The 105,257-nt window shown below is 35.9% G+C and overlaps 3 protein-coding genes across 4 annotated transcripts; 2 read left to right on the plus strand and 1 right to left on the minus strand.

The window, feature by feature from the left end:
• The first annotated feature begins 37,726 nt into the window (after positions 1–37,726).
• On the plus strand, positions 37,727–67,463 carry LOC145690882 (uncharacterized). Of its 2 annotated transcripts, none has more exons than XM_081766286.1 (2): positions 37,727–38,642; positions 54,940–55,318. In XM_081766286.1, exons 1-2 carry the CDS (start codon positions 38,278–38,280, stop codon positions 55,139–55,141), a joined length of 567 nt encoding a protein of 188 aa, XP_081622412.1. In that variant the 5' UTR covers positions 37,727–38,277; the 3' UTR covers positions 55,142–55,318. The 2 variants fall into 2 exon arrangements, with proteins under 2 accessions (XP_081622412.1, XP_081622413.1); XM_081766287.1 differs by lacking the exon at positions 54,940–55,318 and adding an exon at positions 67,002–67,463 and having other exon boundaries at positions 37,731–38,642.
• Positions 67,464–75,585: 8,122 nt separating this feature from the next.
• On the plus strand, positions 75,586–80,534 carry LOC145689700 (uncharacterized). Its single transcript, XM_081763896.1, has 2 exons — positions 75,586–75,624; positions 78,315–80,534. Exons 1-2 carry the CDS (start codon positions 75,586–75,588, stop codon positions 79,101–79,103), a joined length of 828 nt encoding a protein of 275 aa, XP_081620022.1. The 3' UTR covers positions 79,104–80,534.
• Positions 80,535–88,648: 8,114 nt separating this feature from the next.
• On the minus strand, positions 88,649–102,328 carry LOC145690884 (uncharacterized). The gene is made up of 5 exons (XM_081766289.1): positions 101,825–102,328; positions 93,990–94,231; positions 92,007–92,178; positions 90,248–90,344; positions 88,649–88,826 (listed from the first exon to the last, which is right to left on the minus strand). Exons 3-5 carry the CDS (start codon positions 92,170–92,172, stop codon positions 88,760–88,762), a joined length of 330 nt encoding a protein of 109 aa, XP_081622415.1. The 5' UTR covers positions 92,173–92,178; positions 93,990–94,231; positions 101,825–102,328; the 3' UTR covers positions 88,649–88,759.
• Between the last annotated feature and the right edge of the window lie 2,929 nt (positions 102,329–105,257).

A 105,257-nucleotide genomic window follows, 5' to 3' on the forward strand; every position in this document is an offset into this window, starting at 1 on the left:
CACAAGAGGCATCCTAACAATAATGTGTGGTCAGCGCACATACACTTAATTCTAGGCTTCCGGTTTAGTTGTTCAATGGTACAAAAATTGATTCTTGTGATATTACTACAATCACATACAATATTTAAACAGGTTTCTATACCTAGATTCTGACGATGTGTGGTCAGCACATTCAGGACATCTGGAGGAAAAACATTCTGTATTCGACTCTCATTTTCGAATAGCCTCATTTTTGGGTAACCCCTGCAGGTTCCATTGATTACTATATCTTTCTTAGATTTGATGTGTGGTCAGCCCCGTTGAAATATATATATAATGAACAATTACAAAAGGGATTCGGTGGACTTCCTATATAAACAAGTACTTCGCATAAGCCAAAGGTTATTATGTAACGCATTAATGATTATGTAGTCTAATAGCCTCTTTGATTGCAGATCAATATCCATTGCCTACCCAGTGTGATGTCTAGAGTAAGGCCCCCCCTGGTATCTGGAGGTACCCAAGGATCCAGATTGCAGCCTGTCGGCCCCATCCAGGGCTGATCCAGAGGGACGATATGGAAATTGATTATTATTATTGTTCAATCCATCACTGTTTCTTAGTGGACAACAGTGACCTAAATCCTAAACTTCCATCCGGATACAGAACTTTCTCTGTGCCGTAAGAATTATAAACTTCTACTGTGACAAGAAAATCTCTTTTATCTACGGACAGACTCCCATTGACTTACCTCAGTTCATTGCTTACAGGTGAAAAACTCTTCTTGTATCAGTACAAATGCAAAAAAGTGATAAGACTCAAAATGAAAGGAATAAAAAAAAACTCCTTTCAAATCAGCGTTGTGAAAAATCATAATAAGATTGTAAGCAACGTTAGGAGACTTTAAAACTTTCTCAATATATGAAACAACTCAATTTCATTGTAATAACCACGATCTAACATACCAAAAACCATGGAAAGTTATTGTCTAAATGTAAAAGTTAAATTTCTATTGTTTGGTCAAGTAAAAGCACAAGTTTGTTTTTAGACATCTAAAGAAGCCTATATGTGAGTATGGTAATCGAGTTTGTACATTTTCATTCCACCATGTTAAAAACCGTAAGTTTTGGAACCCTCTGTATAGCTATCTCTTGGCAAACACCGAAGCGAAAAAGACAAGGAAGTAATTTATTAAATTATCCATTGCACATTGTATTTAACTGTGCTCAACAACAGTTCACCGTGACGTCATCATATAGAATTATTCTCCGCATAACTAAATCCCTTACACTATGTATTTAAGATTTAAAAAAAACAGAAAAGTTCACCACAACGGAAATCGAGGCCTGTTATCAGTCAAGGCTAGTAGAATTAAAAGAAAGAACGGAACATACTTCCGGTGTGTTTTAATAACATATCAACCGTAGCTTATGTTGTGGTTAACTTTTGCGTTTAAAATCTATCCTATAAATCAACGAGAACCACTAACATGATGAAACATGATGTTACTTGACTTCGTAAAATGTCCTTTGTAACCGCAAAGAAATTCCTCTCGATTTCGGTGTGTATATTTAAAAAAAACTTAAAATCCGCAATTACTATTGTTAATAATAATAATAAGAGGAATACTAACAATACTAACCTATAAACCCCCCCTAACATTCCCCCCTAATTATAACGAAACGTTATGTGGTCCCCTGTAAGAAACATGTACTCTGGTATAGCAAATGTAACTGCATCCCTGATTATTAGATTTTGTATCTGTTATTACCATAGGCCATTAGGGCATAAGCTAACATACTAACCATAGGGTCAGTATGTTAACCATTCAGTCTCTCTCTTGATAACAGAACCACTCATGGAAAAAGAAATCTAAAGTAATGGTATATAAATCCCTGGGTGCGCTAAAATGCACCAGTCAGTTGTAATGTCTGTATATTGTCAGTATACGTAAATATCAATGTGTGTAGCGTAAGGCATACCACACAGGATGAGCGAAACTAAATCAAGGTCGCAATAGCAATCAAACTGAGTAAAAGTTTATAAAAACACATGGACATACTATGATTACCCTGTATAGGATAGATCTATACAGTAAGTTTGTAATATATTACATTTATTGCATTACCAATGTAGAGAGCAATAGTTAATAATGTGAGATTTATTCTTCGATAACATTAGAATGAGTTTTAATATAAAATGCGTATAGATGCACTTAAAACATTTATTAAGCATTAAGCAACTGTTTTAATCGCTAGTTGTTAATTATTCAAGTTCTTTTACATACTTGAATTAATCATTTAGTATGCAATCGCTTCTATGTTACAAATAAATATATTACCAGATATGTAATGGAGTACTCAAATATTTTCAAAGTTAGATTTTCCTTACAGGTCATGAAATATTCACTTGATTTTGGAAAGTAGAGTATAGCCTATGATTTATGGAGTATAACTAGTATATTGAAACAACATAAGAAATTATGTTCACAAACTGTAAGGCACAACCCCGCAATAATTTTAAAAAAAATTAAGGCAACACAATCGAGTGTACTAGTCTAGATCATTGCATGTTTTTCCCATTTGGCTTATACTATAACCAATGAAAACTACTCTTGTAATTTTATCGTCCATCTCAATCAAACGTTAAAGCGCTTCACGCTACTTTGTTTGAGTGTATTTAATGTTAAAATTTCTTTCATTTATAGTTGAATAAAACTAGTAGCCTGAGACAGGCACATTTAACACGTATAACTATAATTGTACTCAGTACAGTACATACAAGTGTAATTAGCAAATCTGTGGACTCACAAAATCTTAATTTTCTTTATAATATTAGAAGTTGTACTCATAATCGGTTCGAAGTCATGCTTAATAATATGGTTAGGAATTGGTTTAAAAAAATATACTATTGTGAGTTCACACGAAACCTTTTGATAATTATAAGCTAGAAGGATTCCAAGATTGTAAGGTTTCATCTTACATATTTTCATCTACTATTTTGTTAATGGAATTGAGTAACATTTAAACGTACTATAGTTAGTTATGACACAAGAAATCTTACAATCCCGTTCTCTTGCAGTTTAGTCGTGCATAACCTCCAAATCCCTCAAGAAAGTTTTGTTTTTAGTTTCCTAGCGCCTGACGTAAGGCCTGTTCTATATTAACCCTTTAACTCCCAGCCACTTGCCTTGGACAACCGTTTCTGTAATTGAATATAAATGCAAGAAAGATAACTTTCGACATTTTTTTGTTTATTTTTTTTACCGAGGTCGGCGGATAACTGTTACACAGTTGTGCCTCGAAGTCCTAAGCCGGACTCAAATTATGGGGCGAGACGCCCGCGCTTTTCAAATTGTGTGTGCAGTAAGGAAAAGAGAGATAGGGAGAACGGAGTCAGTTGAGGTTCAGATTGAATTAGCGACCTGATGCCTCATTGACACCAACCCACACGCATGTATTAGTGGTATGACCCTGGCTCTGATTTACTCAGATCACAGTGCCGGGTCTTAGATGCAATATTTAGGGAATACCACGAAAGCAATAAATACATGAAATCTATTATGTAGTTAGAGCTAGGTGTAAAATAAAAACTGTAAAAATAAATGTAAAATAGGAATTTCAATCCCGGCGTGATAGAGAAAAATCATAGAAAAACTAGAAGTCTTAACCACTATTGAGCATGCGCGTGAAGAAGTCTCTCCCAAGCTCGATGAGGCTCGTGACGTCGCCTTCGAGCTACATCAGAACTGGCAGAAATGCGTGGGACGAAACGCCTTTATAAACGAGGCCTGTTCGCCGCTCCGGTTGATTCTACAGTAGACCGACGTCGAGTGTGTGAGTTCCATCGTCCCGGCCGCTTTGTATAACATCAGGTATGTGATTATTTTTTCTAAGTTCCCCCTTCAACTCGGGATGAGCACGTCGAGAATGTTTAGTGACGAATACGAAGTCCCTTCAAATTGAGACCAAATTCCCTCTTCAAGAATTAACATTTTTCCCTTCGGGCCAATGCAAGTTGCGATGTACGAAGTTCTTATTTCACTATTTTCAATAAATCGCGGTTTAGTATAAAAACCTTCTAGCACCCATTAGGTATTATAGGGGTTGTGCTCCCACTTAAGTGATGTAGTAAAACTTCCAAGTTGTCCTTCCAAGTAATCGATTTTGTAAAATTCATCTGTATTCTTATTTTTATTTCTTTTAATAAAAAGTCAATTGGAATGGTCTCTTTAATTTAGTCACGCTAATCCCACCTGTCTAGATTCGGCTCACAGTCTTCATATGTTACCTGGGTTTCGATTTCCAGTACCAAGCTCTACCACTGTTAGTGCACCTTCTCATCATCTTCGAACCAGTAAGCCAAAGACGTTTTCGAGACCGAGGCTAAAAGGGAGTTGGACTCCGAACCAACTTTGTAATACTGGGTGGAGAGTGAAGAAGTGATCTCAATTACGATTTCACAAAAGAAAGTGTACACAATTGCTACGCCAATCTCAGAACAAACAAAACATCATATAACAGTTTTATGGTGGAGGCGCCGGGTATATGTTACCTCAGAAATAATAAGATGCTAAATTCTTGTTTCATGCGTTGGGCAATTCGTTTGCAGCCCTATCAAACTATATAATTATAGTTTGAATGATAATTTTATGATTTTTTTTTATTTGGCTAGGCACAGACTTCAAATTTTTATGGATAATACTAATACATTATTTCCTGCTTTTTAGTGCTTTTGGTTATTATTTTATAATTTTTAGTGCTTTTTGAAGTCGGTTAAGATTCTTCTGTTAAAAGGTTATAATTTTATATCAAAAGATGTTTCCAATAGAGTATGAAGCATAAAGATAATATAGTCAATCAGATAATACGACAAAACTAAGCGATTAATATAATCCTTATAATGAACTAAACACAATAGAGATACATAAATTTAACATACCTTAATTGAAATAAACTTTTTTCTTTGATATGAGCAAATTCCTTTATCACATTCGCATATACCAATGTTTTAGCCAATTTGTGTTCTTTGATATCATCACTAGATTGTTTCAAATATGGACGAACATAGATAGTTTTCTTTTTTCTTATCTTAAGTTTCGAAAAACTTCTTTCACCACTTGTCACTGTTACCGGTAAGGTTAACAAAATCCTACGTGCAACACTGACATTTGGAGGAAAATCATGTTCCTTAATTAATTTTAAAGTCCCTTGGTGAACCTTTAGGCTTAATTATAGTAGACAACACTTTCAGTTCATATTTCAAAACACTGGGGTCAATATCTTTCGATTATTCGTGTGTTAAAATGCTGGCGAGCTTAGTACAGTTTTCAGACAAAAGTTTAGATGGCATATCTTTAAGAATACTTGTATCGTAAAGACAACGGAATACTCGCTGTGACGTTTAAGTTGCTGAAACATTTCTTTTAAAGCTAACACAATCATGTCTAGAGCTTTGTAATAAAATTCAACCTTTTATCTTGTTTGTGGATCTTCAATAGCTTCATCCCCTGCCTCATACTGAAAATATCTCTTCTTGTTTGGACTTCGAGCTTGCACTGTATTACCTATCCGTGGGTCATCCATATCTAATGCTGATGCCAACTCCATCGCATCAACTAAGTAAGATTCAAACTTTGCATCATTTCTGCTCCTCTCAAAGTACTCAGATATATTTTCAAGAAACCTGACTGCATTCAACACATTAGAATCAATGCTTTGGAGATTTTTGATTACTACGTAATGTGGAGTAAAAGTCATGTCAGATAACGAGTGAGCAAGGAAAAGTAAAGTCACGCAGCTGGTTTGCTATACACAGGGCACCCTGCAGGGGCGTCATTTCAGACTTCGCTTGGGGGGGCAAGAACACCACCGACATAAGACTTTCACGTTTTGTACTAGTATATTAGTAGGCAATCTATTAAAGTAAATGTATTCCTCAAACTCTTGGGGGGGCAATTGCCCCCTCCTGCCCCCCTAAATGACACCCCTGCACCATGGGCGAAAATTCTATCTGTTCTAAGTAAGACATCAAAAATATCACCTATTTTACAGTATTTTACTTTTTGTTTGTCTATTACGAATTTGAATAACTTCACTTTGGACATATTTTCCCAAGCAATGGTGGCATTTTTTTGTCCTACATTTTCTTTTAATGTGTTCGGCCATGACGCTGTCAAACTTTGCAAAGAGTTCTACCAGTTTCAGAAAATTACTATTATTACTTGTGTAAAGTTTATCTGATGTCCCGTGTAACAGGAGACATTGTTCACCTAAAAACTGTATTACTGCTACTAGTCATTCTATTACGTTCTTCCAATGTAGTGCTTCGGCATTTAACATTTTCTGGTGTTCTGCGTCAATTGAAAGCACACTCTTCGTCATATCGAAAGCTCCATGCACTTTCTTTGCGACCACATAACTATCTTAACCACGTGTCGAAGGTCAATAAAATGTGGAGCCTTGCTGTAGGCTGTAGGCCTGTCTCAATTGGGACTGTACCTTTTGCATACTTGGAGTGGAGCGTTAGAGATCGCTAAATAGAAAAAGTATAAAAGACATTTTGATAAAATTGTCCATCCTAGCTGAAAATCTTGTCTAGGCTGCTGCAACGGAAATATTGAACAAAAAAATACACTATGTGATCAAAAGTATCCAGACACCTGGCTGAAAATGACTTACAAGTTCGTGGCGCCTTCTATCGGTAATGCTGGAATTCAATATGGTTTTGGTCCACCCTTAGCCTTGATCAAAGCTTCCGCTCTCGCAAGCATACTTTCAATGAGGTGCTGTAAGGTTTCTTGGGGGAATGGCAGCCCATTCATCACGGAGTGATGAACTGACGAGAGGTATTGATGTAGGTCGGTGAGGCCTGGCACGAAGTCGGCGTTCCAAAACATCCTAAAGGTGTTCTATAGGATTCAAGTCAGGACTCTGTGCAGGCCAGTCCATTACAGGGATGTTATTGTCGTGTAACCACTCCGCCACAGGCCGTGAATTATGAGCAGGTGCTCGATCGAGTTGAAAGATGCAATCGCCATCCCCGAATTGCTCTTCAACAGTGGGAAGCAAAAGGAGCTTAAAACATCAATGTAGACCTGTGCTGTGATAGTGCCACGCAAAACAATAAGGGGTGCAAGCCCCCTCCATAAAAAACAGGACCACACCATAACACCGCCACCTCCGAATTTTACTGTTGGCAGTACACACGCTTGCAGATGACGTTCACCGAGCATTCGCCATACTCACATCCTGCCATCAGATCGCCACATTGTGTACCGTGATTCGTTACTCCACACAACGTTTTTCCACTGTTCAATCGTCCAATGTTTACGCTCCTTACACCTAGCGAGGCGTCGTTTGGCATTTCCTGCGTAATGTGTGGCTTATGAGCACCCGCTCGACCATGAAATCCAAGGTTTTTCAACTCCCGCCTAACTGCCGTAGTACTTGGAGTGGACTCTGATGCAGTTTGGAATTTCTGTGTTATGGTCTGGATAAATATCTGCCTATTACCCATTACGACCCTCTTCAACTGTCGGCGGTCTCTGTCAGTCAACAGACGAGGACGGCCTGCACGCTTTTGTGCTATACGTGTCCCATCACGTTTCCATTGCACTATCACATCAGAAACAGTGGACCTAGGGATGTTTAGGAATGTAGAAATCTCGCCTACAGATTTCTGACACAAGTGACACCCAATCACCTGACCACGTTCAAAGTCCGTGAGTTCCGAGGAGCGCCCCAATCTGCTCTCTCACGATGTCTAATTACTACTGAGGTCGCTGATATGGAGTACCTGGCAGTAGAGGGCAGCACAATGACAATGCATATAATATGAGAAACGTATGATCACATAGTGTACCTGTGGCTAGTAGTTTGATAATTAAAAATGAGGGGAGATGCTCTGAATTTCCTCAGTGAGTATTTTCCTGAATGTGAGTGAAATAAGTTCAATTACATTCTCAGGTAAACACAATTTTATTTTTCCATGTGGGCCTATTACGAAGTATTCTATTTTGATAGTAGTCTTTTCTTTTTTCAAATGTTGCCGCCCATTAAACTTGCCGCCCTGGGCGGTGGCACGGTTCGAGCCCCCTCGCGCCGGCCCTGCTACATGGTAAGAAATGAAAGGGTAACTACACGTTAAAAAAAAGAAAGATTTAATGAAGATAAAATGACTACCACCTGGTGTTACAACACAAAGTCAGTTAGCTCTGTTCTTCACTTTAAAATAAATCAATCAAATTCAATGAGGCTTTTTCCTCGCCTATTATTTTCATTCTTTTTATTTGAGTTAGCATCCCGTTCAGCGTAACATGAGATCCGAACCACATGAGGTCCCGCCGGAAATCGAACCCGTGTTTCCCGCGCCAAAGGCGCGTACGCTATTCGTATAGATACGAGAAACCTCTCCTGTTAACCGCCAATCACTTTTAAAATAAATAATCTTATAAGATTTATCCTAGGGTCCAGTGGTTCCCATCGTTTTACCTGGCGCTCCCCCTTCGTAATTCCTACATACTTTCCGCCCTCCTTCACCCCGCTTGTTTGTCATACGTACTTTTTGTCTGGCCTTTTCTGGGATTTCAGATGCAGTATTTTATTTTCAAATCTTCAGTAATAATAACAATTCTATGCTATTATATAGAACAGTAGAAGTGAGTGACTCATTATCAGTCAGACCATATTTCTATAGGGGGGAATGTGCAATTTACATAAAATGCTCCTTTTGTCACAAAAACAAGGGATAAGGAAGGATTTTCGGAAACGTGTATCCTAAAAGAGTAAATGGTAGTTTTTTTCAAGGAACTGTATCTTCCAGATTTCTGAAATTAGGAAAATAAAACTTGGAACACCAATTTACCAAAAAAGTAACTTTTTTATAGCTTTTTTGAAAATTCTACACCTTAGAGGGGAATTAGACGTACATGCTATTTTACACGTACTATATTTGGCACATTGAGTTTGTCGTGTCCTGATTAATTTAGTTGCTTAAGGATAAGTGTGAGGGCGTCATTTGAATGTGGGTGTGAGCAAGGGCGAGGGTGAAGGCGTCGATTGAGGGCGAGGGCGTTAATGGAGGGTGAGTGTGAGGGAGGGTGAGGGCTCAATGGAGGATGATGATGAGGGCGTCAATGGAGGGCGAGTGTGAGGGAGGTTGAGGGGAGGGCGTCAATGGAGGGTGAGTTTGAGGGAGGATGAGGGGAGGCCGTCAATGGAGGGTGAGTAGGGATGCGCAGGAGTCGAGTCGAGTCGAGTCGAGATTTGAGCCTGTCTCGACTCGACTCGAATTCGAGACGAGACGTCTCGAAATTCGAGTCGAGACAAAATATACGAGTTAAAATATACGCACACATAAGCAAGAATATTATGACTACCTACCTAATTGTCAGTGTGACCACCTTTGACACGGATAACAATGGCGAACACGTCTTGGCATGGACGCAATGATCCTTGAAACGTCACGAGAGAGAGTTGGTACTACATGTGTACACACAGGTCACCTAATTCCCGTAAATTCTGGGGAGGGGAGATGCGCTCTGACATCATGTTCAATCCCATCCCATCTGTGTTCGATTGGGTTCAGATCCGGCGAGTTGGGTGGCCAGCACATCACTTGGAACTTGCCCCTGTGTTCCTCGAACCACTCCATCACAATCCTGGCCTTGTGACATGGTGCATTATCTTTTCGAAAAATGCCACTACTGTTAAGAAACATGGTCGTCATGAAGGGGTGTACGTAGTCTGCAAGCAGTGTGCGATACGCCTCGGCCATCATGGTACCTTGCTCGGGCTCCACTAGACATATGGGTGCTCATGTGAATGTACCCTAGAGCATAATTAAGCCGCCGCCAGCTTGTCTCCGTCCCGCAGTACATGTGTCAAGGAGCTTTTCCCTTAGAACACGACGGATCACACCCTCCCATCGTCATGATAAAGAAGATATCGGGATTCATCAGACAATGCAACGCTCTGTCACTGTGCCAAGGTTTAGTGACGATGGTCATGTGTTCATTTCAGTCGTAGTTGCTGATGTCGTGGTGTTAACATTCGCACATGGATGGGACATGGACTTCGGAGGCCATCGTTAGGAGTGTTCGGTACACTGTGTGTTCAGACACACTTGTACTTTGCCCAGTAATAAAGTCTGATGTTAGTTCTGCCACGGTTCGCTGCCTGTCCTGTTATACCAGTCTGCCAGCTTATGACGTCCGACATCTGTAATGAGGTGGGGCGCCCTACCCCTCGACGTTTGGACGTCGTTTCCTCTTGTTGAATGCACTCACCACAGCACTCCTCGAACACCCGACAAGTCCTGCAGTTTCTTACCTTATTCATTCGAGTAGGAAAAAGGCTAGAAAGAAAGAAGTAAAAAGGGGAATTTACAACCGTGACTCACTCGGGCTCATGCTCTCTATCCTCAATGAAGCTCGTGTTCGCTAATCTCAATGAGGATCACACTAGTTAAGATTCTCACTAATTCGAGCTTGAGCTTTTTATTCACTGTGAAATTCTCTTGAGCTCGATCTCGTAATGCTATACGTCCTTTCCTGGTTTTACATTTGTCTCATCATTTTCTATTTATAGGGCTGGCCGTGGACTTTTCAATTAAGTTTTTGTTTAAATTTTGACCCGCTGCCATTTTTCACAGGGTTGTCATAGAGAGTCGAGACTTGCTCCATTTTCCTCCATTTTACAACAGCTTTCAAACGATGTGCTACTTAACCCCCTCTCGAAATTTTTGAAAAAATGAAATGAGATCTTTATGTTTTACGTCCCACAGTTATTCCGGTTAGGCTAAAGGAGACGGTGATGATGAGAGATGAGTGAAATGGTGGAATGGAGAAAGTGGGAGGAAACGGAAGAACCCCGATAAAACCCACGAGCATGGTGTTTGTCCACCACAAAGTTCACACGGCGCAAGCTGGGATCAAGTCCCTTGAGTTGGACCCCGTCAGGGATCCTGCGGGGAATCCTGAGGCAAACATTTTTACCCAAAAAAAAAGTGTGCCCTTGAAAATGATGGGATACTTGTCCACCGAGTTTTCCATTTACCCAACCGTTTCCGAACAAATGACTCGGTTCAAGCTATTCTACCAGGTAATTTTTTGTAGCTTTTACATTACAAACCAGTTGAGAATGCTCCAACTTACTTAAGAAGAATTGAGATATGGAGCGGGAAGTATAACTGTCATTGTTCCTAGATGTAGAAGTAAGTCTTCTTATCCGCACCTTCTTCTCTTTCTCGCAAAAATTAGCAAAATATCATCTCTCTATGACTCTATGACTCTATGTTCTCGAGATATGGCTGCTTAAATATATATAGAAATTCGAACTCTTTTGACCAATATCTAGGGAACGGTGGCCAGTTGGCCAGTAGATAGTTAATCAATGGCCACCTGTTACTATTTGATACCAAGATATTTATCATCCTCTTAGGTATTCATCAACATCAATATCATCTCTCTACAACTTATAGTTCCCGAGCTATTTAAATATGTAAAAATTGGCCATTTTTGGCCAATATCACGCGAATGGTAAGTCATAGAGAGATGATATTGGTGGTAATCAATCCCTAATAGCATGCTAAACATTTTCGTACCGATATTAATTGGTGGCCATAGGCCAATTGGCCATTGGCCAAACCACTGGCCAGTTGGACAGTGGCCACTGCTTACAATTTTTTACCTAAATGTTTACCATTCTTTTAGATATTGATGAACACCAATATGATCTCTCTATAACTTACGGTTCCCGATATATGGGTCATTAAATTTCTGGAAATCGGCCATTTTTGGCCAATATCTCGGGAACGGTAAGAGTGACGCGAAAAATTTAATCACTTTCCCTGATACTTTTTGATGCTCTATCGAACGCAGTTTTCAAAATTGAAAAAAATCGCAGATAACAGACAGACAGACACACAGATATAGAGAATTCAGTAACAAACTTTTTAACTTCGTTGAGTATGTTGTAACTCACGATATCCCGCCAGGTGACACGTATAACTTCGGGATTCGTCTAGTTATAGCATATCAAATGCGAACAAAATTGTCTCGTTCGGATCTCAGTGGAGCCACTCCCTTGTCAGTAAGCAACTGTCTTCTTCAAATAACAAGTTGCAATATCTCGAATTGTTTTCTTGGTAGATATTTCTGGTTAACACGATAATTTATTGTAATACTCAGAAATTGTAGTCTAAGATACATGATAACGAAAATTTGGCATTATAGACTAACATAATAAGATGCAAATGTTAGACTGGAAAATAAAATCTTTGGAAAATTGCAGCGCAACCTGACATTCATGTTCATAGTCATACCTCGTTATTTATTTTTAATGATTACTTCATTATTTAATTCTGTGAAACTGTTAGAATTAATTATAGGCTGCGTAGAAACTCTTTCAAAAGGCATTAAAATTATAAATGACAAGTAAAAGATGCCTTGCTGAGCGTACCTTGTAGCGGCTCCTTCAAGTCTGCTTCCCCGCTTCGCGGGTCTGCGGGCCCTTTATCGCCGCCACTGGCTAATATGAATATGAAACAGATGTCAGACACGGACAACTGAAAGGGCAGCGGTGTTTCCCATATAATCAGACGATTACTTATTTATGGCACGAGCCATAGTAGAAGGCGGCATAGTTGAAGAAACTATACCCTCTCAGTAACCTAAATTGCACGAAAATTTCCAAAGCAAGTTCGTTGACCTGAGTACCGCATCTTACCCACTTTGTCCAAGAGTGGGGTGGTTTGTTTCTAACTTTTCTACCGAAAAGCATTTGTCTGCCATGGTGTTTCGGAGAAAATAAAATAAAGAAAATATACTTGGCAGTGAGAGAGAGCAGGAGGAGGGAGTGTACCAATTATTTCTTCCTCTAAACTTTCCTTCCCCTTCTACAAGAGAATGACCGTGCATTTTTTTAATTCCCATTTTCTGCCCAGTCCTTCTAGACAGCGAGGAAGGGATGAGGGATGTGAGAAAAAACCTGTAGGATTTCAGAACAAGTTTATCTTTCGTTTGTCTTGATTGCTCCCATGCAAAAAAGCCATTGTGTTACATAGACATTTTTGCATACTATAAGCATATATCTTAAATAAAAACATACAATGTGCTCAATATGCTCTTAAGCACTAATATATGCATTAACCTTTGAAATATGCTTTTATATGCACTATAAAACTTCAAATTCGAGCTCTATTATCGTTGTTAGAAACCCCTACCAAGTCTAACAGAGATGCATATAAGCAAATAAAATATGCATTTGCGTAAAAATCCGATGTCTGCTCATTACCAACCTTGTAAGTAGCATGGAAGCACAGTGTAGAGCATGCATCACTGTCTGTGGTAATCGCAGAACCTTGTAAGGACCACTTAGACTTTCTGTAATGTTTGAGGAGACATCATGAATCGCAGTGGTTTCAGCTTTGACTTTGAATAAAAGTGTCATATTTTCTAACCATGTGTTTCTTTGTATTGCTTCCTGTGTCATACTTTCTATTTATGGTTCATGTTCCACCAATCTATGCCACTTCGGGCATATGAAACTTACTTTCGCAAGTGACATAGCACGAGGAATTTACTTTTGTCCTAAGAGTTGCACAACAGTGTTTACCTAGGTACATACACTAGCAGAAGTGTCCGAGTTACGTGAGGAAGAGAAAAGTTTAATGAATAAAATTCCAGAAATTTCAGTTATACGAAATAATTTTTTTCCTCCTTTAAAAACGGGAAACCTGGAATACATGTTTGCTCATTCATATTGAGAAGCTTATAATCAATAATTCACGTCTCTGACTTAAGTGAATCCTCACATTCAACATTATGTGCTTATAAGAACTGAAGTTAGAGCAGTATAGGAATTGCTGTTTCTTACTTCATGAGCAAAGTGTTTGCATCCTGGATTTCACACCTCCAACTCAGGCCTTCAACCATAACTTAAAACAGGAGAGGGCAAGATAATTTTGGCCTAAGCCGAAATGAAATCTTTCAGTATTACTTCGCGTCGCACGATTTTGCCCTGTAAGCTAAAGAAAACAGTGACGTTCAGAATGAATGAAATGGTGGAATGAAGTAAGCGGGAGGAAGCTAGAGAACCACGAGAAAGTCCACATACACGGTGTTTTTGTGCCACAAAGCCCACTTGCCACCAGCTGGGGATTGAATCTTAGTCATCACACACCAAGGGTGAAAGCTGTGCCACTGAGTCACAGCGGACCCGGGGCTAGGTCGAGTCCACTTTACGTTCATAGTTTCGTAGTACATAAATGTTACGATTATGAAGACTTCGAAATGCATTAAACAATTAGCTCGATTTGATTGTGGACTTATATTAATAGTTTCTGTAAATTTAAAACTGATTACAAAATGAATCCGTAATTTTATTAGGTGAATATAAAATATACTCCCAGCACAAAACAAAACTATCTGGAATTGTCATGAAAAAATGAAAGAAAAGGAAATATCGTTGCAACGAGAAGAGTAAAGTGAGAAGTGTATTTATCTCACAGTGAACTGCTTTGATGCCAAATGGTCTAACTCAAAACTTAAATTTTCCAAAAGCGGAATTTGAAGTTCAATATTTCATGAACAATCCATATTTGTTTTATGTTGAGAACCAAAACCATAACTACTGTATGTGGTTTATTATTTTATTTAGTGTTTACCAAACTCCTTTTAAAAAATACCTATCTATAGAAGTGAAAGGTACCTGTACAAGTTCTTGGCATCCAAGCAGTCCATTTATTGTAATATACCATGTAAAATAGTCTCGTATAATAATATGTGATGTACAATAAATGTTACATTATATATTATCCGTAACACGTGATTGGGGAAGCGAATAATCCAAAATCTATATAAAAGTTATATAAAAGAAAACCAAGGCAAGAAGTTCATAATTATACCATTTGCCTATATCTGGGAGCCATGTTTCGATACTTTTATTTTTAGTTGTGTTGCTTTTGTGAATTAAGTTTAGTTAATTTCTCAGACATAAATAAATATTTAGATAAATTAAGTAGCGGTTGGATAAATTACAAAATACTGAAATAGAGTGTATCTATTGGTAGAAATAAAAGAAAAAAGTGAGATGCATCTTTTCTATTTTCTTATGCTAACATACGATAACTTTTTAGTAGACATTTACATCTTAATTTTAATTAAAAAACCTGCACGGAGGGAGACCTTTTGGCATATGAACTCCTTGTAAATTTGTTTTCTTTTCTGTAATGTTCAACTTACGGAAAGAGATTAGAAGGTAGTACAGCCTTATCCATCTTCGTTCTTGAATAGGGAATTACTATGATTATGAATACCCAACAACAATCCAATATGAACAAGTCTCTTTCTCTCCTCTTGTTTGTCTTGCACCCAGTTTATATATCGTTTTGCCTTTCACTTGTTGTACTCATACTTGTATTTGTTTTTGTTTTTGATTTACTCTAATCTTAGAGGTCTTTGCTTCCTAGAAAGTGAAAATTTCCTATTTTTCAGGAAGTATTACTTAATCCTATTTTTACAATAATACATGAAATTCTCTTTTTTCATACACATTTAATAGTCCAAATCATATCACACTATTACTGTATTATGATTTCAAAGTTATTTTCTTTTCTCACAGTATATTATTATTGTTATCTCCTGAGGATTTTTTAAAATGTATATTCTGAACGGTATTATGTTATTTTATTAATATTTTATTATATTTATAGGGTACGCCTAAAGGTAAATCTACTTACAATATGTTCTATGCAAGTAAATATGTGGAAAAATGGTATAGTAAATCCATATAATTTTATACCGATAAACACTTGAAATTTATATGCAAATGGATATCCTAAATTTGACTCTACTACTGATATTATAAACATATTAAGCCTTATGCTGAGTCGTTCTGACGCGTCATTCCTGCCATACTAAAGAGTTCGACTAACATATATATCCTGTAGTAGTCAGACCTTTAGTATGACCCTAAACATACGTCTAAACGACATACGACTTAATAATACGTATTAAATTTTTAAATGTTTTAAACAAATTAGGTTGGGTGACTGCCACAAGACAAATGTCTCACCATTTTATAAACATCTGCACATACACATTTATGTTCACAATATTTACAAGATACTGACTTCTCTTTATAATTTGCAACTAACATCGCCACACACGACCTTTCTTCCTACCTATTTCTCAAAATTTCATGGATTAATACACATGTAAGGGAACTCCGAGTACCTCTTCAGAAATTCGAGTCAGGCCGACGTATATTACTAGCGGTAGTTCGGAGTGTATTAATAATACTTACTATGTATTTCTACATAATATCTACAATAGTTTACAAACTCGGCCCCTTTCATTATCTGTAACTTAATACATTGCTACTTTTTAGTGCAAATGGAAATGGAACTTTAAAAAAAATAATTTTATTAATTATAAAAAGTACAGTCAACAAATTTTAACTTTTTCAACGTCCAAATTATTTAAATTGTAAAAGTTAATCATAATAAATGAAAATAAAGTAATTAGTCATATCGTTCTTATAATTTTGATGATAAATTAAAGAAATGGAAATAAATTCCTACCCGGGAATTTATATACCATGAAAAAACCGGGAATATTATCATTTTATCTTTCTCACGGGGAATATTCCCACTGTCCATCACTAGATGCGTATATTAAAACTGAACAGAGATTTCTTAAATACAGGATGTTTATATATATATATAACTTTATCTATGGTCCAGGGACGGCGCAGGGAGGGTCGAGCCTAGTGATGGGCAGTGGGAATATTCCCGGTTGGAAGGAATTTTAAAAATGGGAATATTCTCGGTTTTTTCCCTGGCCTATAAATTCCCGGGAAGGAATTTTGTTTCCATTTCTTTACTTTGTATTCCAAATTATAAGAACCATATGACTAATTACCTTATTTTAATATATTATGATTTACTTCTAGGTTTTAAAGAATTTGGAGATTAAAAAATTTAAAATTATTTGACGGTACTTTATGTAAGTAGTAATATGATTTTTTAAATTCCATTTCCATTTGCACTAAAAAGTAAGGTAATCGTTTAGTATTGGGGGGTTAAAACTAGGAAAAAGTAGGATGATGTACGGAAGAAATGAGTTGATAGTGATGTTCAAGTTGTCAAGAAAGTATCAAACACATTTTTTTAGGGCAGTAGGGTATTTATACAAAACGGAAAGGTAAGTGGAAGTGATTTATGTGAGAAAAGAAAGTGAATTGTTAGTAACGAAGATAGAAAACAACGTGCCATGGGGGCTCTAACCTACCTTCACTCGCTAACGTTCGCTTGGCAATGCTGTCTGAATTTAATGTTGGTGACGTAATTTAACATATGACACCATAAAACAACCGCATCGGAATAGAATATCGCAAAAAGTAGGCGCATATGCTGGTCCACCAAAGATAAACAATAGCCAAAAGTAGCAAAGTACTAATTTACAAATGATGAAAAGGAACCATTTTGTAAAGTAATTTAGGATTATGTAGAAATAGAGATAAGGTACTATTAATAGAAACAGAACTACCATTAATAAGAGTCGTCGGTCTGTCTCCTCTCTCTGACTCGAATTTCTGAAGATGTACTCGGACTTGTTTTACATGTGAATTAACGTATAGAATTTTGAGAAATAGGTAGAATGAAAGGACCTGTACCTCAATGTTACGTGCTAAAATATAACGATAAGTAAGTATCCTGCAAATTTTGTGGACATAAATATGTATACGCAAATGTTGATAAATTGGTGAGACATGCATGCAGTAGCGTCATTTCAGATTTGGCTTGGGGGGGGGCAAGACCCCTTGATATAAGTAAAATTTCGCGTTTTTTACTGACTTATTACCAATCTATTGATAAAATCTATGTAACTCTCAAACTCAGGGGGACAAACGCCTTTCCCTGCCCCCTTAAATGTCGCTCCTGCATGTATCTTGTGGCATTTACCCAAACTAATTGGTTTATAACATTTAGAAATTTAATGTGTTTATAATATCAGTAGTAGAGTCAAGTTGAAAAAATCTACTTACATATAAACTTAAACTGTTACTATATAAATTACTATATAATTTTTTCACACATATTTAATTGAGAGAACATATTGTAAATAAATACCGTACTCTCTACCGTACTCTGTACATTTATGCGTACTCTCTAAATATAATAAAGTGTTAATAAAGCAACATAGTACCGTTCAGAATATTCATTTTAATGAATATTATTACTGTGAACAACAGTAATAATATGCTGTGATATAAAAATCAATTCAACTTTGAAATCATAATATAGCAATAGAATGCAATTTTCTTTCTGATTGCGCATAAATTCCCGGATAAATTCCCATTTTGGGAATCTTCCCGGGAATATTCCCGAAAAATATCTTCCCGGTAATTTACTCATCACTAGTCGAGCCTTGCCACTGCCCAGAGTGGCAAGTCTGATGGGCGGAAAAATTTGAAAAAGGAAAGAATGCAGGAGTGGCAAAATTTGAGAAAGTAAAAGATAAAGGGGTGACATGTGAAAGTATCGCCCAGGGCGGCAAACCTTCTAGCGCCGGCCTGTTACAGTCGGATAAAATTTGTAAATATTATTTATCTATCTACTTATAATCTTTGACAATGTCTATTGCAACAAATTTTAATGAAATGACAACAACAAAAAATAATACATTAGAACATTTTTAGTACTAAACGCTAACTATCTGTATCCAACCGTGCCTGGTAGGAAGAACCAACGAAGTGTTGAAATGTGTTCTGATTCATGTCACGTTGTGGGAGGTGGTAACACCTTTCACTAGTGATGGGTAGTTTGGTTCCTTTCCCGGAATCAATTCCTTTGAATTCGTTCCGAAGAAGGATTCGTTCCCCCGGATCGAATCCTTTGGTTCCGCAAGCATTTTCGCCGATCCCAAGGGGAGTTCTTAAGTTGACATAACCACAGCAACAGGACATGATGTCACTTAATGTCGTCACTAGCTTGGATCACTTAATGCGCAGTGTATCCATAAGCAAGGCAGCTACGACCCGCTCGGGAGAGTAATACTCCCGGAAGTACGTTTTTCCACGCGCTACTCTAGACAGCTGTTTTACGCGCTATCCTAGCCAGTTGTTTTAAGTTGGTCACAAAATTTATATCATGAAGTGCAAGGGGAACAAAATGACCCTATATCATGGAGTACAAGGGCATAAGTACTACAACTACTTATCTGCATAAAAATAAATAAATCACTTTTTTAAGTATTATTTTCATATTATTTTAATTTAATAAGTGTTATAAAAATGTAAAAAAAAAAACTTTCCTCCGGCGGGGTTCGAACTCGCGCCAAAGCAGGATTATATTACTAGCATATAGCGTTAGCCCACTCGGCCATTGACGCCGACAACAGCAAGCGTTTGTTGTCTGCTATTTGAATGCAACGTGGCAAGAAGTGGATAACGCCAACCAATCAGAAATATGTTTCTCGTTTCTACTTCCGGGAGCATTACTCTCCCGAGCTAGTCCTAGGCAGCTCTGTTGACAGTATTACTGCTGAGATAATATGCCAAGGTGGATTATAATTTAAGACATACCTGGAATTTGTTCGTGTGCTGGTGGACAATAAAAAACACATTATGTTGTTACAGTGGTTGTGAGAGTTGTGTTTTACATTCAACAAACGAACAAGATTATACACAAACAATGCACTGTATAATGCGTAAATAATTGCAGCTTGTCCTATCAAAGGCGGGAAGAACGCCGGTTTTTTAAAATCTCATTTCGTGCTGCGCATTGATACGTGTATCAAGATTGAAATTTCAGGTTTCCTCAGTTATGTTCTATTTTTTAAGTGTACTGACATTCATGATATATAAATTTATTTTAGCACCAAATGAACTCTTGTAGGTTTAGTAAGTGTTTTGGAGTGGCAGAAACGGGATTAAGAATACGTGGAAATTTTTAAAATTACAATTTACAGGTAAAAGTTGTTAATTCAGAACAAAAGAGAAATGTTTAGGGAATTTATTTATGAAGGCGCAGAATATGTAAGTCATCTGTGAACATAGATACAGCAATAAGATGTTGCTTTAATTCTATGAAACTCTCCATAAGGGAGTTATTCCAGGGCTGCAAACTAATGTACAAGGGACTTGAAATATGACTATTTCGCTGTTTGAACCTACCCTAACCTAACCCGAACTACTGCTACTCTACTACTACTACTAGTATACTATTATTATTACTACAACCATTACTGCCTTACTATACATGACTACTACTACTAGAAATACTGCTACTAGCCTATTATTATACTATCATTGCTACTATAAGGGCCGAAACCAGCTACAAAGGTTTGGAAGGACCGTGAATATGTTACGGGGAGCCAAGTCTTTAAAATTATCTTCTAAATATCTAAATTGTTTTTTGTATTAATAATAAAATTTTGAATTGTAGTCTGGAGGGGCCAGAAAAAGTTTAGAGGGGCCTGGCCCCCTCTGGTTGCGGTCCTGGCTACTACTCTACTACTACTGCCTTACTATTACTATACTATCATTACTACTATTACTACTACTAAGTGTGCACCCATATATTCTTTTTAAATGTAATTTTTGAACAATTATCTCTTGTAGCGCCCCTGAATTTTACCTGTTCCGGGTGGATCACCGGCATGTGCCGACACATATACAGTCTAGAAGGCGTGATGACACTATTTTCATCGAGAAATGCGGGTTTCAAACTAATATGAATTTGCCCACGTATTATTGATCTAAACTGCGGAAACTGCTCTATCCCAATTTAAGGATGCACATTAACACTAATGTAATAAAGTAATTATGCAGCCTATACCTAAGCTACACGAGGTTTACGTCTACGCACCCACCGTTTCAACTTTTGAAGTATTTCGTTTTATTAGCTTATCGACGTCCACCATACCCTAGACGCCGCATGGACAAAGTCGCACATAGTACGAACTATTCGCAAACTCAAAGTATGCGAATCACTTATCGACAATTTTCGCATTTATTACTGCCTTAAAATGGGGAGGCCCTTAAGTGACATGAATTCCCGCCTATATCTGTGTGTATTGTGGATTACACGCATAGCATTTAATGGATTTATCAAGAAATACTGAACCCATAGGTTCAGCACCCACATAACTGCATTACTTATGAACAAGGGCGTCCATCAGAGGGGCAAGGTGGGGCGCTCGCCCTATAAGAGTTTTGAAAATACTTGGGAATATTGAAAACCCAATAGAAAATTTACATTACTTACAGCAAAATTTGAAACTATATTTGAAACGTCGCTTGTACTTGCCCCCCCCCCTTGGAAACCACAACATGGGCGCCCTTGCTTATGAACTGCACACTAAGAAAAATCCGTTTTCCGGACAGCGGTATATTGTATAAATATACGAAATCCTCTTGCTTACTACAGAAATCAGTATGGAGCATATGGTACATACGCACTGCCCTTAGATGTTACATCATGCCCTTGCAGGATGTCTGACATCTAACCATTTTCCGTATATCACCAATGTTACATTCTGCAGCTATATTCTCTTCTACTATGGCCATTCTGCGTCGATTTGTATGTGAAATCCTGAGCGCCTATATTGTTTCATACGGAAAGTACGTATAGATGGAACGCGTATACGGAAAAGTAAGTATTATAAAACATGCGTTTTTAGTTATATGTTTGCTGTACGTTAAGTCCAAAAACTACAGGAATTACGCATGTAAACTACCGTTTTGAGTAGGCTACCTACAATTTTATTTCTCAGTATGTGCTTTGGAAACTAGCCATATGTCGGATTACTGGGAGAAAGCATTTTTTGTTGAAAATCATTGCTGTTTTCTTAAATGTTTTTGAGGTTAATCTACCTAAAGCCAAACATACCACTAACTAAAGAGTTTCAGACAGTATTGCTGAGCATGAGTAGTCGCTAATGCTCTCGCCTTTAGTCCTGGGCTTGATTGCCGGCAGGGGCAGTCGGTCGAAAAGGTGTAACAGCTTTTTCAGGCTAGCTATCCTAAATGAGGTTTTTCCTGTGATTTCCTCATTCACACCAGGTAAATGCCGGGATGGTATTTAATTTACAGGCCTCAGTCTGCCTCTTTCCTTATCCGTTCCTTATATCCCTCCCCCGTACCGTGATTGTGTGCTCGCCGAGGATGTCATTCCTCCAACCTGACGTGCTTAAGGCCATAGATGCCGGTAATGGCCATGACTTGTATCAATAAATAAATAAAAAAATATTGACGAGTGAGCGCCAAGTGAAGTCGGATTAGAACGCCGCAATGCACGTTATATTTGTCCATTCTAATTAATAGCAAATAGTAATTGCAAAATTTTCCATTCAGCACACGGCATTTCCAGTCTACTCAGTTCACAAATTACTCACATATCAATATCAATTATTTTTCCGCAACATGAACTCATTCCACCTATAAACATTGTGGGCCTTTTGCAGAGTCGTTTTGACGTCTGATTAAGGCAATACTACGAGATTGACTAACAGATGGTTATCAAAAGTGTATTCAGAATCTCTGATTAGGACGTAGTAATCGACGGAGTTCATAACATGTGACTAATTAATCTAGAGCAGAGGATATCACTTAGCCACGGTTTAGCTTGTGCGACACATTTCGGATTTCGTATGTCATGTATTTCCAATTTTACAGACTACGCATGCGCACATCTCTTTTCCGTAGTTGCCACATTTATTTTTCTCACCGATGCATTGGGGTTCTATAAGTTAATCATACCCAAATCATCGTTTTAGTTCTACTCAAAGTAGACTCTGAATACCAAAAACTGCACCTTCCTTAGTAAAGATTTAGTATCCTTACTAACTAATCTGTGTCTAACCCTCGATTAACGAATTCTCTCTGAATACCGACCTGTGTTTTTACGTGGTTTTGGTCCCCCGAAATCCTATAGAACCCAAGAAATATATTACATACTTCTTTCGTAAATTTTGCAAATTCAAACTCATAAAATAGGACAGCACCATCGTTTTCTACATACAGTAAACGTTATATAATTTCTAAAAATTAATAGTACAGTCCTTTTTTACACCCAGTCAGTCATTTTAATCATAAATTACTGTTGTTTTGTTTATGTATTCTACACCTGCATCCATATGTCCAACGCCGTAACTTAGATTGTTTTCTTGGGAGGTGGGTAAGCATTACTACCCGTATTTGGTGCTCCTAGAAAAAAAGTTGTTTTCCTAATCTTGGGCTCCCTCTTTCCATCTTTCTCTTACTCTTTATGGGCCCGGGCCGTTAGTTGCACCTTTGATCCCGTTCCATACATGACAAATGCATTAAGGGGGCAATATTGACAAATATCAAAGCCATACGAATAAACATTGCTTCTAGGGCCCCTAATAGAAACTTTTTTATTGAAATGGGCTCACGACTCATTTTTGTTTTATTTACCTTTTATGTGTTGTTTTGTTTATGTAATATAGTGGACATATTCGATGCTTCATTTATAATTTCATGTTCGTATCGTATACGGAGTAAGAAAATGTCTTAAAATGGGTCCCCTCGAACGGCGGGAAGCTTCCTTGGGGAAGCATTTGCCCTCTCCCTCCTCAAGTTACGGCCCTGTCACTTATCACATACTAGGCTGGTAGCCAGCCCAAAAATCTAGGGGAAGCCCGGTAGAAGTTTGGGAGGGAGTCCCGATCCAAACGTATTATAGTTAATCATCATATTATAGCTCAGCGTACAAAGTTTCGACTAGAAATTGGCGACTAGAAATTTAGAGCTGGCGACCAGTGTTCAGTAGGAATGGTTTCTGCCTGAACTCACAGGGCAGCGCATTTTCTGTTTCGTAAGAAAATAATTGTCACCGAGTGAGAGAAAACACGGAATGTGAAGTCTTTCTTTGTCAAACCAAAGGGCGTTTGAGGGGGAGACATCTCAATTTGTACGTGAGAGATACTGGCGACCATTATTTTTGGATTTGCGAGTGCGTCTGACTTCGAAATTTTGCACCCTGTTATAGCTCATTTGCAAGCGTCTGTGAAAATTTTAGGGGACCAGCACCGTAAAAATTTAGAGGGGTCCGCCCCCTAGACCCAATAGATAAGGGTCTGTCACATATTAATATGTTGTAGACCTATCATTAACTTTTATTTCAATTATATATTGTAGATCTCCAAATTTTTTGTGGCAACAAATATTTCGCGGAGCACATCATCAAATATCGCGTGTGGAAATACTATGTTTTCATACAAATATACAAATATCTCTTTAAGTATATTACTTTATTAACAGATAATCAGTTTTAAACATATTTTCTTTACCGGTCTGTTACTCTAGTATAAAATTAATAAGTTGACACCAAATCAGCTGCAAACACTGCTCAACTTACTATCACATTTAGTGACGTCATATTGTGTAGTGCTCCGGTTTTGTCAACTTAAGATCTCCCGATCCCAAGAGGTTCATCCAAAGCGAGTCCTCTATACGCTGCTGAAGTCGTCTGCTGTGAATTTTACTTGCTGCAGCCATATTGGTTACAAACAATCTGTTGTTAAGGTGGTTGCTAAGGCAGTTTCAATGGCGTTGTATGTGGCAGCTGTCAGTCTTGTGAAAGGAACTTAAAATTATAAAAAAAAAGGCTACATGTTCACCTATAGCAGTAAATATATTTACTTTATACGTATAGGAAGGCTATATGTATCATAATATGAAATAAAATTACTCTACATTTTAATTCCTTCAATCATCAATAACTTGCTGGACAACAAGTGAGTGAGAATACCAAGCATGTACATGAGCGCCCCTTAATAATAATTTTAGATTGAGTTTAATTAAAATTATTGAAAATTGTTATGCTATATACTTCCGTCATATTGTTTGTTTAGCTTCAGTGAAAATGTTTAATATGGAAGAAACTTGGTTTTTATAAAATTAGTGAACAGATATTCGGAACAAGGGAGTACAGCGCTATAATAACCAATGCATTTTAAAGCATACAATTACGAATACATAATCTCAGAAATTTAGCATCTTCGTGGAAATAATTTCCTAATTTATTTCTCATTCTTTTGTTAGCAAATGTCCATTCTTTGCTTGGCACTAGTAAAGTTGAAGTGTGTGACCAGAAATAATAATTAAATAATTTAAAAGGCATAACTCTCTAACTATCCTATATAATGTCCTAATGTTATCCGCATTATTTTCTTTGCTTCTACACAAACGACGTACAGATTTGTAACATGCCAGCATATACATGTATTAAAATTCACAAGGAGAACACGTACCAACTTACGCTGGGTATAACATAACACTACATCTATGATGATTATGGGCAGCTTGAAGCCAGTGACGACGCCAGAGGGGTACAAGGGGGGCGAGCGCCCCCCTAGTAGCTACTTCTGCCCCCAGACTCCTACAATCTTTAAACATTATACCTGTAGTCTACTTTCCATGCATTTACTAAGCTTGAGGCAAATTAGTCCTCAAGCTTTCTTATTTGAGCAGCTGGGTATGCACGCATATTTCTGTTTTCTAATTTAGCGCCTTTTAAGGTAACTTTTAGCTATACATCTTTCTTATGATTTTTAATTATTGTGCCTAGCGAACAATAGTAGATTTGGTCGACTTGTCCAACTTCGAATGGAAACAAAAGAAAGGTAAAACCAGTTACGTAACTTGTTTGTGTTTATCCAGTTTGAAGTTTTCAGTTTCATATTTTGTTTTATTTAAAGGTTCTATAATTACTTTTTTTTTTTTTCTGAAACATTATTCTCGGCTTTCAATATTCAGAGGATGTGCTTATAACAGCTTAGTTTGCAACTACCAGGGCTTAATTTTTTGAAGGGGATAAAAGAGTTGTGTTTTTCCTTCCTGCAAATGATAATAATAAATTTATGGAATTAAATTGATTCCCAATAAAACGTATTGTCAGAGTGCTGATCTTTAATAATTGGTACATACTAGTGCTCCCTTACTTATTTTGTTACAAAGTACTAACGTGACGTCTACCATATTGACTAGGAACTGCTGAAAAATTCGTAGCCCAACCCAGAAGGAGTGCACGTGGAATGGTGAAGTTTTACTTCTTCTACACTTCCCCCGAGAGTCAATATACTACCAGGGGCGGATCCAGGGTACGATCGCTTCCCTCAGAAGAGGAAACTTTCTTATTTTATATACATAAATAAAACCCATCCCAAAGTTTGGAGCCATTAAAAGTAGCAGTATGACAACCCACCGCCCCCCCCCCAGAAGTCGGTCCTGGATCCGCCTCTGTATACTACCTTGTACAGTGCTCCAGTTTTTGCAGAAAAGTTAAAAAATCTGAAGATTTCGCACCACTGTTCGTAGCACTACCCCTATCAGATCTAAAATGGCGTCCTTTCAAGTGTTATTTAAATTTGGGAAATAAGTACACGTAATAGTTAGACGGAGTTAAATCTGCGGAATAAGAAAGATCTAGACATTGAAATCCTAGATTATGCAATGTCGGTTGTGTTCGCAGGGGCATGATGGACAGCTGTATTCTCCTGAAGGAACAGAATTCCTTTCTTTTCATTTTCTGCGGCGTTGAACTTTGAATTTTTCTTTAGTTTTGTAAGTAATGTAGAGATTCTGGTTTAAATATCTGACCGTTGCGGAGGTAGTCTATGAGTACGACACCATACTTATCCCAGAAGAATGTTGCAAACAGTGTCTTAACCAACTTCTGTGTCTTGAACTTCTTCGGGCGATGGAGAAATGAGTGCTACTACTCCATTGACTGTTTCGATTCAGGATCATAGTGGTCCAACCATATATCATCTATGGTTACTATTCGTCAGCGAAATTGATCAACATTACGGACAAATTGGAAGAAGAGTTCTCTTAATGCCGTCACTCTTTTATTCTCCTGACAGATATTTTGGGAACCCATTATGTCGAGAACTTGAGCATACCCAAGCAATCTGAATTATGCTACCGACGAGTTCCAAAGAAATGCCCAGAATCTCTTACACAAGTTTTGCTGAGAAGGTAAAAACTGAGAAAGCGGGGTGCAGCCAGACCTCAGACTATAGTATGTATATTAGGGATGCGCACGAGACGAGTCGAGACAGGACTTTCCTGACAAAATTCGAGTCGAGACCCGGCTCTTCCAATAGAGAAATATACATTTTTCGAGTCGAGACATCACTTTTACAACACATTTTCGAGACGAGACAGTCACAAATCTTGTCTCGTGCGCATCCCTAATGTATATCGTGAGTTTATTATACACTTTAAAAAACTATATAAATAATAGCTTAAATTATTTTTGTAACTCAAAAACTGGGGTGGCCTAGGCCCTCCGGCCCCGGCCTATATTCACCATTGACTGATATGCTGCAATTTTCAAGAATAATGTCACAAATTGCATCCATGATTTTAGGAAGAGACATTGCTTTTAATCATCCTGGATGTAAAGCATAATTTGTTGAGAAATCGCCATATTTATACTAAACCACTTACTTCTTCACCACTGTATATAACGAAGGAGAGTCCCGTGGTGTTTCACTCTGATTTCCTAATTAACTTACTTCGATAACTTTCCTTGGTGTAACAAAAATGTTATAACACTTAGGGTCTGGATGTTTGTTAAATTATCTGTTTGGGCACACATAAACACAGAGGTCTGAGAAACAATAAGAATTTCATTATTAATGTGAGAATTTGTATTTGTACATACAGAGATATGTTTTTCTAAATTACGGTTTTATTTTTCTACACTCATTCTGGATTGGACTAGAACATTTTCAGCAGCTCCTCATGAATTTTCTCTCTCTAGAGAGAGAGAGAGAGAGAGAGAGAGATACGTATCATGTAGACTAGACGAATGTGTTACTTGTAGCATACGTGAAAGTAATTCAATTTATGTTTAGGCTTCAAAAGTTTCATTGAAAAATATTTCAGGTGCAGACGTTACTTATTTGTTAGTTACAAATTTTACTTGAAGTAAGTTTAATTTATAATCATATAGGTCTAATATGAAAACAGCAGCGAAATTGCACAATGTAGGTCTAATGTAAAATAAGTCAAACGTAATAAATATGCCATTTTTGGTATGGCAAATAGCCGCCCCCAAGAAAATGTATCTGCCCCTCCTTTGCCCCCTAAGAACTTAAAGCTGGCGTCGTCACTGCTTGAAGCTCGAGCGCATGTAAGCATGCATCTGTAGGGAGCAGGCTGATTAGTGAATTTGGGTATGCGTGAAAGAAAGACAGGTACGAAAAGCGTACTAGCCAGGGCTAGTAATCACTACAAGTGGATTTGCATTTCAATTTCTTAGTAACTATGGCATATTTTTAACGCTGTTTCTATGTTCTCCCTCTACATAAATATTTTTCTTACACAGAAGCATTTTCGTAGATTAGACAAATTTAGACATAAATTTTCAAATAGTGATCCCGTATTTTTCATGCATGCTTAGCGTAGATCGATAGGATGGAGCAATTATATTTTATGTCGAACGGGATGAGAGAAATTAACAAGTCCGGTTTAAACTTTACTATATAGCCTATAGTATATTCTTACCAAAATTCATATGCGGTAAGGTACGGTTAGGTTAGGTTGTGATTACTTAAATACGGTTGTCTTACATATATGTGTAATGTCGATTTACCAATTACAAAATCATCCATTGCCTGCAAATCTCAATTGTATCGAGAGTTTCAAATGTTTTACACATATATGTAACCACAAGGGTAAAATTGTTATCGAACTTATGCTGGTGAGGATCGGAAAGAGTGGAGACAGGCGAGTATCACAGTCCATGCTGGGGCAAGCACTGTTCGAAGATTATAGTATGCCTTTAAACGTTTGATTCAATTATCAGCAGGGTCGGCGGAAGGGAAAAATATCACCCGGGCAAAGAATCCATATGGCGCTCCCTATAACCCATTGATATTACTGAGTTTAAATTTGCTATGCTACCTTACAGATAGCAACTTTTAAAGGATAACTTCTTGAACTCTATAACTATAACTATAAGAATCAATTATCAAACTGAGTAAGATCTTAACTTTTGTCAGTTAAATACACAGAGCAAGTTTTGGTTAACGATATACGAAACAATTATTTACACATGAGTATGCAAAATATTCTACGCCACTGAAATTTACAGAACGATTCAAGAAACAACGATTTATATAAAATTAAGATTGATGATGCGATACAGCATTTATTTACACATACACATAAACAACCTTGTTAACTGCGAAAGAGAACACATATATGAACAAAAGAACATACAAATATATTTTGTAACAGCATTGTACAAAGATTTCGTAATACAAATAATACAATCAGTAATATAATTTTATATCTTTATACAGTTTTAATTGTCATTTGACTTGTTTACAATGCTAAGTAAAGTTAACTTTTCGTGTCTTTTTCTCTGCAAAGTCTTTAATTAAAGTATCAGTCTCAAGCTCACACAGAACATCACATTCAATAGACATCATAGAAAGGCTTACAAGACGCTCTTGCGTCATCCTTGATCGTGGGTAGTTCTTTATAAGTTTCAACTTCGAGAAACTTCTTTCTGCTGAAGCTACACTTACAGGAATAGTTAATAAGATTCTTAGAGCAATAGTTGCATTTGGAAATAACCCAATAAGGGAGTTCTTGCAAATATATGTAAGTACTTGCAACGGTTTGCTCCCACTTTCAGAACCGAGAAATGAAGGTAAAAGTAAGAGCTCTTGATATAACTGAAATCCGTCAATATCACAGTGCTCTTTGTCTGTTAAAGATAGTTGTAAGTCCTTGCAACACTTTAGTAAATACTCTTTGTCCGTTATTGGATGGATGTCATACAAAAACCCAAATATTTTGCTGTGCTGCTTCAGTTGTTGAAATCTTTCATTCAGGGAACAGATAATTGTGTCTAATGTGCAAAAATATAAGTTACATTTAAACGCACTGTATGGATCATTAGCCCTTTCTGGCACCTGGTTTTTTGGGCTTTTTTTAGACTTTCAGTCAAGTAGCTACTGCATCGTCACTATTTATCCTAGGATTATGGTTCATACCTCGTTCCCTTCAGAATGGAGCTGGCGTTCAAATGATACCACTTGCATGCTCGTATCATATACCAGGAGTGGGAAAAATGATGTCAAAGGGAAAATTTTGGAGGGAAATTTTTTCTCGCATTTTGGGCCCCTCTGGAGCGGCTCTGTCTGAACGTAGACATATAAAAAAATCTGATAAATAGTACTTGGTATTCTGAATGTGTGTGCCAAATTTCAAGTTTCTATCTTGAATACCAAGGGCGGGATAAATTTTATCAGGAATTCCTACCATGTCCCAAATTACCGTAACACCATGATCTCAGGTAAAAAATTTCCTGAGACATCCCTAATTACCCTAGGGTCATGTTTCGCCCATCATCCTCTTCAGCTTAGAACTGCCTTTCAGGCGGTATGTCTCACTTGTCTCCATCGTGTATCTAAGGCGGGAAAATGAGGAAAAACGGGATTTTTGGGTAAAAATTTCCCTTTTTTCAACTTTTTGACCCTCTGTACCCACCTGTTTTAACGCAGAAATCTGAAAAAAAATCTGGTAGATACTACTTGGTGGACTGAATGTTTGCGCACAATTTCCATCTTCTACGTGCAAAAATAAGCCCGCAAAAAATAATACCGAAAATGTCCAAAATTCCTCTATACAGAAGTATATTTTGTTAAAAATTTCCTGACACTTCCCTAATTATTCTAGGGCCATGTGTCGCACATCATCCTCTTCAGAGTAGAACTGCCTTTCAGGCGATACCATTCGCTTGTCTCCATCATGTATCTAAGACGGGAAAGTGAGGAAAAACGGGACTTTTGGGTAAAAATTTCCCTTTTTTCAACTTTTTGACCCTCTGGATCCCCCCTGTTTTAACGTAGAAATCTGAAAGAAAAAATCTGGTAAATACTACTCGGTGGACTGCATGTTTGTGCAAAATTTCAATGTTCTACGTGCAAAAATAAGCCCGCCAAAAATACTTTACATCGCTAATAGCATGTCGGTTTGCAGCAAGTCTTTCACTATATTTGATTTCAACTTGCTAGACTTTCCGTGCACTGTACACCTGCTGCAGGCGTTTTAAAAGAGTTACCCGCAAATGTCGTAATTTGATTTTCACTTGCTAGATTTTACTTCCCTCGGAGGCTTGCTGCAACTTTGTAGCAAGTGTGTCAGTTCTAGTTTCTGCCAACAGGTGGCACAAAATTCTAATCTTAGAAATCTCCCCGCCAGGCCGCCATTTGTAGTAGGTGTGAAGTGTGTGAAGCATTAAAACAAGTGGATAATTAAGATAATTACGTAACTATCCAGTATGTAGAAATAATCTATATTTTAAACGTGTATTGTTTGACAAAGTTGTTGAGAAAAATATACTGTGAGAGTTCGTATACAGTAAATGTTCGGTTTGTAAAAGACATGCAATGCAATGCAAGTATATACTTGCAGAAGACTTACTACAAACTTGCTGTAGACTTGCACTGTAAGTGGTATCCTTGCAGAGACTTGCATCAAACCTGCACTAACTTGCTGTGCACTTGAAGTGCAAGTGGAAACTTGCAGTAGGCTTGCTGTGGAAGTAAACCCCTTGCAGAAACTTTCTTTGCAAACTTACCATACACTTGCGCTGCAGGCGTGCTACAAGTTCGAAGAGCGTCAACTAGGAAGTTCGCATTAAACTTGCATCAAACTTGCAGACTTGCATCACAAGTCTTCTGCAAGTTTGCCAGACTTGAATTGCAAATCTGCTGCAAGTTTGTTGCAAGTCATTTTTGCTATCTGGGATAACACCCCCAAAAAAGTATTACACGAAAATATAAATTTTAGACTTATGACGTCATCACCTCCTATGTCTTGACGTAGGAAGGTGTGAAACCATACGTAATGTATTCTACAATGCCTCTGGACTTGAAAAACAAAAACAAAAAAACAAAAAAAAAACGGACAAAAAAGCTCAAATAGGAGAGTTATAACGCAATGTACCATGAAACACCCCGTATGGTACAAATTGTACCATGGGATCCCCAAAGGGTTAATCGGTTCGTCTTCAGATTCATACAAAAATTGTCGTTTGACTTTTCTAGATCGTTTGAGTTTTGGTTCATTTTCAAATTGTGGTTGAATGTCGAGCTCTTCAGCAATTACTTTGGCATCAACCAAAATATTCTGGAAACCTTCATCACTTCGCATGTTCTCAAGGCGACACTTGGTTTCCTTAAGCAGATCAACTGCTTGCTGAATGTCCACTGATTGTTGTTGGAAAATATGGCTAACCACATTAACACAAGAAAGAACTTCATACCAAAACACCACAGCACAAACGAAATTAAAATTCAGGAGCTTCCTAGCCAGGGAACAAGCCTTAATTTTGCCCATAACGTCTATCTTTGAGTTCTTTGATGCTTCGAAAAGAGCATCGTAAATTTCTCCTAGTTGGTAGCGAAACGATTTGACAGCATCAATACAACTCTCTCATCTAGCATCACTAAGAGGTTTCAACGTGAAACTGGATATATGTTTTTGCAGAACAGACCAACGATATGTGGACGATTCATAGTGACGTTACAGCAGCTCAAGATTCTTCTTCCGTCACTGATCTTGAAACTTTGTACTCTGTTCATTTTATGATTGAACTCTCCAACTAAGCTTTTGGTACTAGCGAATAAGAATAACATTCCTTACTTTAATTGCTCATTAATCTTAGGCATGCTAAAGAAAATCACTAAAGAAGGTAGAGATTTCAAAGAATATTAAAAGCTGGAATCTCCAAGTTTAAATTCAAGTAATAGCTATAAGTTATGTGTGCAGCACATGAGGAGAGGTAGTGGTAAGTTAGAAATAGTACATAATGTACCGGTATTTAACTGACGCTTGCCCACCAAGTAAATACAGATATACAATGTGTATGCAAAAGTGCAATGAAAATAACTGAAACAGAAGTGATTGTTCCATTCCTTTTTGTTCACTTTTACGAGAATATTTATTCATTGTGTCTACTGTAAATTGTGAAAGCTGGAGTGAGCAGAGTGAGAAGAGATAGAGGTGAAAGAAGCCGAATACACAGGAGCGGCTGTTATTCAAACAACACTGTATAAATAAAAATAATACACACTATACAACTAGTTCAAACGTGCTGCCCAAGTACTAATTACAGAAATCTGAACACGTTTGCCCTGCTCCTGTATTTTCCGATTTCCCTTTTATGATCACTTCACTGTGTACTTTTCTATGATCAATATTTCCCTTTTCGATAAAATCAAACTAACTTTATTCACACTATTGATTTTTGTTACTAGTGTTGGAAGAATGAATTTAACACCCATTTGATAACCGATGCTATATGAGACGTGAATCTACAGGTTAACGTTTGACCCAACCACATGAGCTCCCACCGAGAATCGAACTGGAATCTCCCACACAAAAGCACATAGTGTAAAAGTGTAATAAATGAGATCTTCGTGTTACTAATGTCACGGCGATTGTCGCATATCGTGGATGCCTGCTTCTCCTATGTACAGTTGCGTGGGAATGAGGCAACCTTTTTATTGTTTATAAATTAATACTTCATTTACGTATTCAGTATATACCTTAACATAGTTCTTAAAACATCCTCTTTATTTCTGAATTACTACACAAATCTCCCTCGTAGCTATATGGATAACGTATGCGGCTTTGTGCGAGAGGCCTTGCTGTAATTCTTGGCAGGATCTTAAGTGGTTCGGTCCCATGTCATGTCTCATGTAGCCGCACTGATGATAGGGAGTCTAAACTCAAATCAAATGTAAATTACTACATTTTTTTGTAAATTTCCAACTAATAGCACAGGACGTAATTTGCATCGAATGCAACACACGCTGGCTCGTAGCCAGCCCATATGTGGGTGTGCGGGGGAGCGGTAAAAGCTAGGCGGGCCCGATCCAACCATTTTATAGTTAATTTGCAAGCATACTGTGAAAATTTTGGGCACCCTCCCCCGTGGATACGGGCTTGAACACACACATTTTTTTAAGACTCTTTAGGGTCAGAGCTCTTGACCTTCCGTTTAACTCTCCTACCCTGTGTAACTGATGTGCCCAAGTAACCTTAGGGCCCTTACAGTTTCCAGTGGGTTATGAAACAAATCTTTTCTTTCAAGCTTTCGAAGCGAAACAAATTATTTAAATCATTACAACACGAGTTAAAAAGAAAGACGACGACGCCCTACAGTTTGCACATTCATTCGAAATATACAAGTATTTTGTGCCAGATGTCATTGTCGTGCCTTTGCTGATAAAGCTTGTTTGATGTAATTGTGTTTTCAAGTGCGTATTCTAGGTGCTCCCTACAAGTTAGTAGGGAATCTAATTCGCACTTGGGCAGGGCGAAGCAGAAGTGACACGCGGGTGGTTATATAAGTTCAAGTGGTCGCTTCCTTTGCTAAGATACAGTTTAAAACAGTGGTTTCCAACCTTGCTTCTCCAGCACCCACTCTTTCGTGATATTTCACGCCCAACTCCCTTCCGCTCAAAATGACATATGTGCTTTTTGTCTGACCTATCTGTGATTTCAGATTCAGCATTGGTGTCAAATCTATATTATTATTATTATTATTATTATTATTATTATTATTATTATTATTATTATTATTATTATTATTATTATTATTATTATTATTATTATTATTATTATTAAGGGAAGTAACCATATGTTAATCCTTAGTTCCTTCGTGGCCATCTGGTTAACATACGCGTCCTTGTTTTCAGAGTCTTCGATTCCACATTAAGCAGTGGGTCCAGGTCTCAATATAATGTTAGTGTGCTGAACTTGAATGCAATGCAATTTACATTACCTTTTTCAATTGGTAATATGGACCAAACAATTATAGCTAATAATGACAATATATCAATAGCACAAGTAGGTGGACGTTTCTCACGCAATTGTACCGAACATGGTTTATCTATAAGCTTATAGCAATGTTATTTGTCGCAAAATAATTCTAAATTAGATATACTTCTGGATGCACAAAAAGACGAATTGTAAAATTAGTCCGGAAAACATTTGAAATACATATTTTGTACCTTTATGGTTATGTAGCAAGGCCAAGACTTTGGTGTTGCATTACAAAGCACACGATCGTTGTAAAAGCATAGTGTATTAATATGCGCGCACCATCAAACAACATCAGCGGCGCAAATCTGTCTTCAGCATTGTGGGAGGGAGTAAAACTGTTTCCATGTTTTTAAGCGATGTTCAAAGTATTTATGAAGCTGAAGAACAATGATGTGGAGGACCAGGAGAAGAGTTTTCTTCAACATTTTGAGGCGGGCAGATTTGAATCTTATTCTGGGGACACATCGATTTCATCTCACTTTCCTTTGTGGTAATCGGCTACAAATCATCACATTCCTCCCCCGCGATAAAAACACATTTCAAATTGGATTATTCCCCCAGTTTCAAGATTTAGAGGGAAAAATGAAATGGAATCTTTGAGTTTTACGTCCAACGGTTATGCCGGGTAGGCTAAAGGAGACGGTGATGATGAGTAATGAATGAAATGGTGGAATGAAGAAAGTGGGATGAAACGGGAGAACCCTGAGAAAACCCACGCACACGGTGTTTATCCACCACAAAGTTCACTTGGTGGGGGCTGGGATCGAACCCTGGACCCCAAGCACCAGAGGTGAAAGCTCTACCACTGACCCACCGCGGCCCCATAAGATTTGGAGGGGACGTGTACCCCTCATACCTCGGGATTTGTGCGCCAGTGACTGACATATAATTTAACAAAAATGTTGAAAGTGTAGATAGTAAAAAAAATCAAGTGGACTGTTTTTATTTAAAAATTCTTACTGGTTCAAAGATTATTTGAGTATAATATATTTGTACGGCTTAGAAAGTGAACGTAAATGAATAACTATAATACAACGTATTTACATTTAAAAGTATTTATAATTCCATCTCTCTCTCTCTCTCTCTCTCTTTCTCTTTCTTACACATACACACGGATCACACACACACAACAGAGAAAGAAATGATTCCAACAATCTTAGCAAGTTGAAATTGAAACTTCGTGACGTCATCGAGTTAGGCCAATAGAATTCTACTTGAGCCATGTATTGGACGAAACTCTTGTGATCGGCGAAAATGCGTTCCGCAAAGTTAAATGATTCTGTGTGTGTGTGTTTTTTTTTATTTGATTTGATTCCCTCAAACAAGGATTCATTCCTCTCTAGATCGAATCCTTTTGTTCCGATAAGTCGGAATAATTCTGAGTTTTCATATGGCTCTCCAATTCGTTTCGTCTTTTCACCTAAAGTAGTCAAATCATTCTTATCGCCTGAGAAGTTGCTGCAGTGTGGTGGTGTAAGAAATTGAAATGAGTAGAAACAAAAGGAGGGATTACGGTGTTTTCAAACGTGTTCACAAGGTTCCATTTTTTTCCTGAGAAGACAGAGATAATATTGCACATAGGACAAGAGCAGATACAGATATTGTTTGTTTATTTTAAGCATTTTGTTTTATTAAAGCATCTTGCTAAGAGTAGGCCTACACGTTGAAACTGTTAAAGAGTAATATGTGGTCTTCTTTTTCTTCTTCTTCTCATTCTTTTTTACATGACTATTAAACACAAAAAAAGTAAATGTTCTGTTGTTTTCGATCTTACTATTTATTTAAATACATAATACCAGCAACAACAAACGAAATCTCGGGCTTCCATTTGTAGGAGTGTCACTTGGAGAGGGTAGGGGCAATTTTCTATCCTGATTTTGAGTATTACATATTTTTAATAAAATGTAAAATAATAATAATAATAATAATAATAATAATAATAATAATAATAATAATAATAATAATAATAATAACAACAAACATTATGCGGAATTCTGTTTTCCTCGCGGAAGACTCGAGTTATATTTCCTGTGGCAACTCGTGTGGTTCGGGGGGGAAAGTGTGGTGGCTCATTGGAAGAGCGTTAAGATCCGGTGTTTGGGGTCCCTGGTTCGATCCCAGCTCGCGCCGTGTGAGCCTTGTGGTGGACAAACGCCGTGCTGGTGGGTTTTCTCGGGGTTCTCCCGTTTCCTCCCATTTTCTTCATTCCACCATCTCACTCATCTTTCGTTATCACCGCCTCCTTTAGCGTAACCGACGTAAACGGCGACGTAAAACTTGAAGATTTCATTTCATTTCAAAATTCATTGTAAGGAGTTTCGGCTTGCTTGTACTTTTCCTCTTGATGGTCGAGAGTTGTTAATGCACCTACTCTTTGTGTAAGTGGTCCCGGGTTTGATTTCGGTGAGGATATTTGCCTTGGATAGAAGTCCTATCTTGTCCATTAAATCCTATTTCATATTATCTTGGTGTTGAAATAATCATTAAAACCTAATCAAAAAAACAATTGCGAATTTTATATTAGTATAGGGTTATATGCGCATTACATCAGAATATATTAAATAAGATATTGCTTGTGTGTTACAGCAAATAGTTTTATTATCTGTCTTGCAATAAAAATCTATAGACCTGGTAACGGCGAACACCAGTGAAACAGTAAAAACAAAAGAAAAGAAAGAAAAAATAGTGATAAGACTAGCTGCCGATCTCCCCTCTTCACAAGTTGGGAGAGCAGTTGCGGTGGTCGGAAAAGTGACAGGAGAGCGGGTAAAAAGATTGCTTGTTTCCAGACATGCACGTACGGGCATTATTTGCTTCCTTGTTGTGCAGTGGCGGTCTATTCTTTGCTACTGTTTTTGTCCCATCCATATCAATCCGATTCCATTCATAGCAATGCACTCGTCTGTTGTTTGGTTCCGCCATCTGGATCCAACAACTGAATCCACTGATTCAATACGTAAACTTGCTGAGTAAATCCATCCCGTGAGTGAATCCGCCCAAATAAATCCGATTCCTTTCAGAGATTCGTTCCTTTCATTCCTCTGAAGGATTCGTTCTTTCGGAACGAATCATTCCGGAACTACCCATTACTAACTTTCATCCTATACTTATTTATTCTATACTTTAAATCCTTTGTTACGTAATACACTTTTGTTAATTTATTATACGCTTAATACACTCAATAACTGCTAAAGAGCTTTGTTACTAGGTACCTTGAACTGAGAAGAAGAAGAAGAAGAAGAATATATAATTGTTTAAAAATATCAATTATTCTGTCTGATCATATGTTTGATTGGAAGTATTTATGTTGCTTCTGTGAAAGTTCTTGTAATCATTTCATAACTCTGACAGCATAACATATAATAGAGTATAAGAACAGTGCCCATTTCTTACTAAATTTGAAGTCAAAATGGCTGGTGAGGCGTCTGTTAAGTTGGAATTATTGATGTGCAAAGAAGAAATTGATTGTGACTTGCCTCAGGAAGACCCACTCGAAGAGAAATTGTGTACAGACGAACTGATATCTGACAATAAAAAATTAATATTATCTACAACGGAAGGAGAGCAAACAATGGACAATGATAGTGCTATGAGTTCTCTGGATGTGGAACTAAAAGTTGATAGGGTGAAATCAGAATTAGCAGTAGAAGGTCCTGCATTTGAAAGTGGTATAGAAGTACTAAGAAACATAGAGGTTCAAGAGACTTGCGCGTCGTACTGTAATGACTACCAACAATTAACAACAAAACGTTTAAATTCAGTTCGGCCAGAAAGGTAATGTTCAATTTTTTATATTGCAATTGGTTCAGGTTGATAATAGGGTTACATCGGTTCGGAAAGTTTATAGGTTAAAAATAATATTTCACGAGAATTATTTAGGTATGGGAGATGGGGCGCGGACAAAATCCAAGCGGATAAAATCCAAGAGGACAAAATCCAAGCGGACAAAATCCAAGAGGACAAAATCCAAGCTAAATTCTGACAAGGCGGACAAAATCCAAGCGGATAAAATCCAAGGAACAGTATCATGTTCACAGTTGTGATATGCGCCTGTAAACACCCTAATTAAATTGTATGTTTGATTCTTTCTTCAATTGTCATGCATTCTAAAGTTTTATCTGTAATTCTTCAATTTATTGAAATAACATTTCATTTACTTTTAAAGAACTGAAAATCCAATAAAACATGTATGATTGTCACAGTAAGAGTGAAGATGAGCTTTAATTACTTATCACATCCATACGAAAGTATGTAAAAATATTATGTGTGTACAAATACATTGTAAAAGTATGTATTTTCTTCTCAATTTTATTATATACAATATAATACATTTAAGACACTCAACATATTATTGTGACACCAATCATTGGAGTATTTTAATTCCATTCTTATGAGGTGGCATACAGAAGTCTTGGTTTGTTTGTTGGTAGTGTTTTATGTATATTTTCAGGGACGTGTAGTGCATATTACCGCTGTTACCGGCGGTAACGGTAAAAATATGACAGTTTTCGTTGTTTTAATATGTCTAAATTTCATCATCAACATGGGAAGATGTTTACATATTTTCCTTTCCTTTCTTTTCTTTTTTTTAAAAAAAAAAGTTCGGACGGCCTATGCCGCATTTACACTGCCAGCGCCAAATAGGAACATATTCTTGTTGATACCATAGATTTCAGAGGTAACGCGAACCCCGATAGCGGTCATTCACTTCAGAAGCACCTTTTAGCGTGCCAGCCAGGGCCAGAAGCATCCTGCGCGCTCGTATTTTCGGAATGGCCCTTATGTTACCGTTCGGCTGAGTGGAACAGGAAAAAATAGGAACGTTTCCTGTCAAAACAAGGAGAATCTAGAATATCATCAGCATGTTTATTCTACTCGCTCTCCCCTCGCTATAGAGGATCGAGCTGACGAGCTGGCAGTGTGATTCAACTATACAGTATCGTTTGCTTCCTAATCCAAGTATGGAAATTATGCTGTAATTTCCGTATTCGTAAAGTTATTTCATTGTCTTAACAGTATACAATTTCATAGTAATGATAATGAGAGAGAAGTAGAGATGTTTCCCGCCGCTCCTTCTAATTCGTATATTTATTATTATTTAAGATTTATGCTCATTAAGTTGCAAATATTTTGTTTTTAATTTAGTATAGAATACCTACTTTCGATTCAGCAAATTTCCAGCCCTAGCCTCTTGCCTACTAGTTCAATTTGCACTTTGATGCAGTTTGATGTGTTGAAAAAGAACTGTGCAATCGTCTTCACTATACCGTAGTTTGACTGTCCCGCATTGTGTTTGACAGTCTGACTAGTTTTCAATACGGACGGAAAACTTGTTGCTCAAACATACGATGGAGCTTCGGTTATGGTTGGTGAGGTAGGAAGCAGCAGCCTCTTGTTAAACAAAGATATACAGAAGTGTATTTTTTTCATTGTCATGCCCATAGGCTTCATTTAGTTTTAGGAAAGTCCGTTGACTGTACAAAACGGTGTAAGTTTTTTTTCTAAAACCATGTCGTGACTTGCTTCTTTATTCTCGAAGTCTTCAAAAAGAACAAATGCTTTGGACTATGTAGTCACAGGCCCGTATCTAGGGAGGTTTAGGGGGGCCAAGTCCCTCTAAATTTTTGCTGTCTCCCTAAGATTTGCAAATGAACTATAATAAGGTGATGAAATATAATAAGGTTGGATCTGTCCCCCTTAACTTCAGCCGCCTCCCTACATTTTTGGGCTGGCTACCGGCCCGTGTGGTCAAGAAAAATATCCCAACAGCCTCAAACACAAGGTGGAACTATAGAAGTAGGATAAATTATGTGCTGTATAGCTTTAAAGATGAACTGTTAGGACTCTTTAAATCCATGACGAAAATATCGACGAATGAGATTCTCAAACCAGAGTTCGTGCAGCAAAATTCTACCAAACCCTTCAAAATTTTGATTTCAATTTTTTACTTGAACTGTTTTATGTTATAGGATCAAGATAAGAAATCTTTTTCACTATCTTACAGAAGGAAATTCATGATGTAAGTTTTAGCAGAAAAAAATAAATGAGTTTGAAGAATATCTAAGTTCACTGAGAGACGGTTTCGATTATGTTTAGTAAAAATGGAAGAACTTGAAAAGCCACACTTTTCAAAAGATCAAAGTAAATGAAGTGGGATGACTCCCCCCTGAAAAATCGTTGCCAATGCTTATGATTGATACGCTAAAAGGAAAAAAGGACTAGATTTTCTGATATTGAAAAACTAGAGATACTTGTTAAAACAACAACCGGTAACAGCTGTGAAAGTGTCACGCCACGCCACTGTATATTTTGAACCAAATAATTATGATATACTAATCAAATTTTCGTCAGAAATGATCAAAATGTGAAATATGTAGTGTGTATTTTTAATAATGTAATAATGTGTGTGAATTAAATAGTGTAAAAGTGTTATCTAGAAAATGGAAATGTGAAAATGTGTCTAGACAAACTAAATGAAAATGTATATATTATTGGTTATTTTGACAAGTGTAACTGAAGTAAATACTTTGAGGGTAGAGAAGTATTTTTTTATCTATATTATATCTTCTAAATTTTATTTTTACTTTAATTCTCAAAAAATATAATAGAATTAAGTGGTGTACTTCTTTTTAAGACTGGGCTGCTTTGCTGTTATGTGTTATCTCTGGTATAGCAAGCCAGTGCTTTCATTTTCTGTTTAATTTATGTGAATATACTCTTTTTAGTCAAAATATTTCTGATCATCCTAAATTGGATTCACCTGGGCATGTCCTAGCAGTGACCAGACTATTTTATGAGTAATTAAAGCTCATCTGCACTCTTACTGTGTCAATCTTACATATTTTATTGGATTTTCAGTTCTTTAAATGTAAATGAAATATTATTTCAATAAATTGAAGAATTACAGATAAAACTTTAGAATGCATGACAATTGAAGAAAGAAACAAACATAAAATTTAATTAGGGTGTTCACAGGCACATACCACAGCTACGCACATGATACTGCTCCTTGGACTTTGTCCGCCTTACCAGAATTTAGTTTGGATTTTGTCCTCTTGGATTTTGTCCTACACTCATGGGAGATACCTCGAACGTAAGTTAAGAATATACAATTTGGAAACGACTTAACACACATAGACTAGCTGCAGGCTATACCAATTAATAGTAATAATCATAAGAGTGATCGATACAACCCATGAAAATCTTATGTAGTTCGTATGTTAATGAAAAAATGATTACTTTATTATTGATTACGGATTTCTCTTCAATTCTTGTATATATTTACAGTATGGGTGCTCGACGATATTGATGGGCAGTGGGAATATTCCCGGTGTGAAGGAATTTAAAAAATGGGAATATTCCCGTTTTTTTCCGTGGTCTATAAATTCCCGGGAAGGAATCTATATCCATTAGCTTATTTTATCTTCCAAATTATAAGAACCATATGATTAATTACTTTATTTCAATATGTTATGATTTACTTGTAGGTTTTAAAGAAGTTGAAGCTTTAAAAAAAATCATTCTTTGACTGTTCTTGATATAACTAATAATATGATGTTTTAAGTTCCATTTCCATTTGCCCAAAAAAGTAAAGTAATTGTTTAGTATTTGGGGGTTAAAACTAGCAAAAGGTAAGATAATTTACGGAAGAAACGAGTTGATAGTGGTGTTCAAGTAGTCAAGAACATACGGAACATTTTTTTTAGGGCAGTAGGGGATTTGTATAAACCGTAAAGGTAAGTGGAAGTGATTTATGTGAGAAAAGAAAGTGAATTGTTGTTAACGAAGATAGAAAATAACGTGCCCTGCGGGGCTCTATCCAGCCTTCATTCGCTAACGCTTGCTCTACAATGCAGTTTGAATTTAATGTTGGTAACGTGATTTAACGTATGAAACCGTAAGACAACCCCATCGGAATAGAATATCGAAAAAATGTAGATGCAAGAACTCGCCCCCCCCGAATGTTAAATAATAGCCAAAATTAGCAAAGTACTAATTTACAAATGATGAAAAGGAACCATTGTGTAAAGTAATTTAGCATTATGCGGAAATAGAGATGAAATACTATTAACAAACTCAGAATCGCTGTTAGTAATAGACGTCGGTCTGTCTCCTCTCTCTGACTTGAATTTCTGAAGAGGTACTCGGACTTCTCTTACATGTGAATTAATGCATGAAATGTCGAGAAATGGGAAGGAAGAAAGGTCGTTTGTGACAATGTTACTTGCAAAATTTTAAAGATAAGAAAGTATCTTGCAAATATTGTGAACATACATATTTATGCGCAAATGTTGACAAAATTGTTTGTAACATTTAGTATGTTTATAATATCTTTAGTAGAGTCAAATTTAGAAAAGCCACTTACATGTAAATTTAAATTGTTTGGAGGTTTAAAGTTTGTGGATATCAGTGTTATGTGGCTTTTGTGAAATTTTAGGGAACAATTCTACAATGCTAACTCAATACAAAAATTCCAGGTGTAGTGCATGAGATGGGTTCCCAGTGGATATAAGTTGATTTCATGGGCTATGTGGGCATTTTTTGTGGGTACTGAGCTGAGAGGATGCACTCAATACCTATACTAGAAAATTGCTCTTCTTTATTTTAGCGCCTTTTCCGCGCCTGATAACTCTGCTCATTTACATATTTGGACAAGACATTTGATTTTCAGTTTTACAATCTAGTGGATCCAAAAATCTACAGACCATTTTTCAGTTGATACAGACTCCCTCATGTTCTTATCTTGCTGCTGAATTTTCGGAGTTACTAACTTCAATAGGGTATGGAACTGAATAATCCATTCTGTATTTTTTTTATAATTATTATTTTATTAACGAGGATTTGTAATTAGTCCATTATTCACAATTGAAAATACGGTGCTTTCCTGTGCATTATTGCGGCCAAGAATTCACTCTCTTGTCCACCAGCTCCTCTTTACTCTCTCTCTTTTTTAAGGGGTGGGGAGGGCGGATTTTGTGTCAGCAACAGAACAGATATCGCTGGTATGGCTATTTCATCCTCTTCATATGAACTCATATCGTGAAATAAAAAAACAATAATGTTTACAATTTGCGTAACACGCTTTTCGTTTGTTTTAATACAGCGACCACGAGAGGCTCTGCTGGTAAAACCTACTTAGTTTTAAGGATCGTCTGAGACCCCTACATACCTCAAGATAAAATAAATTGTATGGAGGTTTGAGTTAAGCAACACTGTTAAGTTGTAGCCTTGTTTGAGGCCTTAGTTCAGATCCGTGTGAGATGGGCTCAACTTAAGGCGGAGTAAAATTGGTGCTGAGAACGGCTCCTACGATACTTCTAATTGCGGGTGATATAATTTCAGATCGTAGACGAGTGAAGTGAATTCATATTTTATTTAGAAATTTAAAAGAATGTGAGAATACCCTCGTACAAATCACGCACAATCTTTCAATCGTTCTTTTTGAAACACATTAACACCTATGCCAGTTACTTCTAACTGCAGAGGATGTAATCTGAGATGAGGTCTTTCTTACTAAGTGAGTGAATTTTTTTTTTTTTTTTTTACTTTGCTTTTAGATTTTAGCCAGACATAAGAATGACACTAGATAAAAGTTCCGCATGATTTTGTATTTTTCATTTTAGATTTGCTTGAGAACAAAATATAAAGAATAGATTTATCAATAAAAAATAACTATGCAAAGTATCTTTTTTGACAAAATAGAATCTTAATATATTTGAAAACTGTGCCGATGATTTTTTCTCTGTAGTTTTCATTTAAACTGATATGGCCATTATGAGTAAAAATCGATTTCGAATCTTCAATAATCTCAATTTTTGTTGATGGGCAGCAGCATTTTTTCAGATAATTTTCTACTAGTACTACTATCAGCAAAATAAATAGTATGTCTTTTTTTTTGTGAAGATCTCTTAAAATATCTCCGTTTTGTTTATATGTTGGAAATTTCGGAAGGTTTCCCCTGCAGGACAGGTTAATAACAAACCCGCTTTTAATATTTGTGTTAGATATTAGCTTAAAAGAATAAATTAGAAGCAAAATATATTAAATCGACCGAAATCAAGATAATTACCAACTCTGCTAAAGTGGGAAATTTCCAAGAACGCGAGGGAATTCTGCAGTTCAGCAGGAAGCAGTGACATCTATGTCATTGAGAGAAATGTGGATTATATCTAAAAACGAAACATTTCTAATATGTCTTATTACGTGCATTATCTGCAAACTCCAAATATATGGATCTATGCCAAGTATTAACGTCTAGATAGAGCAAAAAGTGGAAATTACGTATGGAAAAGGACGAATCGGTAGTCGATCCTATGAAGAAACATCTTTATCGTAGAACAGGCTCAGTTCACGTAAGAAAACAAATAGCTCAGTTAGTTAAACTAACGAGTCTGTATGCCGGAGTTAGTTGGTTCGAACCCCATAGAAGTGTAATTGTGATTTTCACTACTATGGTTATTTTATTTATTTTTTATGTGGGAAGGAATCAAATTGTAACATATGTGTAAAACTTATGACGATACAAAAAAAGGAAAAAATGTCGTTGTCGCACTTGCATTAGTTTCTCTAATTTTTGTTTGCAAAGAGTTTCGTAATTATTTTCCCTGTGCTCACTGCTTACAATATGCTCGCTGGTGCATAACGAATGTTTCCCAGTAAACATTAATTCCAATTTAGAGAATTTTATAAAGTTTCACAATATTTGTCATTTAATAGTCTTCTGTCTACTTGTTTGGACATTTTGATAACAGATTTCGCTGTTAAATGTTTAATTTTCCTTAGATGTTTAATTACGGAAAAGTTTTACAATGTATTTGTTTTGAATTGAAATTATTTTTAATTTACCACATGAGGTAAGTAGCCCAAAGGAGGAGAACTCAAGTAAGTGATATTCTACGTAAAAGCAACCTATTGTACAATGATTATTGGTTCTTACCTTCAGCACATAATCTTTCCTGGTTTTTCCTCCCCTATAATCACCCATCTTAAACCTCTACATACCATCGTTCGTCTTACACAATTTCGATGCTCCAAAGACATTGTATAATAATAATAATAATAATAATCCTGAATATTCCATCCTGATCTAATATAGTAACTTTATACATCTTAGTTTAAAATTCTTTCTTTAGTAATAATTCGACCAACCATGTGGGAGACGGCACGACGTTTTATTTTGCACCTCTCATTTCATTACCTTGCCAACAGAAAGTAATTTCTGATAAGCACGGCAGACATAATGAATAAGAAATATAACATCCTTTCCCCCTTCATGATTGGAATATCACGTAGGATTTTTTATTCTACCGTGATGGCCCTTTGTGGTTAGGGGTAGGTAACTAAAGAAATACTTACTATATGGAGCCCTTGATTGTAATATTACTGCTCTATTTAAGGAAATTTTTGGCTTCGTATTAAAGTGTTTGTTCCAAATGACAATTTCAGCCCGAGTAGACGATGATCAAATCTCGGGGGGCTCTGCAATGTAGCAAAAATAATGACGTCTATATCGTGATCCTGTTGGTGACGTCACAAGTCATGACCTAAATATAGCACAAAGTAAACGCCAGATGCTGTTGGCTTTCATAGCTGAGTGAGCTAGCGCAACATGGTAGTAAGAAAAGTTTGTTTTGGCGTGGGTTCAAACCCTGCATAAGGAGAGTTATTTTTATTATTTTTATATAATTTGTAACACTTGTTTCGTTAGAAAAGATTAAAAATAATGTTCAAAAAGTAATTTAACGATTATTTTTTTAAATTTTCATTAAAGTTCCTTCATTAAAATAAGTTTGCCCTTGTACTATACAGATCCATAACAAAAGTAATAGTAGTAGTAGTAGTAGTAATAGTAGTAGGAACGGGTTAGAATGCAATTCAGCATTCATTTTTTCCGTGCGATGTTGCCATACGTAACTCGTTTACAATGCCTTCTGGCTACGGCTGAATGTATTTCAAAAATATGCTTGCTGTTCGAGATGAAGTTCCAAGGTTCAGCATTGAGTGGGCTATTAATATCCCTTCTAACAATATTGGCAGTGGACAAAAGTTAGTACGTGTTGAAGCTTTTTGCTTTTAATTTAGTTATTTTACTTTATTATTTAACGAATACATTGAAAATATATTTGTCAGCAGGCACGTATGCAGGAATTTATTTCGTTAGCGATCCAAAGCTATTTGGAGGGTGCGACTTCAGTATTAGGATAAATTATAATAAAAGCTTAAAAAATAACTCCGAAAATTAGGTTAAATTTACAGAAAAGTTGGGATTTCAGAGGGGGTTCGGAGAACCTGAACCCACCCCTAAATGCGTCCTTCTTTGTCAGTAACGTTTCCTCATTTTGAAACCCTCAGAAACTTTGAATATATAAAGGTAAACGAGTTATTTTCGATAAAGTATTACTTCAATGAGACGCGACATTTTTATTGCACATGGTGGTACTCCATGTTAACACGGGAAGAATTGCTTCCCTTTGTTTCTCTGCTATTGTGCTTAATCGAAAGGTTAGCTTTGTAAAATATTTCTCCTAAGAACAAACGTGATTGGTAGAGAACCGTGATACTGAACAGAATTCCACAGAAATGCATGTTGAACTTTCGTTTATAGCTACCCTTTGGTGATTTGCTCTCAAGGTCAATCGAGTGATAACTCAGTTCTGTCCCTGATCTTAAGCCATGTTCGTGTTACTTCGAACAGTTTTGACGTGTATTTTCTCACCACCATAGGAACAGACAATCAGGGAAAATCATAGCATATAATACATTTAAGCAAGGGGGCGCAGTGGTAGAGCTTACACCTCAGGTGCCTGGGGTCCCTGGTTCGATCCCAGCTTGCCCCGTGTGGACTTTGTGGTGGACAAACACCGTGCTCGTGGGTTTTGTCGGGGTTCTCCCGTTTCGTTCCACTTTCTTCATTCCAGCATTTCCCTTATTTCTCTTTATCACCGTCTCTTTTAGCCTAACCGGCATAACCGTAGGACGTTAAACTTAAAGATTTCAATACATTTAAGCAAGTATATTTGTCACAAAATTATTACACACATTAGCAAAGACAATACGAGTAAGGGTTTTTATTACTATTGTTTTTCCTTTTTATGTGAGAAAAAATCAAATTGTGACATCGCGATATAAAATGTATTTGGTTAGCTAACTTTGCTTTAGCTAAAGTTTAAATATCAGTAACCGTCGAAATTATTTCACTAACCGATCAGTTACTGAATATTTCAAACACGTCAAATCAGTGGCATAACATGAAGGTTATCCTCTCCTACGCAGCCCTTAGTTATGCGTCCGCCCTTTCAGCGGCGGACCAAGGGCCGGGCAACCCGGGCGACTGCCCGAGGTGCCAGAATCAAAGGGGCGCCAAACGGAGCCTCAAAAAGTAAATTTTATAATGTGTTTTCTACTGACTTTTTTTGGTTTATATTCTTGCAAAGTAGCGGCAACTACATAATTTTTTTCCATTTCACCATGGAAGAAGAGAGTTTCATAGTACTGAGGGGACTGTATCGGCAAATGGAGAGATGGCGTGTAGAATAAAGTGTGGAGGGGGAGTAAGTATTGTTTGTTTGCTTGAGTTTAGCATTCCACTGTTATGCCTTAATAGCCAAAGGAGATGTGGATACTGTTTATAGTGGAATCCGAACCACGTTTATCGTTCAACAGTAACCCTCCGGGAATTGGACCCGGGACCACAGAAGGCATGCGTGCTAGCCATTTGACCGAGCGGGTTTGGAGGGGGGGCAGAGTTCGTATTGCTTATAGCGGGCACATTCTTTGTGAAGTTTTCCTAGGTAATGAATGTCTTTTTGAAAAATTGGTTTAAACTATTAAAAACACTATGATAAAATGTAAAATATAGGCTAGTACTAGGGGGAAGAGCGACAAAAAGTCACTATGTAATTTCTATATATTTTTTGGCTTTGCAGCTTGTGCGGTTCTCACGCCACGGGGTTGCGGGGGCGCAATTTACGCCTATGCTTCGAAAGAAATTCAATAACTGTTTCAGAAATTCTACCATCAGCGTGGAAACGGGAATATATATTTTTCTAATAGTCCCATAGAACTTTCAGCGAAAACACCAGATGCAATTTTTCAGAATGGGCTCTGGCTAAGTATAAAGATCTGATGTTTCCTAAGCAAGTTCCTTTGAGAAAGTTTGCTATTTCTTTAATGGTGATGTGAATAAACATACCCATCGTTATTAGCAAGATACCAAACCATCCTGGACAAATCCCTCTAGAGCAACGATCGGCAAAAGTTTATTGTGCCTAATTTTATAAGTGACTCAAGGGTGAAACACTTGTTAACGAAAGCAATGTTGTGTATACAGTGCCTTACGTCTGACAAAATATAAAGTGTTTTGTAATCTTTAGATACTTTTCCTATTCTTTCTTTCACCCTTGGTTGTGTAGAACGCATTCGAACAAATAAAAAAGCGGCAATATTACAGTAAAGAGGCGCTAAAAATATATTATGTATTTTTGTTTGTTACCTAACCATAACGGCCTAGGATGATCTTCGGTAGAATAAAAAATGCTACGTGATATTCCATTCACGTAGGAAAGGTTCTCTAAATTTATTTGTTATTCATTTTGTCTGCCCAGCGTGTCAGAAATTAAATACCTTCTTTTGGGAGGATGCTGAAAAGACAGGGCAAAATAAAACGTCGTGCACCTCCTACATTTTAAATGTTACGTGGTTGCTCAAATTATTACTAAAGAAAGCACTATAAACTAAGATGTCTAAGGTTACTACATTATGTAAGGGGGCATATTCAGCAATAATAATAATAATAATAATAATAATAATAATAATAATAATAATAATAATAATAATAATCAAATATGAATGTCTTTGGTGAGCCGAAGTTATGTGACTCGAATGACTACATTTAGAGCTTTAAGATGAGTGGTCATAGGGGAGGAAAAAACAGGATTTTTCTGTCTGACTCTCTAACGTAAAGATTATGTGCTGAAGGTAAGAAGCAATCATCAACCTACAATTGGTTGCATTTACGTAGAATATCAGTTGCTTGAGTTCTCCTCCTTCGGGCTATTTACCTCATGTGGTATATTCAAAACAATTTCAATTCAAAACAAATACATTGTAAAATTTTCCGTAATTTAACATCTAGGGAAATTAAACATTTAATAGCGAAATCTGTTATTAAAATGTCTAAACAAGTAGGTAGAAGTCTATTTAATGACAAATATTGTGAAACTTTATAAACTTTTCCAAATTAGAATTAACGTTTACTGGAAAACATTCGCTACGCATCAGCGAGCATATTGTGAGCAGTGAGCACAGGGAAAAATAGATACGAAACTCTTTGCAAACAAAAATTAGGGACACTAATCCAAGTGCGACAACGACATTTTTCTTTTTTTTTTATCGTCATGAGTTTTACACATATGTTACAATTTGATTCTTTCCCATATAAAAAATAAATAAAATAGCCATAGTAAAAATGACAATTGCACGTCTTTGGGGGTTCGAACCAGCCACCTCCGGCATACACACTCGTTGGTTTCACTAACTGAGCTATTTGTTTTCTTACGTGAACTGAACCTGTTCTACAGTAAAGATGATTTTTCATTACGATAGTGCTGCCAATACGTCCTTTTCCATAGGTAATTTCCACTTTTTGCTTTATCTATACGTTAATAGTGTAGATTCATATATTTGGAGTTCGCAGATAATGTATGTAGTAAGACATATTATAAATATTTTGTTAAAATTTTCGTTTGTAGATTTAATCCATATTTCTCTCAATGACAGATGTCACTGCTTTGTTTTGAACTGCAGAATTCCCTCGCGTTCTTGAAAATTCCCACTTTAGCAGAGTTGGTTATTCTCGTGATTTCGGTCGATTTAATGTTTTTTTTTCTAATTTATTTATTTTAAGCTAATATCTAACACAATTATTGAAAACGGGTTTGTTATTAACGTGTCCAGCAGGGGAAACCTTCCGAAATTTCCAACATATAAAGAAAACGAAGATATTTTCAAAAAAACTTCAAATTAAAGGGACGCGTCATTTATTTTCCTCACAGTTGTATATACATTTGAGAAGTGTATTTTATATATTCGACTTTTCGTTTTAGCATATAGAGTTCACGTATGCTGACATCACCATTAATATTTAATTTTATTTGAGAGCGTTTTAACTCATTTTTTATTGTGGTGTACTAAGACGTACTCATAAAATTCCAGCGAAGCGTTATTTATTTATTTATAAATTAGCCCTCTAGAGTCCAGATTAAGAATATAACCGTTAATACAATATAATTAAATACATCCCGCCTTTCGAACAAATGTTGTTAGTAGCATAGAAAAATACACCTTCTAAGCGACATTTCGTTCTTCAATGCAGGTTCACATTAAGAAAGCACAATGATGGATATGAATCTAAGGTTCTATGAGAGAAAAGATGTATACTTCTTTAAATAAAACTATTGTCCACTTTTATTAGATTTCCTGCACGGGGGAATATTTTCTGTGTTCCAGTCGTTGAAATTCCAAGAGCATCAAAGTACAAGGAACCAAGATGGACAATAAGGCTACGGAGCCAATAGTTTATAGTTTAACTATGTATCAGATTTTTAATATTTTAATTTTCCTCTTTTTCTCCCTTTTTTCAAGTTGCACCTTTTGTCGATTTTATATATTTTGCACACTTTTTTCGATAGTATTCCCCCAAAATATGAGTTATGTTTTCAGTACTGTAGCATTTACCATACTTCATGCTGCCTTTTTGCACAACTCGATACTCTGTGCACTTGGAGATAAAAATGTAGGGCTCTTCATTATAAAATCAGCAAGATGACAGGTGAACTCTTAAAATTAGAGTTAGATTTTACATTTCAAATAGTATTACCAGTTGGCGGAAACGAAGAAACGAAACTGTTTTCGGATTCAGTTCTGAAACTGTAGTATCCCAAATCCCTTATATTATACCAGAAAAAAAATTACATGCTTGGCAGTTGCACAATTAGCATTTGCAGGTAGCTCAAACTATATAGGAAACTGTTTTGAGTATTGTTTTAAGCTTATGCATTACCCGTTACAAGAATTTCAGTGATCAAACATGGATATCTTTAATTTATACTATTGCTTCCTTTGAAGATTATGGCCGGCAACCCCCCGGTCTTGGTCGATTTTTTGTAGTCCTTTCTACGGCACTTCTCATGCCTTATTCTTCTTTGTAATTGTCTGTTTCCTTTGGTTCCATATTTTGGTTAGCTATAACTCAGTAAGTTACGGTTATGCATTTTAAATGTTCCATGGTCTCTGAAATTTAAACTCAATCCGCTTCTCCCTCGTGTTCTATTTTTTACGTTATTTTTTGAATTTAAAAATTACTCTAAAAGCATATACCTTACAAACATAAAAATCTTAAAAGACCTGGGAGTGAATCAAGAAACTACTTTCTTTTTTTGTATTCAGTTAGAAAAATGGTTATTATTTGCATCAAACCTTCGTGATTCCTTCTCATTTTATTGTCTTAAGATGGACAGGATAAAGTAAGGGTCAATATGGAATTAAAACAAGAAGATAGCGCTTGCAATCACAAATTTTACATACAAATACATTTAAAGAATCAGGATTTACCCAATGGCTGAGGCGGGAATTTCCCGATTTGTGTATAATTTTGTATAATGTTTTTATTTGTGTAACTGTTTATTTTATTTATTTATTTATTTATTTTTTTGTCCTTCTGAAATGACTTGACATTATTTTAACAAGCATGCCTATGCAAAGATCTGCACAACGTACTTTTATCAGGAGTCCTTCGTGAGTGAGATGGCAATCCCATTTTTGGCCAATTAGTCCCGGTTTCGTGTCCAAATGGACAATTTCTTTTGCATGTAAGCCGAGAAACGGTTTGAATTCGGCTTTAAGCTTATGTGACCCCTTCCAGCATAACCTTGTTGCTGCATAATAACACCAAGGGGAAACAAACTAATTTCTGTCCATATCTAATATAAATACATGGAGTAAATTATTTAAACCAAAAAAACCTGGTTTAAACCAAAAAAATCTGTTTTTTTTTTTTGGTTTTTTCAATAAAAACCATGGTTTTTGCCAACCCTGCTGGTAGATCCTCGAGTGGTTCTCTTAGTTTGCATATTTTGCTGCGGAGGGTCTTTTCTGAATATAAAAAAATCTTATTGGAAACGTCATGCATAACATATATCCCTTCTATTATAGGGATATCAAATGAGCAGCAGTGAAATAAATGCACCTTTGTACTATATTTAACGAGATTGAACTATGTAGTTTCTAATTATAACTAATAGGTTAGCACTTTTGGAAACGGTGGTTGATAAAATCACATGGAAAGGAGATGTAAAACGGTGTCAATCTAGTTTTTTTTGTGCTATACTGGGTTTAAAGTTTTACACGTGTTGATATCTCGAAAATGCAGTTATCATAGAGTTTAATTTGGTTTCAGACATCTTAATTACAATTGATGCAGTGCCACATTATAGCAGTGAATCAGAAGTCTGGACACGGTGGAATAACTCGAGAACTGAACTTCGGATCGAAAACCAAAAAACACGTGTTTAATAATATTAAAAAAAATCTATCTGATAAAACCAAACTCAACCCTCTAAAGTCACGCCGTGGTGGTTCGAGTGGGATCAGCTTTGAAATTTCAAACGGAAACCCAAATTTTTGATTGAAGATTAGGATTCTACGGCCCAGACTGTAAAGTTTCATCAACACTTTTTCGTCGATGCCTAACACGACGCAGTAATCGGCGAAAATAAATGGTCCCTAAATACTCACATTTCTTTCATAAGCTTGGTAAATACTCTCATTTCCGACCTCAGTTCTAGTTCAGTGTCACTGCTTCTCTTCTCTGTTCCTTCTCATCACTGGATAGAAGCACACTACACACAGACATAAGACACAGAACTAGGCATACTTTCTTCATTAGGGCTTGGAGCAGTATCAGTGTTGCAATCCAGAAAATTCAAAAGCGGCGAGTAGAGAACAAAAAATAAAACAATTAAAAGTAAAAAGAAAATTAAAGAAAATTATAGCTATTGAAGTTTCTGCTTCTTGCACTATGGTGTTTTTTGACTTCTGTGTCTGAGATGAAAATGTGTTGATACAACTGTTTTCTAGTCGCTAAAATGTGACATTCATTAAGGTCGATTGTACCGTTCTCTGATAGAGATAAATTATCGGAAAGATCCAACCTTGTCGCGGTAGTAGATCTCATCTTACACAAAATAACACATGACCACTGCGACCAGTGTTATCTTGTCTGACGATTAAAATATATCAGGATAGTGTAGAATTGGCCCTATAACGTGCAAATGTGCGAATGGTGTGAAATTACCAAAAATAGTCTTTAACTGTCAAGTTAATTTATGTTTGAAATAACGGGTGAACCAAAAGTTTGGCCACGGTAGAGTAACTGGAAAAATACACTTCTAATCAAAAAAGCGCAAAAAAATAATATGTTTCAAGAAACTATCCGATGATATCAACGCAACTCTTTACCCCACCTTCTGGAAAGGAGTAGGGGGCATTAATTTTTCAAAAGGAAACTCCAATGTTTTATTGAGGATTTGGAGACTACATCCCAAAAAAATGTAAGGTATAATCAGAACTTTTTCGTCGATGTGTGATATCGCGCTGTAATGAGCGAAATTAGATGCTCTCCTCTTCGTTCATGAGCTTGATATTAGCTCCGACCGTCTGTACGCAGTGCAGTATTTTTAGAAATAGGCGCCTGATCAACAAAGTTATTCAATGGTATCAAATATGTTACCTCACCCTACTGCTAGGTGGAATTAGCTGAAACATTTGAAATGAAAGCTTTTATTTCGTATTGCAGAGTCGGCATCTGCGCTCAAACCTGTATAAGATTTATTCGAAAGATCGTTGTCGCTGTGTGACGTGGCGCTGTAATGGGGAAATCAGGAGAACTTCCTATATGAACTTTAATTAGATTCAATGCTGTGGACATGGTGAAATAACTATACATGTGATCAAAAAACTAAAGAAAATGTTTGACTATTGGGTTTCTTAGGATGTTTATGTTCCTTTTTTGCAGTGGGACGCGAGAGACGGGACCTACAGTTGAAAGTGGGATCCGAACATCTATTAGGTTTCGGAACCGAGACGTTCCCCATGAACAATTGCCGACGAAGTTCGTCTGGCCTTCGTCGGTTATTGGGTGGCAGAAGCGAAAAGGATGTGTTAGTGCTGGTTCAAACGCGGTTGCCTATTTGCCGGCTTGGCAGCGGATATCGTGACGGCCCCGCCACTGTTCAGGAACGACAGCTATGAGAAAGACTGTGTTCTTCTGCCCAGCGGTAACAGAAGTCGACCCCCGAAGCGATGGGATCATGAAGATTTTCGCCATCATTTCGCCTGACTTGTGCGAGTAGTCTCACGAGACTGCTCGCGGTCTCGCAGTTTCAGATGGGTGAAATTAGTATGGAATTCTTTCTTTTCTTCTTCTTCTTCTTCTTCTTCTTCTTATTATTATTATCTGATAGTAGTATTAGTAGTAATAGGAATTGTAGCATAAGTTGTAGTAGTAGTAATAGTAGTAGTATTAAAACTAGTAGCAGCTGTAATAGTAGTAGTAATTGTAGCATTATTAGTAGTAGTGATAGTAGTAGTAGTCTGTAAAGGGTAGTAGTTGCAGTAGTAATAGTTTACTAATAGCAGTAGTAGTGATAGTAGTAGTAGTCTGTAAAGGGTAGTAGTCTGTGAAGGGTAGTGGTCTGTGGTAGTATTTTTTCTTTTTATTTTTAATCCTTTCATCTTTAAATTTAAACGTCTATGTGTCATCAAGAAATTGATCACATCGGACCCTAGTCAAGATTTGATTCTGTCATTCCGATATAATTTCAAAACTAAAAGTGTTACCACTAAAGAGCATTGTGTGAACAGAGTGCACATTTCAATACGTATGTATGCTAGCACCTTAATTTCGTTTCTTGTATTCTTCTTACGTACGTAGGTCGAACTTTCGTTCGGGATAGACATCACGAAGGTAACCATAATTTCGGCATTATAGTGGAGCATTTGTAATCGCCCTCGTGTTCGGGTCGCTGTCCGGTCTGCCAGTTATTTGTAACCAATTGATTTCGGGTCGCTGTTCGGGCTTCCATTTATTTGTAACCATTCTGAGTTCGAGGTCTCTATTTGGGTGAACATTTATTTGTAACCACTCCGTGTAATCTGGTCGCAGTTCGTGTTCCTACCAGTAAGTATCTTCCTGATACTTGAACTTACCTGGAGAGGACGATGAAGGACCTCTCCAAGAGGAGATTACAAACTGTTTCCAAATCTCGTCGGTCTCAATAATGAGATGAGCATTAGGCGCCGAGAGGTTCGGATGTCTCGTCTCGAAAATCTCACGGACGATCATATGGTCATCCTGACTATAACGAACAAAAATATCACTCATACAAACAACGAAATCACATTGGATTAAATGACACTATACTTATTTATTAGAACGCTATCATATATAAAGAAAATAGCGAAGAGAAATGAACACAACACTAAACACTGAATTTGTATAACAATTTTCGTCACGGAAATCACACTTTGTCCTTTAAAGACAATAGAGCCCTTTATATATATATATATATATATATATATATATATATATATATATGAGATTATAATTCAGATTTCACGACAAATGCTTCTCTCACAGCATTGACGCACTTGGGGGATTATCACTGGGGAAAAGCTATCTGGATCGTCCCACGATGAATCTAGTTGCGGCGCCGAACAATCCTGAAGCCTAAAGGTGATTCTTCAGCAAAATAAAGAAAAAAGTAAAATGCTAATGTTGGAGGGCGCGTGTATAACTTTTTAAACGCGCAAGGTTTGTGGACCTGGGACTTCAGTAGTTGGAGTCTAGCCGTAAGAAAACGTCGTTCACCGGCTAATAGCTTGTGCCCCTTAACACAAATTAACACTTGGTTCCCAACGCAACGTGCGTGGTGGCTGCGTACAATATCGGAGTCAAACTCCCTGAGCACCAAAGCTCAAGGTACGTTCTGCAGTGGTCAATTAAAGAGGGTTGGCAGCTCATTTAAAAAATGACTCAGTTAACTTACCTGTATGCACATACAGACAGAATATCGAAAAAAATATGTTAATTTTAGTCATCTGCCTGCAATGCACAAGACACGGCGATAACTCTGGCGTGAGAAAGTACAGATAACGAGCTACGAGACAACGCAGTTGCTGCCACTTTGGTCACTCGAACATCTGGTGAGCCCGTCCCCTATTGCAATGCTTCATAAGAGATTAAAGAAAACAATTCACTTTCCAATAACTGCAGAATATATACTGTGCATATAATAAGTCAGGGAGAAACACTGGAACGGTTCGTCACTAACTGAAACGTTCTCACCAAAAGCAATGTTTTAAACAAATATATGAAAAAACGATGAAAGACTGGTTTGTCCAATTGTGTGGGAAAGAAGCAATTCCCACCGAAGAAAGAACTTATATGCGTCGCAGAATAAAGTATAAATCGAAAAAATAGTCACTGTCTTTACGAAATATACAGAGTATCCACAAAATATCCTTCTATAACCTGGTAGCGGTTATATATGGTGTCTGAAAGGGAACGACCTGTCAAGTGCACTCGTAGACAGGTTGAGAATCCTTGGCCGCAGTGACGTATGAATAACATTAGTTTTCTTCACTAAAAATTTGAAATCAATTAGTTGGCAACACTGTGATATGGTGTGAGACTTACGTGCATAAACGATGAATGGTTTTTCACCTGAAAAATGGCTATTGAAAATAGTTAAATAACTTGTTCACTCACTACAACATGATTAGGTTCCTGCATGAGCAATTTCCAATCCAAATGTTCCATGAATTAATAAGATCCTCTTGAACGATTGACGCAGTTGGGTTTCCTTATCTTCCGTTTCTTAACATGTTGAAACCAGGCTGTTTTCCTGTGTTGAGTATTCTCCATGGTTCTCCAACGGCGAGTTGATGAGGGAGAAGGGGAGATTCTTTTTAACACTGGTGTTAGAAACGAGGTATGCTTAAAAACACCTGTGATAACTTTTTTTTACTGAAAGTGCGCAGAAAGCGTTAATAAGGCTATTTAATTCTTACTTTAAAAAAATACTTTTCGTAAAATGTTTTAAGTGTTCCATTTCGATCACTTTTTTTTGAAATATGAAGTAAATATACACTCAGTAACTATTCATAAAAATATTGACTTAAAGAATTATCAAACATTGCAATAAAAGTTAGTAGGTGTCTTCTTTTTAAAATATACTGATATCTGTATTTAAAATATTAGAAGATGAATGAATATGCAAATAGCAAACGGGCTAAACGTATTAAAATATTAGAATTATTGTCAAAGTTTCAATATTACTGTGATATATTTGGAATATATGAAAATCATTGAAAAAGTAAAATGAATGAAAGTGTAAACACATAATAAACTGACAATATGTAAACAAAACAAGACTTCCACCTGTATGACCCTTTTTTTTAACTGTGCCTCGTGTTGTTTGTCAAAAAAGAACGAAAAATCGTTTTTCAAAAATAAAAAAAATAAACTTAAGTGTCAAAATGACGTTCGTAGTGATTCCAAGAACTAAGCATGCTTCTGCATATCAAAGAAAAGACTGTGATTTCGTTGATATGTATGAAGAAAATTCGGCACGCCATAGGGTCATAATGCCACCTGCTCGTCATATGAAAATCGTGACTTTAATTCAATAATGCTCAATGAAACAAATGATTCTATTCTAAAACAAATTTATTATTAGCTTGGGCCTAGAATAATAGTTGTTATTCACTTCCAAAAACGTAAACATTGTAGGGTTACCAGAACATATGGGTATTATCTTCAAAAGAACTTATTAGTGCAGTGTTGAAAACTATACAGTGTTGATGCAAGTTTCTCAAAGGTCTAAATCAAGAGTTGACTCACTAGTCGAAACATTCCTGAAAATAAATGGTTATTTCGTCATGAATTGACCAAAACTATAGGTGGGAAAAATGTGTAATACTACACGTACTTGCACACAAAATATGCCATCGACACCTGCGATGCAAAACTAGGAACGTGAAAAGGCCTGCAACCATAGGCACTTACAAAATGTTTCTATACATAACTGAAATATCAAGACTTTAATAATCAGTAAAATACATGTATGTTCCCTGGAACATAACGTATCTTCCACCTAGAAAAAGATGTGTAAACAAATACACAAAAAAATGCTTTCGTAGCATCGTAAAAGTATGTCTCTATGACAAATAACATGAGACCTATTAAAAGAAAAACATGGGATACGAACATAAAAATATAGTCAACGACATTACAACTTTATTGTCGGTCTGAAACATCCAAATTAAATTCCCTACAAAACAGCTATGTCATTCCACGACAGTTAAACTTTCTTAGGCATCTCCGCTAAAAATACTGAAAATAGGTTTTATTAACACATTAAAATTCAAAGTCATCGAGCATATAAAATAATTGACAAAAAGTAATGTTGATAAATCATTATGGCTTCATGCTGTTGGAAAGAAAGAAAATAAGTTTATATTTCGGGATCTACATCGGATTCGAATGAATTGTAGGACATACTAGAACTAAAATATACTTTTCTCAAAATTAATAAAAAACTACAACATATTAGCATACAAATCCACATAATAGAATTACTGTTCATAAACTACGATATTCACTAGAATATTACTAGACAATAAAATATACTCAAAATATTTAACCTAAGAATACACATGCTTAGTTGAGAGTACCATAAAGGAAGAAGAGAAATGAAAAACTACATTTTGCGATTGATGGCGAAAATACAGTTAGCTATGGAATATCCAATGGATTAGCCACATCCATTTTTGCAAGAGATCTGCCTCCCTAAAAAAATATTTATCCCCATAAAATATTCTACCCGAAGAAGTTTCCCTACGGTCGTTCAGTGGTCGAAAGAAGACGAAATACATGTTAATAAGAAATTTCAAGAAAATATAGAAGTTAAACATATTTCCGCATACATATCAATATGGGAGAAAAACGACCGTTCACCATCAGAATATCTGTTCATATAGTTCATTCTTAAATAAAATGATTACTGCTTTCGTTCGGAAGATATACTGTTCACATGACATTCCTGAACACTATTAACCAAGAAGGAAATTTCTGTTTTGACTCGTTTAAGGCTTACAATTATTAGCCTACTTTCCTTTCTAAACTTTTCTCTTCGAACGAAATATAACATCCTTGAAATTCAAATAAGTCAAAATCGGGTAAAGGACGTAAATGAGGTTCAACATAATTACAGTAAGCACTTCAAAATGAAAACGAAAATCTAAGGTTAACACTGAAAAAGATATTTAACATTGATTATAAGTGTAAAAGTTCATGTTCAGTATCGTCTCACTGTGTTTCCTCTTCATACTCACTAGATAATTATTCATTACCATATTAACTCTCATCTTCTTGTGATGTCCTGAACGAAACCTCTGCATATAATTTTAGTTCTTCGATAGCTTTCCCTTTATTTATGCTGGGGCTCACAGATTTTGTTCATTGCATTTGAGGTTAGTTCGTCTTTTAAATCAGAAGTCCGCCTTGAATCGAAACACACCAAGACGTGATATAGGTTTTTGTGTTTAGAAAACCAGTATGTCATATTTTGATTGATTTTTTCAAGCATATCATTGAAAACACAATCTAAAACTTTCTTCTTCTGTATTCTGTATCATTTTCAGGAGATTCCAATTCAAATAACACGATTAAATTCTATTGAAAGAAAATTTTTAAACTATCGGAGGGAAAGGGGTGTTCGGGAAAGCCATTTTATGAGGGTTCTGGGTTAGATTCCCTGTGGGTTACTTTTCAAGGAAACATATAATGGTATTGTGCTTCATCCATGTGCGTGTTTGCGAATTCATGAAAGAAGGCAAAATCTCTGATTGGATGTTACCAACCCAGAATTACATACGTTAACCAACACAGAACAGAAATAGTGAAAGTCTGGATTCGAACCATGGGTTATTAAAATTAGGTTAATATCTCTTTTCGTAGTATATCTCTATGCCAAAATCAGCTGATTAATCCCAATATTGGATACCGAGTTCTACGGACAGAAATTCGGGGGTCACTGCGTTATGTATACCTGTGACTAGTGATGGGCAGTGGGAATATTCCCGGTGGGAAGGAATTTATAAATGGGAATAATCCCGGGTTTTTTCCCCTGGCCTATAAATTCCCGGGAAGGAATTTATTTCCATTTCTTTACTTTATCTTCCAAATGATAAGAACCATATGACTAATTACTTTATTTTAATATATTATGATTTACTTCTAGGTTTTAAAGAATTTGGAGATTAAAAAATTTAAAATTATTTGACGATACTTTATATAACTAATACTATGAGTTTTTAAGGCCCATTTCCATTTGCACTAAAAAGTAGGGTAATTGTTTAGTATAGGAGGCCAAAACTAGCAAAAAGTAGGATGATTTACGGAAGAAATGAGTTGATAGTGATGTTCAAGTTGTCAAGAAAATATCGAACATATTTTTTAAGGTAGTAGCTGATTTGTACAAAACGGAAAAGTAAGTGGAAGTGATTTATGCGAGAAAAGAAAATGAATTGTTGGTAACAAAGATAGAATACAACGTGCCATGCGGGACTCTAACCCGCCTTCATTCGCTAACGCTCGCTCTGCAATGCTGTTTGATTTTAATGTTGGTAACGTAATTTAACGTATGAAACCATAAAACAACCGCATCGGTATAGAATATCGCAAAAAAGAAGGTGCAAAGCTGGTCTCCAATGCTAAAGAACAGCCAAAATTAGCAAAGTACTAATTTATAAATAATGAAAAGGAACCGCTTTGTAAAGTAATTTAGAATTATGTAGAAATAGAGATGAACCCTGAACCATCATTAGTAATAGACGTCGGTCTGTCTCCTTTCTCTGACTCGAATTTCTGAAGAGGTACTCGTACTTCTTTTACATGTGAATTAACATATGGAATTTCGAGAAATAGGTAGAATGAAAAGTCGTGTATGGCAATGTTACGTGTTAAAATATCAAGATAAGTAAATATCTTGCAAATTTTGTGAGCATAAATATGTATGCGCAAATATTGACAAATTGGTGTGACATATATCTTCTAGCATTTACCCAATCTAATTGGTTTATAGCATTTATAAATTTAATGTGTTTATATTATCAGTAATAGAGTCAAGTTGACCATATCCACATACATATAAATTTAAACTCTTACTATATAATTTTTTCACATATATTTAATTGATAGAACATATTGTAAATAAATATACATTTATGCGTACTCTCTAAATACGACAAAGTGTTAATAAAGTAACATAGTATCGTTCAGAATATATAGATTTTAAAGAATCCTCTGTGGACAACAGTTATAATATACTGTGATATAAAAATTAATTCAACTTTGAAATCATAATATAGTAATAGAATGCAATTTTCTTCCTTATTGTACATTAATTCCCGGATAAATTCCCATTTTGGGAATCTTCCCGAGAATCTTTCCAGGGAATATTCCCGGGAATTTACCCATCACTACCTGTGACCACTCATACTTATTTGAAAGAACTTGCACCATTGCACTCCAACCATAAACAGAATCATAATACAAATGTATGCATGCACAATATGAAAATACTTAATCTGTAGAAAAAAACTATTCTTATTTAACATGCACACTATCAGAGTTTTATCATTGTATCGGTTGTAGTGATGATTAAATTCACTATATGTATATTTAATATACATATTTTAAGCCTTTAATTATCACAAATATTTCACATTTTAAAAAAAGAAAATATATATTTCTAAATGTAGTGATTGTACCCCGTTATGTACAGACGAGCGGAAAACGGCCGCGATACGACTTCGCTAACATTTCGATTAAGTAGGTTTCTTTACCGAAAAGCGTAAGCACTGCTCACAGTAGGAAAACTTGTCCATTGGAGATACGAAACTAGTGCAATGCTGGCTTGAGTCTCGCTAACTACTAAACAACTATGCTGCAAAGTATCTGTTAGCTTTCATCCACATCTCAGAAATCGGAATTTTATAAAATGGAGCTGGTGTAAAATATTTTTGATGAGCAGAATTAGATCTAAACAGACTTGTATCGGATCCAACTTATCTTAATTTTTCCACTCATGAATAGGATAATTAAATATAGTAGATTCTAATCTCGTAATTCCATTTTCTTGTGCCAAGTTACTTTCGAAGTTACTCTTTAAGCGTTTGTCTGGACAATTAATAAAATGAATTAGATGGTTACCCAAAACTTTAGATACTCCTGGAGAAGTAATCTGTCAAACAAATTTGTTGTTAATTTTAGTAGAACAATTACCTGTATTCCATCTAAGACAATCTAAGCCTACGGAATCATCGTTATTGCAAATAGAGTTAATAGACGTATCGTTCTCGAAATTACTTATAGAAGACCCATTCTATATTGAAATTACTTGTGAGATACTCTTTCGTTTCTCACTTAATAGAAATACCTGCAAAATCTTGTGTAATATCGAAATGTAGAAGAAAATAATATTCTGTTTGTAAACGTTCTAGGATCTCTGATAAACACTCTAGTTATCTTTTTATAGGTGCATCTGCTAACTCCACCTTACGATATAATGATCGGATCCTTCTATTTCTTAGTTATATCTCCCAAATATTTTTCCACAATTTGCTGAACACTTTTTGATCTTTCTGTAGAAGAATTTAAGAAGAAAGGTAACTTAGCCTTAGCAACATGTAAAGCTAAAGAAAACTCGGAGAAGTGTTAAAAGATCGCATATCGCATATAAGTGTTAAAAGAATTACAAGCATTTTTTTAAATTAGAAATTTATTGTTAACTCTTTGTTCCTCATAACATAGTTCCCAGGAGTTTACCTTAGAAAGAAATAAATTATCAGTGAATAGCCGTGTAATTGATTCTAAAGACCTAATCTTAGTTCTGCACTAACAAATAATATCACCAATGGTAATAAGTAAATCGTTATTGTGTAAGATTTCGAATGGCAACGATTGGATAAATCTATCTGCTGTTGTCTTTTCTTTGCCCAGTAACTCTCTAAGAGAACAAAGTGTAGAAATCTCAGATGCCATTTTTTCTGTGGCTAGAAAATGTACACTATAATAAACAGTTTAAAACCTTAGAAATAGACAATTGGAGAATCTTATGCAGTGGAATTGCCCTTGTAAAATACGTTATTAATTGGAAAATCTTGTTTATAATATAACCTATTTAAAACGGCCGTTATTGTGCCTGTAAAACCTTCTGTTGATCGGAAAATTAATTGTGCTACTATAGACTATTATTGTTATCAATGTATAGTGTAATAATGCCGAAATTCTCTTAAGACTGCATCAAATAAGCACCTGTTTTTTTTTAATTAGAAAATTGGCGTATTATTTATTCTGTTTGTATTCTAAAATGAATGTTTTAGGCTATACTTATCCACAGCAGGGTATTAAGCTGCAATTCGTTTCTTTTGTTTTGTGTCTTTTTAATGTATTCCCAAGCTAATGGCATATTGTACTGTAAAGTATTTGTTTATTTTTTAATCAATGTTCTAATTGAGCTAGTCACTGTAGGGTCGTAAAAGAGAACAAAAAGTTACTAAACTTGGATACCAATATATCAGTAAATCTGGTTGCCGCCAAAGTTGGGGTCGCTCAAATTTTTTCGTGCCTATTTGACGCGAATGGTCAATACTTTTGGTACATGTCGTAGTTCATCACCTATTACTAAATGGGGAAACAGTACCTCAATACGTTGCTTCGTTTAGGAGTTATTCGGGTTTAAATATGTGAACTTTGACCTCGATGGTCAGTACCTTGGATACCTGTCGTAGTTGGTGACCTGTTACTAAATGTGGAAACAGTACCTCAATATGTTGCTCCCTTTAAAAATTATTCGGGTCACTCTCACCCTTGATGGTCACTACTTTTGGGCATGTAGTACTAGATGACTTATTACTAAATCTGGAAACACCGCCTAAATATTTTGCTCCGTTTGTAGTCTCTGTGCATTGTGTGATTGGATTGTGTGTTCCTTGTATTAAGTAATTTTTTTATGTTAAAATAGGGGTTGGAAAATGTGCTCATAAATGAAAACGAATACACGCCCATTGTCTGTTATGCTAGTAGCCTTTGCTATGTCAAAAGATTAAAAATGAGTTCATATTTTTATGTGATTTTTGCTGCGTTAAAATTGGTTTTGAAAAAGTCCTCACAAAAGGGAACGAATGCACTCCCAAAATGTGCTAATAAAAGGGAGCGAATACACCCCGAAGAAGTGTTCATAAAAGGGAACTTCGATTTTCCATCTTTGGCCGGTACGTGGGTCATAGCTTATCGTGCGACAATCAGAAATCGAGTACATGCTCTAGGAATCACTGCGAAAAAATGAAAAAACTCCAGACACTCATCCAGATCGGGAATTTTCCTACTGCTTACGCACTATTTCATTGGGCATTTTTATATTGCTAAAGATAGATACTTAGGCTCATTTACTACAATACAGTTAAAATAAACACACACACACACTATATATATATACTTACCAGAGAAAAATACTAAACACAAACTATTCTTTTATTCTCCTGCTTAGATTATTGGGATCCCAGCACACACACACACTTATATCTGTGTACAACGAAACATTCTACTGATATTTTCTATATTCTACATTGTCTTTATTTGTACGCATTTTCTGATCTTTCACGGCTTTCAACCATTTCCCTATGGATATCCTTTTCCACCTTCTCATCTGCCAACATCTGTTGCTATCTGAAGGAGAAACTCTTCGATGCAGCCGGTTCTTGTGAAATAGATCCTCATGGTTGTATCTGTTCCCTTATTTGATCATGGCTTTCCAAGTCACATCATCACGTCTTTTACATTGCCTTATTCATGCAACATTTGCTGACCATCATATATTTTGTTTTTGAATGAATTTTTCTTCAGCATTGCACCCTCAATAAATCTTTACACCATATTGTCCGCGCATACCTGGAATGTAAACACGCACCAAAAATAAATAAATAAATAAAAAAAAATAAAAAATAAATCAACGTAGCTACCAGCTGCTCATGCATAATCTAGATATTCCAGGCCTATATAGGCCATAGAAAATCAGAACGAATATTTTCCAGAGTATTTGTCGTCCGAATATTTGTCCCGAGACGAATATTTGTCGTCGTGTCTGTTTTCAAGTTTTCCTGTCAAGTTTGAATATTATCAAATCAACAAATGCTAAGGAGACACTTAAAACGATTCAGTGACTCGTTGCTTGGAACATTGAACGTCCATTTTCACTTGATCACATTTCACTGAAGCCTTTTCCTGCCGATTTTTGCACTAGAACCAAAATAGTAAAGTCTATGAGCACACATGTTTCAGTTTTGTCGCTTTCTGAGATTTTCTCCTTTACTTTCTGAACATAAATTCGAGCTTCCGTTTCTTGCACAACTGGATTTTTCTATATCTGGAGTTTGGACTACTTTGAAGGCACGTCGCTCATTCCGAATGCTTAATTTCGCTAGTTCGAAGCCCGTAGATTTCTTAATGTCATTTTCTGAGAACCTCTGATTGCTCTGGCGGGTCCTGTGTGGTGATGGGTAAATTCCCGGGAAGATATTTTTCGGGAAGATTCCCCAATATGGGAATTTCCGGGAATTTATCTACAATCACAAAGAAAATTGAATTCTATTACTATATTATAATTTCAAAGTTAAATTCATTTCTATATCATAGTATATTATTACTATTGCCCCCAGGGGAGTCTTTAAAATGTATATTCTGAACAATGTTATTTTATTATATTTAGAGAGTATGCATAAATGGACATTTATTTACAGTATGTTCTATGAAAGTAAATATTCTCAAGGAACGTTAAATTTGAATGTAAATTTTCTATTTTAAATTCATTTATTTGGCTATCAGAAGTTAAAGATTAAAAGTAAATTATATTTTAAATTGGCTTGCATTTCAAAAGTAAGAAATAATGGTGACAGACTAATCACTAAATACGATTTCATTATCTTTATGTTTGTTTTGTTTCATGTATGAAGTAACGATACAGACCCGAGGCTGTACTTGTCATCACAATGTCAACAAACGTTGAGAAAAGATTAAATTGTAAAACTTTTATAAAGTTTTGTTAACATGAACACATTCTAAAAGTTGGACGAAATTGCTGAAATCACAAACGTAGACTGTTTGGAAATTTGATCACTGAGAGACAGTGTAGAAACCAATGGTTTCAGCAAAGAGATGTAATACCAAAATTAAGTAAAAGAGAACAACACAACATCATAGTCTGGAGTACGACATAAAAAAGTTATGTCGGAGAGAATTTTGATTAGTTGATCAATTGCAAGGAGACCATACCACGATTAATTGGATCAGCAACAGCGAGTCTTTACGGTGGAAATCCTTCCACTGTGAATCAACGAAGTACTACATCGAGATCCAAACTAATAACCTTCAAGGACGGAACTCAGAGTCCATGAGTTCGCATCTAATCTCTACAGGTATGTGGTATTATATCTCGGTTGCTCTCAATTGAGTGAATAGCCAATAGTCTACTTTATGTGATCTAACAGCTTAACTAACATTCTCTCTCACACATACACATTACACATAAATCATAATTCTCTACAATAAATTCCTAATTTAATAGTATGTGGTCAGATTCTAGTTTACTATATAACCTCTTGCATGTTAATTCTGTTATTCCTGTCTATTACGGACAATAGACAGAAGCAACCTTATTCGTGTCCTAAGAGCATCTACATCCCACGATATTAGGGTTGAGATGGTGGAGATAGCTGAGGTTCGAATCCCGACACGATAATATGGTTTATATCACAATATATTATTACTATTGTCCCCAGGGGAGTCTTTAAAGTGTATATTCTGAAGGATGTTATTTTATTATATTTAGACATTACGCATAAATGGACATTTATTTACAATATGTTCTATGAAAGTAAATATATATCAAAAATGGTATAGTTAGTCCACATACTTTTAAACGGCTGATCAGCTTAATTTTACATGTAATTGGATTTTTTAAACTTCACTCTACTACTGATAATATAAACATATTCAGCAGTATTCAGAGAGAATTCATTAATCAATATTTTGTCACGGACTAGTTAGTGTCATACAAGCACTTCAGTAAGGAATGTGTACTTTTTGGTATTCAGAGTCTACTTTGAGTACATCTTAAATGTTGATTTGGGTATGATTAACTAATATAACCCAATGCATTAGGTGAGAAAAATAAATGCGGCAACTACGAAAAAGAGATGTGTGCATTCGTAGTCTGTAAAAATTGAAATATATGACATACGAAATCCGAAATGTGTCACACAAGCTAAACCGTGGCTAAAAGGGTACCCTTTGCTCTAGATTAATTAATGAACTACGTCCTAATCAGAGACTCTGAATACACTTTTGATAACCATATGTTAGTCAAACCTATATAGTAAGGCATTAATCAGACTTCAAAACGACTCGGCATAAGGCCCATTAAAATTTGAAATGTTATAATCAAATTAGGTTGGGTAACTGCCAGAAGACACATGCCCCCCATTTTGTCAACTTTTGTGCATAACTATGGATGTTCACAATATTTGCAAGATGCTTTCCTATCTTTATAATTTTGCATGTAACATTCCCACACCCGATCTTTCTTCCTGCCCATTTCTCGAAATTTCATGCGTTAATTCACATGTAAAAGAAGCCCGAGTACCTCTTCAGAAATTCCAGTCCGAGGGAGAAGACAGAACGACATCTATTTCTAACGGTTGTTCAGGGTTTATTAATAGTACTTCATCTCTATTTCTATATAATTCTACATTACTTTATAAAATGGGTCCTTTGATCATTTGTAAATTAGTACTTTGCTACTTTTGGCTATTGTTTAACTCTGTGGGGCCAGATTTTGCACCTAATTTTTGCGATATTGTCTACCGATGCGGTGGTTTTATGCCTTCGTACTATAAATCACGTTACCAACATTAAATTCAAACAGCATAGTCGGACGAGCGTAAGCGAGTGAGGGCGGGTTAGAGCACCGCAGGGCATGTTGGTTTCTATATTCGTTACCAACAATTCACTTTCTCTTCTCACATAAATCACTTCCACTTATCTTTACGGTTTGTACAAAATACCCTACTGCCCTAAAAATTTGTGTTCGATACTTTCTTGACTACTTGAACACCACTGTCAATTTATTTTTTTCCGTAAATCATTCTATATTTTCCTAGTTTTGCCCCCCAAATACGAAACAATTACCCTACTTTTCAGTGTAAATGGAAACGGAACTTTAAAATAATGGAAGATATTCAGAGAGAATTCGTTAATCGAAGGTTGGTCTGAGACTAGTTGGTAAGCATACTAAATCTTTACTAAAGAAGTTGCATTTTTTGGTATTCATAATCTACTTTTAGTACAACAAAAATAATGATTTAAGTATGATTAACTTATAGAGCCCCAAAACATAGGTGAGTAAAATAAATGTGGCAACTACGGAAAAGTAGATGAGTGCATGTGTAGTCTGTAAAAATGAAAATACATGAATTACGAAATACGAAATGTTGTGTCACACGCTAAATCGTGGGTATAAGATTAGAATTTGCTTATATTAATTAGTCTCATGTGATTAACTTCGTCCAATACTACGTCCTAATCAGAGACTCTGAACACAATTTTGATAACCATCCTTTAGTCTACCCCGTAGTAAGGTGTTAATCAGACGCCAAAACGAGTCTGCATAAGGCCCAATATTTTTAGTTAAATAAAGTATAGTCAAATTTTAAATTTTTAATCTCCATATCGTTTAAAACCTAGAAGTAAATCATAATGTATTAAAATAAAGTAATTAGTCATATGGTTCTTATTATTTAGAAGATAAAGTAAGGAAATGGAAATAAATTCCTTCCCAGGAACTTATAAGCAAGGGAAAAAATCGGGAATATTCCCATTTTTTAAAATTTCTTACCACCGGGAATATTCCTACTGCCCATCACTAGCCCTGTGTACTTGATTTTCTTCCACGTGAAGCTGTAAAATTCTAGCCTTTGTTCCATGCTACGTTGACGTGTCTAAAATTTCGGCTACAACGCTGCGGAATGTCATATTCGGAAAACAGGCTCACGTCAAGTTCACTGGAGTTATCAGTAATTTGGTCTCTTTTCCCTTCCCCAGACAATTCACGTTCATACTTACTATTGTCCTATTCAACCTCAATTGTATCGCTATCAGTTACTAATAAGATCGACAGAAGGCTTTCTCTACGCAGAACTCTACGAGCCACTGCAACTAAATAATAGAACTTTTTCAGTGTAATTTTGACCTCAAATGCATCGTGTTCTGTGTATTTGAGTAATAATATACGCCGCAAACTGAAATACAAATAAAATTAAACAATTTCTTCACAAATATTATACAGAAAATACACTTTTTGTTAAAGATAATTTATTTGTTTCTAAAATATGTGCTTAGAACATCCAAGACGGTATCGCAACTGTAATGGAATAATAACAAAAAGATAGTGCTGCCATCTTCTAACAGATATTAAAACAACACAACTGACTTATCAGAGGAATAAATACGTATTTACTTTTATTTATGTTGTCGTTGTTAGGAACTACATTAACAAGCTTTATTTATGTCTGCGCATGAACGATCATGGAAATCCGTGAGGTCCCTGAGGCCCCCAGGTGTGCTCAATACGTTTTGGTTCTTAAATATTCTTATAATCTCTAAATACAAAAAGAGGTTACATCAAGTAAATTGTTATGAATGAATTGAAAACCTCTTAAAAAGAGATGTACTGAGTCCTAGAGACTAACATGAAACAAACAGAGAAAATATATGAACGTGAAGCCTGGGGTGAGAACAAACCACAGACACGCGTCATAAGGTTAATATTTGTTTTCTTGCATTTCTCGTATGTTATCTTAGATAACGTGTTCATCGATTAGGGTAGGTTAAATTATTTTTCGTTGTATATGCTTACACAATTGTATATTTTGTTAAAAATGGATTTCTATATGCTCGCATTTATTAATAATAATTAAGTTATTTCAATGTTGTTTGTCATGGGTTAGCTTTTTTTAGGTAAGGCTATGCTTGCAGAAAATATAGAACGATGCCATAGCACATTTTTTTACACAGCAATGCGTTATTTTTCCTTTATTCAGAAAATTACTGCAAGTGTGTGTTATGCAACTAAACCTTTTGATCTCTGTTGATGCCGGTAACATAAATTTTCTGCACGTACACGCTCTGTCCGATCACGTATTTGCCACTCATTATGTGTTAACACCTGTTTCAAAACTAACCTATGGATTATTATCATATAAAAACAGAAAGCCTGATAATAAAATAATATTAAAATTGTATTTGTTTTATTTGGACACGCCCAGATTTTTACTGAACATTCTAGAAGAGGCATACCAGTACTCGTTTCGTATCTGGCGTAATATCACGATTGATATTTTGAATCGTATACATAAGTCTCAATGGTATGCTGTTGTTCATAAGGTATATGAATACAAACGCAGGTTTTTGAACTAAAACTATGCCGTGTGTAAGTGACGGCAGTCTTGTCGAACGGATTAGCTTGTCCGTCCGTCTGTGAACAGGTATCAGAGCAAAGTGGCTAAAAAAATATATTGAGAAACGTTTTGTTGCAATTGATTCAGCCTCCAAAGAATAGTTCCCGTCTTCTTATTTAATACTCTATTCAAACCTGAATTGCTTCAAACTAATCATTTTCAATTTCAACGTTTATCGGTATAGAGCGAATATTGTAAAGTAGCGGGAAGTATTTGTTTCTGAACGATTCAGCGTCTTAACACAAATTTTACGACTATCAAATGTACTTTACCGAAAAGGAAAATAGTTCAAATTTACTATTCCATCCAGTTTCAAAAGTGATTTCCGTTTAGAATAAACGGTAAATGCTTTCATGATGCCGTTTCTTATACATATTTCAACGTCCCTAGTATAGATTCAATTTTGCCCATTAACCCTCTACTCAAATAGAAATTTCTTCAGACTAGCGATAAGTTTCAGACTTAACGAACGAAACGGTAACCGATAACCGGAAGCGATTGTTTGCAAATAATCCTGTGTCTATACCCACCACATAATGACTCTACAACACTCTTCTAAAACGGGCAGTTTTTCAAATTCCCTTTTACTAATACAGCTTTCAACGCTTATTGCCGTAGAATGTAAACGGTAACAGGGAAAGAAAAGCGGTTTGCTACCAATAATTCGGAATCTCAAAAAACATAATACTACTGTCCTGTGTATTACTAGTATTTCTGGTTTCAAAATTAATTTCCGTAGAATGAACACTGTAAAAGCTATCAGGAAGCGACGTTTTGAATCGGACGAAGCATATCAAGTATAAGTTCCATCTTCTATGTTGAAATCTTATCCAAACCAAACCTGGTTAATACTAGCCACTTCCAGTTTGAACTCCGTTCGCCAGAGAACAGAAACATACCAAGAAGACGTCATCGAACAAATAATTGAGCGTCAAACATAACTCTTGGCAACGCTCTACCAAAACTGGAAATGGCTCATATTAATTTAGTTTTCGATAATTATTACCAGAAACGAAGTTCGTTAAAATTTACTAATACTTTCGATTTCAATATATTTTTCAACTTTTATTGCCAAAGAACAAAATGGTAGCATATAAGCAGAATCAGTTATTCCTCCGTTGAAATTCAATTCAAACTGGAAGTACTTAGAATGAACCATTTCTGGTTTGAATTTTTATCGTCACAAAACAAACCTGGTAATAGATAATGAGAAGCGTTTTGTGCAAACGTTTTAGCATCTAAAACATTTTAATATATCTCTACTATTCACAGCATTATATCTGAACCGCAAGTGCTTGAAAATTACTATTACTTCCGATATCAATACTGATTTCCGTAAGGCTGAAATAGTATAAATATAGGGATATGAATTTCAACATTCGAGTTAGCTTGCTTGAATACGATCTGTCTTTCTCGTTGAAGCTGTATTCAAATCGGAAATGGTTAAAATTATCCGTCTCCGGTTTCAACATTTATCGTTATAAAATGAAAATGGTAACAGTTATCGAGGAGTTCTTGTTTTGCAAATGATTTGTACTCCTGTTATCTTATATGATAGATAGAAACTGAATACGATGTCGAGAAGCTTTTTTGCGATTGGATGAGCGTCCCAACGATACATTCTACCTCTTTGCTTAATTTTCTGTTCAAATTGGAAATGCTTCAATTTGAAGATTTTTAAAAATATTTATCTCTATAGAAGTACATCAGTAACAGATAGCAAGTGATGGCTTTTTGAGATGGATCCAGCGAATAGATTCTATCTTCGATTTCGTTACTCTACGGCAACCAGGTTTTACAGATGTACCACTGCAAGTTTGAGTATTCGCATATTTTCGTACTCTTACTTTCACACTGTGAAAATATGTTCACGTGTTTAACTTGTATAACATGTTTAATACACCCCACCAGGTTGATACCGATAGTCATATATAAAATAGTTTTAGTCATGGAACAGATATTTGGCAGAAGTTAAGTCACTGGTTAAAAAAAAGTATGCCGCCCTCAGAGTTTGTCCTTCACTTCCATTAATTTAAATCTTTATCCTGATTTGAAATGTTATCCTAGTACTACGTAATGCTGTTATTTTGTTAGTCTTTCAGCCAATGATGTATGTTTTAACCGCGACAAGTTTTTACCATTCTGACATTTACGTTCATTATTTCACACATTCCGCTAACACTGTATCACTTGTACATAAACACAAATATTTTATAAATTTTGTAACGTTTTTTACTTTATCATGATATTTTTATTTCCTTGTTTCCACTTTTACGGGATATTTTTCCCGCTTCTTTCCCTGTACTAACCAGCTTATAAAGAAAAACTCAAGATATTAGCTCTCTAGAAAATTCCAGGACTAACAATAAAAGCGTAAGTTCATGAGTTTGAGACTCGTTTAGGTAATTTGTTTTGTATATAATGATACACCTTAGTGCATGAATAATTATGTCAATAAAGTTTTGCCCGTTCTTTACATTTTAATTGATAAATGTTTCTCCAAAGTTTATAAGTTTGTAAAATTCTAGAGATTAATACCAGTAATATCACGTTGTATGAGAAATTTGCTTTAAATGTATGGTAATTTATATAATTGTTGGTTGTTGCGGTAATCGTAAGAGTAAATTTAGTGGTTAGAATAGACCTTACACGGAGCTACACTTTTACATGCTATCGATCAGCAAGGAGAAAATATCTGTTAACCAGATTTACAAAATGTCATCTCAACTGTAAACAATTCTTAGAAAATATCAAATTGACATAAAGGATAATTCATTTATATCCTGTGTATCTCTGGTATCCAGGGTATCCTTTTATATTCATTTCCTCTCGGCCGATTTTTTTTAAATTCCAAAATAAATAAAAAAGAAAATGCTTTCCTAATCTAGTACGATTTACTTATCCTCATAACTATGATATTTCTTTTAATCTAGTAGCTTTCGGAAAAATTAACTTGTACAATTTTGCATGTTCGGCCGATACTGCAAATGTTGGTGATTCTATCTACCTGCACAATTGAGTAGGTCAGGGCTGAAAGGTTACATATGGTAATTAGCTCGCAGGAAAAAGATATCCAATTTTGTATAACATACTTAGCGTGAGATGAACAAAAATAAAGCTTACGTCGCTGTATGTATAATTAACATTTACAATAGTAAGACATCACATAAATACATCGATTTTACAGAAATAATGAACTCGATATATCTACGATAGGCGGATCATGACACTTGTGTCAGTAATTCGCATGGGAACTGTAAAATTCTTGTGAAAGGTTGGTATATCAAATACGATAAGATAATATTTTACAACACGACACTCTAAGAATGGGTGATAACATTCCAAGTTGGCATGGTTTAGTGCAGAGCTATATCCAGTGCAGAAGATAGATTTGTGAGATGTGTTATATCGGGTTTGGTTAATCGTTGGGTGAATGAGTTTCGTGTATTTCTGAATGTTTACTAAAGGTTAAGGTGAAGTATATATATTAGTTTCTGGAGCTTTTAATAGTTGCTCTTAAAATTACACAGTGAAAATTACTATGAAATCTTCAAATGAAGGTCACGTTTCTTGCAAATAATTAAATATTTTAGCCTTAATTAATAATTTTGCAAACGTTTGCCAGTACGTTTTACCGGTTTGTAACCAGCGAAACACACTTAATCACAAGAGTGCGACGTCTGCAACAAAATGTGCAGTAAACTAATGCTTAACTTTGAAATTTCACAGATCATTCAGTAATTACAACCGGGAGCAAGCTTATGCTTATTGTTTCTGGTTCAAGATTTGTGCAGGATCTCGATCTTAATTCTTACTTAATGAAATATGAACCTATCTCAGGACGCATTTCTGATAGGAAAATGAAGTCTGACTGATACAATATAAACAAAATATATACTTTCTTCTTAATGTGTTGGTAATGTCCGGAAAAGATTTTCTGAAAACTCTATTTTAAATCTGAATTATTATTATTATTATTATCATTATTATTTTAGTTCCAGTGCTCATGACAACATGAGGCATAATGTATTACGTAATTTTTTTGCCGTCAAGTTTCAAAAAGGTATGTTACGTATAATGCCATTAAAACTACGTAGACATTTTTAATATAATAACGCGGGAAAGAAACAGGTAATAATAATGCGAATTTGCAAAGAAGAAACAGTGATTCTTCGATGTTTTTTCGCAAGAAGTAGAATGCTCCGTACAAGTAAAGATGCACGTCCGGAAATGTTAAAAGCGTTATTTGAAAAAGAAATACTTCGTTTCGTTGTAAATAATTTTTAAGTCGTATACTACAAACTTATTTGCTGTTTTTGATGCTGCACATGTTAAAACATCTAAAGAAGTCTATAAGTTGGTTTGAAGCTATATGGGTCTACATCTTAGTTGAACAACATCCGCTTGAGAACGTAGTTTTCTTAAAATTTCTCGTATACTAGCAAAATTGTGATCACTTAACTACATCAGACAATGCGTGATAGAATTCTATACATGACATATTAATTATATATCATATGGTACATTTATATATTAAGAAATCTACGGAAATTGCCCATTTTCATCCCTTAACGTATAGATCATTTGGTAACTGGTACTGAATAAAGATTTTGTATGAAAAATTTCACATTCCTAACCTAATCCACTTGTCAGATAGTCTGCTTTTCACGAAAAATATAAACCTCATATTTGTAGGATCTTTACTCTAATGACAGTAACGAAAAAAAGAAAGAAAGTTTTCTAGCTTAGATACAGATCTGACTAACTGCAGTTTAAAATCTAATTTTAATCGATACAGCCATTTCCTTGGCTAATGCCAGATTAGCTGTATGTCAAGTTTGTGCACTCAGATATAATATGCAGATTGTTCATCATCTCCCTCTGGGACGTTGTATTTACCGAACACTGGTGCACATAAGTTTTTTAAAAGTAAAAATGTTAGTGCGCCAACTGTTCTCTCTCTGTCGAGAGATACCCGTCAGATTGTAATGTTTGACGCACAAATATAATCCTTTTCCCGTGCTTGTGATACCCATTTCAATGAAAGTAACGTGATAAAATGCCAGTTAAATTTAGTCCATCGCCATATATTAGATAATTTATTTCAAGCAGTTCAGCTTCCTGTCTTTTATAATCTGATGCATAACGTATTTCTTCCATTTTACGGTATTCAGAATGTAGCATTTATGTTCGCACACCCTTTTTATTTTAAACGTAAAAAACTATAATGGGTAAAGTCTTTCACGATGTTAATAACACTCGATGGATATTGCTTGAAAAAAAACTGTAATATGAGGATTCCAAACCCAGTATAGAATTTTAATTACTCGGAATAGAATTACACGAGGTTATTAGAAATTTAAATTGAATGTTCTGAGTAAAAACTTGCGAGAACTAGTAATAATGTAAATATGACAAAGGTGCTAATGCTTGTCCATTTTACCTTAACGTGGAGTTCTGGAATCATAATATCATGTATTTAAAATGAATAGTTAAAAATTACAATAATTTAAAAACTCACCACATCTCAAAAGTATTTATTTAATAGCAAGTCTTAAATATGTATCAGATGTTCCGCGTAGCTATATATTAACAGACGCAAACAATGTAGCACCTATTAAAATATACTATCTGAAGGTATCAGATTATATTAAAAACACACCTGGAGATTTAGATACTGATTGAAATGCCGCATTTTGTGAAAAAAAATAAATAAACTTGTCATACACTTCGTTTGTTTCGCCGTGATATTATTTTTTTGTAGCTGCAATTGCAACAAGTTCATGCGATTTTTAAATTTACTGACACGAAAATTAAAGATATACAAATATTTTTAGCGACAACGAATTTCTGTTTTCGTTTATAATAATGAAATCTTTATTCGATATAGCAAAAAATATGTATGTTCATATGTACTTGAGTTAGCTCTGATATCGTATATTTATGGGAATGCAAAATTTGAAAGAGTAAAGCAAAGTACATCCTCCTATTTTGAGAATAGAGAGATATGGAAACTCCCTGATAGTTCTCGGTTCATATTTTTACATCATTTCATGTAATCGAACAAAAAGTACGTAATTCTATCATGAAAAATGACGAATGATATATCTTCGTTGTTACTTATTAATTACCTCAATTCACATATCCTTTTTTATTGAATTTGTTGCAGGCGAGATAACGTACCTGCTCTTCTCAGAAAAGTGAATACGCTTATGCACAGAGAAGTGAATAAGGAAACAATTTCTTATTCAGATGAGACATCTCACACTTCGAGGCAGTTTTGCGGAGGATGTAAACGGTCACGTTTGTCAAGACCTTTGCTAACACTTAAAAGTGAAAACCGACATTCGTACGAAAAGAGTGACGAACGCTATAGTCAAACATCAACTTCGTCAAATCATAAATTAATACATACAGGAGAAAGAACCCACAGTTTCGAAAAGTGTGAGAAGAAATTTAATCATCGTACAGTCTTAGCAACCAATATATTAATACATACAGATGATAAAACTTACATATGCCAAGAGTGTGGAAAGGGATTTAATCATAGTTCTAGCCTGGTAAGACACATTTTGATACACACAGGCGAAAAATCCCATACGTGCGAACTGTGTGGTAAAAAATTTAATTATCGTTCAAGTTTAGCTAGACACATGCTTATCCATACAGGAGAAAAACCTTACACATGTCAAGAATGTACAAAAGAATATAGTATACGTTCTAGTTTGAACAGACTCATGTTGATCCACACAGGAAAGAAACGTGACAATTGCAAAGAATGTGGAAAAGAATTTAGTTTACGCTCAACCTTCTTTTACACACATCTTAATCCACACAGGGAAAAGAACTTACATATGTCAACTGTGTGGAAAGGGATTTACTTTACGGTCAAATTTAGCAAAACATACGTTAGTACACACAGGAGAAAAATCTCACACCTGCGAGAGGTGTGGAAAGAGGTTTAAACATAAACAACATTTGGTTACACACATGTTCATTCACACAGGAGAAAGACCTCATATATGCCAAGAGTGTGGAAGAGGATTCAGTCAACGTTCCCATTTGTCTACACACACGTCAACGCACATCGGAGTAAAGTGTTATATATGCCAAGAGTGCGGAAAAAGATTTAAGCAACGTTCACATTTAGTTAGGCACATGTCATTACACACTGCAGAAAAATCTCATACATGCCAACAGTGCGGGAAGGGATTTAGAGAACGTTCAAATTTGACAAAACATACGTTAGTACACACAGGAGAAAAACCATACACCTGCCAGGAGTGCGGTAAGGGGTTTGCGCATCGTTCACATTTGTCTACACACAGCTTAACGCACAAAGGAGAAAAGGCTTACAAATGCCAAGAGTGTGGGAACGGGTTTAAGCTTCGTTCGCATTTAGTTAGGCACTTGTTAATACACAGAGGAGAAAAACCACATATTTGCCAAGAGTGCGGAAAGGCGTTTAATCAACGTTCAAATTTATCAAAACATATGTCGATACACATGAGGAAAATCCTAGACATGCCAAGAGTGCGGTAAGGGATTTACGAACCGTTCACGTTTGTCAACACACATTACTTCACAGAAAAACAACCTCACACTTTCCAAGAGTGTAGTGGGAGGTTTGGTGTACGTGCAAATTTGGTTAGCCAACTGCTCATCCACAGAGGCGAGATTGTGTAGGCTATTTAGTGTACGTTCAATTTTGTCTATACATACGTTGAATCAGTAGAAAAATTTCACATATAGCAAGTATGTGGTAAAGGATTAAAAGTGCTTAGGTATTTGGCTACACACATATTATTCCACGAAAGAAGAAAATCCTCACAAATGCCAAGAGTGCGACAAAGGGATTCATTCAATCTACGGATTTCGTAAAAACGTTAATATATAAATAAAAATATTAAACGTATCAAGAGACAATAGGGATTTAATATTCATTCAAATTTATTTACCCATGTTAATACACTTATTACAAAAGTATCACATATACCAAGAGTGTAGTATCGGGCTTACTCTATATATATTGCACTACACACAAGAAAACCTCACAAGTTCGAAAGCTGTGGAGACGATATTCTGTACGTTCATGTTTAGCCACAAGTTGGTTTACACAGAAGAAAGAGCTAAGCTCAAACGGGTCTAGCGTCACTTTTCCGCAGGGCTCCGGAAGGCGTTTGCAAAATACAGAATAAAGAGTATTCTAACCAATAATGTATGTTTTTTAATTGTAGAGGAACATACAGAAATCAGTTTCAACCCTGTATCCATTTCTTTCAAGGAAGTCGACTTTTTATATTCCCATCAATTATTTCTACGACATGGACCTTCATTTCTCAATATAAGATCACTTTAAGGGCTTAATAAACGTACACGATATATGAATTATACAACGCTGACCAACATGGGCTATATGGCCGATAAAAATAAAATTGTTATGGAGCTTAGGACATTGCGCAGAATGTTGGAAAACGAGGATAGCGCAAAATACTGTATTTAAAAGAAACTTACATGTGTTACGTGTTGAATGTGTATTTGTACGTTCCTAAGTATTTTATACGTAACATCCTGAAATGCTTTCTTTACTTGCATATTTGTGTTCCATAGTACCACAATACATTAACAACGTAATTTCTTAACTATGTGGATTCCTTCACTCCCAGACATTTATCTAGTTCCGTGTCAATATTTGACACATTGAATGTTGATACTCCATTTCGCTTATAGTGCTTACTACCTACCGTGAGACGGGGTCACTTTGCACAAAATATAAAAAAAGATTCACAGTCATGTGTCGGTAAATCCATGAGCTGTAAACAGGAAGTTACAACTGCAACTGTAAGATAGAACATGTAACTGTATTTTGGCTATGATATTGTGAGTTATTATCAGTTCTAATTACCGGCAGGATTTGTTGTTGTAATGGTACGGAAAGCCATCATTGTAAAGAACGCTAGAATTTAAAAGAATTTCCGTCAAATCAGTTTCGTAGAAAACTACTGTGTATAATGGGACTTTCATGCAATAGTTGAAATTGAAATGTGAAATATTTTATTGCTGAGGTTACTTTGCGCAACATACCAAAAGGTATGTTGGACATACGAACATACGTTTCTGTTCAATGTTTTCAATTCAGTATTTATACATTTTATTTTCTACACAAAACTGCATTCAGTTTATAAATATTGATATTAGAAAGATGATACAGGTAGCACTACCTAGTTTGAATTATCGATATTTGTAAAAACTCACGAACAGAAAAAAGGATTCGCGTGAACTGATTTTCCTTTGTTATTCATTTTCCAAGAATATCATCCCAACCATAATCAGTGGAAGATTTACGGGGATTGTAACTTTCAGGCTGAAGCCCACACAAAATTCCACGATTTCTTTGTTTAAAAAGTGTAATGTTAGTCATTTTTATGCGTAAGCTGCAAGTCAACTCCCCAAAAGTCTAGTGATTTCTATACAAAATAAGCCTTTGTGAGTGAAGCCCCTCTCAAACTACTTTTCTTGATCCGCCACTCTTCATAATTTGTTTTCTAACAATAATTTCGTTCCTGCATGTACCTAAATACGAAATTTACCTAAATTTAGAACGCAGAACATACCAGTAGTAATAATTTCCTATCTAAGCAGTATTCTTGACCGGTGCAAAGTAACCCCGTGTAGAGGCTGAAACCGCCTTCTCCCAGTTTTACGTTTTTTATAACTTTAAACCGTTTCGCATTTCAATTTCAACTACTGCATCGAAGTCCCATGATACGTGGTAGTATTCTAAGAAACTGATTTAACTTCGATGGGATTTATTATAGATGACATCTTTCAAATTTTATCAGTTTTTTCAGTGACTGGTTTCCATACCACGAACTTTTCAGGTAGTTATATATATTTTTTTTTTAACTTTCAACATTATAGCTAAAATACAGTTACATGTTCTATCTTACGGTGGAAGTTGAAACTTCCTCTTTACTGTTCATGGTTTTATCGACAGAGGACTGTGAATCTCTTTTCAAATATTGTTCAAACTATCGCCCGATGTGCGAAGTAACCGCGTCGTACGGTAGTTCAAATTAGTTTTATGCAAGATATCATAGTTTTGAAGAAACGTTAGGTTATATATCATTATTTTGTTTATCTTAACTGGGGAAAAGAAAGTGTTAAAGAAGGTGTTATCAATTCAGTCTCTCTTTCTCTCTCTCTCTCTCTGTCATCACGTTAGGAGGATGAAGCTCGGTTCGTGTAATAATTTATAACAGCAAGATAATATACACTTATAACTACCAGTATGGAGAAGGGTACTATAGAGGTGAAAGACCACAAAATATTAGGAAGAGTAGAGATGAAAATGATCAAATACTCCACCTATCAGTATTGAATCCATAGTTTTCAGGCGCAGTAGGTGTTGCTCATTGATATTTAATTTGCTTAATTTTTATAATAATAATTATTATTATAATTATGATTAGGATTTGCAAGTATACCTTCAATAGACAATCGCAAGAATGATGCTCCTCGTATTTATTTTCAGTAGTTTCTTATTTCAAAAACTTTTAAATATGCTTAATTTTTTTCCTGGAGCTAGTGCTATTTCGCCTGACACCTAGCAAAATTCAAATTTGTACAATATTATAATAAGAATTTTTACCTGATTTTGAGCAAAAAATTCGTGTTATATGTTATTTTTTAACAGCATACAAGAGATATAACTCCAATATATATATATATATATATATATATATATATATATATATAATCATAACCAATTAATAACCTAGGACAATACATAATGGCACCAGTGGTGAATAAAATATTTATAACAATCTTTAAAAGATTCAATACTTAAAATTGAAAATTGCATCAAAAACCCCTACAGTTTGGGAACACGTCTCAAATACAAAACAGTAAGAAGTAGTTTTGATTCATATCTAGGCCCATTCATTCTTTAAGATGCTCGGAAATTATAAGTCTTTTCACTTGTCTTTTAAATACTTTGTTTTCAAATTGTAACCCCTATGGTGAAAAGCAGAACACACGCCATTAGTAGATTCAAATTCAGAACATGTTAAAATAAAACTATTGATATTTTTATAGCTCTTGCCTAGAATAGTCATATTCTTTCCTAGATTGTAGAAAATAATAACTAACCCTTTTAAATTTTGTATTTTTTTTGGGTAATTTTTAGGATTTAAATCAAGCAGCTACAGTAGCAACACTGTTGCCGCTAGGATCATGATTTGTACCTCGTCCTTTTTTTTTTTTTTTTTTTTTTTTTGCAATGAAGCAGTTTCCAACTGCATCAGTCAAATTTCCCTATTACGTACCAAATGCGAGAAATTCCCGCTCAAAGTGGAAAAAAGTCTTGACGCTATAGCCGATTTACCAATTTTCCTTCAATAATACATTTTCAGTCAATTTCTCTCCAATCCCCTTCAGCATAAAGAGTAATAACTGTAGGAACATGAATCGTACCTCGTCTTGTTTGGCATGAATTGGCCTTTCGAACGGTTTAACTTGCGTATCCATATCTCGCATCTGAGGGGAGAAAGTTTCACCAAATATATTTAAATAAACGTACCTTTTTTAATTTTGGGCCCCTCTGTGCCCCCGGTGGTAACGCTCAGCGCCCAAAATATTTCGGAATATACTACATAGTGTACCGGTATGTAATAACAGTACGAAATACCAATCTCATATTTTGAAAATTGAGGTCGAGAAAAAATGCTGATCCATTTGGTTCTATAGGGGAACATGCAAATTGTTGAGACATTGGTCAATATTTTTCTTCCCATTAGTTGTTAAGGTATATGATTGGTATTTCGTACAGTTATTACATACGCTATGTAGTATATTTCGAAATATCTTGGGCGCTGAGCGTTACCACCCGGGGCACACAGGGGGGGGGGCGAAATATTGAAAAACCAGCATTTCTTTTTACAAAATATTTCCTCTTGGGAAAATTTTCTCCTCTCATGTACATGATACGAATATGCAAGTTATACCGTTCGAAAGGCAGATTCATGCAGAAGAAAACAAGGTACAACTCATTATTTAAGGGTAAATATCGATAATACTGTAGATACTTTAGTAAACAATTTGCCCAAAAATGTGTAAATAAAGTAAGAATTCAAACATTGGGAAATTACCTGGCACCTTTCTATTTACTCTAGCATCATGATTTGTATCTCACGTTGTTCCAAATAAGAGTTTGTTCCCAACGGTACCACTTCTAGTATGTCTATACGTCATTGAGGGGAGAAATTTATATAAAAAAAGAGGAAATTTCTCCTGAAAAATCATTTTTCGATTTGGGTGGGATTTGAAAACTCGTCTTCATACCGAAACCAACGAGGTGCAAATTATGTTTGTAAGATTAATAGGGATGCGTCACGATTTTTTTTTAAAAAGCTCTGAAATTTACTCTTTTTTTAAACACGCTTTCGTTGTTTGTGACGTCACTACCCCCAGTCATCGCACACGTGACTCCAAATTCCCATAAAACATGTTTTTTGATGCTTCCATACTTGAATAAATGCAAGAACTGGAGATTTATAAAGCAAATTCCGACAGTCGATGCTATGACCTGTACACATGCCAAAAAATTTAAAAGGGCTAATTATTTCACTCATCGGGTACCGATAACGTTATTTCAAGTGAAATACTTCCACCTTAATTCCTCGGAGCGCGTAAATGAGAGGTCAAAATTTAGAATAAGATAAAATAAAGGAAATGAATAGTTTTATTTTCTGTTATCTACGAACATACTTGTATTTTTATTATTGTGTCATATAGCAATAAATGTGTTTCCCTCAGTTATTACGGATAAAAGAATTTCAAATTATATCCTTTGTGTTAATAATCGGAAAAACTACTATTAACAATCACAAGTTTGATAATATTTCAAGAATAAAGATTGGAAACATTTTCCTAACATGTTTCGGATTTGTACCAAGTATATATTTGACATCCTGCTATTCGTAGTTGAACAGGCAAATAACTCTTTTTTTTTTAAGAAGGAAGAAGTATTAATATCCGTACTAAAAAACAATGAAAGAAATTTTGATCGTAGCATTAAACTTGATTCAAACTTGTTGATCAGAACGGCTCCTACTCTGCTTCTAACTGCGGATGGTATAATCTGAGATCGTTTCGTTTCTTTTAGGCGAGTGCAATGAATTGATATATTATTTGAGAATATAAAGGAATGTAAGAATATCCCAGGTACAAACCATGAAAAATTTCCCAACCATTCAATTTGAAACATGTTTAGCACTTCAAAAGTTATTACCAGTTATTTTGCTCCTAACTGTAGATAATGTAATTTGAGATCACGTCTTTCTTATTAGTTGAGTGAATATATATTTTGTTACTCTGCTTTTAGATTTTAAACAAGCGAACATGGCCCGAGATACAAGTCCCGCGGGATATTGCATTTTTTATTTAAGAATAGCTTTGGAATATAATATTTAAGAAAAGATTTATCAATACAAAATAACTATGCAAAGTATCTTTTTTGACAAAAATAGAATCTTCGTACCTTTAGAAAGTGTGACCGATGTTAGTTTCTTATCTGTGGGTTTCTTTTAAACGGTAATGGTCATTATGACTACAAATCGACTTCTAAGTAACATTAGTCTCAATTTTTGTTAAGGGGCAGCAGTATTTGCTTATGCAATATTTTCGTAGTGCATTTATAAAGATAATCCATAAACGACCTTTCATTCTTCTATATAGAACTGTTTCAGGATGACACAATCATTAGTATTTAAATTGATTTCAGAGTGATGTTACGTCAATTTTCATTATGGGGTAATATGTTGTTCTCACAAAATGCCAGGAGAGGGTTATTTATTTACTAAGCTCCCTACAGTCCAGATTAAAAATACAATCGTAATTACGAAATTATTAAGTACATCCCGCCTGTCGAAGAAAATTTCTTAGTAGCATAGAAAAACACACCTAAGCGGCATTTCATTCTTGAATGCAGACTTACATTACAAGAGCACAATGATGGCTATGAATCCAAGGTTTTATGGGAGAAAAGATGTAAACGGCTTTGAAAAACCTTATTGTCCACTTTTAATAGATTTCTTGCACGTCGGAATATATTATGTGATCCAATCGAAAGTGCAGGAGCGTACGAGTGCAGGAACCAAGACTTATGAAAAGGTTATTAGACAGGGGTTTATAGTTTACTTGTATATGTTTTTTAAGTATATTTTGTGTTTCCACGTATTTTTCCCTTTCTTTAATTTGCAGCTTTTCTCAATTTTTAAAAATATTTTTTGACACTATTTTCGATTGAATTTCACCAAGATATGAGTTTTTTATTATTATTATTATTATTTTATAAGTACTCTTGTGTATTTCTAGCTTTTACCGTACTTCATACTGTCTGTTTGGATAGGTCCGTATTTTTGCACTTGAAGATATAAATGCTGAAATATTGCATTTAAATCAGGAAGTTCACGAGTGAAATCTTAAAAATTAAAGTTAAATTTTACATTTCAAATAGTATTACGACTTCACGAAAAAAAGTGGAAAGCTGAGATTGTTTCCGAAGTCAGTTTTCAAATTACAGGTTCTCAAAATATTCATAATTTACCAACAAAATATTGCATGCTTGACATTTGTCCGATTAGCATTTGCAGGTGGCTCAAAGTTCATAGTATACTGGGTTGGGTGTTGTTTTTAAGCTTATACATCACCCTTTACAAGAATTTCTATTATCAAACGTGGATTTCTTTAATTTATACTATTGTTTTCTTTTAAGATTATTGCCTGCGTTCCCCCTTTCTTTGTCGACTACTTACAGTCTTATCTAGGGCACTTGCCTCATGCCTTTATCTTCCTTGCAATTGTCTATGTCTGTTGCCTCCCTTTTCTGGTTAGTTACAACTCAGTAGGTTACAATTATGCATTTTAAATGTTGCATGGTGTCTAAAGTTTAAAGTCAGTCCCTTTCTCCTTCGCTTCCTTCTACTTTGTAAGATATTTTCTGAATTTAAAAATTACTCTAATAGCATATTCGTTACAAACATGGAAATCTTAAAAGAGCTGGGAGTGAATCAAAACACTACTTTCTCTTCTTTGTCTTCGGTTAAAAATAAAGTTATTATTTGGATCAATCTTTCGCGATTAATTCCCATCAGTATCGTCTTAAAATCTATAGGATAAAGTGCGAGTAAAATGGAATTAAAAACAACAAGAAACTGCTGGCAATCAAGAAGGATATCACCTAAAAGTTCGTTCCTCGCTTTCTTGTCATTCTTCCGAATATCAGTTTGTTATGGTTTGTTCCCTTTTTCATTTGGTCTGTTGCCACACTAAAACAAACATATTTGGAATTACAAACAGGTATTATAACGATCATTAACAAAATGAAAGTGATGTTCACTTGTCCAGGTTATTTCAATTGAAGCTAATTTTGTTTATAACAAATTTTCACGTCTTCTTTTATAAAGATTTATAATTTGTGCTAAAGTAATATATAATTTTTTTCTTGTTTTCGTTGTGATTTTCTTCTCGACATATTGTTTACTATATGCTGAGCTAATTTCTGAAATTAATTTGATATTATACCATTTGATGTTATCCCATGCCTGTGAATTATTTTTTCTGATATCAATAGTGTTTTCATTTCTACCAGGGTCATAATGAGAAGCTCTTAGGGGCGTAGACCTGAAATCATTAGGAGGACAAAGTAATTCTAACATAGACGTTATCACATACCCAGATAGCAAAAATGACTTGCAACAAATTTGCAGCAGATTTGCAATTCAAGTCTGGCAAACTTGCAGCAGACTTGTGATGCAAGTTTGATGCAAGTTTAATGCAAACTTCCTAGTTGACGCTCTTCGAACTTGCAGCACGCCTGCAGTGCAAATGTATGGTAAGTTTGGAAAGCAAGTTTCTACTTGCACTGCAAGTGTGCAGCAAGTTGCCAGCAAGCTAGTCCAGGTTTGACGCAAGTCTCAGCAAGTATGTCACTTGCACTGCAAGTGCACAACAAGTTGGCAGCAAGTTTCTGTAGGTTATAAGCAAGTCTCTGCAAAGATACGACTTGCACTGCAAGTCCCTAACAAGTCTACAGCAAGTTTGTAGTAAGTCTTCTGCAAGTATATACTTACATTGCAAGGCTACAGCAGGTTTTCATCAAGTGAGTGTAGTAAGTCTTCTGCACGTATATACTTACATTGCAAGTCTACTGCAAGTGTGCAGAACTAAGCATAGCAAGCCTGCAGCAAGCACTTTACTTCCTTTGCAAGTCTTCTGCTAGTGATAGCACATTGAAGGATGCATTAGCGAGTACAGCTTGCACTTTAATTGCAGAAGAAAAGTGCATTATTTTGCTATAATACAGATATACCACTTGGCGAGACCAAGTGATGTACTTGTAAAAGAAATAATAAAATATGCATTTTTCTTTTACAATGGAAAGTCTAGGCCGCGAAGGTTAATGCTCATCTCGCCACTGCCTGCTGACTTACACATGACTTATGGAAGTGAAACGCTTGCAGAAGGTACTGCATGCAAACTTACACTCATACAGGAATCCAATTGATATGAAAGAAAATGACAGTATGGTCTAAAATTCTGCAACAGCAAAATGTGACAAAATAATCTACAAATTCTTTTGCTGTAACCGTGGTATTATTTGTATCTGCATTGTGGTTCGTTAAAACAGTTTTAACATGTGTGTAAGCTTCCTGATTATAGCAGTTATAATCCAACCACATGGAATTCCTCGACAAAACTATAACTAAACGCTAGTGTATAAACCTTGATCTTCTGAGAATGGATGCATCAATAAGACTCTAGAATACCCCCTTTTTTTTTTAATATACCTTTGATGTTGAAAAAGCTCACCCTAGACTTACGTTACAGCAAGAAATACTTTTTTAACTGAACAGCACACGTCGGAGGGTGAAAACTGGAATGCTTCCCGGTGATTTTAGCTCTTTTCATGTCTATTTAAAAATATTTCGACTTTTATAGGCTCGTGTTCATATTCTAAAGGAAATTAAATAAAAACATAAAAGAAATTAATACTTCAATATTATAAGGAAAGTATTCTAAATAATATAAATGAACAACACTTAATTTAGTTTCATTAATTATATTTTGCCCTTGTTAGTTAACTTTTTTTTCGTCCATGGGCTAAATATGTAATACAAAATTTGCTTTTCAAAGTACTACGTTAATTCTTCCACTTGTTCCCCACCAACTGCAGCTGCTTCCTCTTTTTGCTGCTTCTCCTTACTGAAATATAAAAGGAAATGCAAACCGTCAATTTCTTATATTATAAATTCATTACATATTTCATTACATTAATTTTAATAGTTTTCGCTTTATTAATTCCACAATGTCTGTAATCAAGGTGTCTACTGGAGTTTACTTTTATATTTCGAGTGTTCTACTAGAAATACTGCCTACTACGATATATTGTCCACCCACGCAGCTTGTGCAATATCTTCATCACTATCTCAGCGTTTTACCTTAAATCTTATATAAGTAGTATCTATCAACGCTATCCCGAATCTAATATATTATATACAAACTAAACCTTTTTTCTTTCTCTGGCTAGATATTTTTTCTCTAAATTCTGGTGATTTGTTTGAGAAGTGAGTGATTAAAGACTGTGATTATTATTTCTAATAACTGAGACTTAGAACGTGTAATTGTTTAAAGGAATGAGACATTCAGTACACAGTTTAGGTTTCTTGAGGGTTAATAAACACTGGCATCTTTTGTATCTTCTACGTCTGCTGTTCCATTGCATCGGCCGTAAAGACGTTGAATCAGCTCCTTGAGGTACTCGGTTCAATAGAGTTGTTTACTGTACTGCTACAGGTTATAAATGGATATGGAGAGACTGTAGTTTGGTGTAGAGACTGAGATCTTAAGAATCCGAATCCGACTGAGGGAAATAAGCGCGAATGAACAGAATGAGTCAGAGTGAGCAAAATGAACCAGAATGAGCCCCTGTGTGTCCTTTTCAGGGATTTTAATAATTTCTTTGTGGTGGACAACACTGTCGCGTGTTATCTTCGTCACCTATTGTTTCTTCTCCGAGTCTTGTATTCTTGAAATGTTCAGTTTAAGAAACCTAAACGTGACTTCATGAATGTCCAGTCAGCTTACTATATTCTTTGTCTTCAAACAATCACCTATTCTCAAGTGTGTTTCCGTTTCATTCTTACAAATTGATAAAAGAGGTCCTGCATGTTACTTTTGTTTCTAAATTCAATTCTAAATAAGACACCTGTATGACCATCTTGTACTTCAGTACTACACTCCGACTTCATCATCCTTCTGAATCTAGCTGGTACACTCGAGGACAAAACTTGGGTCCTCGACAATATTTTAAAAAGATTTACTGCGTATCTAATCAGCCCTCGAGCCATTCAACGAATCAGCTTAAAGAAGCGAAACGCATAACTTTTACTACAAAGCAGAAGTACGTATTACCCTTATATGATATTTGACAATTATTAAAGATTTCTTTAAGTGTGTAATAAAGGGCTGCATTATAGGTGGCATTTGCGTTATAATACAGGGATCTATCAGTCGCTGACGCGATTAAGAAATCTATTAAATATCCAGTCTAGTTTCCTTTTACGAAACCCAAAATCTAGTTTTCATTTACAAACCCATAAATTATAAAATTGCATACTACTTACAGCCTAGTCAACCTAGTTTTAGCTTGGTGCAGCCAATCGCCTATGTTTTCTTTCACTTTCTCATCAGTAGTACTAATGTACACTTTCTTACACGCATCTCAAAACAGAAATAATTATTTTTAAAAAATTGTATTTGAGTATACACAGCAATGCAAGACACTGGTAAGGACGAAGTTTTATGAACAAGACTACATCAATATATTCACATTTTTTCGTAAGGACAGAAAGATCTGGAATTCATTATTCATATTGTACAAAGCAGCTTGGACATGGAGTTAATTCCATCCCTTTGTTTTCTCATTTTAAATGAAAAATACAAGGTAAACACCACGGACATTGCTGCAGTTTAAAAACTGTAAACTATAGCGCGAAAAAAAAATATAAAATTTATTCATACAATATGTAGTTCTATTGGCTGTGAGAATTAAAATCTAAATTCTTACAAACAACTATGCAAAACAAGTTTAAAAATAAAATAAAAATAAAAAAAACTTTCGAAGGGAAAAGCATGGAGAGCACTATCATTAGTATATAAAGATTTATTATTTGATTTATATGAGAGCGCTTCCCACGATTCTATCTTTCAAAGAAAGATCAAATTTGAAATTCTAAAAGCGAGAAAAACTCGCAAGTTTTTTCTCGAATTTCAATAATCGGACCTTTTTTTTTAATAGATTTTTCTCTCAAATTCGTATTTTTGAGTTGGAAGCGGATGTGTTTACGTCTTCGTTAGTGACAATATTGACGCGCCTCTAAAGGCAAACAATGCCTCGAATCAAGGTAAGTTACCGGATCATTGTTGTACATGGGAGAAAGCACTTCCCAACCCTAACGTCACCGCAGGCGACAAGCGAATATTTCAGCAGTAAATTGGCCCCGAAAACTTATTTAAACGGCAACAGACAACTTCTAAGAGCCAAAGGTCGTCCTACGTATAAAGTAACAAAAAAGAATAGTAAAAATTTAAACTTCCAACGACACATTTTGTTGAAAGAAACTCGGACTCGTCTTACAGGTTTGTCACTTGTTAAAAATTACGACTAAAATATCAGGCCCGATATTGATAGCTACACAAATTTGCAGATATTTCCACATTTCTGGTAAAAAGACAATATATAGGTAAAACTGAAAAATGTCTTCCTTCTGGTGAGTAAAGCGCAATCCTATATAAATATTTTAAAACTACATTTAATATTTTTATGGAACCTCTTTTAATACGAGGGTTAAGTCATAAGTCATGACAACTATTTCAATATTTATTTAAAATAAAATCACGCTAAACAGCTGCCTAATTCAATAATTCGAATGTAGCGTCAAGAATCACCGATGTTCCAAAGTTAATTTACTCCCAGCAATTATTTCAGTTTCTTTCAGCAACACCTACCTGACATCTTAATGAAGAATTGCCATGTTGGTGTCTTGGTGCAATATACGATGTGGGTGATAGCATAACAAAGTTGCCAAAATTTCAAAAATTTTAAAATGCATATTATTTATAGCTTACTGCCCTCACCTTTTAAAATCTTAGACATACTCACAAACTAAACTTGAAAGAATGTATTTATACCTCTTGGGTATCTAAGGCTCAGGCCGGGATAAGGGAAGGGAAGAATGTGGACAGGCAGAGTCCCAGAATCTACCATCCCATCATTCGTCTGCTGGAACTAAAGACATAAAGGGAAACCTCATCAGGTAGTCCGATCGGAGTAGTGAGATTTATAGGTATCAGTATAAAGAAAATTTTGTATAAAGTACTTACGTAATACAATATTCCCAATTTGTGTCCCAATGAACGCTTTCTTATCCAATTTCTTCGTCGATCTCCCACTTAACGTGAACATCTGGGCCAATTCATCATGTAAGAGGCGTCGGAGCATATTATAGACGAGCGTCTTCTCATCACGACCACCAGTACTGATTAACATTTGAACCTGAAAAAATGCAGATACTTAATGCTTCTATTTTTCACAATAAGCAACTACAAGCTTACATATTACATGTAAGAGACTAAAGTTGTCTTATTAAGAACTATCTTTTTCCTCTAAAACGTGTATTTCCCACTCACATTAAACAAAGGTGGATATTACAAATTTAAACCTAGAGAGTATAAGCTTGCAGAGAAGGCTGTTCCTATCCACATAAAGGATTTAATGCGTGGCGTATTGTGATTTTCTATTTTGTTCATTCCTGCAACAATTTCACTGTTGAATTATTTGCTAATCACGAATCAGTCAACTGATTTTAACAATGGAGAATATGGAAAATAAATAGAACCCTTTACATGGTTATGAGCTTCCTTCTCTGAAATTTTGAACCAAGTTAAAAAAAAAAAATACAGAGAGGTTTCTGCCATCTATTCGTAGATCCATCTGGTATATAAGTTCTCTCTTTTTCGGTGCACAAATAAAATCACTACGAGTGAAGGCCATCAGCAGAAACTGAAAATCGGAGATAGTTCCTTGCCCTTTTCAAGCATCAGTAAAGGAACTGGAGCTCGGTAATGTAATAAAAATTTTCAATAGAGAAATTATTTCAGAATAAGCTTCTTCAGGTTTTGCAAGCATGCAACAGAAGAAGCTAGATCATTAACCTGTTTAAGGAAGACTATACAGAGGTTTCAACTATTAGTTATCTTTTCACTTTTCTAGTAAACTAAAAGTATTTACAGAAATAAAATATCGTATTTGCCTAAAAATATGCATGATCCAATTCTATTCGTAAAAATCTAGTACGCAGCTTACATGACATGAGCAAACTTTCAAACAATCATCATCATCATAATAATATACAATACTTATGTCAACAATATGGTGCTTGTTGCTCATGTCTAGCATCTACAAAAGAAAGATAGAAGTATTTCATAATGTATTAGGCATTAACAAATTTGATTGGACAATTCCCACGTGCCAATCTTTGCCCTTCTGTTTTTCAAGCTATAGTGGAAACTGTCGAACTCAAAAAAATCTTGGGTTTACTAAGCCCCCGTCTCTTTTCAGTGATGCACTTCGGAAATGTCTACGTGGAACTATAAAAAACTTTTTAAAAAATCAGGATGACTATAAAAGTAATTAGAACTCACAACCTAGCGAATGATTACCAAACGCTCCACACCTTTTAAAATTAACTTTCAATCGATTCCGTCGACTGTTTAAGGCTAACATTGCTTCAAAAAGAAATTAAGCGAACTGAAACGAAATATTTAGTTTAGCTCCCCATGGTTGTGCGAGCTTAGGGTGAAGGAGACGACAAAGGATGGATGAAAGAAATGGTGGAATGAGAAAGTAGAAGGAAATGGGAAAGCCCCGATAAATCCCACGAGCACGATGTTGGCAGGGGCTGCGATCGAACACGGATCCTTGAAACTAGAAGTGAGCACTCTACTACTGAGCCACCATGGGCAACTGGTTCGAACAGGCCCACGTAAACAGTACTTTGAGGAATACGGTTTACCACACAGCATTAGATGAGAAGCACATAATGTATGTGCCAAGTAGTTTCAGACTGTATGAGAAAACGAAATATCGGGGAGGTTCCCCATGACTTCTATCAGTGAATAAACAAACATAGATCAAAGAAAGTAGCATTCACTACAAGCTAGAAAGGTATAACCTATAAATATAAAATAAAAAGCAACGCCTGACATATCGATGAACAGGTGAATACCTCTAGAATTAGGATCTCAGAATAAACTCCAACTACAATATAATATACACAGCTACATTCAAAGAAAAATGTTGCTTACCAATTTCAATCTGAGTTTAGAGTTGTCCTTCAACTGTTGTTCAAACTTATGGAAGTATTCCAATGTTTTCTACGTTAGCACGCCCAAAGAAGCAAAATGGTCGTCATTCTCGTCTTCTTCTGATACAGCCTTACTGCCTAGAATATTATTCACCTTTTTATCCAGATTGTTTACACTGTTTGATAAATCTATCATCCACTGTTGTAGAATACTCCACTGTCGATTCGAAAACGATTCATGTCCTGCAACAGGTAATTTCATTTACGTCAGTGTAAAGTTAATAAATTGTAATGTTCACAAAGCGTATACATTCCGTGAAATTATATGAGCTACCACTACCCTGTTCCTTTTTAGATTTCTAAGGTATATATATACTGTATATATAGAATAATCTTAGTTTACAATAAAAGTTACACCAGCAACAAAAAGCTTGATGAATGTAATTACGTAGAGAAAAAAGGGAACTAACAATAAAGAGAATGTATACAACTTTTTATAGAGTGGAAGTTATGTGGTTGAGAAGTGAATCGATTGGCTGCGCAGTTGGTAGCACATCGGACGTATGCTCGAAGGTCCCAGATTTGATCCCCGGTTCATCACGTAACTTACACTCCTTAAAAAAATAATTTACACCTACAGGGATTTGGCATATCAAAATCGGAAGGTTAACCGTTATTACGAGAAAAAAACATTATGGCTCTTATTCACCCACATTTTTACCACGCCTATTTTAATGGAGCTGACAGGAAAATGGCTTAACCATCCGAGTGACAACAGCTAATAAAGATACTGTAGCCAGGCAAACACAATAGGGCCCTTCAGAAATATGTCTGCCAAACCTGCCCGTTAGAAATTACCAATTAAGGGTCGAATTCGACCAACTGAAGTCCAGCAGAATTCCCCAACACAATGTAACAGTTCAATTTTTACACTATACGAAAAACAAACAAACGTTCTTTGGTTGACCCAGCATAACATGTAATGTGTTTCTGTTGAGATTTAGCCAATGTATGTGCTTTAAATCTCCAAGTTACAGAGAGAAACACTAAACCTGAGTGACAGAGTGACGGCCATATTAGATTTAGTTGACATCTTGGTTTTGCCACACCTGGGAACTTGAAGACATATCAAGAAGTCATTCGGCCCAACTAAAGATTACAAATCAAAGATCAGCTCCGACAATTTTTTCCCACGTCCCCTCTGGTTCCAATATATAAATAATTGAGATAGTAATAATAAATTGAATACAATTTCTCTAGTCCTTTACGCATACAATCCTTAGGGAAAGGGGAAGGTCAAGGATCTTGAAATGCAGCAGCCATGGCCTTATAAAAGGTATTATTTTGGCATTCGCCTGGTGGCACTGAGAAACTAGGAAAACTTCAGTCAAGACGGCTGCCCGGAGCAAGCTTGGTGCCCACGCTCAACCTACCGAACGATGCTTGGGAACCAGACACACTATCCCTACATCATCAGCTGAGTAGTAGTAATAATGAAAGAGATCAGGCTATATAACTTTAAATACGAATGAAACGAACTTTTAATAAGAATGAAAGTAACAAATCGATTAATGGCAGATAATGTATTCTACTGTTCCGTTTTCCTTAAAAAAAAAAAAAAAAAAAAGCTGTCCACACTAGTATTGAAGAAAATGCTACAGTTCAATAGTACCAATTCTCGCATAACGTTGCGGAAGTTGTTTCGATTATTAACTTTCAGATATCAACAAAAAAATGGTACTTCAGTACCCGAAGTATTTAAGCAAAGACTCCTTTACTCAGAGAATGAAATTAAATATTGAGTTTAACGTCCCAAAACTTTTCTCCGAGTCTAAGGGAGACGGTGATGATAAGAATGAAATGGTGAAATGAAGAAAGTGGGAGGAAATGGGAGAACCAAGAGAAAACCCTTACACACAGGGGTGTCATTTCAGACTTTGCTTGAGAGGGGCAAGAGCACTACTGACATAAGAATCTCACGTTCTGTACTAGTATATTAGTAGACAATCTATTAAAGCATATGCATTCCTCAATCTCTTGGGGGGGCAATTGCCCCCTCCTGCCCTCCCTAAATGACGCCCCTGTTACACATGGTGTTTGTTCACCACAAAGCCCACTTAACGCAAGCTGGAATAGAACCAGACCCCACGCACAAGAGGTGAACATTATCGCTGAGCCACCGCGCCCCGTACTCAGAGAAGAATATGGCAGTATTATATCCCATAAGCCTGTAAGGGTCTGATGAGACCGTCCACAAAATTAACTTTAAAAAAGATGGGTTTATGTAGAGGCGGCTCCGCGTCCTGGATAGGTGCTAGTTTAGAGGGTTATAAGGTATTTGTTTCAGACTTCCTTTAATTCTTTTCAAATGAAAGAAAATATTCTTTTAAAAAAATATATATAAAATATTAATAAATTGTAAAACCACAAGCGCATATTAGAATGCAATTCTGTGTCAAACGATACGATGCTTGCCGAACTACTTGAACGCGTCAGATTATGTCACTGTCAAACAGTATGTTCATATCAAGAATGCCATCGAATTGATGGCGGAAAGACAGGGTCACTCTATGCGACAAAATAGATGAAAACTTGTAACTAATACACAGGGTTTGCCCAAGTGGGCGCAGCTCGAAAAAACCCGGTGGGTTTTTTCGGGTTGTGCCCACCTGGAAAAAAACACTTTAAAACCCACCTGGGTTTTTGACCTATTTGTTAGTATATTGTTGGTACAACTAAGGTGATCACATGATTTTCATCAGATTTTAGACTTTCCTTGGGCGAATTAGAGGCTTTCATGTTAAGGTATACAATAACATTCAACATAAGACCTTTATAAAGTTCTGAATGCATTAAAGTTTTTTTTTAAACTTACCTTAGCTTGAGATAGTTATACAACAAATTAATATATGGGTTATGCTTATAGCCTATTTGAAGTAAAATAAGCGATTTTGTACTTTCGAAAATATTTTCCGTGAATAGTATGCTCGTCGACTTGGCGACCCCGAGGAACATTATCACTCATACGTTTGACGGGTTTAAGGTCATAGGTGCCGGTACTATTAGTACACATGTAAATACATTAGTAAAACTACTAGTATTATTTCTTACTTTTGATGTAAAACACAAGTTTCTTCAACTAAAATTTGGTTCTCCAACAATAACAGTTTAGTTCAGTCATTTGTTGCTACTCTTCAAATAAGCATTCTGTAGAATCAACACCAGCAATAGCGTAAAAATTCTTGTCAAATTTAAGAAGCTTAATGCTCGGGGTTTCGAAGACTATGTACCGCTTACTATTTCAAGTGCTGAGTTCAACGCCGTGAAAGAAGTGCTCGGGAAATTAAACGCAGAAGGATCGGAAATGAATACTTCAACAATAAAACAGTTTATTTTACGCTTAAGCCTGCCATACGTCCCGTAAAAACGGGGCAGTCCCGTTTTTGGGCCCGAGTGTCCCGCGTCCCCGTAAATTTAGTCGTGACAGGGAAATGTCCCGTATTTTAACTCCGTTCCATTTCTGCTATTAATATCAGCTTATTCGAAAAGTTAAAAAAAAAAAAAATCTGACTGGCTGGAAATCCTGTAATTAGTGAATGAACAGTGGGCTGTTGCAGGTAACAGTTTCCAGGAAGTTATTACACCACTTTGATAGCGGGTAAAATCCGACTTGATAGCGAGCGAAATTTGCAATGCTACTTTTTCCATTGCATTTTATGGAAACTCGAATAATTTCCGGAACATTACAAAAAAAAAAAAAAAAGATGGCTTTGAGTGTTTCTACATTTACAAACACAGGAAAGATGACTAACCTTTTCTACGGCAACACATTAGATAAGTTAACAAGAATTATAATCTTTTTCAGAGGCTAGGGTACAAAATTCTGCTTTGGTCCAGGTCTTAGAAAAATGTAAATCTGGTCCTGACAATTACACACGACACAAGGAGAAAAATCAGCTTTTCATCAGATTAAACTGACGAAAGTAATTTTGGCAAATACAGCCATGTAAATAAATATTGCTAAACGCGCGAAGAATATTGAAGGCAGATTGTACCACTGATTTAAATAATTTGCATATTGTTTTCCTATAAAGCATTTTTATAGCACATCTTAAGTTTTTAGGCATCTTCAGTCCGCACAATTAATTGCAGGGTACGAAGAGAGAAAAGCAGCTGGTGCTTAGTGAACTTTCGCTTATTATATTCTTGAAAAAAAAAAAATAAATTGAATCTTTTAGTTTTAGTCTCATGGTTATGCCTGCTATGCTCAAGGTGACGGTGATGATGAGAAATGAATGAAATGACGGAATGAAGAAAGTGGGAGGAAACGTGATTCCCAAAAAACCCACGCACAAGGTGTTTGTCCACAACAAAGCTCACTTGGCGCGAGCTGGGATCGAACTAGGGACCCCATGCACTAGAGGTGAACGCTCTACCACTGAGCCACGGCGGCCTATTATACTTTTGTTCATAACCAGACTACAGTTCATTGCACTGTGTTGGAAAGTTGAGGGGGGATCTGAGGTGTCCGTATTCTCATGGAGAAAATATGGGAAGTTCATTTACGCTGGAAGATGTTAATTTCATATAAAACATTTTGAAACATTTATTTATTTCATATAACATGAATTGTATCTTTGTTTTAAATTAATAGACCCCGTTTGGTATTCATATTTGGCAAACGTCAGTCAGGCTTCTGGATGACTTGATGTATATTTGTTCGTTTGTCTGCCGAGCTCCTTCATTACTAAGCGGTTAGTGTACGCGTCTTCGGCGTGGGAGATCCAGGTTTGGTTCCCGGAGGGAGCTCATGTGATTCGGATTCCATGTTAATCAGTAGGTCCCGTCTCATATAGCCTCGCTGCTGAAAGGGACGTTAAACACAAAAGCAACTCAACTCGTTTGACTGCCTCTACCACACACACTACAGGGTACAACTTCCGGCCTTTTAAGTTAAAATTTTCAGAGAACAAGCACGAGACACACTAAATTTCCTGCATAGATTTTGGCGGTATACTAACGTAAAATATAAAAATGGCGGCCATTTTTTCAAAACAGCGAGTATCCACGGTACAAAGCGCAATTTTCAGTCTTTTAAGTTGAAATTTCGACAGTAAAAGCACGAGTTACGCTAAATTTGCTGTACAGATTTTCTCGGGAATCTAATGTAAAATTTCAAAATGACGGCAACTTTTTCAAAAGAGCAGTGAGAAGAAAATTGTTGCAAGTTGTGACAATGACAATCTTCAAATATAAATCACATTTTAACACTTTTAGCCCAAAGACATTGAAATATTTCGAAAAAAACTGAAAAACTCCAATTAAACCCGAAAAACCCACATGGGCCCAGGTGGGTTGGGCTTTTTCAAAAAAGCCCGGGCCGGGTTTTTTCAAACCCTGCTAATACATACCATATTATTTATTTATTTAAATGTGCTGTGTAAACAGATGTGATAAGAGTTATTGTAGCTAAAAAAACTCACTATGATTATTTACCCTGTATTTTGGAAAATACAAATAGTTCACCTTTTGCTGGACCTCCTTCAATATCTGTTCGATTTAACAAACGCGGTGTCGTTCTTAAATATTAGCACGTACCGCTCGGAAACTTCCCACAATCCAACGATGCTGTAACATTCCGCTAAGTAATTCCATCATCACTTATGAAACAAATACATCTTCACGTATTATCAAGCATACAAACGACAAATTCTCCATTTCGCACGGTAATTTTCTCAAAACTTTGACTAAAATTAACACATGCCCCCTTTCCCGGTTTTGCTATGGTGAGTCGATCGGGTAATTTGGAAGCGGATCCATGGTTCCCAAACAAATTACGAGCTTCAGTTAGCTTAGTTCGGGGAAGGTTTTAGAACACTGGTCCTCTCACGTGAGTCAGATTCGCTGCTTTCTGTACAACAAATCAATACTTAATCCACACGCACTATTGCCGAGCGAATGAAAGCGCGTTTGAAGCCCCGCAGGGCACGTTGCTTCTACGTTTATTACAACTCAATGGAGAGGGAGAGTGTTCTAGAACCTTGCTCCTCGCCCCAGAGCAAGCAGGATGGGGGAGGGTGGCTTCGGCACTTTTGTGGCAATATATGTCAGTGTTCCGGGCAAGCGGTTAATACACTTATGTCGTTTGGGTGATAAAAAGTGTCATATTATAAAGTTTTAGCAGCGTCATAGTGTGTTAAAACGTAAAATCAACTATGTGACGTGTGGAAAAGAAGTAAAAATTCAAAACAAACAAATTTCTCCTCGCAGCGGGCCATTTGTACCCGGGAAACCAGTGAAGCAATTTTGAAAGTAAGAGTTATTACAATTATTTAAGTGTTTTAGAAGGTGAAAATTATTGCGGATGTCTTATGTATTTTACACTATCCTTGTTTATGCGTATGCCCCCGTCGCTGACGCGCCTGTTCCCTACGGACGCACCTCTCGCTCCGCTCGGGCCCCCTGCTGCGTTCCTGCCCTGACTCAGTTAGATAGCATTCGTGCTTTTAGTGGCCACCTAGCACAAATTAGTTCGTGGTTTATGCATTAGCTCCTCATTTAGTGCAAGCTCTGCAAGAAGAAATCGGAAAACGCAATAAATGTGTGAAATTTTGGTAGAGCCGTCTGCTCGAGTAATGCCGCAGCTTTTTGCACAGTGAAACTGGAGGGGCGTTCCTAGACTTCTCCATTATTTTGCATTAACTTTAGTTACTCCCCTCCATTTTGACAAGACGTCTGCAAAATTTGTAGGAGAAATGAGGTAAGGAATGGTAATTTCGAGTTCTTACTACTACTACTACTACCACCACGGCAATGAATTTCAAGAACACAAGGAGCGTTGCGGGGCTACTAACCCACCTTCGTTCGCTCGGCAATACTGTGTGAATTGAGTAGGCTATTGCACTTTTTCGTAGGTTTGATAGAGCAGGGATACATCTAAAAGGTAATAGTACTCTGTGAATTAAGTATTTCGATTTTTTGATAGTGGAGGGGAATAATTAAAGTTAAGCCATTATTTGCAATTACCATCGGTATCTTTCCCCCGTTCTCGATTTTAATGAAGTGGAAATCAGGATCAAAAAGCTACAATTACGTAAGTATTCAATTAACTATCAATGTACACAAGGGCAAGGTTCTAGATTACTGGTCCCCCTTCCCATTGAGCAGTAATAAAGACAGAAAACAACGTGCCTTGCGGGGCTCTAACCCGCCTTCACTCGCTAACGCTCGCTCGGCAATACTGTATAAGCTAATATATAAACTTTAAAACCTACCCAGCTACTAATCTACATGGGGGACCAGTAATCTAGAACCTTCCCGTACACAAGGGTATAATGCAAGTAAACTTCACAGCAAATCTTCACTTGCAGTAGCACAGTATTTAAACATGAGTTCGAGTACATATTAAATACACAAGTCACATTGTAGCCAATGTTACAAAATATATTTTTACATTGGTTTTATTAACCAATATATAGTAACATCGAATAATGATAGAGATGGACCAGTGATAAGTTATTTTGAATTTTTTTTATTTTGTCCTGATTGTCCACTTCATAGTAACAACTGAAACTAGACAGTAGGAATTACGGCTCATATCAGATAATTAAGATATATGTGTGTGTTTTTACGTATATAAAGACATATTGTGCTGTAGAAACTGATTAATTTTGAATGTCATTTACAAACCAGTAATCTAGAACCTTCCCGTACACAAGGGTATAATGCAAGTAAACATTTACTGCATACCAACATACACTCAGTATATTTTTCTCAACAACTTAGTCAAACAATACACGTTTAAAATATAAATTATCTCTACATCTGGATACTTACGTAATTATCTTAATTATCCACTTCTACCTAAATACGCACTTTGCTTCTAGCTTAGCACCTGTACAAATGGCGACCTGGCGCGAAATTTCTAAAATTAAACTTTTGTGCCACCTGTTGGTAGAAACTAGAACTGATACACTTGCTACAAATCTCTAGCAAGCCTCCGGGGTAAGTAAAATCTAGCAAGTGAAAATCAAATTAAGACATGTGCGGGTAACTCTTTCAAAAAGCCTGCAGCAGGTGTACAGTGCACGGAAAGTCTAGGAAGTTAAAACCAAATATAATGAAAGACTTGCTGCAAACCAACATGCTATTAGGGTCAGATATGACGGCAACATTCTGCGTGGTAAGGTTGTCTATAGATTTTGCTGGTGAAACGGTGCGTTTCTGTTCAACGAGGGATTTGGACGATCATTTACTAAAGATATCAGAAATTAGTCTTCTGTAAAAGAAGCACTTCTGAAAGGGTATATTACAGTCTTTTTAAATCGAGATATGATATTCTATTGTGTCATAGCACAGGGATATACCCGTCCTATATACTCATCAATAGAATGAGGAGAAATAGTTTCTCCTTGGTTATTAATCAGCCAGTCATTGCACACCCGATTTATGGGTCTTCAGAGGTCCATAAAGCGAAACATCCACCAGTTGCAGTTTGACTGCAATGCGGGTTAAAATGTTCATAGCACGCCATTTTGCTAAGCATTCTCTACCACAATGATGTTTACGTGGTTTTCGAGGAGCAATATGATTGGATTTTCTTTCGAAAATTTTGAAATTTGGTTACTGTGTTCTAAACAAACACCAAATACCTCATCAATCATCCATCCAGTGATCCTTGTTAATACCAAGCTATGAGGTGGTATTTTCGTCAGGAAGAAATTCTTATACCCTACTCTCGAATATAGAAAAACTGGAGGAATGCTATTCCTAACTGCATTGAAGGTACATAGGACTGTCACTTGTTCAGCACGTTCCGCTCAAGTTACCTGTCCGAATTGATTCTGTCCTAGTGAAGCTATCACAGGTGGCGTTGTGTGTATGGTACTAAATCCAGTTTGATCACAGTTAAAAGTACACTTCAGAACTAAGTTTCATTTCTCATATGCTAATTTCAAATTGTTCAAAAAGTCGTCCACGTTCTGCTTATTGAAGCTGGTACTTTTTGATAAACTTTTGATTCCAGGGATCGCAGAGATAATTGAGGGGATGCTCCATAAAACCATTAAGCCAGCCATATCCCGCACTTTTCTACACAGTTTAAAATTCTGGCATATTCTTCTTCAAGGCATTTTCATACGCGTAACTCAAAGTTAGTCCGTGCCTCGTTCTAAGCGCATAGTTCGTCTTACTTGCGCTAACGAGAGTTTCTCACAAAAAAGATTTCCTTGAAATATAACAGCATCTCCATTTGATTCTTGCTTGTACTTTTCAATATATGTTGTGTTCTCTTGCTACCTCTCAAATACTCTTCTTTCTCTATATTACTATCTTTACGGCTTGCAGAATATCACTGTTTGCTGTTTGTATTTATCTTCTAACGTGGTTTATCTTCTTCCACTTGCGTGGCATTTTTCTGAAACACTGATGTGAAAATGTACTAAATAAATATAGCGTTAGCCAAGCGGAAACACAGGAATTATAATAAAGGTACCCAACGTTTTCACAGTTGGGAGCAGAAAAAAGTGGGACTGTGTCCCAATCCTCCTCAACTCATCATGTTATAATCCTCCCTGTATACCCATTTTATCTACTGTCACTATAAAGCCACGAACTCTGGTATTAGAATCATACAAAAATGTTCTAAATATACTTTCAATACCTAACTCTCTACTTTTATATCAAATCCTCTACTACCTCTTCATAATACATCTGATATAATAGTTAGCAGCGGTGAAGGAAAATCTGTGTTTGCTTCTAAAACCTTGTGCACGTTCAGAACCAGGTAGCAATGCTCTTTAAACGTAGCCGCCACATCTGCTAGCAACCGCTATGGATTAACACAAATCACCAGAGAGGTATATCACTGTCCCACATCTCCAACTGTCCTAAACCTCACACTTATTCCCTATATTTGTGTTGGCTCCCTGATACGGAATTAAAAAAAAAAATCATTATCTGAAAGTGCCAACGGGGTACATATTTGGGCAAAATTTTACTTTCGGTCTTACAGCGACTTCAGTCTTGTGATAAAGGTATAAACAAAGAACTTTACTTTGCTTCAAGACATAAATTACCTATAAGACACAGTTTAGAAATAACATAATAATTGAAATTATAACGTAAAGGTATGGCGCATGTTTGCTTTAGATAACCACCCGCTCAAGGGTTATGCACTCCGTGGGGGAAATAGAATTCTCTACATAGATAAGCGACCGCAAGACCACAGGGGCGGATTGTTTGTAGTATTAAAATAAATAGGGCAGCAGAGCAGAGAATGATCTCGTACGTGAGTGAGAAATTATTTTAGCCCAAGTAAGTCTATCTAAAACAAACTTCGTCCGGTGTTTCTGCAGACCATATACGAACAGTCCTCACGTTTAATTGAAACATGCTACGAATCATTTCCAAATGTTGTCACAAGGTGACAAAATTCCTCATTTTGGTGACTATCTTGGGCTTACATATGGATCTACAGTAAACATGGGATAACATCACACAAATAACATTCCTTTGTCGAACATTCTACTCAAGCACTCGACTTGGGATTGTACGATTTTCATAACGTGCGTAAAAATAGCAGCTTAAATTATGTCTATTTTTCTGATATAATCCGTCATCTCATATAAAGAGTTCGTTCTCCCAGACCGCGAGTTGCCCGTTCCCTATCTTACTCCCAATCCTAGAAGGCAGCTATCCAACTCAAAGAGAAAGTTTGTACCTGACTTAAGGAAGGCCCCTTTGGGTGAAATTTGCAAATTGCAACAGGTGATGCAGTGGACACTTTTACTAAATTGAACTATAGACGAGGCACTGGATTCTTTCCCTTGTGTTTTTAATGCAACAATAAATACTTTGTACTGTTCAAAAAAAAGTAAATCAATGAAATTTATAATGAGGTACGGCGAACAGAGTCGCTACACATTAGCAAATAAAAAAAGAACCTTTGGGAATTGTGGTGTGCATTTCTAAATGAATACATATCTTAAAATAATTTCTGATATACGACATAATATAAAAATGCTATTGATATGAAGCAAACACCTAGAATTTGTATATTTTATCACGTGTGTAAATTGAATATATTTTTTATGTACAATCATGATTTTTTAGTAATTAGTTTCACATATCTTACAATGTCTTTCCACTAACAAAATATGGATTTCATGTAAACACTTTTCACAATTTTGCACAGCCATTTTTTACCTGTATGAAATAGCATGTTTCCTCAAAATTAAACTCCGATTATACCGTTCTTCATAGTCTTGAC

This window comes from Thermobia domestica, chromosome 7 (assembly GCF_964235325.1).
Source record: "Thermobia domestica chromosome 7, izTheDome1.hap1.1, whole genome shotgun sequence".
NCBI lineage: Eukaryota > Metazoa > Arthropoda > Insecta > Zygentoma > Lepismatidae > Thermobia > Thermobia domestica.

Excerpts from the sequence above, each read along its gene's own strand:
- LOC145690882 (XM_081766286.1), top strand. The coding sequence starts at position 38,278 with ATGGCTGGTGAGGCGTCTGTTAAGTTGGAATTATTGATGTGCAAAGAA. Across the intron at positions 38,643-54,939 it reads AATTCAGTTCGGCCAGAAAG|TGGGACGCGAGAGACGGGAC; the intron begins GTAATGTTCAAT and ends CCTTTTTTGCAG.
- LOC145689700 (XM_081763896.1), top strand. The coding sequence starts at position 75,586 with ATGTATTACGTAATTTTTTTGCCGTCAAGTTTCAAAAAG. Across the intron at positions 75,625-78,314 it reads TGCCGTCAAGTTTCAAAAAG|GAAAGAAACGTGACAATTGC; the intron begins GTATGTTACGTA and ends TGATCCACACAG.
- LOC145690884 (XM_081766289.1), bottom strand. The coding sequence starts at position 92,172 with ATGTTAATCAGTACTGGTGGTCGTGATGAGAAGACGCTCGTCTATAAT. Across the intron at positions 90,345-92,006 it reads AATTGGGAATATTGTATTAC|ATGCGTGTAAGAAAGTGTAC; the intron begins GTAAGTACTTTA and ends TTCTGTTTTGAG. Across the intron at positions 88,827-90,247 it reads AAAACTAGGTTGACTAGGCT|TAAGGAGAAGCAGCAAAAAG; the intron begins GTAAGTAGTATG and ends TTTATATTTCAG.